Source organism: Musca domestica, unplaced genomic scaffold (assembly GCF_030504385.1).
Source record: "Musca domestica strain aabys unplaced genomic scaffold, Musca_domestica.polishedcontigs.V.1.1 15, whole genome shotgun sequence".
NCBI classification, from domain to species: Eukaryota; Metazoa; Arthropoda; class Insecta; order Diptera; family Muscidae; genus Musca; species Musca domestica.
In genome coordinates, this window is record NW_026712207.1 from 4,101,450 (window position 1) to 4,245,628 (window position 144,179).

The 144,179-nt window shown below is 34.5% G+C and overlaps 1 protein-coding gene across 3 annotated transcripts; it reads right to left on the reverse strand.

The window, feature by feature from the left end:
• Window positions 1–8,307: 8,307 nt before the first annotated feature.
• LOC101898568 (zinc finger protein rotund) lies at window positions 8,308–55,525 on the reverse strand. 3 transcript variants are annotated; one of them, XM_059119552.1, is made up of 6 exons: window positions 54,806–55,525; window positions 20,329–20,856; window positions 20,134–20,250; window positions 16,748–16,786; window positions 13,623–16,317; window positions 8,308–11,576 (listed from the first exon to the last, which is right to left on the reverse strand). In XM_059119552.1, the coding sequence occupies exons 2-6, from the start codon at window positions 20,668–20,670 to the stop codon at window positions 11,026–11,028; spliced, it is 3,744 nt and encodes a 1,247-aa protein (XP_058975535.1). In that variant the 5' UTR covers window positions 20,671–20,856; window positions 54,806–55,525; the 3' UTR covers window positions 8,308–11,025. The 3 variants fall into 3 exon arrangements, with proteins under 3 accessions (XP_058975535.1, XP_058975536.1, XP_058975537.1); XM_059119553.1 differs by lacking the exon at window positions 54,806–55,525 and adding an exon at window positions 21,540–21,707; XM_059119554.1 differs by lacking the exon at window positions 16,748–16,786 and having other exon boundaries at window positions 54,806–55,524.
• Between the last annotated feature and the right edge of the window lie 88,654 nt (window positions 55,526–144,179).

The window sequence follows — 144,179 nt, forward strand, 5'->3', positions numbered from 1 at the left end:
AACTGTTGACCATTTATGGTGGAGGTTCCGAAGAAGTTGGCCAATAAGAGTGATATAAATATTACAACGAACCAGATTTGGACTATGTCGACTACTTTCTATACTTTATATGGGATATATGCAAATTTTTGGAAAATCTGTAAATATGCGTGAGGTAACAGATATAGCGGACCTTAGTATTCCATTTTCATACTTCAGCTAATACCGATAAAAATATTGGTATGTGTAAAATTTGAAGGAAATCGATCATTTCTATTCAATTTTATGCGAAATCATAATTTCCAATAAATTACTTATCCATATCAGATTTCTGGTTAAGAGAAATATTTAATAACAGGTTCTAAACAATTACCGGCTTGACAAGTTATGACAGATATAATATTGGAAATTGTGACCCTTTATGGGTGAGTTACCAGGCAGCAAAAATGTTTGGATGTGTGGAATTTGAAAAGAGGTGGATGCTTATCTCGCTTTCTTTGTGCGTTTTATTTTTCAAAAATCCTGAACCCCCTATGTTTTGGGGGAGATTCCAGAAGGAATGGTCCGGTCTGTACCATCTTTATAACAAATCTTGTGTTGATGGAAATATCGAGATGTTCCAAGTTTGAATGGAATCGGAAGTTAATTTCGCGTTTTATGAGCTTCATGGATGTTCAAAATGTTGACCCTTTGTGGGGGAGGTACCAAAAAGAGTGGTTCGATATATCCCAATTTCACACTAGACCTTGGTTTAATAAAAATATTGTGATGTGTGTAATTGGAAGACAATCGTCCTCTAACATTACATTTTATAAGATTTATAATTATTCAAAATGTTGACCCTTTGTGGGGGTGGTACTTGATGGAGTGGACCGATATTGTCCATTTTCGCACCTGACATAGCACTGATGCAAATATTAGGATTTCCAAAGTTGGAGCAAAATCGGATTATCCTTTCGCTTTCTGTGCAGTAAAATATGTATTTTTGCAAAATTTTGATAATTTGTGGGGGAGGTTCAAGAAGGAGTGGACCGATATTGCCCATCTTATTATTACTGTGTACCAAATTTGGACCAAATCGGATACTTCCTTTGTGAGTTATCGTGCGCACCAGCCAGCCAGACAAGCAGACGTACGGACATCGCTAGATCGACTCCAAATGTCCTGAAACGTATTGGGGCCAAAGAGACCTAGGGTCTAAAACAATTATTTCGATTAGCCACGCTTTGATCGTATCAAATGATATATAGCCTTCTAGCCGTATGGCTGAGGGTAAAAAAACGTCGAAAAATACCGCTTAGCTGAAACCGGTATATTGGAGCTATGCGAAGACCTACCCCTGCATACGTAATTTGCACCTACTCGAACTTCATATTCGAAATTTGCAGCAATTCCGGTGAATAATGTCGCTAAAATCACCAAAATACCGAATATCGGGAGGTATCGTTATATTGGGGCTATACGAAGACGTGGACCTGCATAGCCAATTTTCTGTCAAAGGCTGTGGAACGCATTAAGATCTTCAAATACGAAATTTGAAACCATTTCGGTGAATAATATAGCCAAAATCATCAAAATACAGAATATGGGGAGGTACCGATATAGGGGGATTATACGAACACGTGGACCTGCATAGACAATTTTTTGTCAAAGGCTGTAGTACCTATTAGAAACTTCAAATGCGAAATTTGAAACAATTCCGGTGAATAATGTCGTTGAAATCATCAAAATACCGAATATCGGGAGGTACTGCTATATATGGGGGCTATATGAAGACGTGTAGTACCAATTACGAACTCTAAATACGAAATTTGAAACAATTCTGGTAAATTATGTCGCTAAAATCATCAAAATGATGAATATCGGGAGGTATAGTTATATGGGGGCTATACGAAAACGTGGACCTGTATACGCAATATTTTTTGTCAAAGGCTATGGGGTTCCCATTAAGACCTTTAAGTAAAAAATTTGAAACATAATAGAGAATAAGTGGAGATACAGGTTTATGGGAGCTATACGAAAACGTGGACCGACATGACCCAATTACGAACTTAAACTGCCTGTTGGTAAAATACCCACGTGTGCAAAATATAATCCATTATACCAGTTTTTAGACAAATCCGTGAACAAATTTGGCGAAAATCGTAAAAATGCCGAATTGCGGGAGGTACCGTTATGTGGCAGCTATACCAAATCTTCGACCGATATATCTCGTTTTCAATTCTATCACAATACAAATTGGTTTGCCAAATTTGGATCTGGACATCGTTAAATCGACTTAGAATTTTATGCTGTTTATGAATCTATATACTTTATGGGGTCTACGACGAATATTTAGAGATTTTACATACGGAATGACAAAGTTAATACACACATACATAAGTTCAAGGTGGAGGGTATAAAAATAAAACTCATTGCAAATCTGCCCTTTGAGGTTGTTAATGCACCAAAAAGACACATCTCCATTTGCTGCACAGCATTATCCTACATTTGATTGGTGCAGAATTATCCTTTGAATATTGAAGTCGGTATTAACATTCTTATCGTTAATAAATTTTCCCATACGCACGCTCTTATCGGTACCATCATTCATTTACGATATATATTTGGTCACTAGATGGCAGTAGCTTATAAAACGATTGTTGTCTTCACTAATGACACCAATGCCTACTTTCCAATTCATATCGTAAATGCCAATCACTTATATCGATATGAGGGTGTTTGAACGATAATGCAGTATATCGGTAAAACTGTTAGTTCATTATATCGGTAAAACTGCTTTATGAATAGTGCTTGTGGTGGTAATGACGTTTCTGTAAGACGTTTTACCTTTATCTCACATTTCATTTAAGTTGCTTTTATTATTACTAACTGATAAGCCGAAAGCGTCTATCTTCTCCCATATGTGGATTAACCCCCCATAATACCACCGTTCTTCAATAAAACAACATTCTATTTATGTATTTTTTATCATTTTGTTTGTTTTGTAATTCATTGTTTTCGATTGTAAGCTTTTCAGTTTTCTTTCTTTTCTTTTTGTTGGTTATCTTTGAAATACAAAATATTTGTTTGAATTTCTTTTTTTCAATTTCTTATTTTTGAAATTATAAATAAGGGCATTTTAATAATTATATGAGCGTGATATGAGTTCTATATATATATAAAAAAACGTAAACAAAACATGAATGCGTGAATGTCAATGGCTTCAATTATTTGTTGTTATGTTTTTTTTTTTTTTTCAAATCGATTCGATTATGGTTTTTTGTTGTAATATACATTATGATTTTTAATATAATTATTTTCATGGTATAACTTATGTTCTTCAGTACGTATTTTGTATGTAATTAATTAATTATGTATTTCATATTTCGAATTTATCGCATGAGGATTAGAGTTGATTGATGATTAATTGTATAAAAAATTATAATTGAGATAAATTTATGTTTTTTTTTTAAGAATTATGTATATGCATGAATGTACATGATAGGTAAGATACGTTTTTTAGCGATTTATAAATTATGCCAGAGAGGAGAAAAATTGGAAATGAATTAGAAAATTTGGAATTTGGAAATTTAATATGAAAATATATAAGAAAGCTAAAAATTACAAAAAAATTAAAAAATACTGGGGTAAAAAATAAAGTAATTATATTAGTAAATAATTTAATCCTTAATAAATTTATGTATTAATTTAATTATATTCAGAGGAATAGTTACCACTGGCTATTTTTAAAATCAAATTTGTTTAACTCGTAACATACTCCCATATCGCAAATGCGAGGGAGATATGAAAACATCCTACGGCAGATTTGCTTAATAATGGCATTATTTAAAAATGACTTGTTTAGTTCCTCCATGGAAGTTTATGGAATGGTACTACAGTACCCTTGAATCTCTGCTGCTAATTTTAGTTACTGTAATACATATGGCAACGGTTTCTGCCTAAAAACACCTACAGCTCGAATCTGATAACGTTAGCTATAATCTTTTTAAGTAGAATTCTCACATATGTTCGATTTTTAGGAATTTTTACCACCTTTTCACATAATTTTGTTTTAATATGACATGTCCTAGGTAAGAAGGAGAAAATCGTAGGAGTTCAAAATTTTCGATATAGATTGTAGTGCTGATGTATTTATAAAGATTCCATCTTGTTATAACTTGAGATCGTTGTGAAAATATGACGACCTCGTTTATGACGTAAACTAATTATTAAATTGTATATATTTTAAAGAAATTTTAAAAAATCCTCTTTAAAAGCCCATCAGAGACTTTATTTATCAATTCCATTCAACGTTTGAAAGAAAATTCACATTTTTCAATCCACATCGAAAATTCTAAACTGTCTGTCGTCAAAATACCCTTAAAAATATGTTATTTAAAAAAATCTTAGAAAATGTGAAACTGAGAGGTCTATTTGTTCTTCAGAATAATCCCTTGATAAGTCAAAATGTCAATTTTAACCATTTGTCAGCAAATCCTTCGGGAAAAATAATAAAAAAATCTACATAATATGTATGAACGAACTTAAAAAAATGTTTAATGATGTTCCTCAAAAACATTTTTAAAAAATCGCAAAAAGGGAAAATTAATTGGAAACCCCCACGTAAAAAGTCCCTCAGAAAAATTCGTAACAAAATATTAAGAAATGTTTTATAGACCACTGTAAAATTTTTTAAATGACATCAGAATAACTTGGATTTTTTTTCTTTTGAAATTCCCATTTAAAAATCAATTAGAAAAAATCTTCTTTAAAAGTCCATTAGATAATTTATTAAAAAAAAACCATTAAAAGTTTGAAAAAATGTCTGAAAAATTCGTATTTCTTTAAACCAGATCAAAAAGACTAAAGGGTCTAAAAATTGTCAAAAATCTCTAAAAATATTTTCTTAAAAAATGTCTGAAAATATGACATTAAGAGGCCTTTTCAGAATAATCATTTAAAACAAATGCTTCGGGAAAAATAAAAAAAATCTACATTGATATGTGTGAAAAAAAAATAAAATAAAATAAAAACAATTCCCTTTGAAATTGGGTGTATTTTTTTGAGTATATTGAAAAGTTTAAAAGGACTTCTAAAAATTTAATTTAAAACTAATCTACGTAAAAAGTCTAAAGGAACTTTAAAATATTGTGTAAAAATCCTTAACAATTAAGAAAACACGTTGAAAAGTGTTAAATAACTGTGGAATAATTCTTATAGAAAATAAGGTGGGATGCTCTCCCAGTCCTTTAAAAATTGACATTGAAGGTCTCTTAGTCCTTTATAAAAATCCTTCATAATTCTAAATTGACATTTCGGAAACTTCTTTAAAAATCCAATTTTAAAGACAAATCAGACTATAAGAAATATTTCTTTAAGAAATTCAGGCGAAGGGCTTACAGTCGCACAAAAAAAAAACATCCTTAAAAAGTCAAAATTGATAAGTCGGAAAGGCCTTTTGGAATTTTTTCAAAAGATCCATGTTGAGAGACTTGTTAGTCCTGAGAAGGCGCTTTAAAGAGAGCTCTGTCAGCCCATTAGAAATAATCTTTAAAATGCCCCAGTCCCTTAGTTAAAATCTTCTAGTCCTAGTAAAATAAATTAAAAACATTTACGTTGAGGAAAAAATTTTAAAGAAATTTACATTGAAAAAATATTGAAAAATTGTTAAAAAATATATTTTTTTAATTAACGTTGAAAGAGCTGAAATGCTTTTAAAAAATGTATGAATATTCTACTTGAAAAGTGTTCCTTAGAAAATATTTTAGAAAACATTCCTTGAAATAGCTGTAATTACGTTAGAAAATATCTTTGAAAATATAGCTTTAACAAACTCTTGGTGCCGTTGATACAATCTTAAAAATCATTTTTTTTTCCTTTAGAAAGCAAATATTTAAAAATTCTCATTAAGAAGTTTGGTATTTAGAAATATTATTTAAAAATCTAGGCTGAGAGGTCGGGAAGTCCTTAAAAAACCGTTAAAAAATGCAAGCTTAGAGGTCTGTTAGTTCCTTTTAAAAGGTTCTTAAAAAATCACACTTGAGAGTTTTTTAGTCTTTCAGAAAATCCTCTGTTTGTCGTTTGGGAAAAATAATTAAAAGAATCCATAATAAAGAGAGTGGAGGGCCTTTAGAAAATGCAAATTTAGAATACGGTAAGGCCTTTATTATTTTTTTTTTAATTCACGTCGATGTCTGGTGATCCTTTTATGAGAAGTCTGTTAATATCCTAGAAAAAACTATTAACAAAGATCACGTTGAGGGTCCTCTATTATACATCCACTATGAAATCTGTAAATCCCTCAGAAATATTTAAAAAAAAAAAAAAAAAAAAAAAAAAACACACACACTTACTGTACCTCCTGATTTTCATAATATTGGGGCCTTTTGTCCAATGATCGGGTTCTTTGTAGGTTGATTTACCCCACGCCATACATATTAAATGTAGATCTAATTTTTGTATGCACACATGTGCTCATTTTCACTCGGGAGCGAAATTTGCTCGCGAGCAGTGTTACTCGAAGAGTGGGAGTTTTTTTACGGAGTCTACTCTTCACGCATTTGGTGTGTGTGGGAGCACTCATGTTTGAAAAAATAGAGTGGGAGAAGAATCAAAATAGAGCAAAAGTTTAGTATAAACAGTATAAATGAGTGGAAAAAAATATCTATCTATTGAACGAATTTTGTTCAATGGCATCAATGTTTTGCAAACCATCAGCTCTTACTTAGGCCCCTCGGAAATGAAATGTCTATACTGAAACTATTCCAAAATTTATTAAATCCTATCAAATTTGGGTGAAGATGTAAATGTTCTCCAATTACGTGTTTTGGTGTAAGCTACTGCAAGGAAAATAGGCAGGAATTTAAAAATCTTTTAATGAAAAAATGGTACTAAATTTGTTTTAAATATTCAAAATTATGTGGATGGGGTTCCCCAAGCTACAATCTGTTCAATCCAATTATTTAGGAACTTTGTTTACAAATCAGTCTTATTCCTTTTGTTTTTATAAAAAATCTTAAAAAAAAGCTTCTGCTTTGTTGCTAACCAATTAAAGTAGAGACAATTTTTCTATACAAATTGTAGCCGGATTTCCTCAATTGGAACCACCACCACTACAAAACCCTTACTAAAGGATACCCAAAAGTATAGAAGAAAATAACTAAAAAATTCTACTATTTTTGCCAATTCAAATAAAAAAAGTGAAATAAAAAGTCTCTGGTTTCAAATGATTTTTTTTGTTTCAATATTTTTGTGTATTTTTTTTATTATTTCATACAAATTATTTGTTGGTTTTTTATTTTTGTTGTTGTTTGTGGTTCTTTTCATTGTTTTTTGTATAAATCTTAAATGTTTAACGTACAAATATGTTTGTTTGTTGTTTTTATTGTTTGTAATTTAAATGGTATTTATTTTGTTGTTTGTTTTGCTTTTTTATATATTATTATTGTTGTTGTTCTTCTTCTTCTGGTATTGTATATAATATTGTATAATAATATAAATATATATATTTATATGCTTGGGTTTGTTTTTTATAATTATGTTTTGTTGTTGTTGTTTTTGTTGCTTAAGGAAAACTATGATTACAAAGTAATTAGTTGTGGTTTATGTTTGTTTTTTTGTTTTGCTTATCAGACGCCAACTTATCTTGGTTCTCCTTGGTTTGAAGGAGTTCAGCTTTGTTTGTTTATTTTTACTTATTTTTTTAATAATATTTTTATACAAAATTTTTTATAATATTTATTTTTATTATTTGTTACTCTTACAAACTAATCAGCCTCATGTTATAAATTTTCAAAAAATTTCATTTTTTTATATATTTGTGTTGGTTGATTTTTTTCTTTCTTAGTAAATAAAAATTTTAGGGACTAAGGAATGGGATGTTTAAGGATAAGGAAAAAAACTTAATTTTTTTGTTTTGTTTTTAAAGATCAACAAAATGCGGTGGGTTTTTACATACAAAATTAAGGGGGAAAATAATTTTTCCTTTTTTTGCCATGGAAAGGGAGGTTATTTTAAGGTTCAGGAGACATTTTTTATATAATTTTTAAATTATTGGTATATTTTCTACAAATACTGCTTAATTTTTTTCTGAATATGTTTTTTTACAAGTTTCTTGCGGTTTTTTTCTTTTTGCATTTCTAATATAATAATTATTAATAATAATTCTTTAGTTTCTAGTTTTGTTTTTGAAAAAACATAATATTTTCCCAAAAATATTCACCCGCTTCACTTGGCCATCCTACTAATCGGGGAAATTGTTTTCAAATATTTTTTTGTTGTTATTTTTTTTTTTTTTTTTTTTTTTCAAAGATCTCATTGTTGACACTTGTTAGGAACAGTTTGGGGTTTTTGTAATCTGTCTCTAAGATTGCATTCGAAATTTCCATCATTTCCCCGAATTCAGATACCAAATGAAACCAGGCTTTTAAAAGCACCGATTTTTCAGCTACGATTTTGTTTTTTTTTCTTCCTCTTTTAATTACTCATTAAACTACGCTACAAATATTAAATGAAAATCATCTACAAGTATAGAGACAAATTATACACTATTTATATATTTTTTCAATAATTTTACAAAACGAAAATGTTTCTTTCAGAACTCATCAGAAAGGAGAAATCCAAGCAAAACCCGAAAGTTTTTTTTCTCCAAATGGGAAAAAATATCACTGATGAAGCGCGAAATATACTAAAGAGAAAAAGTATCACTGGTGATACTTTTTTTTCTATACGGAAAAAATATCACCGATGATATATTTTTCTATACGGAAAAAATATCACCGATGATATATTTTTCTATACGGAAAAAATATCACCGATGATATATTTTTCTATACGGAAAAAATATCACCGATGATATATTTTTCTATACGGAAAAAATATCACCGATGATATATTTTTCTATACGGAAAAAATATCACCGATGATATATTTTTCTATACGGAAAAAATATCACCGATGATATATTTTTCTATACGGAAAAAATATCACCGATGATATATTTTTCTATACGGAAAAAATATCACCGATGATATATTTTTCTATACGGAAAAAATATCACCGATGATATTTTTTTCTATACGGAAAAAATATCACCGATGATATTTTTTTCTATACGGAAAAAATATCACCGATGATATTTTTTTCTTTACGGAAAAAATATCACCGATGATATTTTTTTCTATACGGAAAAAATATCACCGATGGTATTTTTTCTCTATACGGAAAAATATCACCGATGATATATTTTTTTCTGTACGGAGAAAATATATCACTGATGTGATATTTTTTCTATACGGAGAAAATATATCACTGATGTGATATTGTTTCTATACGGAGAAAATATATCACTGATGTGATATTTTTTCTATACGGAGAAAATATATCACTGATGTGATTTTTTTTTCTATACGGAGAAAATATATCACTGATGTGATTTTTTTTTCTATACGGAGAAAATACATCACTGATGTGATATTTTTTCTATACGGAGAAAATATATCACTGATGTGATATTTTTTCTATACGGAGAAAATATATCACTGATGTGATATTTTTTCTATACGGAGAAAATATATCACTGATGTGATATTTTTTCTATACGGAGAAAATACATCACTGATGTGATATTTTTTCTATACGGAGAAAAAATATCACTGGTGATATATTTTTGCTATACGGAGAAAAAATATCACTGGTGATATATTTTTGCTATACGGAGAAAATATATCACTGGTGATATATTTTTGCTATACGGAGAAAATATATCACTGGTGATATATTTTTGCTATACGGAGAAAATATATCACTGGTGATACATTTTTTCTATACGTAAAATATATCACTGATGAGATATTTTTTTTTTCTATACCGAAAAAATATCACTGATGTGATAATTTTTTCTCTATACGAAAAAAATATCACTGATGTGATAATTTTTTCTCTATACGAAAAAAATATCACTGATGTGGACCTCTTCGTGATTTTTCCCTCTGATAAGTTGAAGAAAAAAATAATTAATTAATTTAATTTTCTTTTCTTTTTGTTTTAATTACAATAATAATTTCTCTTGTTGTTGTTGTTCATACTAATAATAGTTTATGTATATTTAATTAATTAATAATTAATAAATCTAATGAAATAAGGCAACTTTTATGTAATTTGATATTTGTTGTTATAACGATATTTACAAATTGTTTTTTTTATTTATTTTATGAATATCCTTTTTATGATGCTATGTGTGTATGTATGTATGTAGTTTGTATCTTGCTATGGTGATGTTTTTTTGTTTATTAAATATTATCAAATGTTTATAATTTTTTGTTTGTTTAAATGCACTTTTTTCGCTTTCTCTTTTGCTTTATAGAAGTTATAAGACAATATCGGAGTATGGTTTATATATAAATGTTTTTTTTTTTTTGTTGTTTTTGCTTTCTCTTTTGCTTTATAGAAGTTATAAGACAATATCGGAGTATGGTTTATATATAAATGTTTTTTTTTTTTTGTTGTTTTTGATTGTTATTAATAATAGACAAGATTTGGTAGGGTTGAGAAAGGGGGTCGGCGAGGAGGGAATGTTGGGAAAAAGCGCGTTTAACACACTATTTTTTAATTATTTACAAAAGAGCTTAGACCAGGGGCTTGTTATCAATTTAATTTGAGTGGGGACAGGAGGGGGGTTTTGTTTACTTTTCTAGTCTTGTTTGGTTGTGTTTTGAAGGGCGGGTATGTTTTTCTTGCTTGTTTTTTTTTTTGTAATTGGCTGCCAATTGTTGAGATCGTCTATCAAGAATTTTTGTTTTAGCTATTCTTTGTTAAGAGTTTTCTTAATTTAGAAAATCAGAGAAATTCCAAAGCTTCTCTTCTTTCAAAAGAAGTTCTCTATTTTCTAATAATACCGATTTGTGTATTGCACTTGGTTATCTATAGAGGAATCTGTTTAGGCATTGGGTTTTTTTCTGGGGCCATGGGGTTTCGATACCGAAACCTTGTGGTTCTCCCCATTTTACGGCCATGCTGCTGCTTATCCATAATGTCTGGCTGGGACATTTCGCGTCCTTGCCGCATTTACGTACATTCTATAATCATGGGTTGACTGGATTCTATAACGGAGGGGCGATTATCTTGGGCCGGTCCCAATGAATGTCCCGAGGCTGCGGCATGGGCAGCAGCTGCTGCTGCCGCTGCAGCATGGGCCGCCGCCGCAGCTGCCACCTGGGCATGTGTGGGACCATTGCCACCATCATGTACCACACCACCGGGCATCATATGGATTTGGGGTTTAACTTTCAGCGATTGCTGCTGCTGTTGTTGTTGCTGCAGTAAATGTTGCTGATGCACCTGATGCATAGTTTGCGCTGGAGATTGTTGCTGATTGGCGGTGGTCAGTAGCATACTGGCATTGTGTGGTGGTGGTAAATGTTGATGCATCATACTGACATGTTGACTCTGCAAATGGGCCAAATGTTGTTGCTGCTGCTGCTGCGGATGCGTTAAGACACGTTGGGCATTCAAATGGTCCTGAGCGGCAGAGCCGTTCATATGTCTCAGGTGAGGATTCATGTGTTGTTGCATTTGCTCGAAGGCCTCACGGGAATCGGGTTCGGGGTGGTCATTGTCTGAAAATTGAGAAAAAAACAATAATTAATAAAAATTAAAAATAGAAGTAAAAATGTATAAAAATATAAAATATATCTATAAAAAATATAAGTTACAACTTTTGCGACACGTCATTGAACGTTCAAGTTCCGCTTTAAATGCTATGGAACCATTTTACACGTTTTAGACCTAATTATACATGTTTTAGACCGAATTATACAAGTTTTAGACCCAATTATACAAGTTTATGACAGACTGTGCATAATTCATTTGACGCCAGTTTTGAATATTTGAGAGGATTTTGACATTTACGACCGCCAATACAAGTTTACGACATGAGATATACATTTTTGACAGGTTTAAGACAATTGATACATGCTTGTCAATCAAGTATTTTATACTTAAGAAACGTTAAAGGTATGATTTACATGTTTGAGAAACATTTTACAGGTTTACGACAAATTATACATGTTTTAGACCCAATTATACAAGTTTACTACAAGCTGTATTGAATTAATTTGACGGGAGTTTCGTGAATTTCAGACGATTTTTAAGTTTACGTCAATTAATATAAGTTTACGACATGAAATATACATTTTTGACAGGTTTTAGACAATTTTTACATGCTTGTCGAGCAAGCATTTCATACTTTACAAACGTTTGAGGTTTGAGTTACGTGTTTTATAAACGCTTTACAGGTTTACGACAAATTATACATGTTTTATACCCAATTATACAAGTTTACTACAAGCTGTATTGAATTAAATTGACGCGAGTTTCGTGAATTTCAGACGATTTTTAAGTTTACGACAGTAAAAACTAGTTTACGACATGAAATATACACTTTCGACAGGTTTTTGACAATTTATACATGCTGGTCAAACATGAATTATATACTCATGATATGAATTCGATTCTCATCACATGGTATGCTAACATTTAAGATGTTTACGACAACATTTATAGGTTTTAGACACAATTATACAAGTTTAGGACAAGTTGTACATAATCCATTTTGCAGGTGTTTTTTTACTAAAAACATAAATTGCATGTTTACAACAATAAATAATTTTTTGCGATAATTTATACATGCTTTTGACACAATTTTTCAATTTCATACAAGTTTACGACAAAGTGTACAAATTGTATACGACATGAATTCCATGTATTTATTAATAAATTAATGTTTGCAACAAGTAATAATTGTTTTTTACATGTTTACGACAAATTATACAGGTTTACGACAATGTCAAAATCCATTAGATTTAAATATTAATCAACCGATACATGTTTCCAACAGTTTTTACATGTTTGCAACCAATTATACCTGATTTTGACACGTTTACGACAATTTATACAGGTTTACGACAATGTCAAAAAACCTTTAGGGCTTGTTTCCTGCAATGGATACATGTTTGCAATAGTTTATACAACCTTTTGACATGTTATACATGTTTTTGACATGCCTACGACAAATTATACAGGTTTACGACAATGTCAAAATCCACTAGATATTAATTTTCTACAATGGAAACATATTTACAGCAGTTTCAACATATTTTAGACATATTTGCAACCAATTATACCAGTTTTTGACATGTCAAAATCCATAGGATGTTTGTTTAATACAATGAATACATGTCTATAACAGTGTATGCAAGTTTTAGACATGTTTGCAACGAATTATACAAGTTTTTGACATGTTTACGACAAATTATAAACGTTTTCGACAATGTCAAAAATCATTAGATGTTTGTTTTCTTTGATGTGTGAGTGTTTTCAGCAGTTCCACTATGTTTTCAACCAATTATACAGGTTTTTGACACGTTTACGACAAATTATACAAATTTACGACATTGTCAAAATTCATAAGATGTTTGATTTCTACAATGTTTACATGTTTATAACAGTTATTGCATGCTTTTAACACGTTTGCGACATATTATACATGTTTTTGACATGTTTACGGCAAATTATACCACATTTTTTGACAAAAAGTACAATTTCCCTTTTTGACAAAAATTTTGAAAACATTTGAAAAAAAAATTCAAAAATTTGATGCTTACCCAAACATTCCGTGGTCGCCGCCGCAGCCATGGCCAATTCCTCCTCCAGATTGTTCGGCTTACAGCTGGTCGTCTTCCAATGGGTTCTCAGGCCGGAGGCACTAATGTATTTCTTATCACAACCCTGACACACATAAGGCCGATCGTTGGTGTGCAGACGTTTGTGCAGCTTCAGGTGGACAAATTGCGTGAACTTCTGGGGACACAGATCACAGGCATAGGGTTTCTGGCCACTGTGCAGCCGTAGATGGGTCTTCAGATTCGATGTCGACGAGAAACGCTTCTTACAGATGTCACACTGGTGCGGCTTTTCGCCGGTGTGGACCAGGTGGTGTTTCTGCAAATGGGCCAGTTGGGTGAAGCTCTTCGTACAAACATTGCACTTGAATGGCCGCTCGCCCGAGTGGGTGCGTAGATGTACCTTCAGATTGCTGAGCTGGCCAAAGGTTTTACAGCAGACATTGCATTCGTAGTGCATTTTACCATCTTTCTTTTTGAGGGGGTAGGGCAGGGAGCGATAACCCCGCGAGGCCAAGGAATTGGGGCTAAGGGGGCTTCCGCTGCGTGGACATGAATTTCCGTCAGGACTTAGGCAGCTGGGTGGTGAAATCCTTAGGGGCGAAAGTCTTTGCAGCGGGGTAAGGGGTTGCATGAGCGGATGATTGAGCATTTGACTGCTACCCTGTAGCATGTGGAGATTTTGCTGGGAACCGCTGGAGGAATGTGATTGCCTGTCGAAGGGCGATTGAGCACTGTGTGGTGGCGAATGGAACGTGGAGGTGGGTGCATGCAGAACACTAACCGTTTGGCCGTTCAAGCTGCTGTTGGAATATGAGGAGTATGTGGAATAGGGTGGTGTGTGCTGGCCATCATTGACATAGGCAGCGGCATGGACCCCATGGGGTGAGAAGAGCACATGATGTGCAGGGTGTCCATTGGAGAGTGGTGATGAGCAGAGTTCCTTTTTGGAATTCAAATGTAGATCGGCGTCGACCTCATGTCCGGAGTGATCCCCACCACCATTGCCAACGGCCATGTTATTCGATGAGGAGTCAGGGCTAACAGCATTGCCATAACGATGGGATTTCTTATAGGAATAGGCCATTTCAGTGGGCGATGAGGGGGGTGGTGTGGCCGAATTGGCCTGGTGACAGGCCACAGCAGCTGCTGCAGCAGCGGCCGCTGCCGCCGCCGTTTCCAAGCGATGTTGATGTTGTCCCGTCAGTATGGTTTCCAAAATGCTGGAGGGTGGTGTATAACGTATGTAACCTTGACCGCCCACTCCTGGTGGTGGTGGTGAGCTGGATTCGGCCTCATAGTAGGGTTTGATCAGCGGGACAATTGTGCGTTTTTGGCTGTTTTCCAGGACAATGACGGTACTGGAAGCTGGCTGGGTGGTGGTATTGTTGCTGCTGGTTGTTGTAGCTGGTGACTCCATTAGCCGGTTGCTGGATCTACAGGAATCGGCACTGGCATCCATTAGCTCATCAATTTGCGTGGATGAGGTGCAGGTTGGTCGCTGGGTTTCATCCTCACTAGAGGTGGCCGCCTGCAGTTCATTTGTGGTGGTCGTGGTGCTGCTGCTGGAGGTGGTGGTGGCATTTGTTGCCTCAGTCTTGATGCTATTCTTAAACTCGTATTTCAGTGGCATTTTAACTTTTAGTTGGCGGAATTCATTCTTGCCGCACTCCACTGTGGCAGCAGCCGTAGTGGCACTGACACCATTACTGGAGCTGTTAGTGGTACTGGCGGCACAGGCCTTTTGCGAGTGGGCAATCACCGTTTCTTTGGGAGCTATTGCCTTCTTGGAACAATCCAAAACATAGTTGTGCTCACTTTCACTGTCGCTGTCATCGCCGCCGGAGGGCGTTAGACGATCCTCGTGATACTCATTGCTGTGATAACCCTCATCGGAGCGCACGGAACGTACACTACCATCATTGGGTGTTAGCTGGTGTTCATAGGGTGCTTCCTTTTGGGAGAGGGGAGAACCGCCCAGCAAAGGCTCCTTGGGGTCACAGTGGTCCTGGACAATGACTGTGGCAGGTTCCTGTTTTAAATGCAACACATTTTGATGATGGGTGTGGCGGATGAGAGAACGTGCCGCCGCCGTTGTGTTCGATGATCCTTGGCTGTGTTGTATGTGCGGGTGTGTTGTGATTTGAGCTTGGTGTTGTTGTTGTTGCTGATTATTGGCTGGCGGGGAGGGACTCAGTGTGGGTGATCGTGAACGTCTGGCATTTGGTAGGCTGCCGGTTGTGCTGGCCACCGGTGGCGGCAAATGCAAACCCATAACATAGCTTATATGATTATAGGCAATCTCTGGAGGAATTTCAGGAGCAGGCATACTATACGATGGGGTACAGGAGCGTGACTTTTTGTGACAGCCGGTGGCATACTCCGCGTCAACATCTTCCTCGGCTTCTGGCTCTGGCTCATCATCGTCGGGTCCCAGCAAAGTACGTTCGGGGTCAACATCATAACCCAAACGTTTGGCAAAATCCTTGCAATACCACACCATCAACTCCTCATTGGGCATTATATCGCGGGTGGTATAGAAGTAGATGTTTTCCTGATGTTGGCAGGCCACCAAGTTCATGGTGTCCAGACTGTAGGCTGAGGCCACATAACGCATCCAATTGGCCTGGGAACGATCGGAGCCGTCCAAATAATAAAAATCATCATCTTTGAAGATCTAAAGAGAGGAAAGAGAAAAAATAGAGAAAATTTAAAATTAAAATCATCAACGGGAGAGCGAAGAGAGCTACTCATTTTTCTTGCAAAGAGAAATTATAGAGACATACAATTAAAGAGTTCAAGAGCATTGTGGCACTAAAACGTCTAACTAACTAACTGAGAGACTCTCCATATTAAATCAGGTCTGGCATTTAGGGACCGAACCCAGCCGCTTGAATTTAGGAGGTCTACGCAAAAATTATCTGACAATCATTACACAATACACGAGCATTACAATAACAACAACAACAAAAATTCAACATCAAGAGTTAGACAACAAATAGTATGAAATGAAAGTTACAGATAGAGAGAGAGAGAGAGGCAGACAGACAGAGATAGATGAGAGAGAGCATGATTATTTAAAAGAGAGAATAGCAAACAAAAAATACCTTTATATTCCCATAGGTTATATGGCGTGTTCCCTGCACCTGACCATGTTAATAATAGAGTCGAATGGGGTGATGATTGTGATGGTGATGTTGGTGGATAAAATTTTGATTTTTTGGGGGTTTTAATTTTAGGTTAGGGCGAAAACATAAAAATAAAAAAAAACACAAATTTTTTTGAGGTTAGTTTAATTTTGATTAATGACTGAGAGAGAGAGAAGAGTAAGAGAGTCCAATATAATGGTGATGATGATAAATGTTATTAGGTTTGTTAAAAATTTAGAGCGGATAAAAAGTTCTCTCTATGCGAGGTATGGACCTAAAGTATTCCCATTAACTTAAGTTTGTGTGGATATGGAGTTTTGGTTATCTGAAGTTGTGGATAAAAAAAATTTGAGTTACGATATCAACAAATTTTTATTATCCGAGGTACGCGGATAAAATATTTTGGTTATCCTAAGCCCGTGGATAAGTTGTATTTTGTTATTCGAAATACGGCTATAAGTAATTTTTGTACGTGGATAAGATATTTTTGTTATCCTACCCTATTCAAACAACGCCGATCATATTTATATTATCCAAATAATGTGAATAAAATTGTTCCTTTATCCATATCATGAGAATAACATTTTGACCTCATATGTATCAAATAGATGAAGTTTAATCTTATTCCGAAGTACCTGGATGCAATTTTTACATATCCAAACCGTTCAGATAAGATTTTAATCCAATGGATAACGATTTGAATCTATCCGAAGGATCTGAATAATATTTTTTACTTATCCAAATCACGCGGATAATATTTAGACCTTATTCGAAGAAGATGGATCACAATTTCAACATATCAAAATTACACGGATAAGTGTTACAGCTTATCCAAATAGCGTGGATAAAATTTTTAATTTGTCCATATCGTGTGGATAACATTTTGATCACATTTACCTTGATCGGATAATGTTTTGACTTTATCCAAAGATCCTGGATAACATTTTTTACCTATCCAAGTCGCGCAGATAAAATTTTGACCCTATTCGAAGGACATGGATAAAAATTTCAAGATATCTAAACAACGCGGATAAGTTTTATGTCTTATCCAGACATCGTGGATAAGAGTTTTTATTTATCCATGTCGTAAGGATAACATTTTGATCGCATACAAATTAAATGGATAAGGTTTTGACTTTATTCCAAGGCCTTGGATAATATTTTCACTTATCGAAATCGTGCGGATAAAATGTTGACCAAAGATCATGGATAGCAATTTCAAGATATCTAAACAACGCGGATAAGTTCTATGTCTTATGCAGATAGAGTGGATAACATTTTTTATTTATCCATGTAGTTTTTAGCTTATCCAAAGCGAGCGGATAATGTTGTGATTTTATCCCAAGGTCGTGGATAACATTTTTAGCTTATCCAAATTGAGCGGATAATGTTTTGGCTTTATCCGAAAGACGTGGATAACAATTTGTACATATCTATACAACGTGGATAAGATCTATGTCTTATCCAGATCACGGCTGTAACAATTTTAGCTTATCCAAATCACGCGAATAACATTTTTATGTTATCCAAATCGCAAAACTCAAAATCTTGTTATATCCGAAGCGTGTGGATAAATACTGAATCCAAAGCGATCGGATAATGTTTTGATTTTATCCGAAGGTCGTGGATAACATTTTTAGCTCATCCAAATCGAGCGAATAATGTTTTGGCTTTATCCGAAAGACGTGGATAACAATTTGAACATATCTATACAACGTGGATAAGATCTATGTCTTATCCAGATCACGGCTGTAACAATTTTAGCTTATCCAAATCACGCGAATAACATTTTTATGTTATCCAAATCGCAAAGCTCAAAATCTTGTTATATCCGAAGCGTGTGGATAACATACTGAATTTATCCAAAGCATGTGGACAATACATTGACTTTATCCGAAATACGGGGATTAAATTTAGGTCATCCAAATGCTCGGATAAAATTTTTATTTTATCCAAATGGCGCCACCTCAATTCTCGACTTATCCAAACCGTGTGGATAACATATTTCCTTTATCCGGGGAACATGGATAACATTTTTACCTTATCTGATGACAAGTGAATAACATTTTCAGCTTATCCCAACCGCGCGAATAACATTTTTATATTATCCAAATAGCAAGACTTTGATTCCTTCATTATCCGAAGCATGTGGATAACATATGGACTTTATCCGAAGTACGTGGATAACATTTTTCCTTATCCGAGGCAAGTGGATAATATTTTCAGCTTATCCAAATCAGGCGGATAAAATTTTTTAACACTCCATTGCTTCTCGCCTTATCAAAAACCTGTGGATAACATGATTTCTTTATCCGAAGTACGTGGATAACACTTTTACCTTATCCGAGGCAATTGGATGACATTAACGGCTTTGCCAAACCGCGCGGATAACTTTTTTATATTATCCAATTAGCAAGACTTTAATTCCATCATTATCCGAAGCATGTGGATAGCATATGGACTTTATCCGAAGCACGTGGATAACATTTTTACCTTATCCGAGGAAAGTGAATAACATTTTCAGCTTATCCAAATCGAGCGGATAAGATTTTCGTTTTATCCAAATTGCCTGGCATAGATTATAGCCTTATCCGAAGCATGTAAATAACACATTGACCTTATCCGAAGTATGTGGATAACATATTGACTTTATCCGAAGCATGTGGATAACATTTTCTCATTATCCGAAGCATTCGTATGACATTTTTAGATTATCCATATCGAGCGGATAATAGTTTAGCTTTATCCAAACCATGTACTTAACAATTTTAGCTTATTCAACTCGCGCGGATAACATTTTAATATTATCCAAGGTAGGAATATCTTTATCCAAAGCTTGTGGATAACATATTTTCTTTATCCGAAGCTAGTGGATAACAGTCACGTCTTATCCCAATCGTGTGGGTAATTTTTTTTGGGTATCTGAACTGAATCGAATACTTTGCGCTATACAGAAGACAGAAACAGGAATATCCCCTTTCTGTTATCCAAAATCCATGGATAACATTTTTTTATGGATAAAAATATGTTTATAAAATAAAATTATTCATTTTTAATAGTTTTGTGTTAGTAATTACCAACCTAAACCAATTTTTTCTTTGATGAGACTCTCTCTTTGATCCCTTATCGGTATTCTCTCAATGGGGTTTCTCATCTTTCAAAAGAGAGAGAGATCGAATTTTTCAAAATCCCTTTAGTTTTATTTTTATTATCATTTTCCTTTTGTTCAAGAAGAATTGCCTTAAAAGCTTCAATATTTGGTGAGTTTATGACTTCAAGAGAGCGAGAGTGTGGGAGAGCGAGAGATCATAGTGATAAAGAGTAAAAAAATATCTGAAACTTACCCTCCAAAAGTAGCGGGCCGTATTGGGATCATTGGGATAGTGTGGTGTGGGCACACCCTCAAAGGGACCAAAACGGGTGCCTCTGGGTATAACGCCGGTGCTCCAAACACCTTCAGTCTATTAAAAACAAAAAAAAAAACGAGAGAATAAAATTAAAAATGGTGCTGCAGAGATTCTTGTGGTTTCGTTTTTTACCTTTACATTGGCTGATGAAAACACCAGCGAGGGTTTGAGTGTTAAACTGCGTGGCAGGGTCTTGTCGGCCCGATTGGCCAGGCCTCGTTCACACTGAACATCGGGTACAATGTAGACGGCCAAACGTTCAAAGTCTTCTTCTCTCATGCGTGTTACATCATAATCCCGTGTGCCATCCGGCGAGGGACTGCGTGCCGGTTCTGGAGCCGTGGCCCGATTTGTGGCCCCACCAGTTGAACTACTGGCTATTTGTTCATTGTGTTTGTTGGAATTTGTGGCAGCATTGTTGTTGTTGGTGGTGTTAAGGCTGCGATTTGTTGTTGTCTCTGTTTGCATATTCATTTTGTGTATGTGGGGGGTTGTGTTTCTTGGCGGGTTATATGTAAAAAAGGGGGAGATTTGAGCGTTATCCTTTTTTTTGGAGGGGTTTTATCCAAAAAAATATGGGTTTTTGTAGCTTGCTTTGTTGTTATCAAAATTTGGGGGCCGTTTGGATAATTATTTGTGGTTTATAAATGTTTTGTTAATCTGCAAAGAAAAATAGATGGAAAATTTAATTTAAATTCCTTTGTAGAGTCTCATTTCATGTAAAACTAAAGTTCAAGGTTATCCAGCTACCTTGGCCAGTACCCTTTTGCATTTCTGCTTGTTGCTTGTTTTACAGTTTTTTTTTTGTTTCCATTGTTAAACTATTTATTCGCCTCATCCCCAGCTCTCCATACCCATCCCTGGCCGTGGCATTGGCCTGCGATTTGCGGTCTTTCGTTTTTCTTCCCACACTTGAATGCATTTGCATTTTTATAGAAATTCACTTTTACTTTAGTTCATTTGTTTGTCGTTCGTTCTCGGTCTCGGTCTTGGCCGTCGTTTGCTGTCTGATTAGCCAAACCAACCCCCTAACCCTACCCTAGCCACCCTATCCAACCAAGCCGTTCCTCTTTCCCCATTTACATTCCCCCTGTTGAGGAGGGGAATGCTGAGGGGTATAATTTTGATTTCATTGCACTTGGAAGTGTTGGTGCGTAATTTCTGTCCATGTGCTTGTGTGTGTGTGGATGATACTATAATTAATAAGACTCACTTTTAGCTTTCTTTCTTTTGTGTTTTAGGTGCGTGTGTGTGTGTGTGGGAATTTTGAGTACATTTTTTTTTTTTTTTGTTCTAGAAAAGCTTTTCCCATCCAGAAAATATTCCTTGGCCAAATAACTCACCTATTTTATAGTTAAAAAAATATTTTATTTTTTTTATATTTTCGATTTTTATAAAACGAGGTAGATTTTTCTTTAAAATTTTGTAACTTTTTATCACTTGTTTTTTGGTTTTAGGGCCATGTGGCTTCGTCTAAAATTAAATGCATTTTTCTCTTTTTTTCTTCTTCCTGACACCCTTACGCGACTGCATGCCAAACTGCACTTCGGCCATATAATTCCCCCAATTATAACTGAACCTAGACATTGTTTGCCTGTTTCATGTGTGTGCCGTTTCTGTTTCTTTTTTCGGTATTAGTGTGTAGTTGCAATAAATAAAAATATTGAAAACTTTTACTCTAACTAAAAGTTCTAGGGGCACCACTACAGGAGTAGACGCGGAAATTGAAAAATTATTCGCAATACAAAAAAAAAAAAATACAAATATAGATGCCCCCTCTCCTTCTCCACCATCCGAAAATAAGGCAGAAGTCGGCCACACTACCTACTGACCCACATCGTTGCATGTGAACTAGTGTGCGGCTGGTTAAAGAGGGTGGTTATCGTGCATGTGTGTGTACGTGAGTTTGACAGTTGATGAGTGCATTAACTCATTTGCACTCAAGTTGGGGGCACACACACATACATGCAAACGCACTCATAGACGCATGAAATGTAAATAAAAAAGATTTGAAATGCATTGCCGCCTGGTGGGTAAAGACGATACACAAATGGGCAAAAATCAGGGATGGGAGTATGGAATTTTTAAACTTTTTTTTATCACAAAATATTACATTTTATATATTTTTTCTACTTTGCCTGGTGAGTAAAGGCGACACACAAATGGGCAAAAATCAGGGATGGGAGTATGACATTTTTAAACTCGTTGATCACAAAATTTTAAATTTTCTATTTTAAAAAGCTTTCCATAAAAACAAAAGGAATCATAAAAATGAGTTCCTTTAATTTTTAAAGAAATGTTAAAAAAGTTATATTTTTTTCGAAGCATTTAAATGAATTTTCTAAACTTCCTTGGATACCATATTTATTTTATCCGAAAGGTCTGTATGACATTTTTACCTTATCCCAGCTAATGGATAACACTTATTTTTTAATAGAAGAATGTGGGTAAATTTTTTTGACCTATCCAAATTGCGTGGATAAAAATGTAGTTTATCCAAAGGACATGGATAACATTTATGCGGGTTTGGATCGGTAGTTGTAATTTTTCTTTTACCCGAAGCACCCAGATAAAATGTTTGACTCATATAAATCGCATGATTGGTATTTTTCTTTTATTCAAAGCAAGCGGATAATTTTTTGTCTTATCCAAACTGCATGGTTGGCATTTATCTTTTATCAGAACCACGCGGATAACGTTTCTGACTTTATCTGGATAAAATATTTAGTTTATCCCAAGGATATGGGTAACATTTTTACCTATTTAAATTGTGGGGAAGTATCCGAAGTACGCGGATAACAGTTTGGATTTATCCAAATCGTGTGGATAACACATTTACTTTATCCAAAGTATGCGGATAACTTTTTTAACTTTTCTAAATCGCGTGGGTAACATATTTATATTATCCGAGGAACGCGGATAACATTTTTGAGCTGTCCAATCCCGTGGATAATATGTTGGATAACATTTTTACCTTTTCTAAATCGCATGAATAACATATTTATCTTTCCCGGAGTACGCTGATAACATTTTGGACTTGTCCAAATCGCGTGGATAAAATATTTACTTTATCCAAAATACGCGGATAACATTTTTACCTTTCTAAAATCGCCTGGATAACATATTTACCATATATAATGTTCACGGAAACAATTTTTGACTTATCCAAATCGTATGGATAACATATTTTTTTATCAAAAGTAGGTGGATATAATTTTTACTTTTCTAAAATCGGGTGGATAACATTATTGACTTATCCATATCACATGAATAACGTATTTACTGCATCCAAAGTATGTGGATAACATTTTTTACTTTATCTGAAATGTGCGGATAACACACAAACTTCGTGGATAACACTTTTAGAGTCTGATGTACGTTGATATAATTTTTTATCGAATTTCTTTCGAAAACATATGTTTCTTAAAGAAAATTCAGTTTTGTATTTTTTTTCTAATTTATATGGATACACCCTGCTTGGGCGCCAAAAATAAATTATGCTAGTTTATATTTTTAACCTGAATCTTTGGCAAAATATTCAATTTTTTTAAACCATGTTTATCCTCCTTCAATGAATTTCGAAACTAGAAGCCTTTTCTGATGTAAAAAAAAGAACAAATATTTTTAAAAAGAATTGAGCTTGGGCGCCAACAGAAACCCGTTTGGAAAATAAAAGGTTTTTTTTTTAATTTAGTCCGGAGTAAGGGATCCCCCAAAATATATTTTAAAATATATTAAAAATTTAAATAATTGGACATTTCTGTTAATTTTTTAATAAAATTGTAAAAACAACACCTTCTGGTGTTCAAACTATTGCCAAATATTTTTGTTTCAAAATGTTTTATTTTTCCCGGAAGCCAAGATATTTTTTTAAAGATTCCCTTTAAAATCCTATTTGACTTAATTACTATTATCCACCTCTGACTCGCATTCTCTGTTCTCCTGTGTGTATGCGGCGAGAGAGAAACCTAGAAAATCAAATAAACGATGAGTGCAATTTTTGTGGCAGATGTTCTCTAACCCCCCACAATGTGATGCACAATTTTGCACAAATAATAAAGCTTTTATTTTTGGGCTTCCTCTTCCGTGTTGTGAAGAGAGAATGAGAGAGAGAATTTTGTAATAATTTGTGGGGAAGAGCATAAATTAACGCATTATAAATATGGAGGAATTTATAAGGATATTAATTATAAAATTAATAAAAAAACTTACATGAAAAAAATGAACACAATTTTTATTTTCTCTTAAAATATAGAATTAAATATATATATATATATTTTTTATTTTTTTATACAAAAAAAACTCTTATTTTGAACACATTAAGGATCACTTGAATGTCCTTTTGAATTAACATAAAATCCCTTGGTTTAACGAGAACGTTTTAAATAAAATCTCTTTTAGAGTCTGCATATTTATTATTTTAATTGATTTTTTTATAAAATTTTTAAATGAATCTTTTTTTTTCTTTCAACTTTCCCTTTTTTTTCGCTATTTATTCTTTATTTTTTCTTAAGGGGCCTGGTTTATTGGTCTTTCAATTAAAATCGCTTTCTTTTCTTTCACTGCAGCAATGCGCAACTAGCTTTTCATTTGCTATTGACGACGTTCTAAACGCACCGACCGTTTATACTGTTTAATAACGTAACATAACCGTCCGCTAGCCACTTGCAAAAACATTCTAAGTGCCGAAACATGCGGAAAACTGCGAAACCGCGAAAACCGTTTAACTACATAATGCAACAGCAAAAAAAAAAAAAAAAATAGAAAATGCAAAAAAAAAGCTAACGACACCACACTGTTCGTCAGTCATATCAACGCTCACTGCTGAAGCTTCTATTCTAAGTGATGGTATTGGTGTTAGTTTCGGCTAGCCAAGCGCCTCAATTGATAATGACACAGAAATCACAATAATGAAGATGGGGATGATAATGATCATCATCATCACCACCACCATCAGTGGGTGTATTGGTGTGACCAGTAGAATCAAACGACCACCGCCATTAGCTCTTGTTGTTGCACTATTCTTATTGGTGGTGTAGGTCACAATAATAACACTAAAAACAGGAAACACTATATCAATTTTGAAAAATCCTAGTAAGATAAGATAAGCATACCCTGGCGAAATATTGAGTTTTCAATCATAAATTAGTTTTTTTATTTATTGGAGGAATAAAGGAGGAGGGTTACCTGGGGGAATTGCAGTGACATTTTTTTTAAATGGCGCCATTAGCATTTTTTTGAATTTGTTTTGGTTTCTTGTTTTTATTTTTGTTATACAATGTATTAAAATATGTTTATTTTTGTAATGAAGAGAAAAAAGGAAAATTTGGGGGGTATAATGAGTCGGAAATAGGAATTTTTTATTTTTAACACTTCATACGACCTAAAATTTCTCCAGGCCACAGAAATAAAATAAAATTATAAAAATTGAATTTTAAGAGAATTTTTTCCTGAATGGGAAATTTTGAAAATATATTTGATTTTTCTTCAAAAAATATTGATTTCCATTAAAATAAAAAAATTCCTTAAAAATTTCCCTTTTGGGAAATTTCTATTTTTTGACCCCAAATGACTAAGATTTTCTCTAGAATTTAGGGGAGAAATTTTTATCTTAAATTTTTATATCAAATTCCTTCCAACTCAAAAAAAAAAAAAAATAATGAAAATGATAAAAAGAGGCTTTAAACATAAATTTCCCTTTTTAAATAAAAAAATTAATTAAAAAAATCAAAAATTTCCCTTTTAAAGGATTTTTTTCTGAATGAGATATTATGAAAAAATAGGATTTTAATTTTGAATTTTTTGGAAAATTATCCTAAACCTTTTATAATTAAGAGTTTTTTAATTGCTATGCGTTTTTTTTTTTTTTTTAAGGAAATATTTTCCTTGAAAAAATTGCCAAATTGCCTATGTGGGATATTTTTATGAATGCTCAGAATTTGAAAAATCCTTTGTATTTTATTATATTTTAATGAAAAAATATCCATTTCCATTAAAAATAAAATAAATTCCCCAAACATTTCCCGTTTGGGAAATTTCTATTTTTTGACCCCAAATGACTAAGATTTTCTCTAGATCACAGAAATGAAGGAATTTTGAAAAAAAATATTTAAAAACTGACCATTTTGCAACAACAAAATATTTAAAAACAATAATTTCCCTTCAAGGGAAATTTCTGAAAAAGGGGAGAAATTTTTATCTTAAGACACCATATATTCTTAAATTCCTACCAACTCATAAAAATTAATGAAAATTATAAAAAGAGGGTTTAAACATAAATTTCCTTTTCAAGGGATCCATTTCCAAAAGACTCAGATTTACTTCGGGAGCAGAGATAAAATTTCCTTCAACATATAAAAAATAAAGAAAATTAAAAATAAATCAAAAATTTTCCTTTAAAGAAATTTTTTTCTGAATGAGAAATTATGAAAAAATAGGATTTTAATTTTGAAATTTTCGGAAAATTATCCTAAACCTTTTAGAATTAAGAGTTTTTAATTGCTGAGACAAAAATGTCTCTATGGGTTTTTTAAGAAAGGAAATATTTTCCTTGAAAATTTTACCAAAACAAAAATTTCCCTTTGTGGGATATTTTGATAAATGCTTCGAATTTGAAAAAAATTCTTTTATTTTATAATATTTTGATGAAAAAGATCCATTTCCATTAAAAAGAAAAAATTTCCAAAAATTTTTGATTTTTTTACTCCAAAAGATTTTTTCTACTCTAAATCACAAAAATGAAAGAATTTTTCAAAAATATGTAAAAACAAAAATTTCCCTTCAAGGGAAATTTTTTACCAAGGAGGCAATTTTCAACATTATTGCCCAAATAAAATAATAAAAAAAGACCAAAAGTTCCACCTTTGGGGTTATTTATTTTAAGCGAAGGTTTTATTTTTCTATTTTTTTTTATCAGAACACAGAGTTCTTCGTTTTCACTCGGGAGTGAATCTTGCTCGCGAGCGGGATTGCTCGAGAAAAGGAGCCTACTCTCCACTCTTTTATTTTGTGTGTGTGTGTGCTCCCGAGTCACTCCTTTTTGAAATTCCCCTTTTTCTAATTTTAACAGCTGTCGGACGAGTGGCTTAGAAATGACATCAGTCTCACCCTGTATTATTCGGAAAATTATCCTAAAAATTTTAAAAATTCAAAATTTTGTTTGATTGCTGAGAGAAAAATGTCCCTCTATGGGATTATATACAAAAGGGAATTTTCCCCTTTTAAAAATTTGCCAAAACCAAAAATTCCCTTTATGGGATATTTTTATTTTTGCTCCAAATTGTAAATTTTCTTTGTATTTTATAATATTTTAATGAAAAATATTGATTTTCATTAAAAATAAAAATTCCCAAAAAATTTCCCTTTTGAAAAATTTTGATTTTTTTATTTTAAATTACTTAGATTTTCTTCTAGATCACAAAAATGAATAAAAAAATATGTAAAAACAAAAATTTTCCTTCGAGGGAAATTTCTTACCAAAGGGGAAATTTTCAACATTATTGCCCCCTATGATTCCAGACCCAAAAAAAAAAAATAAGAAAGAAAACAACAAATAAAGAAATTAAAAAATTTCCCCTTTGAGGGTATTTATTTTAGAGGGAAGGTTTTATTTTTTTATTTTATCAGAGCACAGAGCTTCTCGTTTTCACTCGCGAGTCAAACTGGCTCGCGAGCAGGATTGCTCGAAAAATGCAGTTTTATATGTAACTTAATATTCACCCTTTTGTTTTATGGATGTGCTCCCGAGTCACTCCTGTTTGAAATTTCCCTTTGTAAGGCTTCTTGGTTTAAATCAAGATTTTTTCCAAAATTTTTAATTTTTTGTAAATCTTTCCTGTTGTTCCTTTCATTTTTGAAATCACTTCCCTATATATGTTGGTAGTTCTACATACATATGCCGGCAAAAATCCGACCACCCTTAAATCATCTATAATTGCATTTTTTTGTTAATTTCTTAATTTATATTAGAACAAGGAAGTATTGCTTGCACTCGGCCCGGCTGGCTGGCTGGCTGGCTGGCTGGCTGGCTGGCTGGCTGGCTGGCTGGCTGGCTACTTAGTATATATGAAAAATGAAAACGAAACGACAAATAACATGTCTATGTTAGTATGTATCCGTGTGTGTGTAATTGACATAAAAATAAATGCATTTCAAAGTGTTTACTCGTAAATAAATACTACAGAGAAAATAGAAAATAGAAGAGAGGGAGAGAGAGAGAGTGTATGATGCACAAATTGCAATCATGAGTGTAATTGTAAAAATAACAAAAAAAAAAAGAAAAACAAATATTGAAGACGACATTAATATGCTGTATTGGATGACCATAACAATGAGGTGGGACATTGGGGTGGAATGGTGGGGAAATAAAAAAAAATTGAAATAAAATAAATAAGTAAATATTTTTAAAAACTAAAACTGGAAAACTATTAAATTCTAACCATTGTAGAAGAATACAGGTAGATGCATCAACGTTTAGAAACATTGATATGTCAAAAAATGTTAAATGTTTTTTTTTTCAAATATAAGTAAATTTTTATATGTTTTCTTATACGACGTGTTTCGGAGGTTATAATAATTCGCGTTTTTTTTAATAATTTTTACAAATTTAAATAATTTTTCACTCAATATTTTCAATTGCAGACCCTTAGGCATATCTGATCTTGTGAGGGTAAAAATATTGATATATCGCAATTTATGAGAGCTATAATTTTTCAAAAATTTCGACCAGTTGTGGGATAGGGAGAGGTGCTTGATAAAGTGGCTAGATATTGCCCATTTTTGCACCTGTCCTAGCTCTGATAAAAAAATGGGATTTGGAAAGTTCGTACAAAATTGGATGATCCTTTCTTGTTCTATAAGGTAAAGTATTTTCTGTGGAAATTTTAAACATTTGTGGGAGAGATACCCGAAGGAGTGGGTCAGATCTTGCCTATCTCCTAACTTGATTTTAGTTTCATAATAAAATAACGATGTACCAAGTTCGGATTCTCCTTTTGAAATACTGAACTATTTCCCCTCATTCCACCCCATTATCCCGGTACTACATACCGGCAACGCCAGTTGGCTTTTGAGGAAGATCTCATAATTTGTTCGCTTTTCTTAATCGTATGCTCGTTCGCTCTCTCTCACTCTCTATTTCGCGGAATTTGTAGTGTGTGTGTTTGTGCAGGGGGAAATATTATTTATAGCTTAAGCGTATTGTAAACAGCGCGCCAAATAAAACGGTTTATTTGCTGTATGTTGTTGTTGCTGCTGCATTTAAAGCTATTACAAAATGAAGATGACAGCGGCGTGCTCTGGCGCGCTCAACATTGCAAAAACATTTTGAAGGACATTTTATTTTATTCATACAAAAACAACAACAATTTATAATTTCTAATGTTGTATGAGTGTTTGGGTGTGTGTCTCTCCCCGTCCATTGGATGATTTTGTTTTCATGTGATAAGAAAGCATGTGAGTACGAATGAGTGTGTGTGTGTGTGTCTATGTTTCGAATGCACAATTGCATTGACATTCAACTTGAAAAAAGTAAAACAAGTAGTAAAGAAGAAGGAGGAAAAAAATAAATAAATAAAATAAAACAAAACACACAATAACTAGAATGCGGACGCTCACCTTTTGAGGAAGCAAAATTTCGATGAATTTTTTTAAAATAAAAAAAAAATATTTACAAATTATTATTTTTTTAATTTAGAAAAAAAAATAAATAAAAATTTATTTTTTTTTAATTGAGAGACTATGTTTGCCTTATTTAAATGTTAAATATAACTTCCAAATATTTTTTTCCATTACTGAATTTCTTAGTTAATTTCTTTTATTAAAAATAAAAATCGATTTTTTTCAAAATAATAAAAAATAAATTTTTAAATTAAAAAAATAAAAATTAAATTTTTTAATTTAGATAAAATATATGCCTCATTTAAATTTTAAATTTAACTTCTAAATATGTTTTTTCATAACTAAATTTCTTAGTTATTTTTTTTATTAAAAATTAAAATCAAATTTTTCCAAATAATGAAAAATAAATTTTTAAATTAAAAATAAAATTAAAAATAAAATAAAAATTAAATTTATTAAATTACTTTGGAGAAAATGTATGCCTCATTTGAATTTTAAATGTAACTCCCAAATATTTTTTTCATAACCGAGTTTCTTAGTTCATTTTGTTATTAAAAATAAAAATAGATTTTTTCAAAATAAAAAAAAAATAAATTTCTAAATACATAAAATATATGAAATTTTTCATAACTGAATTTCTTAGATATTTTTTTTTACAAAAAAGTATAAATCAATTCTTTCAAAATAATAAAAAAAATAAAATTAAAAAAAATAAAATTTTTTAATTTAGAGAAAATGTATGCCTCATTTGAATTTTAAATATAACTTCGAAATATTTTTTTTCATAACTGAATTTCTTAGTTCATTTTTTTATTAAAAATAAACAAAGTTTTTTTAAAAATAATAAAAAATAAATTTTTGAATATATACAATAAATGAAATTTCTCAAAATTTATTTTTGTTTTATTAAAAAATAAAATATTTTTTTAATATTAAAAACTTTATTTATTATTTCGTATTTACATAATTCATTTTTATAGATTTTCCTATGTTTTTTTTTTACTGTTTTTAATATTTTTAGTTAATGAATTTCTTAGATTTTTTATTATAATATAAAAAAATAATAATTTTTAAATGAATAAAATATATGAAATTTCCAAAAAATATTTTTTATTAAAAATAAAATTGGGGGTTTTTAAAATAATTAAAAATTATTTTTTAAATATTTGAAATTTCCCAAAATTTATTTTTTTTTTATTAAAAAATAAAATTTATTTATTTTTTATTTAAATAATAGAAATCTCATTTCCTTAAAAACTTTGTAAAACAAAATCATATTTAATTCGAATCTGCCATAAAATTATTATTGTGGTTGTTGCTTCGAATTACTGTAAATTCCTCTCAATTTACAAAATGTACTCGTTGTTAAGATTTCCTGGTTCTCAGATGTCCATTTTTCATATCTATACTCACATATGTATGTATGTGTGTGTTTACATATGTAATGACTACTTTCTCTGTGTGGCTCTGTGTTTATAATGAGGCGGAAAAGTTTTCTTAATTACGGAAACTTATACGCCCAACACCTCATCATGCCATTGTTGCTCATACGCACCCAGTGATCTTGGTCATCTTCAAAATATTTTTTTTTTGGGTGTAAATAAAGGGGGTTGAGTAAGGGAGAAAGAGAGGGAGAGAGCGGCCACACAAGAGAGCCTGCATATCACTTAATTTGTGAGTAGTAGGAAGCCAATGAAATATGACTTACAACACAGATGCAGTTGCGTTTCATAAAACTAAACAAAAAAAAAAAAAAAAAAAACAAAAAAATGGCTAGACTACATTGGCATTTACACTGTGCTACAGAAAAATATTTTTTTTTTCAATGAAAAAAAAAAACCTTTTATTTGAAAATATAAAAGTATATTTGTAAATAATTGTAACTTTCATAAAATAAAAAATAAGTGTCAGATTGTCTTCAAATTTCACACATCATAATATTTTCTCCAATACAAAATTTGGGGCAAAGATGGTGGATATCGGCCCACTGCTTCAGGTACCTCCCCCTCAAGGGGTCAACATTTTTTAATAATTGTAACTCCCACAAAATGCGAAATGAACATCCGATTTCTTTCAAATTCGTTACATACCAATATTTCTATCAACACAAGACCTGGTGTGAAGTTGATAGATATCGGTCCTCTCCTTCTGGTACCTCCCCCACAAAGGGGTAGAAATTTGAAATAACCAAAATGCTCACAAAATGCGAAATAAACATTCGATTCCTTTCAAACTCGACACATCCCAATATTTCTATGAACACAAGATCTGATGTGAATATGGAATACATCGGACCACTCCTTCTGGTACCTCCCCCACAAATGGGTCAATATTTTGAATAACCAAAATGCTCACAAAATGCGAAATAGGTATCGGATTCTTTCGAAACATCTCTCATTTCAATATTTCTACTAACACAAAATATGGTGTGAATATTGTGGATATCGGTCTACTCCTTCTCGAACCTCCCCCACAAAGGGGTCAACATTTTGAATAACCAAAATGCTCACAAAATGCGAAATAAGTATCGGATTCATTCGAAACTTCACACATTTCAATATTTCTACTAACACAAAATCTGGTGTGAAGATGATATATATCGGCCCATTCCTTCTGGTACCTCCCCCACAACGGGTCAACATTTTTGTATAATTAAAACTCTCGTAAAATCCGAAATAAGCACTCGATTCTCTTCAAATTTCGCACATTCCAATATTTTTAATAACACAACATCTGGTGTGAAGATGATAGATATCGGTCCATTCGTTCTGGTACCTCCCCCACAGAGGGGTTAACATTTTGAATAACCAAAATGCTCAAAAAAATGCAAAGTAAACATCCGATTCCCTTCAAATTTCACATATCCCAATATTTTCAATGACACAAAATCTCGTGTGAAGATGGCGTATGTCGGACCACTCCTTCTGCAACCTCCCCCACAAAGGGTCACAATTTTCAATAATTATATCCCTCAAAACTTGCAAAAGAAGTTAGCGATTTTTTTTTAAAACTGTATTTATTTACATATTTTTATGTAGATTTTTACTTTTTTTATTTTTCTCTTATTTCTATATTTTTTTGCATCGATTTTTGTTCCCCTGTGTCGTCGTTGCGATTTTGTATTGCTTGATTATTGTTCTAGTTATTCTGTTAAAAATGCGTGCCAAGTGCAAGTGCAAAAATTAGCAATGCAAACCACAACAATTGCGGCAAATGCACAACATTTTTGTTGCTAATATTAAAACTAGCAACAAGAACAACAAAAAGGCGGCAGTGGTGGTGGCGGTGTTGTCGGCGCCGTTTGCCAATAAACCAGCAATGCATGGCAAAAGCAAATGAAATGAAAAACATACTACTACGACGCGATAGCGCTACAACTATGAATGGGGTCTGGCGACCCAAAAGAATTGCAAACTTTTATGTTTTTTTTTTTTTTTTCACAAAAATTGCGTTGCAATTTTGGCAAAACAACTAATGCCGCCACAATGTGAGGATGACAAGATATACGGGGATAAAGGATGGCCAGCCAGCATTATGGCGGAACAGTGCTGCTGTAATTGTTGTAAAAAAAAAGCATCTGCTGGCATAAAGCTAATGAAATAAAAATGTAAAAAAAAAAAAACAGCAGCAAAAAATGATGCAATCATCAACCAGGAAGTATGTAATTTGGTCGGTTAAAAGAACGCCAAAAGGGATGTTAATTACATAAAAAAATACCACAAAGTTAATATTTTGTAATAATATTATCAGGGTAATTAGTCACTTTTTTTCAATAAAAAATAAAAATTATAAAACGAAAAACTCGTCATTTTATTTACAAAAGCCCCCGCCTCTTTATATTTGCTTTTGTATTTTCCATGTAATGCGAATTTACTCACAACAAGAGTGTATTGCATTTCCATGTACTGGTTGTATTGGTTGCGGTCTTTATTACAACGCTCTCTTGCTCTTTTGTTCTCTCTCTCTCTCTCGCGGTCTCTGCCATGCACATTTATCTCAAACCGTAATAAAGTCTATGTAAACACACAAAGCTTTACAAAATGAAATTGATAAGCTTTCAAGGCCACCACATTTTCTAATACAATGCACTTAGCGTGTAGTACTGTGTAAATATGTACAGAGTGATATGTATGTAGAGGTGTGTGTGTGTTTGTGCTTGCAATAGAGAACAGCAGCCTGAACAATGCATTTTTACAATGGCAAGCAAATAGGAAATATTTTTGTTTTCGTTATGGGAAAAGTAATGAAACGTCATGAAGTAATTGAGAAGGTAAAGCGAAATATTTTTCTTGGAAAGGGAAAAGGGGATTGGTTTAGAAAAATCAGGGCCAGATGGAAGTTTTTTTCTGGCTAGGAGACCTTTGAAATGTATTTTTTGGATAGAAAACCTTTTAGAATAGGAACCTTCTTGTAGAATAAGAAAACCTCTTGAGAGTTGAGCTATAAATGGAATAGATCTTAAGAGCTCTACTATAGATAGAAGACCTCTTGAGAGCTCTACTATAGATAGAGGACCTCTTGGGAGCTCTTCTATAGCTAGAAGACCTCTTGAGAGCTCTTCTATAGCTAGAAGACCTATTGAGAGCTCTTCTATAGATAAAAGAGCTTTTCTATAGCTAGACTACCTCCTGAGAGCCCTTCTATAGAAAAAAGACCTATTTGAAAGCTCTTCTATAGAAAAAAATACCATTACCGACTTCATCTGCGAACACCTTTTTAAAAATTAATCCCCTCCCCACTTTCCCCTTTTACATCTCTCATTACAACAAAAATGTCATTAAACCCATTCCCAGAATAATATCTAAAAAAAACTCCTCCGAGATAAATTCTCTCTACTGCATTCACATTGCATTGTCGCCACCCATCACCCCAACTCCATTGACCTTGAATTTTGTTGGTGTTCTTCTTCGTCTTCTCGAACATGTGAGATAATATTTGTCATGATGTTGTTGTTGTTTTTATCCGTCCTCCTATGTATGCTGTGAATGGATGTTGAGACAGAGCTTAGCTCAGCTCTGCTGTTATGTTTGTTTGCCATGGCTGTATCATTGCACTTTAACCTTGAAAAATGTTATGCTTTTCTGTGGCCAAAGCGCAGGCGTGTTATAATTCTTCTGCCTCCCTTTTCGACCCCCAAAAACCATATCATTTCTCACAGCATAAAAGAGCACAACTTGGGCTCCCAAATTAAGAGAAAACATATTGCATGACTGAATGAGGGAAAATAAAGGGTTGTTGGTGGGGTTGTGTGGCTCTCTTGCTCTCTTTTCTTGTGGGGCTCACATGTTTGAGGTGTGAGTATTTTTGTTGTTATTGTCACTTTCGCTTGTATGCAATTACTCGCACATCGAGTGTGTGTGTGTGAATGTGTGTATATGATGATGGTTTGTCTTGAATACTACACATGCAATGAATGCGTTGTTTGTTTTTATTTCTAGCGGAAGGGGTTGTATTTTGGGATATTGATGATGTTGTGAGCGAATGGAGAAGACAGAATGTGTATTTGAGAATTGGCAAGAATATGTGCGAAATTGTGTAATATTGTGGACATTCTTTGATCAATTTCGAGAAATTTCAAAAGGGTAATGGAATATAAATTTTGGATAATATTCTTGGGAAGGTCATGGATTCAAAATTGGTTAGAAAACAAAAAAAAAAAAAATTAAAAAAAAATATATCTGCAATAAAAATATGTAATAAAATAGAGAGAGTTGTAATTATTCCTTACTAGAAGGAGTGATCTGCTATTTCCCATCATCACACCAGATGCTGTGTTAGTAGAAATATTGGGATGTGTGAAATTTGAAGAGAATCGGCTGCTTATTTCGCATTTTATGAGAGTTATAATTATTAAAAAAAAATTGACTCGTTGTGGGGAAGGTACTGGAAGGAATGGACCGATGACTACAATCTTCACATCAGATCTTGTGTTGATAGAAATATTTAAAAGGAAATATTTGGAAGGAATCAGATGCTTATTTCGCATTTTATGAGAGTTATAATTATTCAACAATTTTAACACTTTGTGGGGGAGGTACCAGAAGGAGTTGACCGATATCTTCCGTCTTCATACCAGATCTTGTGTTAATAGAAATATTGAGATGTGCCGAGTTTCAAAGCAATCAGATGCTTATGTCGTATTTTATGGGAGTTATAATTATTAACAAATTTTGATCACTTGTGGGGGAGGTACTTGACGGAGCGAACCAATATCCACCATCTTCACTCCAAATTATGTGTTAGTAAAAATATTGGGACGTGTAAAATTTGAAGAGAATCGGATGCTTATTTCGCATTTTATGAGAGCTATAATTATTCAACAATTTTGACCTTTCGTGGGGGAGGTACAAGAAGGGGTGCACCGATATATATCATCTTCATATCAGATCTTGTGTTGATAGAAACATTGAGATGAGCCGAGTTTAAAAGCAATCAGATGCTTATGTCGTATTTTATGGAAGTTATAATTATTAGCAAATATTGATCTCTTGTGGGGGAGGTACTTGATGGAGCGGGCTAATATCCTCCACCTTCACTCCAGATCTTGTGCTAGTAAAAATATTGGGTTGTGCGAAATTTTAAGAGAATCGATTGCTTATTACGCATTTTATGAGAGTTATAATTATTGAACAATTTTGACCCTTTGTGGGGGAGGTACCAGAAGCAGTGGTCCGATATCTACCATCCCCACACTAAATCTTGTGTTGATAGAAATATTTAGATGATTCGAATTTCAAAGTAATCTGATGCTTTTTATGCATTTTATGAGACTTATAATTATTCGTGAATTTTGACCCCTTATGGGGGAGGTACCGGAAGGAGTGGTCCATTCTATCCATTCTTCATACCAGATCTTGAGTTGGCTGAAATATTGATATTTGAGAACATTGAATAGAATCGGATGCTTATTTCGCATTTTATGAGACTTTTAATTATTCCAATATTTTAACCCCTTGTGGGCGAGGTACCGGAGGGAATGGTCCGTTCTATTCATTTTTCATAGCAGAGCTTGAGTTCATCGAAATATTGAGATTTGCGAAATTTGAAGATAATTGGTGTATTATTTTACATTTTATAAAAGTTAGATTATTCCTAAATTTTGGCCCTTTGTGAGGGAGGTACTTGATGGAGTGAGCTGATCTCATCCATTTTCGCATATAGCCTAGCACTGCTACAAATATTAGGATTTGCAAAGTTTGGACAAAATTGGACGATTCTTTGTTGGTCTTTGAGGTAATTTATTTTCTGTGAATTGTTTGACCTTTTGCGGGGGAGGTGCCCGAAGGAGTGGTCCAATGTTGCCCATCTCTGAATTCAATTCATGTTTGACAATAATATTACGATATACCAATTTTTAAATTATTCGCACACACCCTTCCAGAGCTACCTTGCACCGTCCAGCCAGCAAGCTGGACAGACAGGCGGCGGACACTCTTAGATCGACTACAAATGTCAATATTTTTTGAAAGACTTTTAAGTTTTTTTTAATTTTCCATTTTTTTCTTTGTCTATTTACAATCCCATTTCAGACCTACGTCAAAATTTCCACGGGTGCAATGAAAGGGTTCCTTTGTTGTTTTTAGATTTTTTTTTTTTTCAAAATTCTTATCAGCATTTTCTAATTATGGCCCTATCTCCCTCTGTACTTCAAAGCTAATAAACAATTGAAATTGAATGAAAAAAACGACACACAAACAAACATATAAATAAACAATAAGAAGAAAAACAACACAAACAAATTGTTAATTATTGCGCAGTGAAAGTGTTTTTTTACGTTGCAAATAAACATTTGTTTTTGAAAGGAGGGGCGTTGATGACGATGACGAAAATGCCAATAACAACACAAATTATTTCTCAAAACGAAAAATCAGTATTGATTTATTTCCGGCTAGATTAATGGCAAAATACAGAATTACAGCCATGGTAGACGAGGCAGCAGACTGAACTTTAAGTTAACCCAAGTCAAAGTTGAATGAACTGTGGCGGGTAATGTCGAGAGGCAGTCAGGCAATGGCGTTTAGGCATTTGTCAGGATACACGTTGTGTAATAAATATTGCCAACAACTTGAGACCGACCGTCTGTCCTCAACATTCCCCGCTCCCAGACACGAAAAAAAGTTCGCTAGACATTGGCTTGTTGTTGGTGTTATTGTACAATCAGCCATTGTCTAGTCGCACCCATTTGAATGTCAACAACCAGAGAAAACAAACACGTCAGACAGAAAATTTTCCCAAACCCCCCCAAACACACACACACACAGTCACATGCACCACGCACACACCCCAACTTGAACCCTTTTTGTTTTGTTGTTGGTGTGCCCAAGGATCCTTATGAGTCGCATATGATTTTATGCTGCTGCTGCTGACTTGCATTGCTTTTCGCTTTTAATACATAAATCGCCCAGCCAATGCAGGCAGACAGAGGCAGGATGCGACAGGAAGAGCCGGCAATACTCATAAGTTCACAATTGTTGTTGCTCCTGCTGCCGGTCTGTAGAGTTCAGTGTTCAGGTTATTGAACCAGCGCCAAATCGGTTGTTGACGTTGCCGTTCATTGCCTTGCCATCTCCGTCTCCGGCCCTGGTATCCTGCGTTTTATTTTGGAGGTATACACACCCAAATGAAAAGCGAAAGACAAACGAGGCATAGTCTGTCGCCGCAGCCCTCATCCGTCGCCTTCCTTGTCCTGCCATTTGGCTAGAAAGCAAGAATATTGCACTCTTGCGTCGCCATGTCTAGCCAGCGTAAAAAGGTCCTTACACAACATGAAATAATGATAATGCCTGGTGTTCGGGTGTGTGTGTGTAGTGTTAGTGTTACAACAACCCAAGCAAACGGGCGTTGACTTTTATCACAACAACAGCAACAACAACGAACCTAAAACCTCGGACAAGGTCCATGGATGCAAGGCAGGCTGGCTGGCTATGCAAACTTTTCTTTTAGAATTTCCCACTGCTTTCCATTTTGTTTTCCTCCCATTGCAAAACCATCCATCCCCCCTCCAAAGAGGATGGCAACGTCAACGCCATTGCTTTCGGTCGTTGAACTCTCGGCTAGGCGTCGCGTAGTACGTCTGCCATTTGTCTGCAGGAAAATTGAGCAAAGTTTCACTTTTAATTTTCCCCATCATTCACAAAACAATAACAACAACCAACCAACCTCCCCGACTGCAATCACCTACCCCATGCCCCCCAACAATCCTTGTGATGGTGTTGGTCTATGACCATCATTTCGTTGTGGCAATTGTTGTCGCAGGTTCACGATTACGTTCAGACAACAAAATTGCAACACTTGCTGCGCGCGCATTTGCCATGTCCTGGCAGTTGTGTGCAGATCCTTGTTTGCAGACAGGACACAACAACTGGCATGTTGTGTATGGTTGCGGCTGTTGTTTGCGTTTGTAATGTGCATTGCCCTTAATGTTGTTGGTGTTGTAGGTGTTGTTGTTGTTGTCGGTGGTGGCACTTTTGTTTGGTGTTTTCATTGGAGCTATGCCGGTCATTGAACCTGGCCATGGCGTCAACGACGTTCAACAACAACAACGAACGAACGAACGTATGAACTAAACAACAACAACAACACCAAAAACGCAAAGGACAACAGCAACAATGGTAACAGGATTTCTGTGAAGAGGTTTTCATTTTTCTGGACAAAGGGGTGTGTTGGGAATCGGAGAAGAATAAAGGATTTCCGGAAGGATTTTTTTTTTGGAAATTTTGAAAAACGATTTCTTTTTGAAATTTTGAAAATTAAAGGGATAAAATAAAGAATGTATCCAGATCACGCGGATAATCTGAAAACTTTATCCGCGTCACTTGGATAAGTGAAAAACTTATCCTCATCATGCGGATAATCTGAAAACGTCATCCAGGTCATCCGGATAATCTGAAAACTTTATCCACAACATGCGGATAAGCTGCAAGCTTTATCCAGATCATGCGGATAAAGTGAAAACTTTATTTTGGGCGAGAGGCCAAAAACGTGATGCGGATAAGTTGAAAACCTTATCCGAGTCATGCGGATAAGCTGAAAAACTTATCCGCGTCATGCGGATAAGCTGAAAACTTTATCCGCATCATGCGGATGAGCTGAAAACTTTAATCGCGTCATGCGGATAAGCTGAAAACCTTATCCACATCATTCGGATAAGCTGATAAGGTTATCCAAATCATGCGGATAAGCTGAACACCTTATCCACGTCATGCGGATAAGCTGAAAACTTTATCCGCGTCATGCGGGTAATCTGAAAAACTTATCCACGTTAGGCGGATAAGCTGAAAACTTTATCAACATCATTTGGATAAGCTGAAAACCTTATCCACGTCAATCGGATAAGCTGAAAACCTTATCCACGTTATGCGGATAAGCTGAAAATCGTATCCACATCATGTGGATAAGATAAAAACATTATCCGCGTCATGCGGATAAGCTGAAAACCTTATTCACGTCGGGCGGATAAGCTGAGAACCTTATCCGCAGGATGCGGATGAGCTGAGATCCTTATCCGCGGCATGCGGATAAGCTGAAGAACTTATCCACGTGATTCGGATAAGCTGAAAACCTTATTTATATCATGCGGATAAGTTGAAAACCTTATTTATATCATGCGGATAAGCTGAAAACCTTGTCCACGTTCTGCGGATACGTTGAAAAACTTATGCTGAAAAACTTATCCGAGTCATGCGGATAAGCTGAAATCATTATCCACGTCATGCGGATAAGCTGAAAACCATATCCACATCATGTGGATAAGATAAAAACTTTATCCACGTCATTTGGATAATCTGAAACCCTTATCCATATCATTCGGAGAAGCTGAAAACTTTGCCCACGTTCTGCGGATACGTTGAAAAACTTATCCGAGTCATGCGGATATGCTGAAAAACTTATCCGCGTCATGCGGATAACCTGAAAACATTATCCGCGTCATGCGGATAAACTGAGAACCTTATCCGAGTCATGCGGATAAGGATAATATCTTATCCACGTCATACGGATAACCTGTAAACCTTATCCGCCGCTGAAAACCTTATCCATATCACTCGGATAAGCTGAAAAAACTTATCCACTTTATGCGAATAAGCTGAAAACCATATCCCCGTCATGTGGATAAGATGAAAACCTTATCCGCGTCATTCGGATAAGCTAAAACAATGTTGATTTTGCTAAGATAAGGTAAAAATATTATCCACGTTACAAAAACTTGTGTTTGGATAAGGTTGAAAGGTTATTGACCTCAACCTTATAACTTTTTTAAAATTATCCACCATCTTCGGATAGCGCAAGACAAATCTTCTTCAACATTTTTTTCAACAATTTTTCTTTTTGGATTTCTTTAAATTAAGAATTATTCTTTTATTGCCTAAAATGTCACTCCACCCTATGGCAAAGTGAAAACAACAACATTACCATTCAACCCAGACCTGCACAATAATATCTGTATTGGTGTTGCGTTGGCTGTGGTGGTGCTGGTGCTGGTGATGATGACGTTGTCGTTACAACCAAAAAAAATCACAAATTCTCACCCCACCTTATTTTTTGCGATACTCAGAATTTTTCTCAATGATAACAAAAGGATTTTAAGAATTTCTTTTATAAAAATAAATAAAATTTTTACCTTTGTCTAATAGCTGGAGATTGTTGTAAGGAATGCTTTTGTTGTTTTTGTTATTTCTTTTAAACTAAACTTAAGTATTAATGATTGCTTGCTTATGAATGTAATTACAAATTATCAGTCTTTCACTCTCTCTTTGTTTGTTGTTGTTATTATTTGCTTATAGGATAGTCCTTCGGCAGTCTTGAAATTCGTGTGTCCTTTGTTTTTTGGGTTTTCTTTTGTTTTTGACTATTTTAAGTTAATTTTAAACGCGACTTAAATATATTCACAAATGCAAAGATATCGCGAAAATACAAAGGATATCGTCGCAACAATTTACTGAATCCTGAACACATTGCGGTGGCACAATCTCTCTTTCTCACGCTGACGTTCCGAAAGAATTCTTTTTTTTTTTTGTCAAAATTTATTAATTTCTAGATTTTTCTTTCAATTTCGATACGCAGTTATATACACTGATGTTGAGTTTGCAGTATTTTCGTTTAGCTTATTTCTACAGATGATGATGGCGATGACGATGGTGAGTATGTTTTGAAATATTTTTTTTTCTTCTATCGCTTATAAAAATCAGTCTTTTTTTGCTTCGTTTTTAGTTGTTGTTGTGATTTTTTTTTTGTTTTTATTGGATTTTTTTGGTTTGGTTGTTTCGAAATCTATGCTAGAGAATTTTATGGTTAGGCATGACCTGCCCTACACGTTAGCAGCCCGGGATAGGACTAAACGTTCGAACAGTTAGAACTTTCAATGCTGGTTGGCATTCGTGTCGGCCTTTGCAGAGCCGTGCACAAGGAAAGCAAGGAATCTGCACAGTTCGTGTTTTACAAATACACACAAGGTTCTTCCTCGCCCATCTCCATTTGGGATTCGTATGCATTCGTTGTGGAAATGTGCTTGTGCATTGTGGTTCGAGTGTATGTTGTTGTGTTTATTGTTCTTGTTTTGTTTCCTTTTTTACAGTTGGCTCGAGACACGCACTCACACAATGACACTTATGCTGCCAGACAACGGAGAAAGGCAAAACAAAAACAAAAAAAAAAAAAAACATTGCTTAGACATTTTCGCAACTCTGCAGAAAGTTTGACTTGAATCTTTGTCGGGTCGTCAACCTTTTTAGTGTTGATGTAGGGAAGTTATGCCTTGTTGAGGGAGTGGAGGGGAGGAGAGGCTGTCGGGTGGTTATGCACCAGTCATAAAACCAACCATTCATAAGCTGTGGTGGCTGGGTGTAAGGGTTTATGTTTTTCATTGAGCATAATTCTGAGTAGCGAAAAGGAAAACCGTGAGAGAGAGGTGAAATGAGAGAGAACAAGAGGGAGAGAGTACAAAACATTTGGAAAGAGAGATAATAACAATTTAAATCAATTTGGGAATTATAAAAAATGTTAATGAATGGCAAAATATCATGGGATTGGATTTCGATTTGGGGTTTAAACAAAAAAAAAAAAAATTAATAAATAAATAAAACAAAAAATAAATAAAAATAAAATAAAAAATAAAAAAAATTAATAAAAAATAAAATAAAAAAAGTAAATAAATAAAAAATAAAAAAATAAATAAATAAAATAAAAAAATAAATGAATAAATAAATATAAAAAAATAATTAAATAAAAAATAAAATAAAATAAGAAATAAATAAAAAATAAAAGAAAAAAAATAAATAAAAAATAAATAAAATAAAAAAATAAATAAAAAATAAATACATAAATAAGAAATAAAATAAATAAATACAAATTAAAATAAAATAAAAAATAAATAAATAAAATAAAAAATAAATAAATAAAATAAAAAATAAATAAAATAAATAAATAAAAAATAAAAAAAAATAATATAAAAAAATAAATAATATAAAAAATGTATTACACCTTGGAGTAATGACTCCAAAGATGTATGAAATTTCAAAAACATCACCAATAACTTTTAAAGTTTTTTCCATCACTGGCGGAACTTTAAGAAAAATTTAACTTAAAAAAAAGTAGAAAGGTCAAAATGTCGTAAATTTGTATAAAAATGTAAAAAAATCATTCAAATTCGGGAGAGTTCTCCCATTAAAAAATATTTGCTCTCTTCCCGAACCCACAATAATCTACTAGTTTTGCAACTTTTTTCGGTATCATGAAGGGAAAAATATTCGGGAGGGTGTACGCAAACATTTTGGCTGGAGACCTTGGACATTCCAATAAGGCTCAGCACGCGCCACCCAAGAACGGTTACAAAATGGCCGTTTGAAGGCCATAATTCGTGCCAAAGGTGAACAATTCGAACGAATCTAAACCTATTATAAAATGTGATGCTAATTCCGACATTTTTTGCTTTCATTCAAAAGAAACCCTATATTTTGAGATATATTTCGCAATATTTGGGATAGAGCTTTAACATTTTATAGAGACCTTTGGTTAACATCCTAAATTATAGGTACAGAAAGTGGATCATATCGCCTTTAAATTTTTTGGTGCAGCCCTTATATAAAGATATCTACAGATTTTAGTTATTGCTAGGGTAATAAATTTTCCTCAGATACTTAAAAATCCTCCTCTTTTTTCACTAACCTTAGAATATTTCTTATTTCTTTTTCTTCTCTGAACTTGAAATATTCTTACATGTCATGTCAAGCTTACGAAATTTTTTAATGTTTTTTTTTAGATTTTTTCTAATTTAAAAAAAAATATATGATTTTTTTCTTCTAATTTAATTTTTTTTATGTCATATTTTTTGGATTTTTCTATTTAAAAAAAAAATATATTTTTTTACGATATATTTTTAGTATTTTTTAGATTTTATATATATATATATATATATATATATATATATATATATATATATATATATATTGTTTTTTTTTTCTAATTTAAAAAAAAAAAACATATATTTTTTTTTGAAGTTTCGCAATGCCTTATGTCATATTTTTTGGATTTTCCGCTGATTTCAGTTATTGGTGGGGTCATAAATTTTCCTTAGGCACTTCAAAATCCTCCTCTTGGTTTTTTTTGCTAACCTTAGAATATTTTTTATTCCTTTTCCTGCTCTGAACCTGCAATATTCTTACATGTCATGTCAAGTTTACGATATTTTTTAATATTTTTTAGATTTTTTCTAATTTAAAAAAATATATATTTTTATTGGTGTTATTTTTTTTTTCTAATTTTTGCAATGCCGTTATGTCATATTTTTTTTTTTTTTTTTTTTTGATTTTTCCATTAAAAAAATATTTATATATTTTTTTAGATTTTATATATATATTTTTTTTATTTTTTTAATGTAAAAAATATAATATTTTTTGAATTTTTCTATTGAAAAAAAAAATATATATAATATTTTTAAATTTTGCAATGTCCTTATGTCATATTATTAGTAAGTTCCATTTAAAATTTTCATTTGGGGTAATTTCAAAAAATTTTCCCAATATCACAATGACAAAACCCCCTGAATTCCCAATGAAAAAGGCATAGTAACCAATCATTCCTCACTTAAATGCCTAATCCTTAATCCTTCCCCCAAGATTTCACTAACCCTCAAAATTAGTTTTTAATTCCTTTTCCCGCCTTCTACTCCCATTTCTTTTTCTTTTCAATTGAATGAAAACATTTAAAAATCCATTCATAGTTGTTGTTGTTTTTGTTGCTGTCATCGTTTTTTTATTTTTTATTTTATTATTTCATTCATATATATTTCATTTATATAACTTTAAAGGTCATTAACCTAAACCACTAGGTTAACATCATCGTCGTCAACGCCACCATCATCATTCATGAGCTGGCGGGGCGATGTTGTTGTTGTTAACTAACCATCATACACATTTTAATCATGTCGGCTAACCTTACGGCAATGCAACAACAAAAAAAAAACGTTCATACATATTTGTATACAAGTTTTATTAATACAAGAACACCAACAACAAAAACAACGACGACAAAATAATGTCTCTTTGATTTTGGCCCCCATATCCACACACTCACACGACACAACACGACAAGAATAAACGCCATTGTGGCAGAAATGAAAATATACCGTTAGCAGAACCCACCATTCACATTCGCCAAAACCCGCCGCCAAACGAACATGCCAACATACGTATATATGCCGGCATATACCCAACATATATGTATGAACATACACACACGCACACGCACGATATTCTTCACGATTTTAACTCATTATATATGCACCACACTACACCCCTTCGCCACCATAGCAATAGTGTCAAGAACCCGAGAACATAACACCCGATGTGTGGCCAAAACAACACTCGTGTGAATATGTGTGTGTGCGTATGTTTGAGAGCTTTGAAAGAGAATCTCCCGTTGAAACGAAAAGAGTTCATGGTGATGAACACTGCCTTGACATTCGTTTTTAATTCGTGGCATATCAGAGTGTGTGTGTGCGTGCGTGTGAGGCAGAGTGTGATTAAGAGGCCTTTCTCTCTCTGAATATCTCTTTTACTCTTCTTTGGATGTAGGCATATGAAATAAACACCCCCACATGTTGTGTATTGTGGAATTGTTGTGGTCACCCTGTGAAAGAGATAATTCTCTTTATTTTCTAAGAGAAGATAACTCTTAGCCACATTTCTTTTATAACGCGCTTGAGTAGGTCGGTCATTGAACTAAATAACCAGAAAACTAGCAACAACAAGAACCCAACATATTGGCCACGTTAAAGACTTGTTTTACTTCTTTTGTTTTTTACACTCTCTTTTTCTCTCTCTCGCTCTTGAGGCCAATGAATGTTGGTATTTGTATGAAACATAAAAATCTCTCCATTACAATGAGAGTTGTTGAAAAGAGTTTATGTTGTGGTCCCCCTTTTGCTGCTGTCAATGTCATTGCAGTGTGTGTTTAACTGTTAACATTTTGTGAGCGACATTGGACATTGACCATCATCATCCTCCTGTTCGACATCGAAGTCGTTTGTGGCTCGTCACACAAAATGTTGTCATTGCAGTTGTTTCCTTTGTGGATGGCTGGTGAGCCACGCATTTACCTACCGAGCCTCAATGCCTGGCTGGCTGACTGAGTGTTTTTCAATGAGTTAGCCAAGCGTATAAACAACCTCTGGACATTGCGGAAATGCACTTGTTTTTTGTTGTTGCTGCTGTTGTCATTGTGTGTTATGGTGCTTAGGGGCCCCCACATAATAAGGCTATTTTTCGTTTTCCTCTGTCAATAAATTTTCACACACTCAAATAAGCTGATATAATTGCCTGGCTTTTCATTTTGAATGCCTCCGCAAAGGTGTCAAAAGAACCCAGTGGCGGCTGTATTGTATCCGACACCAACCAACCATCCACCAACCACACAGGGTCATTGAACCTGTTTGTATATTTTGAGAATGTGCGGCTTGCATAATATTCATCATACATCAGGTGTATAAATTTGAATGTTGTGAGAATGTGTGTGTGTGTGTGCGTCTGTGTTGGAAATGAGTGTGTTCTGAGTAATTTGATATTTTTGGGAGTCCCAAATGCCACAACAACAAAACGAAATGGCAGTGAAATAAAATTTCCACCTTCTTTTCTGATGCTCTTTATAGCGGTAAAAAAAAATTTGCTCAAAAAAATTTCTCTCCCCCCAAAAATAAAACAAAAACAAACGAAATTCTTTGTCACCTCTAAAGCAATTAAGAGATCAGGTTTGTTGCTTAAGTCTTTTGTTTTTTTTCTCCTTTATTTTTGGGAGAGTGTTTGTGGGAAAACAAAGAAACCATTTGTTGCTTTATGCTGGCAATTTGGGGATGATAGCCAACACAGGCCAATAAGAAACCCAAGGGCCAATGACCTGATCAGCTTGCACAACACCAAACAGACACACACACATGGTGAGAGCCAAAAAACTTGTCCACTTGTTGTTCTTGTTCTAAAAAAAGAGTAAGAGTGATTTCACAAGGTAACTATCAAACGAATAACAACAAGAACAACAAAACGATAACATGATAATGATCACGAGAATCAAGAAGAGGGAAAAATTCACTCTAATAAGCCTGGCAACAAATAATGAAGATCTTGCACGGCTTGGTGGTTGAATAACCTTTTCACGCCAAGTGATTCTTTGGCTGGATGGCTGGCTGGATGCACCAACCACACCAAACCCATGGTGGTGCCGGGGATCTGTTTGCTTTAGTATGGTAGGTAGGTAGGTATTTTATGGTTTTGAACTGGTTTTTTTAAACTCCAGAAGAAAAAAAAACTATCAAACCCCTTAAGGGAAGGGGGGATAACAAGTGCTTAGAAGTTAGAACCAGGCCTGCCCTACACGTGGTTGTTCTGTGAGTGTGTGTGTGTGTGTGCATGTTCTTGTTCTTTCATGCTGCAGTAAGATTCACTTTTTTCTCTGTTGACGTGGTTACCACGATGATGATGATGATGATGTTAGCATGGCTTGGCTTGGCTTAAATGCTTCAATGCATTTTCTTGGCTGCTGCTACAATTTCCGCTGCTTTGTTGTCACTTTTTAAATGCAGCCAAAAGTTTATTGGCTTTTTGAGGTGGGGTTAAGGTGTGTGTGTGTGCGTGTGTGTCTGAGTTAATGGCATTGGAATCACAACCATAACCCTGGACACTAGACATCACATCGTAACAGCAAAAGGGTTACTGGCCACCGTATTTGAGAGCAAAACAAGAAGAACCCATTCCCCCACCTCCCATCTGTTTTGAGAAAATGTATTTTTCAAATGAAAATGAAAACGAAGAGAGCCAAAACAAACACTGTACCTGATAGAGATGATAATGACGATGATGCTTCTTAAAGGTTTCCTTAAGAACAGAAAAAACTTCAATAGAGAGTAGGAGCAACCACGGAAAATTCTAGCTGCATAGATTTGAGTTCAAAGACTTTTGTGTTTGTTCTGTTGCTGGTGGTGTTCTGGCCCAGCCAAAGGGTTATTGGCCTCTTGAAGAAAAGTGAATGAACGAACTTCTTGTGCTGCTGATGATGTTGGCTTTTTTGTTATGGTTTTCTTTTCGTTTTCTTTTGCTGTGATCATGCAGCAAGGGAGATAATGATGTTTGCTACCATCAATTCAAGTATTGGGTGAGTTGAAGTTGAGGGGCTGAGGAGACAACCATGCTTGTGCATCATGCCATATGGTATTTTAAGAATGCTTTGGGAGGTTTATTACAATGTTATGTTAGGTTAGGATGCAGGGGAGGGGGAAGAGATGCGAGTAAGAAATTTAAGAAAATTTGTTTCAATATTTTTTCTTGGAAAATATTTTTTTTTTTTTGGGAAATAAAATTTTAATTTTTTTTTAGGGAAAAAGACAAATTTGTAAGGGATCTCAAACTAACAAATTTAAGAATATTTGTACTCCACAACATTAGGTGTTTTCGGATGTTAAAAATGTAATGGGGCCACAGAGGTTTGTAACATCTCGAAATATTGGTCATAGACCCACGATGTTACATGAAGATCTTCCCACCTCGCCGAGCTGAGTCGATCTATCTATGCGTGTCCATATGTCCGTCTGTCCATGTTAATTTGTAATAACTCTACAAGTCGCAAATATGGCCCGATCCTCACGAAATTTTGCATGTAGCTGGGGTAAGGGTCAGAATATAAGCCTATTGTTTTTTGAGAAGTTCGCAAACAAATGAGGGTTGAAATTGACCAAAAACAATGACATTTCCTGCTTTAGCAGTCGCTCTACAAGTCGTAATTATAGACCAATGGGCGCGGGATTTTTCATGGGATAAGAGTTTAGAACAGGACAGAAGCCAATCAATTTGTATGGTCATCGTAGAGCGTTAAGAGGGTGAAGTGGGCCATACATTTTGTGTGAAAAAAATTCCATTCCTAAATTTCCATTAATCCGCCAAAATTTTTAAGACCGACGAAATCGCAAATTTATGAAAAGGCCACTTCTGACCTTTACATTGATGCTGATAGCCAAGAAATCGGATGTATAGCAAAATTTATATAATCTATAGATAAAAGAAAATGATATTCGTTTCTACGCTTATGACTCAGGACCGGCTGTACAGATTCTGACAATTCTCACCACAAAACAACAAAATATGAGATTTTTCATGAGGGTAGGAATATGCTCATAAAATATTAAAGGGCTTTAAATTGACCAAAAATTTTACAGATTTTGCCGACGCTCTAGAGGTCACAATTAACTCGATTACTCGACACGGAATTTTGCATGAGGTTAGAGTTTAGGACAGGCATCCGATCTTTTTGAATGGCTATCGGAAAATATTTAGTGGGTAAAATTGTTTTGAAGTAAATAAAGGGCATATGGCACCGTAAACAAATAATAAATAAAAAATAAAATAAATATATTTGTGAAAGACCAAAATGGTTTAACTTAAAATAATTAAAATTTTTTGGGATCGTCTATTTTTTATAGTTCTTTTTTCATAATTTTTTTAAATTTCAATTAATTATATTTTTATATAAAATTATTTTTATTTAAAATATTTATCCTTAAAATTATGTCATTTTTTTATTTATATTGCAATAATAGGCCCATACTCCACTTTTGACTACACGTTTGTTGCTTAAGTCTTTTGATACGATCATTTGTTCTCCAAAATTCCCTTTGTACCGCACTAACTCTCTCTCTCTCTCTCACTCTGACTTAAATGTAAATATTTCTTCTAAACCTCAGTTAAAGTTTGTGTCTTAAGTTTTTCATAGATAGCCCTTTATTAATTTGTTATATATTTCCTTCCCCCTCTCACTCCCTGGCACTCGGTCATAAATGTTAATAGTTCCCCTAAATCTTATCCTTAGGTTAAGGTTTGTATATTAAGTCTTTTGTCATTTTTTTTTATTAATTTGTTTATTTAAGCAATACCCATTTTTAATTACATTTCATTAATATTTTATAGTTCAATTTCTTCAAGTTTGTGTTCTAAGTCTTTCTCTGGTTGCTGCAACATTCCCTCTCATTTGTTTTACCAATGAGAGCTTTCTTGGACTCTCTTTGCCATAAATACCAATGCTGCTCTTTATGTTAAAATAATGTTTTTGTCTTAAGTCTTTTGAGATTTATTTGAGGAAATGTTTTAATTTTAATGAATTTAATTACAAAAAGGGCACGTTAATTGCAAAAAAATGTTTTTACGGATTATTTTATTTTTTTTAATTTTTGGAGACAGAAAAAGAGTAATATAAACAAATTAAAATAATAATAATAATAAATTAAAATAAATAAATAAAAAATATAAAAATAAAAAATAATAAATTAAAATATTTTAATAAAAAATATATGCTAAATAAATAAATAATAAATTATAAAAATAAAATAAATTAAGTTTTTTTCCTTTTATTTCGTTCGCAAAAAAGTCCAACATTTTAGATATTTTTTATATCATTAAATTATCCCTTTTTTCTCTTCATATTTTATTTCATTTATCTACCAGTGATGGAAACAGTAAAGAATACTGTTTCAACTAAATTTGAATATTTTCAATTAAAATTCAAACATATTTTTATCTGTTCCCATTACAAATAAAAATTGCAAAATTCCCGTGAGCCACTGTTTTGTTTATATTTTGCATTATTGTTATTATTTTATTTTTATTGTTGTTGCTTTTTGCCTCAAACCTGACATGATATGGCAAAAAGTTATTCCAAGTCAAAGTCAAGGTTTCAAATAAAATAGCAACAACAACAACACGAAGCAGTTTGAGCTTTACGTTTATAAAAAAAAGTAAAATGTGATTTTTATAACGTGATATGGCTATTGTTGTTGCTGTTGTTTTAGACAAAACGTAATTTGCACAGAAAAAAAACGAAACAAATAAAACCTGTTTTCTAATTCTATATAGACAATGTTTAACAAAAAAAAAAAAAAAAAAAAAAAAACGGCAGCAACAACAAAAACAACATTTATAAACAAACAATCCAGCAACAACGTTTTTTTAAATGAGAGAAAGATGTGTTCTCTCCTCTCTCTACTGCCATCAATGATGCTTTTGTGACTTGTCGATGATTAAACTAAATGAATGGGCCGAAATACAAAATGTATTCCCTCAATATATTTAACGAAAGTAAAAAGCACACATGGTTACTGGTTTTCGTTGAACAAAAAACAATTATCGGTTTTTGTGTGAAGAGGAAGTGTGGGGTAGGGTTGTGTGTGTTTTTTTTTAGTTTTATTTTTTGTGGAAACATAATTAATCTTCTTTATTTCTGTTTTTGGTGGTATCTCATTACTTTTTTGGTTATTTTTAGTTTGAAAATCTTATGTAATATTTGTGAATCTTTAGAATTTGACATGTGCGGATGAGTCAAACCTAAGGAGATTTATTTTTAAATTTTAAGTTGTTTTCTTTGATTTTTTTTATAAAAAAGACTAAAATATGAATATATGATGACAAATTGTAGTTTGATTAATTATTTCATTTTGTTTTGCAATGGAAGAAATTTAATTTTTAAAATATTGTTTAAATTTGGATTTTTTAAGCAAAAAAAAAAAAAAAATAATAAATAATAATAAAAATAATAAAATAATATAATATTATTAAAAACTAAAAAATAAATATTTATTTATTGTATATTTTTTAACATTAATTTCTTCTTTTTCCAAATATTTTTTTTTAAATTTTTCTCCATATAAAATTTTTATTAAAATATATATATATATACATATATATATATATATATATATATATATATATATATATATATATATATATATATATATATATATATATATATATATATATATATATATATATATATATATAATTTAAAAAATTTATTTTGAAATACAACTGTGGTTTAATTCTCTTTAAAGTGTTTGCAACTCCAAGGATATCCTTATCACCCATACTCTAAATTAACATCGAATTTTAGAAGCCATTATATAAATATTATGACCAAAGTCTTGGGATTTGTTTTTTTTTAATATTAAATTTATTTTCATTACTTTTAATTTAAAAAAAAAATATATATATAAGTACTCTTTAAAATGTAATAGGTTTCAAAATATTCTCCCATTCAAATGGGAATGTGCTTCCTAAGACTGTTCATAGTTTCTGTGTCGAAATCTCCCATTGCCTCTTTCAAGCATAAAAGTCTTTTAAAAAAGTATGCTTCTTAAGTCAGTTGATTTTGCCAGCTTGAAACTTTAAATATTTAATTTGATTTTTTTTATTTTAATTAATTTTGAATGAAAAATATTTCTCATTTCAAATTAAGCATTTTTTTATTTGATTCAATTCCCAATTATGGGCCTATTTTCCAAATGACTTCAAGTTTGTTATTTAAGTCTTTTGTTAAAGTAATTTGTGACGCTTAAATGTTCTCGAAAATTCTCTCCATGTCGTACTCACTCTCGCACTTCTTTGATTTAAATGTAAATATTTCTCCTTACTCTCATCCTCAAGTTAACGTTTGTGTTTTAAGTCTTTTGTCTTTATCTCCCTTTTCAATTTTTTTTATTAATTATTATTTGTTTATTTAAGCAATAAAAATATTTAATAACATATTAATTATTTGTTTGCCAAATTCCTTCAAGTTTGTGTTCTAAGTCTATCTCTGTTTTCTGTAACATTCTCTCTCAGTTCTTTTGCCAATGAGAGCTTTCTGGAACTCTTTGCCATAAATACCAATGCCGCTCTTTATGTTGAACTCATGTTTGTGTCTTAAGTCTTTTGTGATTTCTTTAAAGAAATGTTTTAATTTTTAATAAAATTAATTACAGAGAGGGCTCCTTAATTGCAAAAACTGATTTTTAGGGAATTATTTATTTTTTTACAAATTTTTAGAGATAAAAAATCAATTGTGTAAAAATATAAATACAAACAAAAAATGAAAAAAAAAAAATATTAAAAAAGAGTAAAATAAATAAATTAATTTAAAAATATAAAAAATAATAAAATAAAAAAATTCAATTTTTATTTGTTTTATTTAAAGGGAACCTTTTCATTCTTGAGAATTTCTGGCGCCAAACATTCTTTCTTAGATTTTTCTTTTAATTTCATTTAATGGAACTTTTTCATTTTTAAGAAATTCCGGCGCAAAATATATTTCTTCAATATCAAGAAATTCAAAAACAAGACTACCAAAATTATAATTTTAAGTAAAGTGTTCGTTATTTATTTATTTTTTTTAATATAAAAAAATTAAATAACATAATCTAAGGCTGACTTACAGTCATTCATGTCCAATAAATTTTGCACCACTTAATTTTTTTTATTTAATAACCAATAAGACTGAGCTTTAGTCATCCTGTGACGACCATGTGAAAGCCATAATATATTGGAAAGCCCTCTTTTGAAATAATCCCTTAAAGTTCTGAAAAATGTTACCTATGCTAGACAGCTGGCCTGTTCTGAAATTTACCCTCATGCAAAATTTTAAGTCTATTGGTCGATTTAATTGTGACCTGTAGAGTGCATGTAAAATTAGGAAAATTTTCAGATTTTGGTCCATTTCAATCCCTAAATATTTTGCGATCATTACCAAAAGCAAACGGCTTCTATTCTGAGCATAACCCTACCTCCATGCAAAATTTCACGGGGATCGGACCATAATTGCCACCTGTAGTGTGATTAGAAATTGAAACGGATATACGGACGGATAGACTCGGCTCGGGGAATTAGGAAGATTCAAGACCAATATTTCAAAGTGTTATTAACTTTTTGGCCCATTCAAACTGATAAAACCCCCACCAAAGTCAAGCTAAGCAAAGCTAAGTTCAGTTCTTAAAAATATTAGAAAATGCTTCAAACTCAATTCCCCTATAACGTTTGTATCTTAAGTCTTTCGTTTATAAATATTTTTTATTCACCAAAAAATTAGTTAGGCTTCTCTTCAAAAAAAAAAAAAAAAATGGTCAATTATTTGTTTAAAAATCAAACTCTTCTCAGCATCTACAGCATAAATAGTGTAACGCGTTTTGCATTAATTATTATTTATTTTAAAAATATTTGCATTTTTTTTTAAATGTTTTCCTTTCTAATTCTTGAACTTTCTCAAGAACTTTCCTGTCTTAAGTCTTAAAAAAAAAATAAAATAAAAACAAATAAATAAAAAAAAATAAAAAAAGAATGAAAATGGTAATAATTATTTGTTTAGAATCTAATGGCATAAATAATGTAAGTTATTTTATTTATAATTTATTTTAAAAATATTTGAAATTTTTGAAAATTGTTTTTATTCCCTTTTTTTAATTTACCCCAAAACTTTTGCGTCTTGAGTGTTTCCCTTGTAAATACGTTTTTTATTTACAAAAAACTCTTGTGTCTTAAGTCTTTCCCTCCAAAAATAAAATATTTTCAATATTTGTTTACGGAAATAAAAAAATATCTTTTTTGGTAACCCAAAAATATTCCATGACCAAAGTGGTTGTAGCTTAACTCTTCTGGATTTCCTTAAAACTACAACATTTTCCTAAGCCTTTTCCTTTTTTCATTTGAAGGCAACTTACCATTTTTCTTTATTTGTTTTTAATCCGTATTTGTAATCCATTTGTGGTAATCCATTTGGCTTTAACAGGTTAATCCATGTAAGTGATACGTGCGATGCTAAATGCGTTTTGTTAAACTGCTTTTGGGGATTTGTGGTGTTATTATTGTTGCTGATGTTGTTTAAACACTGTTCTAACACTTTCCTTATTTCTCTTCTGATTTATTGAACTTTCTCAAGAGATTTATTTCCTCTTAAATTTTTATTTAAAATTTTTTTGATTTTTATTTTTGCCTTTTGTTAACAAATTATTATTCTTCGTAAAAATATATTTTTTCCAAGTTTTATTTGTGTGTTCCACCTGGGTGTACTTAGTCTCACTTTTCCTTAATTTTTTTGGTTATAAATAATTAAATTTTTGCTATATTTAACTTTTTTTTACATTCTTTTGTCAACACTTTTCTTTATGGATTTTTCTCCGTGTTTTTTTTTCCTTCAATTTTTATATTTCTTACAAAATATTTGTGTACCATGTGTATGTATGTGTTACTTGTGTAATAAATTTAGAATTTCTGTTTATTATTATTACTGAGATGATGAATTCTGTGTTGTTTTTTTTTTTTTGTTACGCTACCGTATGTGTCGATCGCGTTGTTGCTTACGGAAAACTGATTCACGGATGAGTCGTGTTTCAACTTCAATGTCGAGCCGTGTTATGAGGAGACTTCTGAAAGTATTTAGGCAGCAACTCATGGTTAGACTTTTTCTTCTTACCCACAACACGCACACACACTCAGGCATTTGCCAGAGAACAAACTGGGACTCTTCTTCTTAGCACACACACACACACTCACACCATTACGTGAGGAGAAAGAAAACCCACTGTCTCTTTTGCCACAACAAGCAGCAGGCTGCTACCACAGATTTCAGTTCAGGTGTTGGTTGTTCTAAGCTGACGTTTGTGTTCTGCTACGCTCGCTCTAAGCCACACTCATCACTTGTTGTATTTGAAGAACAACAGCAACAACACATAATAATAACAACAATAATGGTGAATGGAGTGGTGGCTTTGTGTGAGCCTTTAATTTGTTCTAAGGCAAGGAAGAGAGAAAGAGAGTGAGTGGCAACTCTCAACATTCCCCCACACAAACTCGCACACACACTCACTCACCTGTACATTTTTACATTCCACTGCTGCCAAGAACACTTCTAATGTTCATCGGGGCTCTGCTCACTTTTGCCTCTGTGTGTTTTGTAAACATTAGCTCTTTTCACTCTCGTTTTGTAAAAACCTCTCTCTTTCTCTCAATTTCATTTAATGGCTTACTAATACTGCCAAATGCCTGCCTTCTTTTTCATTGCAAATTGTGTAATGCCATTCTAAACTCTTCCCCCACCATCCCGTTTAGACAAATAGACCACTCACTCTCCTACAGGTCTTCTTGCTCATTTGAAGAGTATTCAAATGATTCCTGGCAGAATATTCTAAAATGTGGGAATAGAAATGAATTCTGATTGGTTGCGGGATTGCGGACTAGTGTATCTGTGGCTGTGTGTGTGCGTGCGCCAAATTTATGGAATCTCTGATCTTTTGGCAGAGATTTTGTCAAGTGGTAAAATTTACATGAAAGAGTGGTTTCGCCATAGAACTTTACAAGCACATTGATGTGTAAAAAATGGATGAGGATCGTTAGTGGCTTATTACATTAATTTCAAATAAATTAAAGAAATTATAATTTATTGGAGACGGAAAATCAGGTTCTATTCTGGTTCTATTCTAGGGAACAGGGGAATAGAATACAAGATGGGATGAACATAGAATTGCTTTTTAATGGAATTCTGCTTGCCATTTGTGAGTCCATTCGGATTTGGCCAAAATTAACATTGGCAAAATATTTCTAAATTTAAACCCATTTTCAGATCTTTTATTCTCTTATTGAGTGGCCATTAATATGTATGAGATATGGAACCAGTACACACATGGAAAGCAAAAGCTGATGGCCGAAAAAGTAGATGTTATACCCATGTAATGTTACTCCCTTTGAACAGCAAGAAGAATTTTTGTCACATTATCCCAAGCAGTCTTTCCAACGAAATTTTCATAGAGGATCATATCACCTTAAAGCGAGAAAATGCAGAAATATTGGGATATGTAAAATATGAAGAGAACCGAATACTTATTTTGGATGTTATAATCGCTTTGGTTATTTAAAACTTTGACCCCTTGAGGGGAGGTACCAGAAGGAGTAGACCGATGTATCCCATCTTCACACCAGATCTTGTGTTAGTAGCAATAATGAGATGTGTGAAATATGTAGTGAACCGCATGCTTATTTTGGATTTTATAATCGCTTTGGTTACTTAAAACTATGACCTTTTGTGGGGGAGGTACCAGAATAGATGGTTCGATCTCTACCATCTTTATAACAGATCTTGTGCTGATAGAAGTATTGAGATGTGCCAAGTCTGAATGGAATCGGCTATTAATTTCGTGTTTTATGAGCTTCATGGATATTTAAAATTTTGACCCTTAGTGGGGGAGGTATCAGGGGGAGTGGACCGAGGTATCCCATCTTGACACTAGATCGCGGGTTAATACAAATATTGTGATGCGTGAAATTTGAAGACAAGCGGACTGTTATATTTCATTTTATAAGATTTACAATTATTCCAAATGTTGACCCTTTGTGGGGGAGGTACTTGATGTAGTGGACCCATATTGTCCATTTTCGCACCTGACCTAGAACTGATGCATATATTATGATTTGCAAAGTTGGAGCAATATCTGATTATCACTTCCCTTTCCGTGCATTGAAATATTTTTTTTAAAGTTTTTTTGAGGTACCAGAAGGAGTGAACCGATATTGCCCATTTCCGAACTCGATCTAAGTGAAACAAAAAGAAGGAAAGAGAAATGATATTCTACGTTATATTTCCATACATGATGCAATGTTTTGATGATTTTTTACTTGTACCATTGTTACCATTGTTCGTTTATATATCATCTGAGAATAATAATCCTATTCTCATTTGCTATTTGTTATATATAATTGCGGTATAAAATAAGTTATTACAGCAATTTTCATTTTTATCTTTCAGATTCCTAGTATTTCTTTTAAAAATAGGAATGTAACATGAATATATACTGCACAATGTATTTTGGGCTATTAATTCGGCTTTATGAAGAGGTAAGTCCTTTTTTCGATATTATCCCAATAATTAGTAATTATGTAATTTAAACATTATAATAATAATTATGAATGTTTTAATCATTATGCTATGCGACTAATATAAATTTATTCCACAATTACAGGCAAAACTCAGAAAATTATGACTTTCAAAAGTTTGCATCGAAAAGTTGCAAAAATAGCGGGGTTTAGTTCTCCCCTTTTTAACATTTTTTGAAATTTTCGAACTAAGATTCCTCCTGTATCCATGTATATAGTATCTTAGGCAATAGTACACATAAAAAATAACCAAAATAATCCTTGTAATTTGGGTTAAAAACTTCAAACCTCGAGCGAGTCACCAAAGAGGTTTAAAACTCTCTTTAAACCAGGGGTAGGCAACGAGTATCCTCTGGGGTGTCTGGGTGTTCACCAACACAATTGTAATAAATAAATTGTTTTGAATTTTCTCTCAAAATGGTTTTGGTAGAATATTTAGTTTTATTCGAAAAGTCCATAGGGAAGGTGCTGCTGGATATTTTTATGAATACACCGTTAGAAATATTGATGTACACACAATAAACTTCCTATATATTTTTGCTTTTCCCAAAAAAATAGTTTAATTTGATATTGAATGAGGAAGGTTCTAAATATCCTATTGTTTCACACATATCTATAAAAAAATTACTGCTTTTCGGTGGGCTACTTATTTATAATTCTTTAAACTATTATCTCAATACCTTAAATATTTTTTACGCCATTCGCGTTATCTTTTCTCTTCCAAAATAAATTTATAGTTTATTAAGTTGTGTAAATATCATAGCGGCTTTTTATCAAAATATGAATTTCTGCGAATAAAATTTTTCGAAGTTTCTTCAGAAAATATTCTTTAGAAATTCCACGTCCCGAAGACTTCAAAAAATATTCTTTAGAAAATCCACGTCCCGAAGACTTCAAAAAATATTCTTTAGATAATCCACGTCCCGAAGACTTCAAAAAATATTCTTTAGAAAATCCACGTCCCGAAGACTTCAAAAAATATTCTTTAGAAAATCCACGTCCCGAAGACTTCAAAAAATATTCTTTAGAAAATCCACGTCCCGAAGACTTCAAAAAATATTCTTTAGAAAATCCACGTCCCGAAGACTTCAAAAAATATTCTTTAGAAAATCCACGTCCCGAAGACTTCAAAAAATATTCTTTAGAAAATCCACGTCCCGAAGACTTCAAAAAATATTCTTTAGAAAATCCACGTCCCGAAGACTTCAAAAAATATTCTTTAGAAAATCCACGTCCCGAAGACTTCAAAAAATATTCTTTAGAAAATCCACGTCCCGAAGACTTCAAAAAATATTCTTTAGAAAATCCACGTCCCGAAGACTTCAAAAAATATTCTTTAGAAAATCCACGTTTCGAAGGCTCTTCAAAAAATAATCTTTAAAAAATCCACGTCTCGAAGGCTCTCCAAAAATACTCTTTAAAACATCCACGTTTCGAAGGCTCTTCAAAAAATATTCTTTAAAGAATCCACGGCTAATAGGCTCTTCAAGAAATATTCTTTAAAAATCCACGGCTAATAGGCTCTTCAAGAAATATTCTTTAAAAATCCACGGCTAATAGGCTCTCCAAGAAATATTCTTTAAAAATCCACGGCTAATAGGCTCTTCAAGAAATATTCTTTAAAAATCCACAGCTAATAGGCTCTCCAAGATATATTCTTTAAAAATCCACGGCTAATAGGCTCTCCAAGAAATATTCTTTAAAAATCCACGGCTAATAGGCTCTTCAAGAAATATCCACGGCTAACAGGCTCCCCCAAAAATATTCTTTAAAAAATCCACGTCTAGAAGGCTCTTAAAAAATATTCTTTAAAAAATCCACGTCTAGAAGGCTCTAAAAAAATATTCTTAAAAAAATCGACGTCTAAAAGGCTCTTCAGAAAATATTCTTTAGAAAATCCGTCTAGAAGGCTCTTCAAAATACATTTTTTTTAAAAAATCCACGTCTAGAAGGCTCTTCAAAAAAATTTTTTTAAAAAATCCACTTTCCAAAGACTTCAAAATTCTTCAAAAAATAGTTTTTAAAAAATCCACGTCCCAAAGACTTTTCAGAAAATATTCTTTAAAAAATCCACATTTCAAAGGCTCTTAAAAAAATATTCTTTAAAGAATCCACGTACGGAAAACTCTTCAAAAATACTCTTTAAAAATCCACATCTAGAAGGCTCTTCAAAAAATATTTTTTAAAAAATCCACGTTCCGAAGACTCTTCAAAAAATAATCTTTATAAAATCCCTGTCTCGAAGCCTCTTCAAACAATAGTCTTTAAAAAATCCACGTCCCGAAGACTCTTCAAAAATGTTCTTTAAAAAATCCACGTCCCGAAGACTTTTTAAAAAATCTACGTCTTGAAGTATCTTCAACAAATATTTTTTAAAAAATCCACGTATCGAAGTCTTTTTAGAAAATATTCGTATAAAAAATTCACAAAATTCAATTCTCACTGTGTATAGAGAGGTTAAGAGCCACTTTCAATATTTTTTATTTTAAAACACATACAATCACAAAATAATTTGAGTTTCTCTGCCTAGTCCTGCATTAAACCTAGATCGTAGCAAGTCAAAATATTGTACAAAATTAATTGTCATAAAATTCTATGGTACGTCTCAGATAAAAGTCTAAGTCGTATCTAAACGGCAGGAATTCATAAATATTAAAAACACATTTTAGGGTTAAAGCCGTATTCTTATAAAACATCATTATAGAAGTATGACGCCAAAGACACCAAAAAGGGAATCTCTGTTTCCAATGTATTTTTCTTAATTTTTTGATCAATTTTCCTCAGTCTTTTTTTGGAGTTAATACATGAAAGTTCTGAAACAATTGTTTTCGCCGTCCGTCCGTCCATGTATTTTTGTGAACAATGTACAGTTCTCATTTATTAGCCGATCTAGATGAAATTTTGCACAAATCATTTATTTGCCCTAAGGACGAACCCTGTTGAAATTGGAGATAATCGGTCAAAATTTAGATATAGCTCCCATATATATCTTCGTCCGAATAGCCTTCTATTGTGCACCAAACGTGTAATATCAGCCCGAAAAGTATGGAATTTTGCACACACAACCAAATTATGCCTGAAAATAGGTATGTCAAATTTGATCGAAATCGGTTCAGATATAGCTATAGCTCCCATATATATTGTTCATCCGATTTGTTATTTTTGTCCTCCGCAGCCGTAATATGCTCTCTGTAACTACGATATTTGAGGAAATATATCAAATGCAGCTTAGAAATACCTTTGCTAAATTTTATCGAGATCGGTTTCAGATTTGGATATAGCTCCCATATATAACTTCGTCCGATTAACATTTTATTGTGCACCAAACGTATAATATTTCCCCAAATGGGATCGATTTTGGCACATATGACCGAATTGAGTCTAGAAGCTAGTATGTCAAATTTGGTGAAGATCGGTTCAGATATAGCTATAGCTCCCATATATATTGTTCATCCGATTTGTTATATTTGTTACCGACAGCCGTAATATGCACTCCGTAACTGCGATATTCAGGGAAATATATCAAATACAGCTCAGAAATATCTTTGCCAAATTTCATCGAGATCGGTTCAGATTTGGATATATCTCCCATATATATTTTTATCCGATTTTAAATTAATTTTGCACCAAATGGGCAATACAAGTCCGAATTTAAAAGATACAAATGCTTCGCCATATTTAGTCCTTTGAACTTTAAATAATAATTGAAATCATAGCGTGTATGATTAAATTCGCCCATAAAAACTTTTAATTGTTATGTGGAGCTCTCCTAAATTAGCAAAGTGGTGTAGGGTACCATAAAGTCGTATATTACATAAATATAAAAATCAGCATTTAATAACAATCTTTTTCTCTTCTTTTCCAGTTCAATTTTTTATTCGAAAATTGATTATTCAAAATGTTCTCATATAATCAGGTAAGTCTTGGAAAATTTTATTTTTTTTTATATATTTAATTTATTATGTTATTCCATTGTAAGGCGATAGAAAATAGTTTTCCTAATCCGCAACAACTTCCCCACACAACATTTTGTTTTTCCTCCCACTGATGGGGTGTTAAATGATGTCTTCTTTTGTTCACACCTCAAACGGGTGCAAAATTTCCCCAATATAACGTTTTATTCAACTAATCTTTTAAATAATACCCCGCTCAGCCAAGTGTATTGTATTACATATTTAAATTTATGCAATCGAATGCCATAAAACCCAATTCAATCTTCATCTAATGCCTCATTTCCATTCAAAGGAAGTCAGCTTAACGAGTTATTCATTATTAATCGGGAAACTGATTTAATTAACTGATTGATTCATTAACACCAACCCGGACAGTGAGTGAGTGAGTGAGTGCAACAAATACAAAAGGCAATAGCAACAAAACAAAATAAAAAAGAGAGCACCAGCGACAACAAAATCCCAATGCATTGGCTGGCTGGCCATGATCGTGACAATGATCTTGACAGTGATCTGAGTTGAGTAGAGCTGAGAGTAGAACTAGTCATAGAGGTAGAGAAGTGTAGGCACACACACACAACTGCACACGACAATAATTCAATTGTTTTGCAGTGCTCTCTGTTGATGTTTATCTCTGGCCAGAGATCGTGTCTAACCATTGACAAACGACAACATCGGCCCCTCTCGTAATTACAATTTATACGAGTACGAGATTACACGAGTAATTGAAATGCCTCTACAAAATTTGCTGAGGGGACCAGAGAGATGCCTAGGATGGGGATGTATGGGAGGTAGGCAAATAGAAGCTATACAACAATTAGCAACAACAACAAGTGTTGAACAAATTACGAGGCTTTTAGAAATGGCAAACTGACAGCAGGAAAACTATGAAAAAACAATTAATGGCATGAAGAGATTTAGTTGATGGATTTGCGTTGTGCCCCCTCTCCCCAACTCTCCTTCCTCAAAGAGAGCTTGAAATGTTAAATGGGGGGAATTTATTTGTCTCTTATCTTCCTATTATTCTCCGCCATCACCATTCGTCATGACCAACACACATTTGACGTTGATACACCACTCTATGGTTGATAGCACCAAAATAGACGCTCACACTCTGGACATCATAATTAGAAATATACCCGGTCATTGCTCTTTTCCTAAGCAATTTTTGCTTGACCATTACCGCACCGGGTTGTGGGATAGATAATTGGGGGAATAGACAAGGCGAGAAGGGGAAGAGTGTAGGATAGGAAAAAAAAAAACGAAATTTTGATAAATGTTTATTCCATCATCATTTGTAGATGGCTGCTCATTTATTTTTCTGGCATGAACCCGCAATTTTGTTTACCACATTTACATTCTTTTTTAAAGAATCCAAGAATTTGTTTTTCTTAAATAAAAAACAAATTGGGTTTTTTTCCGAACTTACCATTTTGGGAAACAAAGAACTCCAATATTTTTTGTTCTTAAAAATAATTTAATTTTAAGTTTCGGCTTTTTTTGCGTTTCTCTTTCATTCGTGTCTGTCTTTCAGAAATGGCCATGGGTAATGTTCTTTAAAAAAATTGTTTAAAGTCAAAGAATTGTGAAGAAGGCGTAGGAAATTTTTGTATATTTTGTTTTTCTTGTCCATCCATTAGTTCATACTTTTATTTTTAACCTTGAATCATGGCCGTAAAAGGAATTTTTCTTGTTTGCTATAATTGCCAAACATCTGAGAAAAAAAGGAATGGAATATGAAATAGAAAATGGAAATAATGAATTATTATCAATTTTTTGAAAGGGTTGCACGTGCGCAGTTCGTGGCTATGAGTCAGAAACTTTTAATGTCAGAAAGTCTGATGGTTTCTTAAAACATTTTAACCAAACTTACAAACTCTAGTGATAAAACGTTGCGATATTGGCCCTAATAGTCCCTTAATGGCTCTCAAAGCTTTCACAAAAAAAAAAAAAAAAAATCTGAAAAAGTATTCCTAAAAATCTCATTCACTTTAAGGACTTTTTAGGCCTTCTCCAGGTCTTCTATCCCTTAAGGCCTTCTATGACAAAGTGTCTTTAAAATTTTCTTTGAGAAGACCTTCTAAAAAAACATAACTCCTTAACTTCTTCTAATAAAAGACTTAATGATCTTCTGCGAAAATACCGTTTTATTCAGGTCTCCTAGGGGAAGACCCATTTGTCTTATAAAAACCTCCTGGTCTTCTAAGAAAAGACCTATTCAGGTCGCCAGGAAGGCTTTTTCCTTGAAACAACTTTATTCAGGCCTTCTTTAAAAATACTTTCTCCAGGTCTTCTATGAGGCGACCTTCTCCAGATCTGCTATAAGAAGCCTTCTTCAGATATTCTATGAGAAGTCATCTCCAGATCTTCTAGACAAGCCTACTCCAAATCTTCTTTAACAATACCTAAGTTAAGGTCTTCATAGAAAACTATGAGAAAACCTTCGAGTCTTCAAAAAAAGAAAGGCCCTTTTTCAGGACTTTTTTTAGAAGACATCCCATTGTTTTAAGAGAAGACATCCTGTCCTTCTAAGAGAAGACATCCTGTCCTTCTAAGAGAAGACATCCTGTCCTTCTAAGAGAAGACATCCTGTCCTTCTAAGAGAAGACATCTTGTCCTTCTAAGAGAAGACATCCTGTCCTTCTAAGAGAAGACATCCTGTCCTTCTAAGAGAAGACATCCTGTCCTTCTAAGAGACGATCTCCTGCCCTTCTAAGAGACGACCTCCAGGTCTTCTAAGAGACGACCTTCTGGTCTTCTAAGAGACGACCTTCTGGTCTTCTAAGAGACGACCTTCTGGTCTTCTAAGAGACGACCTTCTGGTCTTCTAAGAGACGACCTCCTGGTCTTCTAAGAGACGACCTCCTGGTCTTCTAAGAGACGACCTCCTGGTCTTCTAAGAGACGACCTCCTGGTCTTCTAAGAGACGACCTCCAGGTCTTCTAAGAGACGACCTCCAGGTCTTCTAAGAGACGACCTCCAGGTCTTCTAAGAGACGACCTCCAGGTCTTCTAAGAGACGACCTCCAGGTCTTCTAAGAGACGACCTCCAGGTCTTCTAAGAGACGACCTCAGGTCTTCTAAAAGACGACCTCCAGGTCTTCTAAGAGACGACCACCAGGTCTTCTAAGAGACGACCACCAGGTCTTCTAAGAGACGACCTCCAGGTCTTCTAAGAGACGACCTCCAGGTCTTCTAAGAGACGACCTCCTCGTCTTCTAAGAGACGACCTCCTCGTCTTTCAAAAGACGACCTCCAGGTCTTCTAAGAGACGACCTCCTGGTCTTCTAAGAGACGACCTCCTGGTCTTCTAAGAGACGACCTCCTGGTCTTCTAAGAGACGACCTCCTGGTCTTCTAAGAGACGACCTCCTGGTCTTCTAAGAGACGACCTCCTGGTCTTCTAAGAGACGACCTCCTGGTCTTCTAAGAGACGCCCTCCTGGTCTTCTAAGAGACGACCTCCTGGTCTTCTAAGAGACGACCTCCTGGTCTTCTAAGAGACGACCTCCTGGTCTTCTAAGAGACGACCTCCTGGTCTTCTAAGAGACGACCTCCTGGTCTTCTAAGAGACGACCTCCTGGTCTTCTAAGAGACGACCTCCTGGTCTTCTAAGAGACGACCTCCTGGGTTTTTAAGAGACGACCTCCTGGTTTTCTAAGAGACGACCTCCTGGTTTTTTTAAGAGACGACCTCCGGGTTTTTTAAGGGACGACCTCCTGGCCCTTCTAAGAGACGACCTCCTGGTCTTCTAAAAGACGATCTTCTGGTTTTTTAAGAACCGACCTCCTGGTCTTTTAAGAGACAACCTCCTGGTCTACTTAAGAAGACTTCCTGCTCCGGTGGTTTTCTATGAGAAGATTTCCCGGAAGACGAATAGAGCCGCTTTTAACTCTCATAGTCCGACAAAAAATATAAGAATATCGGACCAAGTTTTTCTATCCATTTCAAAATCTTGAGAAGCCTTCAGATCATTCACAGATGGATTTCAACGAAATTTTTTTCGGGGAACTTGAGCTCCCAAAATGTTGATTTGTAAGCATTTTCTAAGTTTCAAATCATCTTTTTTGAAAAAAATTGAATTTTTAAGTATTTTTCGGGGAAATCCACAAAACAATTGATACAAAAGACGACACCCGTCATCAGAGTCCCAGAACTTGGTATTAAAAACAAAAAGTTTTGGGGGATCAAAAGTTGATCAGAACCCTAAATGTGAAATGATGAATTATAAAATCTTTTTGAGAGACGATCAGGTCCCCATAACACATTTTTTAAAGTCTGTTAAGCCTCAAAATTTAGAGCTTAAAAATGTCGCTTTAGGAAAAAAAGTAAAAAAGCAGAGACCACCATAGGCTCAAATTATTTTAAGCACTCAACATGGCCATTTTAAAAAGGGGGAAAAAATAGCCTCAAAAATCCCTAAGAAATACTGTTTTTAATTTTTTTGTTTTTTTTTGTTGTTTGAATATCTTTTTGATTACCTCAGACCCTCAAAATCTAGACATTTTTAAGAAGAAAAAAAACGTCGAGGGACCAACTGAGATTCAAAAGTAGAGTATTTGGGAATATTTTCAATGGGCCTCAATGCCTTAGAACATGGACTAATTGAGAATATCAGTTTTAAGAGATCACTAGGATTTTTATAAATATTTTTAAGGGGATCCATAATTTTTCTTTCAACTTTTTGCTGAAGCATCTTCTAGAGAATAATTTTCGAATCTCCATAGGAACCTCAAAATTTAGATTTTTTAAAATATAGTTAAGAAACAGGCTTTGACAGTGAATTTTTTAGAAAAAATCGAGATATTTAAGAAAAAAACGATTTAAAGTGTTAACTTGGTTTCATTGAGAACAAATCTTGAGCGTGTATCAGAGGTAGTATTTTTAAGAAACATTTCTGAGAGTCAACCAGAGCCTTACAACGTGGCTTTGTGAAGAAATGTTTCTGAAGGACGTGAACTTTTTGAAGGAATGTTTCTGGGACACAATTAGAGACGCAAAACGTAGATTTGTTAATGAAAATTTCTTTTTGAGAATACTTTCTTAAGGACGATAAGAGCCTTAAAGCGTGTTTTTTTTAAAGAAAATTTATAGAAGACAATCGGAGCCTCAAAACCTAAAGTCAAGTTCTAAAAGATAATCAGAGCCGTAAAACATGGATTTTTAAAGAAAATTTCTGAGAGACAATCATAGTCTCGAAACGTTAATTTTTTAAAGAAAATTTCTCAGAGACGATTAAAGCCTCAAAACGTGGATTTTCTAAAGAAAATTAACTCTTAACTCTAGTTTAGTAAAAACTCTTAATTTTTTTTAAATATTTGCCTGTGGTACGTATTTTTACCTTGATTCCGGGAAACTATTTTTTCTTGGAGGACAGATCCAGCACCCCGGATTTTTGACCCGGAAGTCCGGGTTCCAGACATGCGGGTGGAAAGAACCATATCCCTGGAACCAAAAAAGGTATTAGCACAAGGAAAAGTAAGAGTGTCAGCTATAATTTGGCATTAATTTTGGCCCATAATGGGCTCTTTTTCGACTTTTTAGGGGTTTTAAAATTTTATATTTATTGGGACATTGCAATGGCAAATTTGTGGCTTTCCTTGAGTTCTGAACAGAAAACCTTTTAAATATCTCTTTTAGACAGAAACCCTTGCCCATGTCTTCTTAAGACAGGAGACTTCTGGAATTCTAAAAAGGCTAGTAAATAAACAAGATCTTCGCTTTTTCAAACGGCTCCCCCTTCTTAAATGGGAATTTTCCACACTTGTGTTTCTAAGTTTTCTTCTTCCTCACATTCTCTTCAAAAATAAATGCTCTGCAGTTTAATGACCTTCCTAGAAGAGGCACTCATGCCTCAGGTTTTGTTGCCGTTCAACATAACCCGAGCATTCAACAAAATTGTTGTTATAATTGCGCAATGGTAATGACTAAACAAAACAAAACCAAAAAAAACATGTTTTACATAATTCACATAATTCTGGGGTAATTACAGGTGAGGGGAAGGGGTGTCACGGGAAACATATTTTTTAGTAGCTAACTCTTGTTGAATTTTTAAAGAATTTTTTGGGAGGGGCCAAACACCAGCAAGGAGAATTTTTTGGAGAGACCAAAAAATTAGGAGCTTGGATTTTTTAAAGAATATTTTTGGAGGGCAAATATACCAGGAACGAGGGACTATTCATGTCCTTACCTTGGATTTTTTTAAGAATTTTTTTAGAGGGCCTATCAATGCCCTAAACGTGGATTTTTTAAAGAATATTTTTAGAGGGCCTATCAATGCCTTAAGCGTGGATGTTTTAAAGAATATTTTTGGAGGGCCTATCAATGCCCTAAACGTGGATTTTTTAAAGAATATTTTTAGAGGGCCTATCAATGCCCTTAACGTGGATTTTTTAAAGAATATTTTTAGAGGGCCTATCAATGCCCTTAACGTGGATTTTTTAAAGAATATTTTTAGAGGGCCTATCAATGCCCTAAACGTGGATTTTTTAAAGAATATTTTTAGAGGGCCTATCAATGCCCTAAACGTGGATTTTTTAAAGAATATTTTTAGAGGGCCTATCAATGCCCTAAACGTGGATTTTTTAAAGAATATTTTTAGAGGGCCTATCAATGCCCTAAACGTGGATTTTTTAAAAAATATTTTTAGAGGGCCTATCAATGCCCTAAACGTGGATTTTTTAACGAATATTTTTGCATGGCCTATCAATGCCCTAAACGTGGATTTTTTAAAGAATATTTTTAGAGGGCCTATCAATGCCCTAAACGTGGATTTTTTAAAGAATATTTTTAGAGGGCCTATCAATGCCCTAAACGTGGATTTTTTAAAGAATATTTTTAGAGGGCCTATCAATGCCCTAAACGTGGATTTTTTAACGAATATTTTTGCATGGCCTATCAATGCCCTAAACGTGGATTTTTTAAAGAATATTTTTAGAGGGCCTATCAATGCCCTAAACGTGGATTTTTTAAAGAATATTTTTAGAGGGCCTATCAATGCCCTAAACGTGGATTTTTTAAAGAATATTTTTAGAGGGCCTATCAATGCCCTAAACGTGGATTTTTTAAAGAATATTTTTAGAGGGCCTATCAATGCCCTAAACGTGGATTTTTTAAAGAATATTTTTAGAGGGCCTATCAATGCCCTAAACGTGGATTTTTTAAAGAATATTTGTGGAGAACCTATCAATGCCCTTAACGTGGATTTTTTAAAGAATATTTGTGGAGAGCCTATCAATGCCCTTAACGTGGATTTTTTAAAGAATATTTGTGGAGAACCTATCAATGCCCTTAACGTGGATTTTTTAAAGAATATTTGTGGAGAACCTATCAATGCCCTTAACGTGGATTTTTTAAAGAATATTTGTGGAGAACCTATCAATGCCCTTAACGTGGATTTTTTAAAGAATATTTGTGGAGAACCTATCAATGCCCTTAACGTGGATTTTTTAAAGAATATTTGTGGAGAACCTATCAATGCCCTTAACGTGGATTTTTTAAAGAATATTTGTGGAGAGCCTATCAATGCCCTAAACGTGGATTTTTTAAAGAATATTTTTGAAGGGCCTATCAATGGCCTTAACGTGAATTTTTTAAACAATTTTTTGGAGGGCCTATCAATGCCCTTAACGTGGATTTTTTAAAGAATATTTTTGGAGGGCCTATCAATGCCCCAAACGTGGATTTTTTAAAGAATACTTTTGCCCTAAACGTGTATTTTCAAAAGAATATTTTCTAAGGAATATTTTATTTTTATTCTTTAAACATTTTGTTGCTTTTTCTATTTTTAAGCCCAAATTGAAAATGAAATTGAATTAAATGAATGAATAATTTTTTTTTCTAAAACAAAGAAGACTGAACAAACACCTCAAACGTGTTTGGGTAATTATCGAGCCTATGATAGATAGAATAAGGCATAGAAATGCCGAGTTTAATGAAGCAACACCACCCGCTTTTCGGTGGCTCAACAAGGAGAGAGAGAGAGAGACGGCGAGGGAGAGAGAAAATAATGATTTCGTGTTTGTTGCTTAAGTCTTCTTTTTTTGGTAATGCCATCAGAGACCCCCAATACATTTTCAGGTTTGTTGCCTAAGTCTTTTGATTTAATATTCATATTGAGCCACACGACCACAGATTTTTTTCTCCTTCGTTTAAATTAAACAAAAAAAATCACATCAATCAAAAGCAACTATTTTTTTTTTCATTTCATTTATTAAAAAAGGTCGATGTGCGTTGTTAGTGTGTGGGTATTTTTGGGTAATTGTGCGTGTAGTTAGCATTCATTGCCTGGGTGAGTGTTTGCTCACACACACACATACACACGTTTTAATGATGTTTTAAGGCTGTTTTGTTGGTGCCTGATGATCGTGTCCACTTTTTTCGTTTACATGTTAAAAGGAATCGATTCTTGTACAAATGTTTATTCGGGTGTTACAACTGCCCATTGACGTTGTCGCCTCTGCCTTTAGCGCTGCCGGTCTTGTTGTTGTTATTTTTGTTTGTAATAACAATTTCAATGTTGTAAGTTGAAGCTTTCTTTACCAAAAAAGAATTATTTCTTTTTTCTTCCACAAAATCTCAGATCATGTTGTTAATAGTTGTTGTTTGTGCCTTGTTTTTTCGGCTGTCAAAAAATCCCAACTTGGATTCTTTTGAAAAAAAAAAAAAAAACGAGTGACTCGTAAGTTTTTGTTGTTGCTTTTATTTTGGTTGGATTTTTTGTTTTTTCATTTTTTTGGTGGTGGACAAGTTCATTGACTTCTTGTGCGTTCTGTTCCAACTTTTGGTAAGTGATTTGCCAGCTCATGCTGGTTGCCTGTGGATGGTTTTGTTGGCTAACAAAGCCACCGACTCAATGACTGGCTGGCTGGCCTGACTGACTGACTGCCTGCCTGACTTTTTTGTGTTGTGCCACAATGTGTGTGAGCGTGTAAACCCGGCTATTTTTGGGGGGGGGGGAATAAAAAAATATATGAGCCGTATAAGTTTTTTGTTCTTGCGATCGTTTTTGTTTTTGGTTAAAATATGAGTTCGTTTTCATTGCGTTGAGTGGTTGTGGAGTTCATTGACCAGCAACTGAAAGAAAAGAGCGCAATGAAACATTTAAAGAACACACAAAAGAAGTTGTTGATTGCTATGAGAATCTTCCACAAACCGAGAAGCCAAAGCCGAAGAAGAAGTAGAAAAAAATGAAAAGTAAATGAAATGAAATTGATTTTTTTGGTGAGGAGAGTATTCTTCTTTTCGAACCTCCCATCCCCCTTTCCTTTTTTTAAATTTTTGGTAACCGGTGAGAGTGTTGTTTACCATTCTGAAGGTAAAATCCAGAAAATTCCCGGTCATTGACCGTCATGTAAGTGTAAAGATTATTTTCGAGGAAAGTAAAATTTGGGAGGGAAAAACCCAATAAAATTTGATTTTTTAAAGAATATTTTTGGAGGGACTAAAATACCAGGAAATGGATTTTTTAAAGAATATTTTTGGAGGTACAAAAATACCAGGAACGTGGATTTTTTAAAGAATATTTTTGGAGGGACAGAAAAAACCAGGAACGTGGATTTTTTAAAGAATATTTTTGGAGTTACAAAAATACCAGGAACGTGGATTTTTTAAAGAATATTTTTGGAGGAAACAAAAATACGAGGAACGTGGATTTTTAAAGAATATTTTCCGAGGGCCTGTCAATACCAGGAACGTGGATTTCTTAAAGAATATTTTTGGAGGGACTTAAAAACCAGGATCGTGGATTTTTTAAAAAATATTTTTGGAGGGACAAAAACACCAGGAACGTGAATTTTGTCAAGAATATTTTTGATGGGACTAAAACCAACCAGGAACGTGGATTTTTTAAAAAATATTTTTGGAAGGACCAAAATACCAGGAACTTGGATTTTTTAAAGATTATTTTTGGAGGGACTTAAAATCCAGGAACGCGGATTTTTTCAAACAATATTTTTGGAGGGACTATCAAACGTGGATTTTTTCAAAATATATTTTTGGAGGGCCTATCAATGCCCTAAACGTGGACTTTTTAAAGAATATTTTTGGAGAGACATTTGGACGTGGATTTTTTAAAGAATATTTTTGGAGAGACATTCGGACGTGGATTTTTTAAAAAAATATTTTTAGAGGGCCTATCAATGCCCTAAACGTGGATTTTTTAACAAATATTTTTAGAGGGCCTATCAATGCCCTAAACGTGGATTTTTTAAAAAATATTTTTACAGGGCCTATCAATGCCCTAAACGTGGATTTTTAAAAAATATTTTTGGGGGGCCTATCAATGCCCTAAACGTGGATTTTTTAAAAAATATTTTTAGAGGGCCTATCAATGCCCTAAACGTGGATTTTTTAAAAAATATTTTTGGAGGGCCTATCAATGCCCTAAACGTGGATTTTTTAAAAAATATTTTTAGAGGGCCTATCAATGCCCTAAACGTGGATTTTTTAAAAAATATTTTTGGAGGGCCTATCAATGCCCTAAACGTGGATTTTTTAAAAAATATTTTTAGAGGGCCTATCAATGCCCTAAACGTGGATTTTTTAAAAAATATTTTTGGAGGGCCTATCAATGCCCTAAACGTGGCTTTTTTAAAAAATATTTTTGGAGGGCCTATCAATGCCCTAAACGTGGATTTTTTAAAGAATATTTTTGGAGGGACTGTCAAACGTGGATTTTTTAAAGAATATTTTTGGAGGGACTGTCAAACGTGGATTTTTTAAAGAATATTTTTGGAGGGACTGTCAAACGTGAATTTTTTAAAGAATATTTTTGGAGGGACTGTCAAACGTGGATTTTTTAAAGAATATTTTTGGAGGGACTGTCAAACGTGGATTTTTTAAAGAATATTTTTGGAGGGACTGTCAAACGTGGATTTTTTAAAGAATATTTTTGGAGGGACTGTCAAACGTGGATTTTTTAAAGAATATTTTTGGAGGGACAAAAATGCCTGGAACGTGGATTTTTTAAGGATTTTTTTGCAGGGCCTATCAAACGTGGATTTTTTAAAGAATATTTTTGGAGGGACAAAAATGCCTGGAATGTGGATTTTTTTAAGAATATTTTTGCAGGGACCAAAGTACCAGGAACGTGGATTTTTTAAAGAATATTTTTGGAGGGACCAAAGTACCAGGAACGTGGATTTTTTAAAGAATATTTTTGGAGGGACCAAAGTACCAGGAACGTGAATTTTTTAAAGAATGTTTTTGAAGTAACCAAAATATCAGGAACGTGGATTTTTTAAAGAATATTTTTGGAGGGACCAAAATATCAGGAACATGGATTTTTTAAAGAATATTTTTGTGGGGACTGTCAAACGTGGATTTTTTAAAGAATATTTTTGGAGGGACTATCAAACGTGAATTGTTTCAAGAATATTTTTGGAGGGACTATCAAGACGTGGATTTTTTAAAGAATATTTTTGGAGGGCCTATCAAAACGTGGATTTTTTTAAAGAATATTTTTGGTGAGGCTATCAAAACGTGGATTTTTAAAAGAATAGTTTTGGAGGGCCTATCAAAACGTGGATTTTTTAAAGAGTATTTTTGGAGGGCCTATCAAAACTTGGATTTTTTAAAGAATATTTTTGGAGGGACTATCAAAACTTGGTTTTTTTAAAGAATATTTTTGGAGGGCCTATCAAAGAAAGGAAAGTGGATTTTTTAAAGAATATTTTTGCAAGGCCTTTCAATGCCCTTAACGTGGATTTTTTAAAGAATATTTTTGGAGGGCCTATCAATGCCCTAAACGTGGATTTTTTAAAGAATATTTGTGGAGGGCCTATCAATGCCCTAAACGTGGATTTTTTAAAGAATATTTTTGCAGGGCCTATCAATGCCCTAAACGTGGATTTTTTAAAGAATATTTTTGCAGGGCCTATCAATGCCCTAAACGTGGATTTTTTAAAGAATATTTTTGCAGGGCCTATCAATGCCCTAAACGTGGATTTTTTAAAGAATATTTTTGCAGGGCCTATCAATGCCCTAAACGTGGATTTTTTAAAGAATATTTTTGCAGGGCCTATCAATGCCCTAAACGTGGATTTTTTAAAGAATATTTTTGCAGGGCCTATCAATGCCCTAAACGTGGATTTTTTAAAGAATATTTTTGCAGGGCCTATCAATGCCCTAAACGTGGATTTTTTAAAGAATATTTTTGCAGGGCCTATCAATGCCCTAAACGTGGATTTTTTAAAGAATATTTTTGCAGGGCCTATCAATGCCCTAAACGTGGATTTTTTAAAGAATATTTTTGCAGGGCCTATCAATGCCCTAAACGTGGATTTTTTAAAGAATATTTTTGCAGGGCCTATCAATGCCCTAAACGTGGATTTTTTAAAGAATATTTTTGCAGGGCCTATCAATGCCCTAAACGTGGATTTTTTAAAGAATATTATTAGTTTATTAGGAACAAGACCAACCACTGACTGGTTCTTCTAATTTATTTGCCTTTTTTGCTAAATACTTTCTTCGAATGACTTACTTGGCAAATAACCCAAAATGGTACTCAGTTCCGGTAGTTCTTCTTTGAGCTATTGTCTCTATCACATGTGAACCCCCTGTAATATACCAACACTATTACCCTCCCCCATCGGGGCCACAATACATTTCTATTTCAAATGATAATTTGCATGGGTACTTCTTCTTCGTTGCCATTCATTTCGTTTTGTTCTACCGCCAACGGCAATTTTCAAACATGACACTCAATAAGCAGCTAATATCCAGTACATCAGCGTAAATGCTACGTTTTGTGGCCACCATATGTCTTATGTGTGCGGACGTGTCAAAAATTTTTGACATTCTTAGATAAGAGTTTGCGATTTTTTGTTTGTGTTTCTTTGCTGGCAATTTCTTTTGCCTGATCATGGCTTGACCCAATTCTAGTTCTTATCTGGTGGGGAGGGATGTGTGGAGAGCGAGAGAGAGAGGGAGATAGATCTTAAGTACCTAAAAAGTAAACACTCGTCCACACCTTATATGTCGAGCTACATGAGTTATTTGTCCGACAAGTAAGTTTTGCAAAGTTTATTTTTTCGCAACTTAGAAATTGTGGTGGTGGTGGCGGTGGTACTTAAACCAATAAACAATAAGCCGGGCCCCAAAATAAGCCAACACCAACAGCATACCAGCAGCATACGCAATTTTCAAGTAGCATAATTGAAGATTAAATAAACAAAGCGCAGACAAAATGGCCAAGTAACCGACCCCAGCAATTGAAATGCTGGGTAACAGTTTTCAATACTTTTTTCTCTTAACCTGTCCGAGTACTTTCGAAAAACACAAGTGATGTGGCGGCCACAGAAGAAAGCAGTAGCCACAGCTACGACAAAGAACCCATCAAAACAATGTGCGCCCAAAAGGCGGCAATATTCTTCTAATCCTCCCCCTCCTCCCAAAAACGAAAATTTCGCATACATTTCTAGCATAATAACCCATTATTATTAGCAAGCTGGGCTGCTAAGGAGAAGAAGGTTTCACAAAAATTATGGGCCGTAGCTGTTGAGTTTTTGGTTGAAGCCCAAACTTTTACGTTTTAAAGTTTTTCAAGTCGCAGTGGAATTTTCTCTCCTCCTTCCACTTCTGAATGGCTCTTGCATGTCTAAATAGTTGTTGAGTTAGAAGTCTAAGTTGCATTCACTCTTCGACCAGCAGTAGGTAATTGGTTCAATAGCCTTAAGTTACCTTTGGAGGCAGCGAAGATGCAATGCAGCCAAACAGCCAGCCAGCCATTCTAAGACGAAGCCAACGATCTCTGTTGTTTGTGTTCTTTTGCTAAACTCTCTGTGGGAGCAACAACTTCATCCAGAACCATTTCACATTTCTCTTTCGCCATATTTCATCCCGTTTACCACCTCCTCTTTTTTTTTGCAATGCCTGGCCATGGTTAAATTGTTCCATTTCATTGTCGAGCAGGAAAAATATCCTCCCAAGCTCATGGCAGCATGGTCTGCAGATGTTGAGTTGTGTTGTTTTTGACTTGGAGATAATGTTTAGATTTGATATATGTCTTTATGTTTGCGAGAATGTAACTATATCTTATATGGAAGTGATATAAGGTGGGTCGAAAAAAGGGGGAAATGAAAAAAACCTTAAAAAAATATTCTTTAAAAAATCCATGTTTAGGGCATAAGAAATCCACGTTTAGGGCATTGATAGGCCCTGCAAAAATATACTTTAAGAAATCCACGTTTAGGGCATTGATAGGCCCTCCAAAAATATTCTTTCAGAAATCCACGTTTAGGGCATTGATAGGCCCTCCAAAAAATTATTCGTTAAGAAATCCATGTTTAGGGCATTGATAGGCCCTGCAAAAATATACTTTAAGAAATCCACGTTTAGGGCATTGATAGGCCCTCCAAAAATATTCTTTAAAAAGTCCACGTTCCTGGTATTTTGGTTCTTCTAAAAATATTCTTTAAAAATTCCACGTTCCTGGTATTTTGGTTCCTCCAAAAATATTCTTCAAAAAATCCACGTTCCTGGTATTTTGGATCCTCCAAAAATATTTTTTAAAAAATCCACATTTGATAGTCTCTCCAAAAATATTCTTTAAAAAATCCACGTTCCTGGTATTTTGGTTCCTCCAAAAATATTCTTTAACAAATCCACGTTCCTGGTATTTTGGATCCTCCAAAAATATTCTTTAAAAAATCCACGTTCCTGGTATTTTGGTTCCTCCAAAAATATTCTTTAACAAATCCACGTTCCTGGTATTTTGGATCCTCCAAAAATATTCTTTAAAAAATCCACGTTTGATAGTCCTTCCAAAAATATTCTTTAAAAAATCCACGTTCCTGGTATTTTGGATCCTCCAAAAATATTCTTTAAAAAATCCACGTTTGATAGTCCCTCCAAAAATATTCTTTAAAAAATCCACGTTCCTGGTATTTTGGATCCTCCAAAAATATTCTTTAAAAAATCCACGTTCCTGGTATTTTGGATCCTCCAAAAATATTCTTTAAAAAATCCACGTTCCTGGTATTTTGGATCCTCCAAAAATATTCTTTAAAAAATCCACGTTTGATAGTCCCTCCAAAAATATTCTTTAAAAAATCCACGTTTGATAGTCCCTCCAAAAATATTCTTTTAATAGTCCCTCCAAAAATATTCTTAAAAAAATCCACGTTTGATAGTCCCTCCAAAAATATTCTTTTAATAGTCCCTCCAAAAATATTCTTTAAAAAATCCACGTTTGATAGTCCCTCCAAAAATATTCTTAAAAAAAATCCACGTTTGATAGTCCCTCCAAAAAATATTTTTTAAAAAATCCACGTTTGATAGTCCCTCCAAAAAATATTTTTTAAAAAATCCACGTTTGATAGTCCCTCCAAAAATATTTTTTAAAAAATCCACGTTAGATAGTCCCTCCAAAAATATTCTTTAAAAAATCCACGTTTGATAGTCCCTCCAAAAAATATTTTTTTAAAAAATCCACGTTTGATAGTCCATCCAAAAAATTTTATTTAAAAAATCCACGTTTGATAGTCCCTCCAAAAAAATTTTTTTTAAAAATCCACGTTTGGTAGTCCCTCCAAAAAATATTTTTTAAAAAATCCTCGTTTGATAGTTCCTCCAAAAAATATTTACTTCAAATCCCTTTTAGAACATCCCATCCCCATATGCTCCGACCCAATTCAATATGTTGCCTGTTGCACGTTCGAAGAAAAGCTAATGTCATTTCTCCACGCAAAACCACAAAATTGCAACAAACATTGGCGCAGCAGAATGGATGTGAACTTTTGTTCGCATTTTTCTAAAACATCATCGAACACACACACTCACACAATCCTAACTTCAAACCCCAAATACATGCACAACAATTCTATGTTTGTACCACCAACAATCACTCTCGGCCACATGTGCAACAACATCCAAGTTTGAAAATTGCATTCAAATTGTTGAGGTATTAGAAGAAAAGAAGTTCGGTGGCCAACAACTACAATTTCAAAAGCCCAAAGAAGTTTCTAGCTAAACAAAAAACAACCGTTCTTTGGTGTGAGAGTGATTCCATACATGTATGTGTTGTGTCTCCCAAAAGAAATGCTGGATCAATGACTGACTGCAATTTCTTCGTCTTGCAGTTGTTGTGGCTGTATTGGTTGGTTGTTGGCTGACTGCAATTTCTTCTTCATGGCTCTTGGCTGGTTTGTTTGAATGACTGCAATTTCTTCTTTAACTCTCCTCCTCTTTCGTCTTCTTCTCCTTGCCTTGGCAAATTCTTGTTCTTTATAACTGTTTTCTTTCGCTGGCTCTCGTTCGTTGCACATTTTCTCCGCTCGTTTGGTAGAAAGGAATTCACTCTCTTTCCGCAACGAAATGAAAAATGTGTGTTAAGCCAATGACCGATAGTGACTGCAGAATATTACGGCCCGAAACAGAGACAGCCATTGTCGCAGGCGCAGCAGTCCGTCGTGGCCACTGCCACCGCCACTGCAGCCAAGAGCAACAGTTGCACACCAAATGGCAATCGAGTCGTGTGACGTTATATTCCAAAACTAACGGTGCTTTTCTTCGTGTAACAGTTGTACTAAGAAGACTTGAACAAAAAAACTTGCACATTTCAGGTTGCCTCTTGGCGGCGGCGGCGTTCATTGGCTTATATTGTGACTGGAGATTGCATTTGCAAACTTCACCAAGAGACTCTCTTAAAGTTATTGCGAAAAAATCGAGAAAAAAAACATTTCACCAACCAGCCATCAATATTTCATTTGCTGACGTTTTTTTTCTGTTGCTTTGACTTTTCTTTCCACAGAAAAAAGTTCGTTTCTTAAGTCTTTCGTTTTGGTGGTGTTCTCGTTGATAAGGTCACTCGTAATTTTTTTTCTGCCTTTTTTTTTGGGAATTCCAATTGAAATTCTGTTCTGTTTATGCGTAGCTGCATACATACATATGTGTGGAGTGGGAGGTGGCAATGCAATAAAATTCCAGAACAATCTACACACCAACACACTGATATTGTTTCTCATACATTGTATGATGATAGCACAAATAATTGGGTTATGTTCAAGTGATTGGGCGGATTTTTTCTCTATTCCAAGACAGACGACAACTGACCTAGACAATATCAATTGAATTGGGTTCCTTTGTTTGGAATGCTGGAGGAATAGCCATAAAAAGCATGTTTTTGTATAGAAGACCTTCCACCTCAATTGGTGGCAGACTGGATGACTTAACTTATGATAAATATTAAATTCTTTAATTAATTCTGGACATATTGTTAAAGTGCGAAATGCCCGGACTTGTGTCGTTGGCTTAGACTCCCAAACCTCACTGGAAATCCTCCCTGACTCTTTATATAAACCTATTGAGATCATTATTGGCTATCTCCTTAAATAATATATCGGGTAGAGAGTTTATTTTAAGTTATTTTTGTTTAAGCAAAAATATCCTGACATTTTAAAAAAATATATAAAAACAACTCTTCTTCAAAACATCATAGCTTACTACTTTGAAAATAAAAATAAATATTATTTTCTGGCCCTTTGAAAAGAATCTTCTCTAAGAAATCCACATTTGGTGGTACTTTGAAAAAATGCCGTTTAAAAAAACACGTTTTCTGGTGTATTGGTTCTTTGAAAAAAAAAAAATGTTTAAAAAATCCACGTTTCCTTTAAAAAAATTCTGTTTAAAAAATCGAAGTTTTTTGGTGTACTGGTCCTTTGAAAACAATTCTGTTTAAATTCATAGACTTCACGCTATTACAAAATTTCAATTACATTTTTTCATTCAATGGTTAGTACAAGTTTTTTTTTTTGTCCCTCGATTTCTAAATTTTAATCGGCAGCGATCCGATCAATTTAAAAAATAGTTTGTACTTTAGATCATTAGAAGAAAAGCATTCATGAAACTACGCTAACTTTTATATATATATTTTTTTTTGGTTTTGTAGATGCGATAGTTCCTCAAAAAATATTCTTGAAACACTACATTTGGAGCTGAAATGGTCCCAAAAAGACTCAAAAAAAAAGTAGAAAGAAATATTTTAAAAAATTCACATTTTCAAGCTTTGATAGGCCATCAAAAAACCTGTGGGAAGTCTTTTAGGTACTGAAATGCACCTAGGGCCTATTAAAGATCTTTCGTATTTGAAGGAGGTTTTTAATGCATGGAAGACGCGTAAGAGGTCTTTTATGAATAGAATATCAATGGATGATGTTTTATCTGTAGTAAACCAAGATGAAGGAGAGCTAAAAAGGGTCCTTTAAAAATTCCTCAAAAGTTCTTGAAAATGTCTACCGCATATTGGAGGCCCTCAAAATGTTTTCTGTTTTTTGTTATAGGATACATTTAAAATTTATTTCGTTGTTCAGCCGTTAGGTCCTTTGTTTAGAAAAGACTCGTACAAGGTGTTTCGTGTTAAAAAGTTTTTTTTTTTTCGTTTTCAAGTCATTTTCCTCTATAAAAGATCTTTATAAAGTCCTCTGAAAAATATTCTTAAAAAAAACACTGATTTTTATTGCAACAAAAAAATGTTCCAAAATACCCATTTCTTGGCTTTTGTAGTCCCTCAAAAAATATTTTTATACAATCCAGATTTAAGGTCGTGATAGTTGACGGAGATGTGATGGTCCCAAAAAATTAAAAAAAACTGCGTTTATGGCTTTGATAGGGCCTTAAGAAATATTCTTAAAAATTTGATTTTTTAACTTTGATAGGACATTAAAAAAATCTTAAAACCCCACGTTTCAATTTTTTTTAAATCCATGTTTCTGGTTTTGCAAAAAACTCCTACGAAATCCATAAAATATTTGAAAAACCCACGTTTCTGGCTTTGATAGCACTTGGAAAAATATTTAAAAAAAATCACGTTTTTGTCTTGGATAGTTCCTGAACAAATATCTTAAGAAATCGAAATTTAAATATCTGAATGTCCTTTTCAAAAATGTTCTAAAAAGATGTCTATGTATATTTTGCTATATCTCCCATATCTGATCATATATTCAACGAAATCAGCAGAATTGCCCTTTTCGTGGGTACACGATTTCAGCTGTTATTACAGATATGTTGTGGTATATTTCACGCACTAAATAAACTCAATACTAACGCTAGTAGTTAGAAGTGTCCTTTAGAAAATATTCTTGAAAGTCCCTCGAAAAACATAGTCAAAATATTTGCGCTGCTATTCCCGATTCCTCTATAAAACTTTAACCCAAAAAATCACTAGAAAACATTTTCATAAAAATCATACCATGTTTATTGGTCTTTCAGGCAATTCTTTTTCAAAACATACTCGCTTAGTGGTAATTTGGTCCTTTAAAATATATTTTTTAACAAAATTGTTTAAAAATCCTTTAAACAAAAACATTTTAAAAATCCATATTATCTGGTCCCTTGAACAAAATTGTTTAAAAATCCGCTTTGGTTGGTCCTTTGAACAAAATTGTTGAAAAATCCACATTTGCTTTTCATTTGAACAAAATTGTTTAAAAATCCAAAATTATAAAAAAATCTATTTTTTGTAGTAAGGGAATCTTCTCTGTAGAAATCTTCTCTAAAAAGTCCCCATTTTTTCGCCCTTCAAAAATTATATATTTAAAAATCTACATTTGTTGATCCTTGAGACTAAAATATTCTTTAAAAAATCCACGTTTGTTGGTCCTTGAGAAAAAAATATTCTTTTAAAAATCCATGTGTGTTGGTCCTTGAGAAAAAATTATTCTTTAAAAATTCTACATTATTAGGTCTTTGAAAAAAAATATTCTTTTAAAAATCCACGTTTTTTGGTCCTTGAGAAACTTTTTTCTTTTAAATTCCCACATTCCTTGAGAAAAAAAAATATTCTTTTAAAAATCCACGTTTGTTGGTCCTTTGGAAAAAACTGTTTAAAAATCCACGTTTGTTGGTTCTTTCAAAAAAATGTTTAAAAATTCAAGTTTTGAGGTCCTCTGTTCCTTTGAAAAAATTTTCTTCAAAAAGTCCACAGTTATAGGTCCTTTAAAAATAAGATTTTTAAAAATCCGCATATTTTATTTGGTCCATTAGAAACAAAACATTTGTAATTATCCATGTTTGTTGATCCTTTGTATAAAAAATTTTCTCCAAAAAGTTCATATTTGTTGATACTTTAAAAAGTTATTTTGAAAATTTGTTTAAAAAATCCACGTTTTGCGCTCATTTAGTCGTTTGAAGAAAACTCTCTGAAAAGTATACATCTTTGGCCTTTAAATGTTTTTGTTTTGAACCCACTTTTTTGGTTCATTGAGTAAATATTCCTAAAAACTCCTTGAGGAAAAATATTCTTCGAAAAATCCGCTTTTTTGGTCCTTGAGAAAAAACAGTTTTCTAAAAATCTACGTTTTCGTCCATTGAAAAAAAAAACAATTTTAAAAACCCGTTCCTACAAAATCCACATTTGTTGATACTTTGAAAAAAAATAATGTTTTTAAAAATCCATATCTGTTGGTCCTTCGGAAATATTTGTTTAAAAAATCGACGTTTTGTGGTCATTTTGTTCTTTGAAGAAATGTTCTCTAAATATTTTTTGACGACATTTTTTTTGGCGTTTTAAAAAAATATATTTTTTAAGACCCAGCCATCCTTAAGCAGGAATTTCGTCTATCGAAATCCTTTCGAAGGTCCTTCATTTGTGGGAGACCATTAGAACGTCTTACTTCTTTATTAAAAATCGTATATATTATTCATTAATAGCGCTTTCGAAAGCCTTAAAAATCTTTCAAAGGACTTTTATCTACTGAAACCCATTCTAGGGTGTGATGTCTAAGAAGAATGTCCTTTTGAAGGACTCCAACTTTTCTTATGCCTATAGAAGACCTTTCGAAAGACTTTTTATTAAGACTCTTAAAAAGGCTTCTTCTGTATATAAATGCCTCTTGGAAGGATATCTACCCATGAAAATCGTTCGGAAGGACTTCTATGTATAGAAGACATTTTAAGGCTTCACACCTTATGCCTTAAAAGGTCTTCAGAAGTCCTTCCAAAGGATTTTCATGGCTATATATCCTTCCAAATATAATTCATAGGAAGAAGCCTTTTAAAGGTCTAAGTGGAAAGTCCTTCGAAATTCTTCTTCTATTGGCATAAGAAAAGTTGGTTCTTCAAAAGGACATTCTTCCTGACGACCTTTTAAAATGTCCTTTTATAGAAGACCTATAAAATATTCTCCTTCTTCATATTTCGATTTTTCCTGAAAAAATATAAATCAAATAATATTTTGCGAAATAAATCATTTCCCAAGAAATCCATATTTTTACCATATGACCTTCTGGCGAAAAAAAAAAACAAAGCAAAGAATGGAAATTGAAACACAAAAAAATTAGAAAGCGATTTTTTTTTCTGAAAAACCGCCATATTTCATAATATTTAAAGATGCAGCAGTCCGAGCAACAACAAAAGCGATTTGTGACAAAAACTGAGAAAAATATCCTTCAAAACCATCGAGAGAAAGTGCCCAAAACGAATTGACCCAGAGATTGCATAACATTGTCAACGTATGTTACGTAACAATGATTAGTTACAGTTCGACACCAACAACAACAACAAAAACAATATTTGTGCTGTGGCGGAAAAACGTTTGAATTCCACGAAAGTGACACAATAAATCATAATTTTATGACAGGGCCATGGCTAAGTTACGTAAATGCATACGAATTTGCTGGCTAGGGCAAATGACTTAGTAGCAGGTAAACATAATCTAACTATCTCTCTGCAGATAGATAGTCCGCAAAAGATGGCCTTTGTTTTTTCGTTTTAGTAAAACATATTAGATTTATGTATTAAAAATTAGGGGAAATTTTTAATTCTCCGTTTTTAGAGCGTGACTAAAAATTATACCTGCTGTCATAGAGAAGGTATCTTTGAGTAGCCTTGCAGGATCTGTTGGCTCTTGGGAAATTGTAAAATACGTAATTTATAGTTGAAAGGAAATTCGTATTAATTTTTTATTTCTATGGGATGTTCTTCTTTTTCCCGAGCTGTGACCTAATTTTCCATGATTGTAATAGGATTTCCGTTCCAGTTTCCCCCACCTGAACCCTTTACCCATTGACACATATCCTGAGGTTTGATGTCCTAGTTTTTTATCTTTTTTTCATGAAGTAATTGAAGGGGGTAAAAGACAATGCAGGTTACAAACGGATGTAGTTGCGTTTACAAGTGCAGGATGATGTCAGAAAAATAATTGAAGAAGGGCTTACACCCCAACCTTAACAAAATGGTATTTTCTTTCAAAACGAATTTAAAGGATTTCAGGAAACGCTTTTGTGTAAAGAGGGAAAAATTTATAAAATGTCTGTAAATATGTGTACGAATTTGTTGCATTGAAAATCAAACTGAAAATTCCGATATTCAGCAGAATGGTATTTGATTTCAAATTAGATTTCAAATTAGGGGAGAGCTTAAAACTAATATATTTGCCTAAATACATTATAAATATACAGAGATTATTGTTCTTGGAGAAATAATTGTGTAGAATTTCCAACCAAACTGGCCTTTGGGTTCTCGGAGAATAGAAAATCATTCTAAATAAAAAAACTATGTTTTTTTGGTTCCTGTGTCAGATTTTTCATGTCCTAGCCAAAAAAAAAAACTTTTATTGGCGCAATATCTCTAATCTCCTAAGGTATTTTGGAACCATTTGCCATATTTTTCCTACCGACTTGAATATGTATGATGGGCCAAAAATTATGTAACACCCCGAAATATTTGTCCTGTACATAGGAAGTTATAGCCTTTAATATTATAACCTATTGTTCTTGGAGATGATCGCCAAATATTAGGGGTTAGAATGGGGAGAGACGTTGAAAGGGCCAATCTTCATAAAGGTTTGCATGAGGGTAGTAGGGTTAGGATTAAAATAGCAGCCTACTGTTTTGGAAGATGTTCGGAAAATATAGGGTTTAAAATGGACCAAAAACCCAAAAAATTGTCTAGATTTTGCAGTCTCCCTACAGATCTCAACTAAGGACCAATAGTCATAGATTTTTATGAGATTAGAGTTTAGGACAAGTTATAGGCTAGCTGGTGAACCTTTTTAGGCTAGCTGGTGAACCTTTTTAGGTGAGCTTGTAAATCTTTTTAGGTGAGCTTGTGAATCTTTTTAGGTGAGCTTGTAAATCTTTTTAGGTGAGCTTGTGAATCTTTTTAGGTGAGCTGGTGAACCTCTTTAGGTGAGCTGGTGAACCTCTTTAGGTGAGCTGGTGAACCTCTTTAGGTGAGCTGGTGAACCTCTTTAGGTGAGCTGGTGAACCTCTTTAGGTGAGCTGGTGAACCTCTTTAGGTGAGCTGGTGAACCTCTTTAGGTGAGCTGGTGAACCTCTTTAGGTGAGCTGGTGAACCTCTTTAGGTGAGCTGGTGAACCTCTTTAGGTGAGCTGGAGAACCTCTTTAGGTGAGCTGGTGAACCTCTTTAGGTGAGCTGGTGAACCTCTTTAGGTGAGCTGGTGAACCTCTTTAGGTGAGCTGGTGAACCTCTTTAGGTGAGCTGGTGAACCTCTTTAGGTGAGCTGGTGAACCTCTTTAGGTGAGCTGGTGAACCTCTTTAGGTGAGCTGGTGAACCTCTTTAGGTGAGCTGGTGAACCTCTTTAGGTGAGCTGGTGAACCTCTTTAGGTGAGCTGGTGAACCTCTTTAGGTGAGCTGGTGAACCTCTTTAGGTGAGCTGGTGAACCTCTTAGGTGAGCTGGTGAACCTCTTAGGTGAGCTGGTGAACCTCTTTAGGTGAGCTGGTGAACCTCTTTAGGTGAGCTGGTGAACCTCTTTAGGTGAGCTGGTGAACCTCTTTAGGTGAGCTGGTGAACCTCTTTAGGTGAGCTGGTGAACCTCTCTAGGTGAGCTGGTGAACCTCTCTAGGTGAGCTGGTGAACCTCTCTAGGTGAACTGGTGAACCTCTCTAGGTGACTGGTGAACCTCTCTAGGTGAACTGGTGAACCTCTCTAGGTGAACTGGTGAACCTCTCTAGGTGAACTGGTGAACCTCTCTAGGTGAACTGGTGAACCTCTCTAGGTGAACTGGTGAACCTCTCTAGGTGAACTGGTGAACCTCTCTAGGTGAGCTGGAGAACCTCTTTAGGTGATCTGGTGAACCTTTTTAGGTGAGCTGGTGATCCTTTTTGGTGAGCTGGTGAACCTCTCTAGGTGAGCTGGTGAACCTCTCTAGGTGAGCTGGTGAACCTCTCTAGGTGAGCTGGTGAACCTCTCTAGGTGAGCTGGTGAACCTCTTTAGGTGAGCTGGCGAACCTTTTTAGGTGAGCTGGAGGGAGAATTCTCTTATTTGTGTCGCTGCCAAAAAGTAAGGTTCAGCGGTTTAGTTAATGGAATAGAAAATTGCTTCTGAAACTCAAATTCAAATTCATATAATGGAAGAAAATACGCCTAGATGCCATACACTCCGTTTTATCTGAGAGAACGCCTATCTGACCCTTTTTTTGTTATGCAGCCTTTCAGATTAAGTCAGGTCTCACTGTATCTGACATCTACCTGTTGTCTACATGTGTTGATGGAAATATGACAATTTCGTCCGCTACTAATTCAGCCGATATGAGTTCATTCTTTTCATTTATCCTTTCAAAGGATGCAAACCCCGTTTTATAACGGCATATGATTTTCAATTTCCGTTTTTAAAGTAAATCCTTAGAACCTCCTAACATCTGTTGAATCTGTAGCACTTTCTTTTTTAAGTTTTGCTTTCAAAACTATTAAAAATCCGATAGAATTTTGGATACAGTTAACAGTTTCCTCCTCCGTATTTTTTTCCAAGCAACAGGCTGGTGTCTCCCCTATGGGCTCATCAAATTTCAATCAGCTTTCATTTCCCTTTCCCCCCAACATATCATACTGACAAACAACAGATCCCCGTTAGGTAATGAATTTTATAAAAGTGATTGAAAAAAAAATCAGCCATATCCTGCAATATCCTTTTTATGAATTACGTAAAACCAAAAACACATTATGAGAATGTTAAGGATATTTTTCTTTCTATTTCCCCTATTCGAAACAGCTTCCCCCTTAATTATAAGCACGATGATATCAAAGACACATCTTCCACATTTCCACACATTCTCACGCACAAAATTCCATAATGTAATGATCAACAGCATCTTCAGCGTCTCCATCTCAATTATGGTTAACGGGATAAGTGGGAAAAAAGAAAGGATTTTCCTTTTTTTTTCAATTTAAGTACCATTTTTCATTTTTTACCATTGTTTTTTTTTGTGGGTTCTGCTATGCCAGGTTCTTTTCTTTTCAAAAGAAAGGAAAACAACGCCTTCACTACTTGAGTCGAAGATGATGATGGTGGTATGGATGGTAAGGGTCTGAGTAATATTCATTCATTCCTACAACCACCTGACACCATGGCAAAGGAAACAACAAACAGTTAGGCTTTTCATGCCACCACACAATCAGCGTAGATAACATCCTGAGAACTTTTTTTTTCGTTTTTCTCCTTTTTTGTTTCTCGCACCGATAACCATTCACTCACAGTTTGAGAATTTGTTTAATAAAAAACGAATCATTGACGGCAACGGATGCATGCATCTGTCACACAATGAGTCCCACTGCATAGGGTTGTTTGCGTGTGATATGAACACCACGGGCATATTGAGAGAGGGAGCGTTAAAAAATCGACAGATTTTCCATGCATGGAGGACCTTTTATGCGGAAAGGAAAAAGAAAACTGTTGGAAATTTAATAAATTCATAAGGGATTCGACCCCAGCCTGTTGCTTCGAAAACATTGATTAGGAGGTTACTGTTAACTGTAACAAACAAGTAAAAAGTATCGCTCAGTTTTGCCGACAGATGCATACCCTCAGCCAATGTTCGATTATTTAAAATTATTTTGACTTCTGTTATGAATTTTCAAACTCTTGACCCTCTATGGAGTGGGTTTTGAAAGAATGAGTCAATATTGATATTTCATATGGGATCTAAATAAATATGATATAAATATTATTATGAATATGTAAGAAAATCGAACATTTATAACCAATTTATGGGAAATCTTAAATTCCGTATTCATCTCAGGATTCTTGTTGAGAGACATATATTTGTATATAGCAAGGTTTGCAGATATATATCATCTTCACAACAGATCTTGTGTTAGAAAAAATGTTTGTGTGTGTGAAATTTAAAGAGACTTGGATGCTTATTTCGCTTTCTTTGAGCGGTTTGTTTTTTCAAAATCCTGAAATCTATGTGGGGATAGTAGCAAAAGAAATGGTCCGAGCTGTCTTCTTTATAACAGATCTTGTGTTGATGAAAATATTGAGATTTACCATGCCTGGAATGGAATCGAATGTTAATTTCGCTTTTTATGAGCTTCATGGATATTCAAAAATGTGAGCGCTTGTGAGGGAGGTACCAGAAGGGGCGGACCTATATGACCAATTTTCGCACCAGACTTAGCACTGACACAAATATTAGGATATGCAAAGTTGGAGCAAAATCGGTTTATCCTTTCTCTTTCTGTGCAAAAAATGTATATTTTTGAAAATTTCGACCTTTTGTGGGGGAGGTACCAGAAGGACTGAATTCCATCTTAACACCAGACCTTGGGTTAATATAAATATTGGGATGTGTGAAATTTGAAGACAATCTTTTATGAGAGTTGTAACTATTCAAAATTTTGACCCTTTGTGGGGGAGGTACTTGATGGAGTGGACCAATATTGTCCACTTACACATCTGACCTAGCACTCAGGCAAATATTAGGATTTGCAAAAGTGGAGCAAAATCAGATTTTCGATTCTCTTTCTGTGCAAAATATATTTTTTGAAAATTTCGACCTTTTGTGGGGAAGGTACCAGAAAAAGTTGACCGATATTGCCCATCTCCGAACTTGGTCTAAGGTTGAAAATAATATTACGATGCACCAGGTTTGGTACAAATCGGATACTCCCTTCGATATTTATCGTGCGCACCAGCCAGCCAGATAGACAGACGGACGGTCGAACGTACACCTAGATCGACTTTAAATATTATTATTATTATTTCGCTTCAAATCGCTGTTTGTATCATTGGTTGAGAGAGGGAGGTTGTTTTAAAAATGCGCACTTTAACTGTATGAAAATAACTAGATTCTACTAAATTAGGTATTTGTTGAGGGAAAAGAGCTGAAATTCTTAAATTAGATATTGAGGTTGCTTTTGGTTTCTAGGGCATACCTATGGAGCCATTTAAATATTTTTTGACAGGAAAATTGGACGAGGGTCTATTTTGCAATGGTTTAACCAGTATCCTCCTCGGTAAACTTCAAAATGAAAGATTCTGAAGACTTTTTGGTGTAAAATGTAATCATTTGCCTATAATTCCTGGCAAAATAGGAAATACGAAAGCTTTGATTAGAAAATTTTGTCAAAAAATAGTACATTTTGAGTACTAACAAAAAAAGCTGTAAGTTCGGCCGGGCCGAACTTTGAATACCCTCCACCATTTGGAACGAAGTTTGCAAATTTTCAATAAAATAAAATCCATTACCAATTCTGTTAAAATCTTAAAAATACCGAATGTAGCTGTTATATTAGGATGCGACGAGGTGGTCCTGCATAGACAATTTTTTTCATAAGCCATTACAATATTCAAATGCGAAACTTGAGAAAAAAAATTCGGTGAATAATGTCGCTAAAAGCATCAAAATATCGACCATTATATGGCGGCTATACGAAGACTTGGACCCGCACAAACAATTTTCTGTCATAGGCTGTAAGATCTTCAAATACCAAATTTTAAAAAAATTCCGGTGAATAATAATAATCAAAATACCGAATATCAGGAGGTACCATTATATGGGGCTTAAGACCGCTCCGTTGGAATAAGGATTATAAAGCCCATGAAAAATCCCAATAATAACGTCTCAGTCTCGATACTAAATGTAGTAATTAAACACTTCCTTTCCAACATCCCTCCATTGCCTTAATTGATATCACCTGACATCAAATTCTCATTTCAAACAGGGAACCTGTTATGGGAATCAATCGAACGTCTTGTAACAGAGGCAACATAAGGAGAGACATGTAATCCCAATGAAGGATCAGGACTACCTGCTGTGTTAGCACCTTCTAATTGAAATTGTTATTAGTCATGCAACATAATCCGTTTCCGCAGTCATTCATCCCTTGTTTTGTTTTTTTTTTCGATGCAAACCCCATGGCAATCATCTTTGCTTATTTAGTAGTCATAAATATTTTCCAACGGAAGGATTGAACAGTTAACAGTTAGGAAGGCTAGGGATGCCTCTGCTTGTGTGTGTGTGTGTGTGCGTGAAGGAATCCTGCGCAACCTTTTCGCGCACACTTAAAAGGTGTAAAGGGGTTGTTTTCTTTCAAACCCCCCTCCATTTTCGATTGTCTTTTCCGACAAAGCCATAAGGATTTAATTTCTTGCGAAGAACATCATCATCAGCATCATTCACATTGAAATTGTGTGCCTGTTTTCCATCACATGTTCCGTGTGAGGATCCTGAGAAACAACTAAAATTTTGAAATTTCAATCTATTGTTTTGAAAAGGATCCGTTGTTTTCCTACGCGTGATTTCCATGTGTCAGCCTGTCTGATTCGTCATAATGATTATTTAATATCAAAAAAAAAGTGGAAAAAGGATTTTGGGTCTGTTTATCTCTTTCTATTTGATCTCCAGCAGCGGAAACTCAATTCAGATTCAAATTCTTCCCATAATCAAATTCTGTTGCATAACGGTGTTTTTTTCTGTTCATTTTAATATCCCATAACTCTTTCCTAGTTCGGTTGGGTTTTTGGGGTTATTGTTTTGTTAGACAAACGGAAGATGATTATGCATACCTAACGGTTCTGGTTTTTGGAGCAGTTGTTATGATTTTTTTTTTTTTTTTGGGAAAGAGGTATCATGTGCCACGGCAGTGCAGCATATGTATTTGTAATTAGTGGAGGAGACCATATGCTGGTAGATTTGTCCCTTCCTGCAGGAAGCCCACATTCGCTGTTGGCGGAGAGAGTGTAAAACTTTAATGCTATGGAGGTCTCCAATTTATAAATATAAGAACCGTTTAAAGGCCACTTTGTAAAGACAGGTTTTCTTTACAATGGTCTCCAATGTAAAGAAGACGAATAGGATATCTTCCATAGAGAGAAAAATCCCCACTGTTCCCTACCTAGTATATGTATGTCTTCGACCATAAAATGGACCTTAAATTTGTCATTTTTTTTTTTTGATTTTGGCCATATTAGCAGACATTGATGTTTTTCCCAGGGTTATCAATATTGAAAATGGGATGGCATATCAGAATTCGATACTTTTCACGACACAGAAGCAAAAATTGGTCATAAAAGATCCACCTTGTTTTTGACCTAAGAAATATGAAGAAGAATATATTTCTTCTTAAATAATTTTTTGAGGAGCATTTTTCATTGGCCCACTTTATGCTATGTAGCAAATGCCCGCTATTTCGTCAGCGAAAAGTTCACCTTTAAAATTTTAAATTCCTTCCAAGAGTCCTTGTTAGGGCTTTTTAGTACTCAAAATTCACTGTTGCTTCCGTTGGACAAGTTTTTTTTTAATCAAAACTTTTCTGTCCAAAACTATTTCAACGTCTCCATAGTTAAACCCTAAAAACCAACAGTGGCCCTAATATCAAATTTCAGAATTTCCCAATACCAAAATTAGTAATATTCCATACGCATATTCAAAACAATCTACATCTCCCCATCCCTAGACACCAACAGTGTTCCAAAATTAGTACCATATAGTACTTCTCGAACATATTAGTTCGAATTCGGCATATCACCACCAGATACAAACAGCGACCTCAATGCAGTTTTGGAATTTCTGGTCTATTCCTTTACCCAATATCCAATTTACTTACCACTTAGTAGATTTTGAAAAATTGTAGTACCCATTTCCCAAACTACTTCCATATTTTAACTGCCGGCACCAACAGTGACATCTATAGCTAATTTCATGATTTCAGCTCTATTCCTCCACTCAATACGCAATTTTGTGCTACTTAGTACCATTTGGTACAATTATAGCACGTATATTAAAAATCACCTCCATATCTCAATTGAAGATACCAACAGAGACCTCAATATAACATTTCGGGATTCCAGTTCTAATCCTTCACACAATGGCCAATTTACTACCACTTTATACTTTTCGTACAATTGTAGTACATATTTCCGAAACAACCTCATAATCTCAATTCGAGATACCAACAAAGACCTCAATATCAAATTTCGGGATTTTAGCTCTTTCCCTCACCCAATACCAAATTTAGCACTATTTAGTACCTTTCGAACAATTATAGTACATATTTCCACGTCAATATCAAATTTGAGGATCTCAGCTCTATTCCTTTACCCAATACGAAATTTAGTACTATTTAGTACTTTTCGTGCTATTATAGTACACATCTCCAAAAACAACTCCATATCTGAATTCCAGATACCAACAAAGACTTAAATATAAAATTTGAGTATTCCAGCACTATCTCTTCAACCAATTGCGAATTTATTTGTTTGTACAATTTTGTACTTTTGGTACAAATGTGGGACGCATTTCCAAAGCACCACCAATTTTCAAACGCAGATACCTCAACAATCTAAATGTCAAATCTTGGATTTTTATCTCAATCTCTCACAAACCCAATTCAAATTTTAGTACCATTTTGTACTTTTCGTACAATTACGGTATACATTTCCAAAGCCACCTTCATATCTCAATTGCAGATACCCACAGAGACCTCAACATCAAATTCCGCGATTCCAGCTCTATCCCTTTCCAAATACCAAATTTAGTACCATTTAGTACTTTTCGTACAAATATAGGACGCCTTTCCAAAGCACCGTCAAATCTTTAAATACAAATATCATTAATAATCTAAATATGAAATTTCAGAATATTATTTCGATCCCTTCACCCAATACCATATTTAGTACCATTTTGTACTTTTCGTACAATTATAGTTCAAATTTCCAAAAACACCTCCATATATCAATTCCAAATGCTAACAGAGACCTCAACATACAATTTCGAGATTCCAACATTATCCCTTCACCACCTAATACCCAATTTAGTACCACTTAGTACTTTTTGGAAAAATACTTGTACACATTTCCAATGTCGTCCTATTTAGTATTTATCTTACTTATCTCATATTTCCAAAACCATTTCCATATCTCAAATACAGACACTAACGGTGACAGCTATATCAAATTTCGGGATTCCAGCTCTGTTCCCTAACCCAGTACCCAAATTAGTACCATTTAGTACTTTTCGTACAATTATGGTACACATTTCCAATACTAACTCCATATCTCAATTCCACAAACCAACTTAGACCCCAATAGCCAGTTTGAAAATTCCAGCCCTATCCTTTCACCCAATACCAAATTTAGTACCATTTAGTACTTTTTGTTCAAATATAGGACGCGTTTCCAAACCACCGCCCAATATCAAACACAGATATCAGCAGTAATCTTAAAACCAAATTTAAGAAATTTTATCTCCATCCCTTCACGCAATTCCAATTTAGTACCACTTAGTACTTTTCGTACAAATATAGGACGCATTTCCAAAACCACCCCCATATTTGACATTTATATCAAATTTCAGGATCTCAGCTCTATCCCTTCGTCCAATACTAAATTTAGTACTTTTTGTACAATTATTGTACGCATTTCCGAAACCATCTCCATATGAGCAGGATATACATGAACAGCGACTGTAATACCAAAAATTCGGATTTCAAACACTATCTCTACACCCAATACCAAACTGTACCAAATATGGTACTATTTAGTACTCTTCGGGCACTTGTAGTACATATTTCCAAAACCACCTCTTTTTATCACAAACCTACCACTAGCAGGGACTCCAATACTTTTAAAGTTTCAGCTCCACCCGTCCACCCTATCCAAAACTTTTCCCAAAATTAGTACCATTTAGTACTGTTCGCACACTTAGTACACATTTCCAAAACCACTTTCATACATCAAACTTGCTTTCCAGCCTTGTTTTTCCTACCAAATTTTCAAATTCTCAAATTATCCTTTCATATAATACAAAATGGTACAATTTTAGAAAATTGGTTCCATTTTAGAAAATTAGTACCATTTTAGCACTACTCGTAACCTTAAACTTCGAATTACAAAAAAATCCCTTTGGTACATCTATCCTGCACTCCATCAGTGACCTTCATTACAAATTTCAGAACTCTAGCTCATTTCGTTTGTCCAACACAAACTATTACATTTTTAGTACATTTTGGTACTTTTCGTACCCAGCCTTATCACTACGCTTTTGTATACATATTTATATACATCAGCTATGACAGATTCATTATCAATTGGATCACATACCATCTATAGGCCGTCGGCAGTGTGAAAACCCTGCAGAAGACCTTCAATTTATAGGAGACGTATAACAGATATTCCATTTTATCCATGGAAGACCTGTAGAATGTCTTGTCTCTCTCTATTTTCCGTCTTGCACATTTGCTTGCATCCCTTAATCCTTTCCCACCCAGTTCCTTGTTCACTTCAAGCCTTTCTCGGCAAATAACCAAAATTACATGGAAATATACAAACAACACCCCCGTTCCAAATGTGGCCATGTATTTAGTGCAAGGTCACTAATCCGTCATTATCATAAAATTTCCAAAATTCGAAGCGTGAAATTTGAAAACGGCAGCAGCAATACAAATCGATGGAAATTAGCGTATTTTCTCAAAACAACTCGGTAGGTGTGTCGTTCGTGTCAACCCTTTCGCATTGTTGTCATACGAAAAGGAAAGGCACAAGCCTGGGCTTAATGAGGCTGAGTCGGTTAAAGTGAGACAAGGTCAGAGGCATCTTACTGTATGAGGGTGTGTGTGCGAATGACCCTAACTAAATAACCCTTTATTAAGTAGCAGCAGCAGGTAAATCGAAATTGACCATGGGCAGTGAAATTAGTTCAAGGTTAATTATCGCATTTTTATGACTTTCTTTTTAATATGTAGATTAGAGGGCACAGCAGAGAATTATGAAAGGATTACTATTCGACATTGGAAGGCAGCATAATTATCCATTTCCTCTGCAATATTTTAAAGGATATGTACCAAATCCTTTCAAATATTCCGGAGGAATGATGTCTAATGGTATTTCCATAGTTGGTATAAGCACTGTATGCAAATGCAGCAACATTTTGTATTTGTGTGTGTGAGAGAGAGAGAGTGAGAGAAAGCGAAAATGTAAAGAGGCAAAAATGTTGTTTAAAAGGTCTTTTTTTTAAATATTTCGGAAGGAACTTCAGAGCCACGAATGTAAATTAAAAAAAAAATATTTATTTTACTTATTTGGTTAATAGCTTGGCTTAAGGTCATTAAAAAACTATGTTTTTATTTTTGAATTTTTCCTTTTTTATTCATCCAATATTTCGATTTCCTCCGGAAATCCTCTTCAGGGATATTTTAAAGTAAAAAGCTCGTCTATTGAGTTTAAATGTCACTATCAAACATTTAAACTCAATAGACGAGCTTTTTACTTTAAAAATATCCCTGAAGAGGATTTCCGGAGGAAATCGAAATATTGGATGAATAAAAAAGGAAAAATTCAAAAATAAAAACATAGTTTTTTAATGACCTTAAGCCAAGCTATTAACCAAATAAGTAAAATAAATATAACAGGTCAACAATATACAACAACAACAAAAAAATATTTTTCAAAAATCCTTTGGAGCAACAACGCAGGTTTTCTAAAAATATTTTCGAAGCACCTTCAGAGCCACAAACGTGGATTATTTAGGAATATTTTCGTATGACTACCATGGCCACAATCGCAGGCTTTTTTAGAATATTTTCTGAAGGGTTATTACAGAAAAAATTCAGAAGAAATTTTTTGGGTCCTTCTGAGACAAAATAAAATATACCACAAACGTCGAAAACGGCCACTAGCGGAAATAATTTTAAAATATTTTTCAAAAGTCCTTTAGAGGACCTTTACAGAAAAATTTAAGAAGACATTTTTAGAGACCTCCAGAACCACAAACATAGATTTTTTTTAAATATTTTGAGGGACCATCTGGGTAAGAAACGTGGATTTTTTAAAAGAATTTTTGAGAGGTATATAGGCTCCAAATGTCGGGTTTTTAAATTAAATTAAACTTGTATTTTAAAAATATAAAAAATATTTTTCGAGGGTCCACAACAAGGACTTTCTAAACGAACGATTTTCAGAACGACAAACATTGATAATTTATGAATATTTTCGGAAGACAATCACGGCAACCCGCGCAAATTTTTTAAAAAAAGTTCAAATGTCTTTTAGAGCTACAAACGCGGATGTTTTAGAATATATTCTGCTGGACATAGCGGAAATATTTTTCCACAAACGTGGATAATTTGGAATATTTTCGAAAGACAATCATGGCCGCACGCACGAATGTTTTAAAAGAAATATTTTTCAAAGCTCCTTTAGAGCCACAAACGAGGGCTTTTTAAGAATACATTTTTAGCGTCCTACAGAGCCACAAACATAGATTTATTAACAATATGTTTGAGGTATTTTTAAGAGAGTATTAAAATTAAATTAAACATATATTTAATTTTTTTTTAATTATTTGTTTAAAAAAATATATTTTTCAAGGGTCCACAACACGGATTTTCTAAAAATATTTTCGTCAGATATTCAGAGCCACAAACGTCGAAAATGTAGGAAAATTTACGAAATACCATCACGGCCACTAGCGGAAATATATTAAAAAATATTTTTCAAAGATCTTTTAGAGCCACAAACGCGGACATTTTCAGAAAATATTCTGAGGGATCTTTACAGAAAAAATTAAGTACAAATATTTAGGGGCTTTCAGAGCCACAAAAATAGATTTCTTAAAAATAACAACGTGGATTTTTTAGGGATAAGAAGGACCCAAATTTATTTTTTTTTTAAATTTAAATTAAACATGTTTTTCAAAAACGTAGACTATTTGATAGATAGATCCTCTTTAATACAAGTTAGAAAAGTGCAGCGGGACATATTTATAGCCTTCGAACGGAGTGTAGGCTCATCACTCCGTCTGAAGTCTGTCTGAAAGTCCTTCAAACATCTTGTTCATGAAATCAAATATTGTTGTAGCGGTTATAGTGGCCAAAATTGATTTTGAATATTATTAAGATATGGTGTTAAGGCTCAAAACCATTTGGAACCAGGGATCCCATTTTATAAATAAATGATACAAATATTTTTGGACGGACCATTTTATGAAAGGCTATCAGGATCAAAAACGTCAAATTCCAATTTTTTAAATATTGTTGGAGGTGCCGTCTGAGACACAAACTTGGATTTTGAAACCCTATAGATGGTATATATCATTTCATACGGCCAAAACGTACCTCATTGAAATATCGGTTTTAGACCCAAGGTCTCTTTGGATCAAATCCGTTTTAAGACATTTGAAGTCGATCTCGTCCGACTGACTGGTGCACATGGTAACTCTCGAAGGGAATATCCGATTGGTCAAAACTTGGTGCTTCGTAATCGATATATAAAAGAGTAATGAAATAACTGACTGACAGAATGACAATAAACGCCAGACAAAACTACTAAAATAAGATTCTTGAAATTTTGAAATTTGACAATTCGGCAAATTCGTACTAAAAGGGTACGAAAAGTACTAAAAATTTATTACTATGTATTGGACAAACGGAATGAGCTAGAATTGGAACTGAAATTTGGAATGGGGATGGAAGTCACTGAAGGAGTCCAGGTAAATGTGTACTATATTTGTACGAAAAGTACTAAAAGATAGTGGGTAAAGGGATAGTGATAATATTCTTAAATATTCTTAAAAGTATTAAATTTGGTACTGCGTGCTGGGATAGAAAAAAATTCTGCAATTTGATATTTAGACTACTGACTGCACCTATGTTTGAGAATTGACGGTGGTTTAAAAATGCGTCGCATATTTGTAAGAAAAGTACAAAATTGTACTAAATTTGGTATTGTATGAATGGATAGGACTGGAATCCTGAAATTTGATATTGAGGTCTCTGTTGGTATCTGGAATTGAGATATGGAGGAAATGTGTATCATAATTGTACGAAAAGTACTAAATAGTACTAAGTTTGATATTGGGTGAAGGGATAGGGCTGGGATCGTAAAATTTGATATTGAGGTCTCTGTTGATATCTGCATCTGAGATATGGAGGCAGTTATGGAAATGCGTCCTATATTTGTACGAACAGTACTAAATTATACTAAATTTGGTATTTTTTGAACGGATAGAGCTGAAATCCTTAAATACTAAGTCTTACTAAATTGGGTATTGGATAAAGGGATAGAGCTGGATTCTTCAAATTTCCTATTGAGGTCCCTGTTGGTATGTGAAATCTGGAGGTACTAAATTTGGTATTGGGTATTTTATAAGAAACTATTTTAAATCTTGATTTGTAAACCTATTTTGAGGTAATTTTTATAATTAAGATTTTTTTTTAATTTTTTTAGGAACTATTCTTCACCGTAGATTTTTATTATTTTATGTTGAGGATCAGAATTTTTTAAAAATCTTTTTTGAATAATTTTTCGAGAATTTTTTTTTCATTTCTTGTATCTTCGTTTCAATTTTTCGTCATGAAAATGTAGGTGAGTCGATTTCGCAACAAATCACCTGATAAATCACCACCTGACGAAGGAGAACATTATCCCAATATGGATATTTAGTTCAATTCCATAAAAAAAAAACAGCCAAATTACACTGATTGGACATTTCGGATTTTGGCCAAACAGATTTTTAATGACAATTTTATGCCTTTTTCATCGTTTGGACTTAGGTTGGCAAATTGAATATAACAGCGAATTTTTTATGGTTTTTTTTTGTTACGATTCGATGGCTGGATGGACTTTAGTAATTGTAAGCCATGATATTTGGTTTAAGCCTTTCTCTTTTTTGGGTTGCTGTTGGTGTTCTTTTACGCATGTGAAGGCTTAAACAGAACATAATATATTTTTTGTGTTTTTTTTTGGCCTGCCAGGGGTCAATGTAACTCTTACATCATTTTTCCAGTCCCAAAAGCCAGCCACTCTATTGATGGCCATTAGAGAATGTTTAAAGAAATTAAGAAATTATACAATAAACAAAAACAACAACGACAACAATCAAACTTCCTACGGCGCTCACTTAGCTAGCCATTAAAAGTGCTTAAATGTAAGTAACGAGTTTGTTGTCTAAGTCTTTTGTTTTGCTTTCGAATGTTGAATCTTTTCAGTGGTCCGCCTTTTTTTTTCCATTTCATTCTTAATTTTTTTTTGTTTTTCATCTTTCGTGATTCGACAGCCCTGCTGTTGTTGGTGTCGTTGTTGTAAGTTTTATTGTTGTTTGTTAATTTTACAACATACAAACAATTTTGTTTTCTTCGGGTTTTTTTCTTCTTTGGGGGGTTCAGTGAACGCCAAAAATTCTTCAGCGCCCAACCAACAAAAAATGAAGAACAACTACATTGGCCAAAGACCACCAAACAAAGCCAACCATCTGATGATGGTCAAAGCCAAGGTTTATTGACCCTTTTGCATAAGAAGACAACGAAGAAAAAAAAACGAAGTAACCAAAAACTCAAAAAATAAATACAAAACCAGTAAAGAAAGTCTTAAAGTCGGGTGGGGCCGATTTTATGATACCCTACACCAATTTGCTAATTTAGTAGAGCTGCGCATAATAATTAAAAGTTTTTATGGGAGAATTCAATCATACACGCCATGATTATAATTATTATTTAAAGTTCAAAGGACTAAATATGCTGCAGCATTTGTATCTTTTAAATTCGGACTTGTATTGCCTATTTGGTGCACAAATAATTTAAAATCGGATAAAGATATATATGGAAGCTATATCCAAATCGGAACCGATCTCGATAAAATTTGGCAAAGATATTTCTGAGCTGTATTTGATACATTTCCCTGAATATCGTTGTTACGAAGTGCATATTATGGCTGTGGATAACAAATACGACAAATCGGATGAACAATATATATGGGAACTATAGCTATATCTGAACCGATCTTCAACAAATTTGACATACTAGCTTCTAGACTCAATTTGGTCGTAAGTGCCAAATTTCATCCCATTTGGGCAAATATTAGACGTTTGGTGCACAATAAAAGGTAAATCGGACGAAGTTATATATGGAAGCTATATCCAAATCTGAACCGATCTCGATAAAATTTAGCAAATATATTTCTGAGCTGTATTTCATATATTTACCTGAATATCGTTGTTACGGAGTCCATACTATGGCAGTGGATAACAAATACGACAAATCGGACGAACAATATATATGGGAGCTATACCTATGTCTGAACCGATCTTCAGCAAATTTGGCATACTAGCTTCTACAATCAATTCGGTTGTAAGTGCCAAATTTCATCAAATTTGGGCAAAATTTAGACGTTTGGTGCACAATCAAAGGTAAATCGGACGAAGTTTTATGTGGGAGTTATATCCAAATCTGAACCGATCTCGATAAAATTTGGCAAAGATATTTCTGAGCTGTATTTGATATATTTCCCCAAATATTGTTGTTACGGAGTGCATATTATGGCAGTGGATAACAAATACGACAAATCGGATGAACAATATATATGGGAGCTATAGCTATATCTGAACCGATCTTCACCAAATTTGACATACTAGCTTCTAGACTCAATTCGGTCGCATGTGCCAAATTTCATCCCATTTGGGGAAATATTAGAAGTTTGGTGCACAATCAAAGGTAAATCGGACGAAGTTATATATGGGAGCTATATCCAAATCTGAACCGATCTCGATAAAATTTAGCAAATCTATTTCTGAGCTGTATTTGATATATTTCCCCAAATATTGTTGTTACAGAGTGCATATTACGGCTGTGGCTAACATATATAACAAGTCGAATGAACAGTATATATGGGAGCTATAGCTATATCCGAACCGATCTTCACCAAATTTGACATACTATCTTCTAGACTCAATTCGGTCCTATGTGCCAAATTCCATCCTATTTGGGCAAATATTAGACGTTTGGTGCACAATCAAAGGTAAATCGGACGAAGTTATATATGTGAGCTATATCCAAATCTGAAGCGATCTCGATAAAATTTGGCAAGTGTATTTCTGAGCTATATATTTGATATATTTCCCAAAATATTGTTGTTACAGAGTGCATATTACGGCTGCGGAGGACAAAAATAACAAATCGGATGAACAATATATATGGGAGCTATAGCTATATCTGAACCGATCTTCACCAAATTTGACATACTAGCTTCTAGACCAGATTCGGTCGTAAGTGCCAAATTTCATCCCATTTGGGCAAATATTAGACGTTTGGTGCACAATCAAAGGTAAATCGGACGAAGTTATATATGGGAGATATATCCAAATCTGAACCGATCTTGATCAAATTTAGCAAATGTATTTCTGAGCTGTATTTGATATATTTCCCCAAATATTGTTGTTACAGAGTGCATATTACGGCTGCGGAGGACAAAAATTACAAATCGGATGAACAATATATATGGGAGCTATAGCTATATCTGAACCGATTTCGATCAAATTTTGCATACTTATTTTCAGGTCCAATCTGATCGTACGTGCGAAATTTCATACTATTCGGACTGAAATTACACGTTTGATGCACAATAAGAGATAAATCGGACGAAGATATATATGGGAGCTATATCTAAATTTTGACCGATTATCTCCAATTTCAATAGGGTTCGTCCTTGGGCGAAACAAATGATTTGTGCAAAATTTCATCCGGATAGGGCAATAAATGCGAACTGTACTTTGTTTACAAAAATACATGGACAGACGGCCGGACGGACGGACGGACATGCATAAATCGACTCAGAATGTGATTCTATGCAGATCATTTAAAGGAGCTATGGGTCTATCTCGTTTCCCTTTGCCTGTTACAAACAAATGCACAAAGACATAATACCCTGACCACCTTGTGGTGTAGAGTATAAAGAACGCAAGGTAAAAGAAAGAACTCTTGCTTAATAATATCGTATTATGAACATGTGTGTGTGTGTGTGTAGGTACGCGTGTATGTAAGGGCCCATGTGTGTGCGTGTGTGCGTATTGGCTTGTTGAAATGGAAATGTTAACGAAAGAGAGTGTTTTTCCATTTAATTCGTTAATGTGTTCTTTGTTGTTAACAATAAAGCCATAAGAAGAACGCCAGCAACAACAACGCCAACAACAACAACAATGAAACACATGTCCGTACGCACTCAAAACTGACATATCCGTGTTTTCCGATACTTTCTTCCAGCCAAATATAAGTTGTGTAGTCACACGACAACGGCGACGACATAAAAATGAATTTTTCGTTGTTGTTACTTACATTTGGGTGTGGGGAGGTAAGCAGTACCCAATGCCGGTATGGCTTTGAGTGGGTGACTCAATGCTTTGGCAGATAAAAATACATTGTGGCATCTCATTTGTTGTTTTTTTTTTGTTTCTTGAAACAAAAATTCGGGGATATTTTTATTTATTTTCAGAGGCATAAGGTAGACGTGATTGTTTTTTGACGACACGGGCGTTATCGCGAAAATTTCCAAGATCTCCCGTATTTTTATAATGATTTATTATTTAGCTGATGATCGGCAATTTGTTGTGGGGTATAAATAGCAAGTGTGGCTAATGATATAAAACGATTTGTGTTTTTAAAACAACAGCAACAATTAGGAAACCATCAATCAACAGAGGCTAAGAACAAGCATAAAAAGCATCGGCCGATTTTGCCGACAGATGTGTACTCTCATCCAATGTTCGATTATTTAAAAATATTTTGACTTCTGTTATGAATTTTTAAACTCTTCACAATGTATGGAGTGGGTTTTGAAAGAATGGGTCAGTATATAATATTGTCCAATTCATATCGGACCTAATTAAATATGATATAAGTATTATTATAAATATATAAGAAAATCGCACATTTATATTCGAAGAATCGCTGAAAATTATAACCATTCCATGTTCATCTCAGGATTCTGGTTGAGCGAGATATATTTAAATATAGCAAGTTGCAAAGAAAAGAATCGCTGAGTTTTTTTCGCAAATTCTGACAAATAAAAATATTGAAAATTGTGTCCCTTTGTGGGCGGGGCACCAGAAGGGGTTGGCATGTGTGAAATTTGAAGAGAGTTGGATGCTTATGTCGCTTTCTTTAAGTGTTTTGTTTTTCAAAATCTTGAACCCTACGTGGAGCAGGTTGCAAAAGAAATGGTCCGATTTCTACCATCTTTATAACAGATCTCGTGTGTTGATGGAAACATTGAGATGTACCATGTCTGGAATTGAATCGGATGTTGATTTCGCTTTTTATGAGCTTCATGGATATTCAAAATTTTGAGCGTTTGTGGGGGAGGTACCAGAAGGTGTGGATCGATATTGTCCACTTTCGCACCAGACCTAGAACTGACGAATATATTAGGATTTGCAACTTTGGGGCAAAATCGGATTATCGTTTCTCTTTCTGTGCAAAAAAAAAATATTTTTTTTTTTTGAAAATTCCGAACATTTGTTGAGGAAGTACCAGAAGGAGTGGACCGATATGTTCCATCTCAGCACCAGACCTTTGGTTAATATAAATATTGGGATGTGTGAAATTTGAAGGCAATCGGACTCTTACATCACATTTTATGAGAGTTGTAATTATTCAAAATGTTGACCATTTGTGGGGGAGGTACCTGATGGAGTAGATCGATATGGTCCATTTTCACACCTGACTTTGAACTAACGCAAATATTAGGATTGGCAAAGTTGGAGCAAAAAATATATATTTTGAAAATTTCGACCTTTTGTGGGGGAGGTACCGATATTGCCCATCTCCGGAGTTGATCTAAGGTTTGATTATAATATTACGATGTACCAAGTTTGGACCAAATCGGATACACCCTTGGAGAGTTATCGTGCGAACCAGCCAGACAGACAGACGGACGGACGGACATCGCTAGATTGACTCCAAATTTTCTGAAACGGATTTGGTCCAAAACCGTTATTTCGACTAGGTACGTTTTGACAGTATCAAATGATATATAACCTCTGTAGCCATATGACTGAGGGTATAAAAAGTTGCTAAATAAATAAATCTCTTATGTATAAGATAGTGGCTTAGGTCTACCAGAACTTTTTATACCTTCCAACACAAAGACATTTTTTGTAGGTAAAAGTTTATGAAATAAAGCCGTCGGGAGGTGTTCTGTATATGAGGGACACTTTTTTGTAAATATTTTTGAGGTTTTTTAATTTTTTTAAAATAATTTTTAAAGGAATTTCACAAGTATGTCGAGTTCTACTCTAGATTTATGGAGTTTAAAAAAATACTTTTGGGATGAAACTTCATAATTATACCCTACAGCACTATGTGATGGGGGGTTTAATAAGTTTGATTGGGCCAAAAATTATGTAACACCTCGAAATATTGGTCCTCGACATAGGAATCTTCCTATCTCGCCGAGCTGAGTCGATCTAGCATGTCCGTCCGTCTGTCCATGTTAATTTGTAATCAAGCTACTCGCAATTATGCGCGATCTTCACGAAATTTAAAATGCAGGTGGGGTTAGGGTCAAAATAGAAGCCTATTGTTTATAGAGATGATTGCAAAATATCTAGGAGTGGAAATGGACCAAAAACAGAAAATTTTCTTGATATTACATTTGCTCTACAAGTCACAATTATAGACCAATCGACACCAAATCTAGCATGGAGTTAGAGGTTAGGACTGGGCAGAAGCCTAACAATTTGGATGGACATCGAACAATATTTAACGGGTTAAATAGAACAAACCTTTTATGCAAGAAAATGCAAAAAAAAATCCATTAAACCGCGAAATTCCGTCTAAATCCGGCGAATCAAAAAAAAAAAAAAAAAAAAAAAAAAAAACGAACCGGGCACTTCTGATCATTATAGTGATGCTGAGAGGCACGATATGGGGTGAGATAACAAATTGCAACAAAGTCAAAAGCCATAATTTTTACATTTTTTTTAAATTTTATTGAGTGAAAGCAAAAATGTCGGAGATAGCATAAAATTTTAGAATAAGTTTAGATTTGTTCGAATTGGTCAGCTTTGACACGAATTATGGCCTTCAAACGGCCAATGAAACCGTCACACGCTGCCCGAATGTTGCTCTGCGGTATTTTGGCCCATTCCCGGCGAAGCGCTTGCTTGAGGAGATCGACACTTGGGAATTTTTTAGGGCCAACATTGCTTTCCAAAATACTCGAAACACAATAGTCCAACGGATTGGTATCCGGAGATCCGGAATTTTTGGCCATTGTGCGCTGGAAATGAAGCGAGGAACCTCATTTTGTAACTATTCTTGGGTGGCGCGTGCTGAGTACGATGGTGCTGAGGCCTGTTCGAATGTCCAAGGTCTTCGGCCAAATACTTTGCCTGCCCAAGGCTTTAATATACCCTCCAGAATATTTTCGCGATAATATTCAGCATTTATTCTGATGCCACGGTCGATTAATACGAGCGGAGTGTGACCATCGGCAGTTATGACGGCCCACACCATCACCATGGCCGGCGCTGGAGTTCTGGTGGGCAACCGAAGGTGCATATTTCCAGCTGACCTCTTTGGCACGTAAACACGATCATTTTGTTTGTTTACAAACTGCTGGACAACGAATGTTTTCTCATTGGAGACGGAGAAAACCAAATTCGGCAGTTCACCACCTACGGCCAAGCGAAGCAACTCTAGCTCTTATGAATCTGTTTTCTTTCCGTTACGTTATATGTTCTTGCACTTTTTGGAATTTCAATGGCTTTACCTCGAGCTCATTTTTCAATATTTGCCGAATGGAATATTGCGATATGTTCAGCTCACGAGCCATTTTTCAGCCACTGCGATGGGGTTTCGAACAAGTCGCTTCTTTACTTTTCGAACCATTTCTGCGGATGTTGCTGTTTTCTTTCGTCCACTTCCTTGACGTCGGGCTATGCTACCAGCTTCACGGTTATGAGCGATGGTACGAAACATCTAAGATTTATGCACATTTAAATGCTGGCGGGCTCTAACGATAGCCACTTGTGGTTTTCCAGCCAAATATAAAGAAATCACACTATCCCGCTTGAATTCCATCACGAATAACTTTTTTTCTGGAAAATTCTCACCAAAATGCTGTTGTACGCTTTTAAACAATATAATGAGCTGTAACTGGAATAATTTTAACAGCTGTCGGACGAGTGGCTTAGAAAAGATAACAGTCTGATGTTGGTTGCAGTTTTTTCATCTCGCCCTGTATACTTTGTAGGGTCTATCATGAGTATTTCAAAAAGCAACAAACGGTATAAAAATCAAAAATAATCCATTAATCTGCTACATTGCCTTATAAAAGTTCTTCAAAAGTGTCGTTAAGGACAACATTGTGAACAGAGTGGTATTCGAATGCGTTATGACCCATTTTACTTCAGAAAGGTTCATAATTGATACAGGATATACTTTTGAAGATGAGTTTCTTAAGGATTCCGGGAAATATGCTTTGAGATGCATGGAAGACATAAAAGTCCTTGTGATAGAGTTTGATTTATTGAGGTGCAATGATCCCACAAATTTTGGCGAAGTTCGAGAAAAATGTTCACAAAGTCGTCTGACCCATAATGGCCACAGAACATTTTAGGAGAAGTTTAAATGATGTGAGCAGTTTTTTTTTTTGGTCCGATTTAATCTACACCTCTGTCTAATTTTTCGAGCTAATTGTTATTATCGGATTATTATATAATTTTAATAGATTCAAATATTAATTAAATTCCCCAAATTTTTAATCATGCCTTTTGGCAGAATTCTTCTTTTGCGTTTTTTTTTTTCGTGTGTGGCTGGCTATGGTTCAAATTTCAAATTAGATTTTAACTTGGCGTCCATCTGTCAGTCTTTCTCTTTTTTGATGAATGTTAGGTTATTTTTGATGATTATTTCCATTTCACGATCACCACGACCGTCATCATCATCAGCAGCAGCAGCAACAAAATGAATTCTAGCTCTAATTAAGCGTTCATTTGCCCCGACATTTATACATAACTTTGGGAGTGTTTATGTGTGAGTGAGTGCCGCTCGGCGTGTATGTATGTGTGTGTGTATGTGTGCGTGCGCTTAGGTTGTTGAACTGTGCGCGGCGGTACCCGCTGGAGTTCTTTTGGAACGCCACTGCGATTACGAGAGGTTATTGTGCTCGAAGCTTTTGTTTTTGTTACTATTGTTGATGATAGGTTTACCAAAAAAAAAAGTAGAAAAAACAACAACAACAAAAAAGTTACCAAAAAAAAAAAAAAAATAGAAAAGAAAGAAAGAAAGACCTCAGAGTTCATTGAACGGCGCGTGAACTTAACATTTTTGAGGCCGGCTCTTACATAACAAAGTTCTTTCAACTTCGGCCTAAACCTATGGAGTCAGGGAGCCCCTCAAAAAAATGGGAGAGGGGAGGAAAACAATGTAACACGTTCCATCACCACCACCAACTACAGAGAACATACATCAAAAACATGAACAAAACAAAAAAAAAAAAAAAAAATGAAAAAAAAAACCGACAACAAAATTTGTATAATTTTTCATAATGGCCATAAGTCATTGGCGTGGCTTTGGGAGAAGCTAGAGGAGGGAGAGGGGGGAGTTAAAAACTCCATCATTAGTTTAAAAGTAAATTTATTTTTCAAAATATGTTTTTTTTTTTGGTTCTATACGCCTGGAATACCACACACGAAATCCGGGCATAAAAGGTCAATGATAGCAGGTCTCCTCCATCTCCCTACCTATCCCGTGGCATAAACTTTATGGTGAATGGCTTCTAGACAAACAAACAAGCAATCAACCCAAAATGAGCTCCAGAACCTCTTGGAGAAACACGCAAAAAAAAATAGATATAATTTAGCAAAAGTCAAGAATAGAATGTTGTTTCATGGCTTAGCATGGCTTTATGCTTGGCATTAGATTAGATTTTATGTTAATGGTTGGTGTCTTTGCTAAAAGTGGAGGGGGGTTAGATATGTTGTTACAAGATCTCTGCAGAAGGGGGTGCATTATGTCGAATCAAAAAAGAAAGGCTTTCTCTTAACACACCACCAACAACAACAACATTAATTTTTCTTCTTACAAAACTGGTCGTTCGCTCGGTCGGTCGGTTGGTCGGTCATGCATTTGCCAGAGATCTCTGCAACGAAAGTATGCAGCAGCAGCAGCCGTTGCAGCAGCTTTGATCTTCTCACTGTTGCAATGTGAAATGTCTGCAAAACTGCCAGCCAGCCAGCCAGCCGTAGAATAGCAGTTTATGCTGCCCGACAATGATGTCGTTACAAGCGTCAACAACGCCGCTGCTAATAACGCGGAAATGGTGCAACCGAGTTCATGGAAGTTTATTGAACTTTTGGTTCTTTTAGGGTTTGATGTTTGTTTTTGTTGTTGATGTTTTTGTAGAATTTTGGCAAAAAAGAAAGATGTCGTCAAGTGATTCGTCGATGACAAAGATGAAAATGATGGAGAAATTATGTTAATACGATTTGTGACAGACACGATTATTACTTATTACACCAGCTTTGCTCATGGAGAACAACTATGACTTAGTAAAGAATCTGGTATTGTTTTGAATTTTTTTACGAGGTAGGTATTTGCACCCTGATCCGGGAAAGTATTTTTCTTAAGATACGTACCCGGGATATTTGACCCAAAATTCCAGGTCCCAGAACGGTGTTAGAATTGGATCCACTAAACTGATATGGACAGATACTTCTCTAAAAAAGGCCTTTTTTGGGGAAGTACAGTAAAATTGACAGAGATGTACATTAAATCGGACCAAAAAAACTGCTCACATTATTGAAAATTCACTTAGAAGGTTCTATGGCCATTACGGGTCAGATGACTTTGTGAACCCTTTTTCGAACTCCGCCAAAATTTATGGGATTAACGATCATTACACCCCAATAAATCAAACTCTACCAAGAGGTCACTTATGTCTTCTATGCATCTCAAAGCATATTTCCCAGAATCTGTATCGATGATGAACCTTTCTGAAGTAAAATGGGACATAAAGTATTCGAATACCACTCTGTGTTGATTTTTACACCGTTTGTTTTTGAAATACTCATGATAGACCCTACAAAGTATACAGGCTGAGATGAAAAAACTGCAACCAACTTCAGACTGCTGTCATTTCTAGGCCACTCATCCAACAGCTGTTAAAATTATTCCCGTGACAGCTCATCAGATTGTTTACAAGCGTACCAAAGCATTTTGGTGAGAATTTTCCAGAAAAAAAGATATTCGTGATGGAATTCAAGCGTGATAGTGTGATTTCTTTGTATTTGCCGGAAAACCACAAGTGGCTATCGTTAGAGCCCACCAGCATTTAAATGTGAATAAATCGTTTGTATCTCGTACCATCACCCGTTACCGTGATACTGGTAGCGTAGTCAGTAGTGACGTCAAAGAAGTGGACGGAAGAAAACATCAACATCCGCAGAAATGGTTCGAAAAGTGAAGAAGCGACTTGATCGAAATCTGGGCCGAAAGTGACTCGTGAGCTGAACATATCGCAATATTCTATTCGGCAAATATTGAAAAATCAGGTCAGGATAAAGGCATTGAAATTCCAAACAGTGCAAGAACTTACACCGCAACAGAAAGAAAATAGACTGAAAAGAGCTGCCGAATTTGCTTTTCTCCGATGAGAAAACATTCGTTGTCCAGCAGTTTGTAAGCAATCAAAATGATCGTGTTTACTTGCCAAAGAGGTCAGCTGAAAAATCGGTTGGCCACCAGAACTCAAGCGCCGGCCATGGTGTTGGTGTGGGCCGCCATAACAGCCGATGGTCGCTCTCCGCTCGTATTAATCGACCGCGACATCAGAATAAATGCCGAATATTATCGCGAAAATATTCTGGAGGGTGTATTACAGCCTTGGTCACGCATACAGACCTTGGGCATTCAAACAGCACTCAACACCATCGCACTCAGCAAAATGTCACAAAATGAAGTTCCTCGCTGCATTTCCAGCGCACAATTGCCACCAAAATCTCTCCGGATACCAATCCGTTGGACTATTGTGTCTGGAGTATTTTGGAAAGCAAGGTTGGCACTAAAAAATACCAAAATTACGGCTTTTGACTTTGTTGCAGTTTTTTATGTCACCCTGTAAATGTTCGATCTTCTTGTAATATTGCCCCTACCAATGTTTTTATCTGTATTATATGAAGTATGAAAATGGATTACTTCGGTCGACTACATCTGGTTCCTCACGCACATTTTTACCTTTTCCAAAAATTATCACATATCTCATATAAAGTGATGGAAGCAGTCTACATATTGTCCGAACCTTGCACGTCGTAATATTTATATCATATTTATTTAGGTCCGATACGAAATGGACAATATTGCTCCATTCCTTCGGAACCTACTCCATAGAGGGTCAACTATTTGAATAATCATAAAATAAGTCAAAATTGACTTAAATCATCGAACATTTACTGAGGGTATACATCTGTCGGTAAACCCGACACTTGTTTTTTTGTTCCTTCCATATCCGTTGAAAGAAGACCATGTGTGAATGGCCTTAAAACTATTTCCCCCCAATATTCTATTTCATTATTCCGGCATCATTTGGGAACGTAAAGAGATAAATCTTAGAAACCTAAATTTTTGTTTCCCAAAATTATTCAAAACCGAATCTCATTAGAGGCCAGCACAAAGTATTGGGCTTCACTTTTTGAATATTAATAATCCGCTTAAAAGAAATTGTAATACTTTTCACCAAACTCGAAACAATTCTACGTTTATGCCAAAAAATATTTGTAAAAAATTCCAGCTTCTTATGTTCTGCAAAATATTCTAAGGTAACAATGTATTGTTCCTTTTGGATATGTATGTTCCCTGTAGAGGTGCGTATGAATATTATCATCCTACATACATACATAAGCTTTTGGTGTGGATGAGACCGACCGACCAATTGGCCCATAATTGTGTTTATTTGAAGTTCGTTTCGCCGTCCGACGGTTTGTCGTAGTTGTTCTTTTCTGCGGGCCACACTTACAACGAACCACAAAACTTAAAAGTTCATTGCTCTCTCTTCTGTAAGCCATGTCAACAATGTACGTTGGCCGATGTCATTTTGTTGTTGCTACTACATTCTACTTCGTGTTTCTTAAGCCGACACTCGTCAGAACAGCACAGAATAGCGCGAAAAAAAAAGAAAAACAAACTTCTTACAACGATCGTGTATCCATAACGCCAACAACACGGCGAACACGGTAGAACAAACGTGTTCGTTCGTCATTCTCTCGGCTCCCGACTTCGCTTTGGTTTCATTTGCCTTGGTTTTGTGGCGTCGGCGCAAACAAATATTCGCAGAACTTTCACCAATTGGTTTTGCTTTCGAAGATTTGTTTGTGTGTTTTTCGTTTTAATTTACCCTTATTTCGCTTAAAAAGCCAAAGAACTGTTTCTGGAGTGTGTTGGAGGGTGTATGTGAGTGTGTGTGTGTGTGCGATTGTGTGTGAGCTGGCCAAGAACCTTTTGGCCAAAAATGAAAAACAAAACAACTGAGTCAAACAATTCCAGCGAATTGCTTTCTTTTCATTCCGTATTTTTCTTTCTGTTTTGCAGATAACGGAAATGCGTCATTGACCGATCGATGACGACGTTTCAGTGGAGAGGGGGATTAACCATTTACTCGATCAGAGTAAACAATTTTTGTTTATTAGGGACACTAAACTATGGTGGGAATACCAAAAGGTCACATGGAACTACGTCTTAAACTACAGATCTTCTACAAGAAGATCTACAGATCGTCTAGGAGAAAATCTGCAGATCTTCTATGGAGAAAATCTACAGATCTTCAAGAGAAGATCTACAGATCTTCAAGAGAAGATCTACAGATCTTCTTTAAGAAGATCTACAGATCTTCTATGAGGAGATCTACAGATCTTCTATGAGGAGATCTACAGATCTTCTACGATAAGATCTACAGATCTTCTATGGAGAAGATCTACAGATCTTCTATGGAGAAGATCTACAGATCTTCTATGGAGAAGATCTACAGATCTTCTACAGAGAAGATCTACGACAGATCTTCACCATAGAAGATCTACAGGTCTTCTCCAGAGAAGATCTACAAATATTCTGTAGAGAAGATTTATAGAGCATCTGTAGATCTTCTCTATAGAAAATCTGTAGATCTCCTCTGTAGAAGATCTGTAGATCTTCTCTTTAGAAGATCTGTAGATCTTCTCCTTAGAAGATCTGTAGATCTTCTCCATGGAAGATCCGTAGATCTTCTCCATAGAAGATCTGAAGATCTTCTCTACAGAAGATTTGTAGATCTTCTCTGTAGAAGATCTGTAGACCTTCTCATAGAAGATCTGTAGATCTTCTCTAAAAAAGATCTGTAGATCTTCTCTATAGAAGATCTGTAGATCCTCCCTATAGAAGATCTGTAGATCCTCCCTATAGAAGATCTTTCGTAGATCTTCTTGGTAGAAGATCAGTAGATCTTCTCTGTAGAAGATCCGTCGATCTTCTCTGTAGAAGATCTGTAGATCTTCTCTGTAGAAGATCTGTAGATCTTCTCTATAGAAGTTAGAAACGGAGTCATTTATGCCCGCAGAATTGAAAATTCCCCTTTCATTTTAATTAGTAATTCATCTGATATTGAAAACATTACCTGTGCAAATTAAAACATTTACATCTTCAACATTTATGCCAAATTATTAAATCAAAAGCGAAAATATAATAAAGAAATAAAAAAAAACTTTTTACACACACTTTTTGTGCTAAGAAAATAATAATAAAATAAAAAAAAACATGGATTCGATTGAAGAAATACTAAGTAATTTCAATGAAATTAAAACAAAATATGTTAACTTTTCCTTGAATATTATACATTTAAATATAAGATCAATGAGAAAGAACTTTTTGAAATTCATAACAAATGCATCAAAAATTCTAGAAAAAATACATATGATAGTTCTTTGTGAGACTAACATAACTGATGATGAGAATCCTTTTTATTCCATTAATGGATTCAATGCCATATTTAAAAACAGAGATAGCAAAGGAGGAGGAATAGCTGTCTATATCAAAGAATCTTTCTATTTCAAAAATAAACACCTTTTTATGAACTCGGCAGAAATCATAGGGTTTGAGATATCCAATTCAACAGATATAATAGCAACTATTTTGGCAATTTATCGTCCGCCCAACCAAAATATATCAGAGTTTTTTAATGAATTAGATCGAAATATATCTGATATTGGCAAAAAGAACAAAGTGATCCTCTTAGGAGACATGAACATCGATATCATTAAAAAAAAATGCAGTGACATCAAGATATTTAAACATACTTTCATCAAATGGGTTTGAAAGTATGACATTCAAACCGACGAGAGAAGACGTTAATAGGAATACAAAAACCTGTATAGACCATATATTTATTAGATGGGATAAAAACCTGAGCGAAGTATACTCCGCAATAATAACCACACCAATATCTGATCATTATGCATTATTTGGATGTATAAATCAGTCCACGAAACAACACAAAACAGAAAATACGGAATCTACAAAATATGGAATAAATACCAAAAAAGTAAATAACCAAATAAAAAATATTAATTGGGAAGATATAATTAACAATTCTTATAACACAACCGAACTCTATAACAATATACATAACGTATTCAACAAAATATACGAGAGCTCTAAAAAAGAACACACAATATACAAAAGACGTAATCCTTATCCATGGCTAACAGAATCGATATTGAAGTCATGTAAAATAAAAGACAGATTATACAAAAAGTGGGTCCAAAACAAAAATAACAAAACAAACGAAATAATATACAAAAACTTTAATAACAAACTAAACAAAGAAATTTTAAATGCAAAAAACAGACATTTGTATAACCAGTTCGTCAAACATAAACATAATCCGCGAGAAACTTGGAAAATTATAAACGAGGTTACAGGAAAAAGGGTCAAAAATATTGATGATGTCATTATACATAACTTCTCTGGGGAAAACATAAAGAAAATAGCTGACAACTTCGCTACACAATTTAACCAAAATGTGTTAAATATTGTTCATTCCTGCAATATTGTTACGTTGAGATCCAGAGTCGAGATAAACTTGTCGAACTCAATGTTTATGGAATACGCTACTGAATCAGAGATACATACTATACTGTGCACAATAAACACAAGTAAAAGTTCAGGGGTGGATAACATAAGAGCAATTGATATAAAAAACAATGCCACTATTCTTACACCAATAATTACAAACCTCATAAATGGAAGTATAAGAGAGCCAACTGTGCCACAATTGCTAAAAGAATCTATAATAAGACCCATATATAAAGGAGGCAACAAATCAGATTATGGTAACTACAGACCAATCTCTATTCTGCCTATATTGGAAAAAGTTTTAGAAGAGATAATTGTACGGAGACTGAACAGTTGCTTAAAAAAGTACAAGATAATAAATAAAAATCAATATGGTTTTCAGAAAGGCAAAAACATAAATAAGCTACTTGGCCATTTTAGCAATTACATTAACAAAACACTCAGTCAACATAATAATTGCATTGCACTTTTTATAGATTTCAGCAAAGCTTTTCACACACTTTCACACGAAAAAATAGTGAATGTATTAGATAACACTGGGATAAGAGGCCATTGCTTAAGATGGTTCCAAGAATACCTTTTATCACGATCTTTCAACGTAAAAGTTGCTAATACTAACAGCAATAAGCTATCTACTCGTTACGGAGTTCCTCAAGGTTCAAAACTAGGACCAATTGTACCTTATATACACCAATGAAATGACTAAGCATCTACATCAAAGTACGTCGTTTACATATGCTGACGATACCGCCATGATAGTTTCACACAAAGAAATCGCCGAAGCAACAAAAATAATGCAGGATGAATTCAATATTATCACAAAATGGTGCCATGACAATGGTCTTGTAATTAATGCAAACAAAACAAAAATAATGCATATCAGACCTAGAAGTGTACCAAAAAACAACATCAGCATTGTTTATCATAATAATGACTGCCTCCATGCACAAATCCGGGATGCTGGAGAAGAGCGAGAAGAAAAATGTACAACATACTTAGAACTGGTAGAAAACTACAAATATTTAGGTGTTCATCTCGATCACAACTTTAAATGGAAAACACACATACAAAACTTACAGAAGAAACTAAATAAAACGTCATTTGCCCTGTACCACCTTGGCAACTGTGCTCCATATAACGTCTTGAAACAGGTATACTATTCGATAGTAGAGTCCCACTTAAGACATGGCATTTCAGCTTGGGGAAACGCGCGCTGCTGCAGATCTCTACAGGAAACACAAGACCGAATAGTAAAATCTCTGTTCAAAAAATGTCATCATGTATCAAACAACACCTATGAGGAACATAGAAAACACGACAATATGAGACAAATGTATAGAAACCAACGTATATTAAACATTAAAGAACTGTACGCAATCACAATAGCATGCGAATTTATGAAAGATCCAAGCCTCGCGAAAAAAATCAGCCATCAACAAAATACCAGAAGAAGATTGGATGGTCGCTACTTCATACCGAGATTTAGAAATGAATATGGGAAGTTCTCCCTAGATGTCGCTCTGCCAAGCATTCTGAATGAATTCCCGAAAGATGTCTTAGAAATAAGAAATAAAATCACAAAAATTAAACATATGAAAAACTATTTATTAAACAAGTAAACTATTAGAAAATCACTGAAATTAGCAAAGAAACTATATAAAATATATGAAGTCTACAGTCTAGTTTTAGTTTTTTGATTTTTGTTAACATTTTGAATATATTTTTTAATTTTTATATCCTACACACAAGCCATTTTGGCTTCGTAGGTTATTGTAATGCCAATTTTTTAATCAATAAAGAAGTCCTATAGGACAAGAAAAAAAAAAAAAAAAAAAAAAAAACCTGTAGATTTTCTCTATAGAAGATCTGTAGATCTTCTCTATAGAGGATCTGTAGATCTTCTCTATAGAGGATCTGTAGATCTTCTCTATAGAAGATCTGAAGATCTTCTCTATAGAAGATCTGAAGATCTTCTCTATAGAAGATCTGTAGATCTTCTCTAAAGAAGATCTGTAGATCTTCTCCATAGAAGATCTGTAGATCTTCTCCATAGAAGATCTGTAGATCCTCTCTGTAGAAGATCTTTAGATCTTCTCCATGGAAGATCCGTAGATCTTCTCCATGGAAGATCCGTAGATCTTCTCCATGGAAGATCCGTAGATCTTCTCCATAGAAGATCTGAAGATCTTCTCTACAGAAGATTTGTAGATCTTCTCTGTAGAAGATCTGTAGACCTTCTCATAGAAGATCTGTAGATCTTCTCTAAAAAAGATCTGTAGATCTTCTCTATAGAAGATCTGTAGATCCTCCCTATAGAAGATCTGTAGATCCTCCCTATAGAAGATCTGTAGATCCTCCCTATAGAAGATCTGTCGTAGATCTTCTTGGTAGAAGATCAGTAGATCTTCTCTGTAGAAGATCCGTCGATCTTCTCTGTAGAAGATCTGTAGATCTTCTCTGTAGAAGATCTGTAGATCTTCTCTATAGAAGACCTGTAGATTTTCTCTATAGAAGATCTGTAGATCTTCCCTGTAGATCTTCTCTATAGAAGATCTGTAGATCTTCTCTATAGAGGATCTGTAGATCTTCTCTATAGAAGATCTTCTCTATAGAAGATCTGAAGATATTCTCTATAGAAGATCTGAAGATCTTCTCTATAGAAGATCTGTAGATCTTCTCTAAAGAAGATCTGTAGATCTTCTCTATAGAAGATCTGTAGACCTTTTCTATAGGAGATCTGTAGATCTTCTCCATAAAAAATCCGTAGACCTTCCCCATAGAAGATCCGTATATCTTTTCTGTAGAAGATCTGTAGATATTCTCAAAGAAAATCTGAAGATCTTCTCTACAGAAGATTTGTAGATCTTCTCTACAGAAGATTTGTAGATCTTCTCCATAGAAGATCTGTAGACCTTCTCTAAAGAAGATCTGTAGATCTTCTCCATAGAAGATCTGTCGTAGATCTTCTCCATAGAAGATCTGTAGATCTTCTCTATAGAAGAACTGTAGATCTTCTCTATAGAAGATCTGTAGATCTCCTCTACAGAAGATCTGTAGATCTTCTCTATAGAAGATCTGTAGATGTTCTCCGTAGAAGATCTGTAGATGTTCTCCGTAGAAGATCTGTAGATGTTCTCCGTAGTAGATCTGTAGATCTTCTCTGTGGAAGATCTGTAGATCTTCTCTTTTGAAGATCTGTAGGTCTTCTCTTTTGAAGATCTGTAGATCTTCTCTATAGAAGATCTGTAGATCTTCTTCAAAGAAGGTCTGTAGATCTTCTTCAAAGAAGGTCTGTAGATCTTCTTCAAAGAAGGTCTTTAGATCTTCTTTCTGTGGAACTTCTCTGTAGAAGATCTGTCGATCTTCTATGAAGAAGATCTGTCGATCTTTTTCATAGAAGATCTGTAGATCTTCTCTATAGAAGGTCTGTAGATCTTCTCTAAGGATCTGTAGATCTTCTTTACAGAAGATCAGTAGATCTTCTCTATGGAAGATCTGTAGATCTTCTCTGTAGGAGATCTGTAGATCTTCTCTATAGAGGATCTGTAGATCTTCTCTAAAGATGATCAGTAGACCTTCTTAAAGAAGATCTATTGATCTTCTCATAGAAGACCTGTAGATATTCCATATAGAAGATCTTTAGATCTTCTCTATAAAAGTTCTCCTCACAGAAGATCTGCAGCTCTCCTCTGAGTAAACATTTTGAAATGCGTACAACAAAAATAAGTTCATTAATCTTTCTACGCATTTTCATTTCGACATTCCATTTGGCATTAAAAACTGAGTGACAAACAAACAAACAACTATTTCCATTGGCATTTTTTCAAAAAAAAAAGCAAAAAAAACCAAACATTATTGTGAGTGCGGAACGCTTAGCCGTATTGTTGGTTAATATAATAATATATCGGACTTCTTGTCTTAACTGTCTTTTGTGCGAAAATGTCATTGAACTTTCTTCTCTCACACACCATCTATCTCTATGTGTCTCTCGAACGGAGAACGCGTCAGTCAGTCAGCCAGACTGACTCAATTTTTATTCTGCGAATTGTTTTTTTAGTTCAACGCTAAGAAGCGCGAAAACAAGTCATTGACCGCTGCTGATATGAAAGTAAACATCCGTCAACCGATGAGACGCAGTAGAAGAAGAAGAAGCCGAAGATGATAGCACGTTTGGCGGGGTATTACGTGCAATAGTTTTTATTGTTGTTGCCAAAAAACAAAAAAAGCAAAACGCCAAACCGCATTTCTGACACAACTGACAAAACTATTTAAATTGGGGTTTCTGCCGTTCAAATGAAAGGTGTGAAAAGGTTTCGTTGAAATTTCAACTATTAGTAATGATATTTTTAGGGGTATTACAAATGAGAGTGGCAAGTCATAAGGGAAAGGGGGAAAGTACACTTTCAATAATTCTGATAATTCTAGAAAACAAGGTACAAATAGTACCGATTAGTCAAAATCCGATAATATTGTTGAGGAGCCATTACGTGGAATTTTAGGGATACGTTTAGATATTTTTTTATGGTTTATGAGAGTTAAAATTGTTAATTTTTAAATAAAATTTTTTCCTGGACTATCACAGCTATAATAGAGGAGTTTTAGGGGGATTCTTTCAAAACCTATATAAGCCATAAACGGAGTTTTTTTTGAAAACCATTAATGAAAGTATTTTTAAGAGATATTTTTTAGGGATTATCAGATTTAAGTTGGCGATTTTTCAATGACAATTAGAGCCATAATCGTGACATATTTCAAACACTATTTATTCTGTTTAATTTTTTTCTAACCAGAACTTCAAACATCGTACTCAATTTTTGGGCTTCCAAGATTTTATACTTTATTCAAGTTTTTTCTTTTTTTTCAGAAAGATTTTTTTCAGTTTGTTGTTTGCCGAGGAGGATTTTTGTAAAACTATTGCATAATGGACCCACATCCGATTTTGCTGTCCAAAAATATTTTAACGTCTCCATATGTGACCTCAATATCAAATTTAAAAATTTCAGCTCCATATCTTAACCAAAGACACCAACAGTAACATCTAGATACAGCTTCAGAATTTCAATTATATCTCCTCAGACAATACCAAAGTTAGTATAATTTAGTACTTTTCGTACAATTATAGTACAAATTTCCAAAACCACCACCAGTTACCAACAAAGACCTAAATATGAATTTTCGGGATTCCGGCTCTATCGCTTCAATTTAGTACAACTTAGTACTTTTCGAACATTTTCCAACACCGCCAGCAGATCTGAACACAAGATACCAACATTGACCTCAACACCAAATTTTAGAATTCTGCTTTATAGAACAGTGTGGCTTGTTTGTTCGGGATACCGTAGTATTTTGTTGTTGCAAAATGGTCTGGCTTTATCCCTTTATTGTTGTTTTTATAAAAACAACGTTTGTTTATTAGTGGAGAACGATGGTAATGTTTACCAGGGGGTAAGGCAGGGAATACCTAGGTTTCGGAAAGAGCCACCAATCCTCATCAGTTCCCTTGTTTTTGTCTGGGATATTCTCCCCAGAAGTTATTTTAAAAATAACTTCTATGACAAAAAACATTTTTTACCCAAGTGACGAGATCGTAAGCTCAATAGAAGAGGAACCCAAGAATTAAATAAAACTAAAATTCTCTTGGAAAGTCTTCTAAATCTTACAACCGCACTTATAAACATTTACATCTTTCTCCACTTGTTATGCTTTCGTTCAGCCTGAACGAAGTAGCATAACCATGTAAGTTGGTTTTGTCTGTTACAACAAAAACCCCTTCGTCGACCGTGCCTTGTCTATTAATAGAACAGTGTGGCTTGTTTGTTCGGGATACCGTAGTATTTTGTTGTTGCAAAATGGTCTGGCTTTATCCCTTTATTGTTGTTTTTATAAAAACAACGTTTGTTTATTAGTGGAGAACGATGGTAATGTTTACCAGGGGGTAAGGCAGGGAATACCTAGGTTTCGGAAAGAGCCACCAATATTGAGCTTACGATCTCGTCACTTGGGTAAAAAATGTTTTTTGTCATAGAAGTTATTTTTAAAATAACTTCTGGGGAGAATATCCCAGACAAAAACAAGGGAACTGATGAGGATTGGTGGCTCTTTCCGAAACCTAGGTATTCCCTGCCTTACCCCCTGGTAAACATTACCATCGTTCTCCACTAATAAACAAACGTTGTTTTTATAAAAACAACAATAAAGGGATAAAGCCAGACCATTTTGCAACAACAAAATACTACGGTATCCCGAACAAACAAGCCACACTGTTCTATTAATAGACAAGGCACGGTCGACGAAGGGGTTTTTGTTGTAACAGACAAAACCAACTTACATGGTTATGCTACTTCGTTCAGGCTGAACGAAAGCATAACAAGTGGAGAAAGATGTAAATGTTTATAAGTGCGGTTGTAAGATTTAGAAGACTTTCCAAGAGAATTTTAGTTTTATTTAATTCTTTGGTTCCTCTTCTATTGAGCTTACGATCTCGTCACTTGGGTAAAAAATGTTTTTTGTCATAGAAGTTATTTTTAAAATAACTTCTGGGGAGAATATCCCAGACAAAAACAAGGGAACTGATGAGGATTGGTGGCTCTTTCCGAAACCTAGGTATTCCCTGCCTTACCCCCTGGTAAACATTACCATCGTTCTCCACTAATAAACAAACGTTGTTTTTATAAAAACAACAATAAAGGGATAAAGCCAGACCATTTTGCAACAACAAAATTCTGCTTTATGCTTTCACCCAATACCAAATTTGGTGACATTTAATATTAACACCCAAAACCGTCATCATCCTAAACACCAACTCCATATCTCAATTCCAGATACCAACACAGATCTCAATATCAAATTTTACCATCAGTAATCAAATTTTCTAGTGTTGAGATATGGAGATTGTTTTGGAAATGTGTACTAAATAGTACTAAATTGGGTATTAGGTGAAAGAATAGAGTTGAAATTCTGGAATTTGATATGGATTTTACGGTTGTTGTCGGTTGTCGAGAGAAGGAGCTGTGTACTATAATTAATCTAAATAGTACTATATTTGGTATTGAGTAAAGGGATAGGTATACACCCTTTACCCAATACCAAATACAGTACTATTTAGGTTAGTTATAGTACGCAGCACCTTCTCTCAACAACCGACACCAACCGTAATATCCATATCAAGTTCCAGGTTTTCAACTCTATTATTTCATCCAATACCAAATTCAGTACTATTTAGTACACACTTCCAAGACAATCTCCATATCTCAACACTAGATACCAGCAAAGATCTTAATATCAAATTTCGGAATTCCAGGTCTATACATTTACTAAATGGCAAATGTAGTACCGTTCAGTACTCTTCGTACAATTATGGTACACATTTACCAAAACCACCTCCATATCTCAATTACAGATACCACCAGAGATCTCAATATCAAATTTGAGGATTCCATCTCTATCCCTTCACCTAATACCAAATATAGCAACATTCAGTACTTTTCGTACAATTATAGTACACAATTCCAAAATCACCTCCAAATCTCAAACATAGATACCACCAATAATCTAAATATCAAATTTAAGAATTTCATCTGTATTCCTTCACTCAATACCCAATTTAGTACCATTTAGTACGTTTCATACAATTATTACACACATTTCCCAAATCATCTCCATATCTCAACTCCAGATACCAACAAAGACCTCGATCTAAAATTTGAGCATTCCAGCAATATACCTTCACCCAATACCAAATTAAATACGATTTAGTATTATTCGAACAAAATATATGGGATGCTTTTCCCAACCACCGCCAAATCTCAAACATAGATATCATCAGTAATCTAGAGGTCAAATTTCAGAATTTTATCTCTATCCCTTCACTCAATACCACACTTAGTTCCATTTATTACACTTCGTTAAATTATAGAACACAAGTCCAAAAACATCTCCATATATCAATTCCAGATACCAACAGATGCCTTATTATCAAATTTAAGGATTCCATCACTATACCTTCATCCAATACCAAATGTAGTACCACTTAGTACTTTTCGTACAAATATTGGACAAATTTCCATACCACCATCAATCTCAAAACACAGATACCATAAGTAATCTAAATATTAAATTTCAGAATTGTATGTCTATCCAGTATTCGGCATTTGTAGTACAATTATATTCTACATTTCGGAAACCACCTCCATATGTACAGGCTATACATGAACAGCGGCCCTAATACGAAATTTCAGGTTTCAAGCCTAATACAAAAATTGTACCAAATATAATACTATTTAGTACTTTTCGTCCACTTGTAGTCCCATATTTCCAACCTGCCACCAAGGGGGACGGCAATACAAACATTTCAAATTACCAGCTTCTTCCGTTCACCCAAAACGAAATTGTACCAAATTTAGTACTATTTGGCACAGCTCTTACATTTAGTACCCATTTCCAAAACCACCTCCTTACATTAACCCCATTTAAAAAATTGATTCTCATACGAAATTTTAAGATTGTAGATTGTTCATATAAATCCAAATGGTAATAAATTTAGTAAATTTTAGTATTTTTGGTACATGTACTGTTAGAATTCCGAAAACTCCCTGTAGTATGTCTATCCTACAGAATGTCAAAGACTCTCATTCTAAACATGAGATTTTCAGCTTTATATTCCTTTCAAAATTAAATATTATTTAGTACTTTTTAGTACGCATTTCCAAAACAACCTCCAAATCTCAACTCTACACACAGCGATCCAAATGCTAAAATTTCAGATTTCAAGTAGTATCCGTTCACGCTACACCAAATTTAGTGCAAAAAAAACAACAACCTCCTTTACCCAAACCTGCCACCAACAGGGAAACCAATGCAAAACTTCAAAATTCCAGCTTCATTTTTTCACCAAAAACCTAAATTTTTTAAATTTAGGATCTTTTAGTACAGATTGTACACTTAGTAAACATTTTCAAAACCACTTTCGTATATAAAATTTACTTTCCAATCTTGATTCTCATATGCCGTATCCGTTTACATAATACCAAAAGGTACCATTTTAGAAGTTTAGTGCAATATAAGAAATATTCGTAATCTTAACAATTCGAATTTCCAAAATCCCTTTGGCATATCTATCCAGCACTCCATCAGTGACTCTCATTTCCAAATTTCCAACTCCATCGGTTCATATGTTCCAAATCTAGTACCATATAGTTCACATAAGTACGAATTTTCAAAGCTTCCCCCATACTCCAGTCCTACACTCGTACAGTGAACCCAATTCCAAATTTTAGGACTGCGCCCCTGTTGGTTCGCCCAAATCCAAATGTTACAAAATTTAGCAACATTTAGTAAATTTAAGTACAAGTTTCCAAAACAACCTGCATATCCCGCACTTCACCCCTGTTGGTGCTCCTAAATACAAATTGTACTTTATTTAGTACATATAAGTACACATTTCCAAAACTACCCACGTATTCTGCACTCCATCAGTGGCTCTCATTCCAAATTTCAGAATTCCAGCTCCATCGGTTCATCACAATTCCAATTCTTACCAAATTTAGTACCATTTAGTACACATAAGTACGATTTTTCAAAACTTCCAACATACACCAATCCTCCACAGTAATCCTAATTCCAAATTTTAGGATTCCACCCCTGTCGGTTCGCCAAAGTACAAATTGTACTTTATTTAGTACATTTAGTACAAATTTCCAAAACTACCTACATTTCCCGATTCTACACTCCGACAGTAATCTTAGTTCCAATTTTCAGGATACCAGCTCCATTGGTTCACCCTAATCCAAATTTATCAAATTTAGTACAACTTAGTACACTTTAGTACACATTTTCATAGCTACATCATAAGGTCCAAATTTTCAAATTTCAGGTTTGCCCTAATTTTAAATTGACCAAATACGGTATCATTTAGTACACATACCTACAAATTTTCAGAAGTACCTACATTCGTCAGTTTTAGAATGCAATAGTAATCTTATTTCTACATTTCAGAATTCCAGCTCTATCGGTTCAACCGAATCAAAATTGTACACAATTTAGTTCCATTTAGTACTTTACGTGCACATAATACAAATTTCGAAAACTTCGTCCATAATCCCAATCATAAGTACGAATTTCCAAAACTACCTACGTACCTCAGTCCTACAATACAATATTAATCTTATTTCCAAATTTCAGAATCCCAGCTTTATCGGTTCACCCAAATCGAAATTGTACCAAATTTAGTACTTTCCGTGCATATAAGTACAAATTTCAGCATTCCGACTCCACCTTATCTGACCCCTTCGCACCAAGAGTGACCCTCATACAAAATTTCAATCTTCTAGACGTTTCGTCTGTCTCGGCATTGATGAATCGTTAAATCAGTCAGAAAAATAATTTACAAATTTTTTTGAATTTAAGAGGATTCGGTTTGTGGATCAAATCCCCCAAAAAAGCTTCGAGTTCTTAGGTCAATTTTTTCTAAGGCTAAACATAAAAACACGGAATGTTCTCAATAACTAGCCATGGCAATACATGTTCTCAAAATTTACAGTTTGGCCCATACACAATTAATCCTGCCCTTCAGAGGGACCAGAACCCACAATGAGAACTACAATCTGTGACAGAAAATTCTCTGTGCAGGTCCACGTCTTCGTATAGTCTCCATATAACGGAATCCCCAATAATCGGTTTTTTGATGATTTTAGCGACATTATTTACCGGAATTATTTCAAATTTTGTAAATGAAGTTCGTAATGGATACTACAGCCAATGACAGAGAATTGTCTGGGCAGGTCCATTTATAACCCCCATGGTACCTCCCTAATTCGGTATTTTGATGATTTTAGCAACATTATAAACAGATTTTTTTTTTGTCAAGTTTCGCATTTGAATATTGTAATAGCTTGTCGGCGTATAGACCCTAATATACGACTACATTTGGTGTTTTTAAGATTTTAACAGAATTTTTAACGGATTAATTTTTTTTTTTTTGAAAATTTCCAAATTCGTTCCAAATGGTGGAGGGTAAGTTCGGCCCAGCCATACAGCTTTTTTACTTGTTCTCTATCAGCTTAGTTAAGGTTTAAAATGTCTTCACAAAATTCCTCAATATTTCTATGTATCTGCATATGTACGAAATGTCATACAATTCCTTTCGAATCATTGCAGAAAAAGTGTCAAATTTCTTGAGAAAAGAAAACTCGCAAAAAAAACCCACCACGCGAACATAAAAAGAAATTCTCTGTCAGGTCTTTGGAAAGAAAACAGTTCTTTTTTAAACAACAGAACAAAACAACAACAATAATCACAAAGATCTATGCGATAGAACTTTTGCAACCCACACTGTCACTCACACACACACGTACAGGCAAAAAACCACGTACATCAAGACCACATACCCACATCCCAAATAGAAACGAACCCCATGTTTATTTTAAACCGAAGGCAAGAACAGTGACGAAGGCAACAATAAGAGTTGGAAATCAAAAACAACCAAGTTTCAACAAAGAAACAAAAAAAAAACAACAACAACAAACACAAAACGTACACAGTTTTGCGCGCATAAATACCCAACAAGAACAACAACAGCATTCGTTCGAATAGCGGTAAATTTGCGGTACTTTTCGTTTTCATTGCAACTCAGAGCGAGTGCTTAGCCTAGATTTGCGCTCAGGTTCGATGAACTGTGGTGGTCTGGGTTGTTTGTTTGTTTCTTTGCAGCCAGCAAACGAAGACCAAAATCGTCATTCATTGATCGACGTTGTCGTCGAGTCGCGTCGCCGTCGTCGTCGTCGCCGTAGTGTGGTGGTCGTGGTTCTTGTCAGTCGCCGCCATTCGTTGTTAAAGAGTCTGGCCAAGAAATAAATATTTCGCGGCCAAATAGGCCCACAAGAGCAGCAAGAGATAGAGGGAGCAGTAATTCACTGTGTGGAGAGCAAGAGTGTGTAAGAGTAAAGAGAGCGAGAGAATATGCAGTTATATATGATTTTTGTTGTTGTTCAGTTTTTTGCAAGAGCCACAATAATTGTGTGCTTGTGTCTTAAGTCTTTCGTTTTTCTTGCCATGTAATCCAAACAAAATGGAATTGTTTGTAACAAAAGAGTCAAAACAACATCGTTTCGTTTGATAAATGAAGCAGCAGCAGCAAAAGATGAAGAAGAAGAAATTATTATTGGATATTGTTACGAAAAATATTCTTGCCTCGTCTGTGGGATTTATTCAAGCCTTTCTCTCTCCCCCTTTTCCTCTCCTGTTTGATTAGTTGAGAGTATGGCTGAACTTCCTCATACCATTGGATCATTGGAAACCAGACCAATGGCCTGCAGTCACCTTAGAAACTGAGCAGCAATGCAAAAACCTGCTTTTCATCCAAACGAACGATGAAACCGATCAAGGCAACAACGGCTACCTACCAGCATAACGTCAACGCCAAAGAAATTGCAATTGAGCGCCTCAGCTGGCGCACTGACTCTCTACTCTCTGCTGCCTAATAGTTTTTGCTGTTCTTTTATTCCTCCTCCAGATGCAATTCTTGTTGGCTTTCTTGTTCTGTTTGCTTGCTTGCTGAAGTTTTCTGCACACACAAAAGCCAATGACCGCAAGTAACTTACATTTGAAAATAGTGTGAAAAGTCTGAAAAAATAAACAAACAAACAGACGAAAGAACAAGTCAAGCGACCATTTCCACTACCAGTGAATCTCAAATAGATGTGATATGTGTGTGTGTGTGAGTGATCGTCTTTAGTTTATGGTCAAGAGCTAATGAAACAATATATGAATTGCCTGTTTCGTAGTGGTGATTGGCATACAAGAACGTTCAGGGATGCGGGAGTAGTGTTGAAAGTCATGGTGGTAATAATCGAGGAGGCCCAAAAAAGAGATTGTTCTTGAAAGCAAATTTTTTGGGTAATAAATTACAAAAATACTTTCAAAAATTTCGGAACTTTTTGGATGGAAATATTGATATATTTTGTGGAAATTTTCCAAATTACATGGTGAAAACCCGATGCCAATCCTTCTATAGAGGATCCGTTTATATTTTGTGTTATATCAAAAAAGAAAAAAAAAACAATAAAAAGTCAAAAAAAGTATCAGTCGCTTTTGTCGGTATAGATTTACCCTCAGCTAACGTTCGATTATTCAAATATATTTTGACTTATGGGCAGAATTACAAGAAAATCGAATATTTCTATCCAATTTTATGCAAAATCATAAATTCCATATTCACTACAGATTTCTGGTTTAGAGAAATATTTAGATATTGCAAGTAATATAGAATCGCTGACTCGTTTCGCAAGTTCAGACAGATAAAAGTATTGAAAAAAGTAACCCTTTGTGGGTGAGGTACCAGAAGGGGTTCGCAGATATATTTACAATAGATTCGATCTTAGCACATGTTTGTATGTGTGAAATTTGAAGAAAGTTGGATGCTTATTTCGCTTTCTTTGAGTGTTTTGTTTTATTTTTTTTTAAATCTTGAATCCTATAAGGCGCAAGTACCAAAAGAAATGGTCCGATCTCTACCATCTTTATAACAAATCTTGTGTTGATCGAAATATTGAGATGTACCAAGTCTGGAATGGAATCGGATGTTAATTCCGTGTTTTATGAGCTTTATGGGTATTCAACTTATTTACCCTTTGTGGGGGAGGTACCAGAAGGAGTAGACCATTATATCCCATCTTTACAGCGGATCTTGTGTTGGTAGAAAAAATGAGATGTGCGAAATATGAAGAGAACCTGGTGCTTATTTCGGATTATGATCGTTTTTGTTATTCAAAGCTTTGACCCTTTGTGTGGGAGGTGCCAGAAGGAATGGTCCGATCTCTACCATCTTTATAATATATCTTGTGTTGATGGAGATATTGAGATGTATTAAGTGTGAATGGAATCGGATGTTAATTTCGCGTTTTATGAGCTTCATGGATATTCAATATTTTGACCCTTTGTGGGGGATATACCAGAGGGGGTGCGCCAATATAATCCATCTTCACGCCAGACCTTGGGTAAATAAAAATATTGTGATATATGTAATTAGAAGACAGTCGGACTCTTATATCACAATTTATAAGAGTTATAATTATTCAAAATTATGATCTTTTTTGGGGACCCTTTTTTAATGGAGTAGGCCGATATTGTGATCTAGCACTGATGCAAATATTAGGATTTACAAAGTTGGAGCGAAATCTGATTATTTTTTCACTTTTGCGCTGTATTTATTTATTTTTTTGAAAATGTTGACTTTTTGTTGGGGAGGTACCAGAATGAGTGTACAGTTATATTCCATTTTCACACTATACCTTGGGTTAATTTAAATCTTGTGATGTGTGTAATTTGAAGAAAATTTTGATCATTTGTGGGGGTGGTACTTGATGGCGTGGACCGATATTGTCCATTTTCGCATTATACTTTTTCTTTTTTTTTTGAAAATTTTTAAATTTCTCGGGAGTTACAGAAGGAGTGGACCGATATTGCTCATCTCCGAACTCGATCTAATTTTGATAATAATATCACGATGTACCAAATGGGATACTCCTTTCGAGAGTTATCGTGCGGACACCCCTAGATCGACTCCAAATTTACTGAAACGGATTTGGTCCAAAGATACAGAGGGTCTAAAACCGTTATTCCGAAAAGCACGTATTAAATGATTTATCTCCTGTCTAGCCGTATGAAAGCAGTGGGGTTTTCCCATATATATTTTTTTTCAAATATTGTGATTTTTTTAGGAACATGGTGAATTTTCACAATGATCAATATAATTTGTCCACCAAAATTTTTGAAATTCAAAAAAAAAAAAAAAAAAATTGAAAATCTGCGGTATTTGTTCCTAGCTGAACTGATTTTCAATTATTTATTTATTTATTTATTTTTTTTTTTTTGAATTTCAAAAATTTTGGTAGACAAATTCTATTGATCTTTAAATAATTATTTTCAGGACCTTCCCAAAACTCGAGGACTTTGAAATATAAATTTTCGGGCTCCTATTTGCTCAAAAATTGTGTATTTTCATTTAGAAAACAAGACATGGGCAAAAAATTCGTTAATTTTTCAGAATTTGTATTTCAAGGACCCCTGGGATATGAGTGATTTTTTACAATCTTTTTTCCAGGACTCCCCTGAACAAATATCGCCTATTTTTTCATTGAAATTTTTATAGAAATATCATGATTTGTTTCCCGAACAAATGTAGTAAATTTTTTAGGATTTCTTTTTTCTAGGACCTCCTGAGCAAATATAAGATTTTCTTCGGTAAATAGGGTTAATTTTGACAAAGTATTTTTCAAGAACTTTCTGAACAAATCTGTGGGATTTTGTAAGAAATACGTGAATTTTCTTTTAGAAAAATGCGACGGACAAAATAAAAAATTTTAAGAACCCTCTGAACAAATATTGTGAATTTTTTACGATTTTTCCCAGAACCTCCCAAAACAAATATCGGTGATTTTTTTTTTAGTTTTTATGGCCATGGTATTGAATATTTAAGATTTTCTTTGGTAAATGATATTTAAATAATTTTTTTAAGGACCTTCTGAACTAATCTGGTGGATTTTGTAAGAACAATTTTGCACGATCTCTTGGACAAATAGCATGTTTTTACAATTTTCTTCGAGTTTCCTTCTGGGCAAATATCATTAGGACCACCTGAACAAATATCATATTTTTACGTTTTTTTTTCCGAAGAACCTTCTGAACAAATATGATGTTTTTTAAGGTTTTTTAAACCTCTTTGACATTTATAGTGATTTTTTTAAGAATTTTGACCTCTTGGACAAGTATCGTGGATAATTAGGATTTATTCGAGGGCCTTTTGACCAAAACATAATATATTTAAGAAAATGTTTAAAAGAACTTCCAGAACCAATATTTAGGGGAATATAGTCAATGACCTCCAGGACAAATGTCATGTTTTCAAGCTTTATTGTCAAGGACATCCTGGATAAATATTGCGAATTTTTTAAGATATATTGCTTAAGAACCTATATGGTGATTTTTATACCCTCCACCATGGGTAGGAGGGTATATTAACTTTGTCATTCCGTTTGTAACACCTCTAAATATTCGTCGTAGACCCCATAAAGTATATATATTCATAATCAGCATAAAATTCTAAGACGATTTAGCGATGTCCGTCTGTCTGTCTGTCTGTCCGTCTGTCTGTCTGTCTGTCTGTCTGTTGAAATCACGATAGAGCCCACATTATTTGACGTAGACCTTTGAAATTTGGCACAAGTGTGTGTATTGTCCCTAGGATGGTTGGTATTGAAAATGAGATATATCGGTCCACGTTCTGGTATAGTCCCCATATAACGGTACCTCCCGATATTCGGTATTTTGATGATTTATGCCACATTTTTTCGCGGATTTATCTGAAAATTGGTATTTGTAGGTCATGACGGGTCCCTGAGCGTGTGGCAAAACATTGCATGTATAGGTCAACGTTTTGGTATAGCCCCCATATAACGGTACCTACCGATATTCGGTATTTTGATGATTTATGCCACATTTTTTCACGGATTTGTCTGAAAATTGGTATTTGTAGGTCATGACGGGTCCCTGAGCGTGTGGCAAAACATTGCATGTATAGGTCCACGTTTTGGTATAGCCCCCATATAACGGTACGTACCGATATTCGGTATTTTGATGATTTATGCCACATTTTTTCACGGATTTGTCTGAAAATTGGTATTTGTAGGTCACAACGGGTCCCTGAGCGTGTAGCAAAACATTGCATGTATAGGTCCACGTTCTGGTATAGTCCCCATATAACGGTACCTCACGATATTCGGTATTTTGATGATTTATGCCACATTTTTTCACTGACTTGTGTAAAAGTTGGTATTTGTGGGTCATAATGGGTCCTAGCTCGTGTGGCGAAACATTGTAATTATAGGTGCACGTGTTGGTGTAGCCCCTATATAACGGTACCTCCCGATATTCGCATTTTAATGTTTTTTGCCACATTTTTTCTAATGTTCTTTTACCCTAGGGTGGAGGGTATTAAAAGTTTGGCCCGGCCGAACTTAATGTTTTTTTACTTGTTTACTATTTTCAAGGTCCTGAACAAATGTTTTTTTTTTTTTTGAAGATCTCCTTGACGAATAACGTTTTTCTTCTTACGACAGATATATATCGTGGGCTTCCTGTGGAATTTGTTTAAAGATATCCTAGATTAATGACGATGATTTTTTAAGAATTTTTTCTTCAAGGACCTTTTAACGAAATATTGTTTATTTCTATAAGAAAAAATTTTGAAGGACCTCCTGAACAGTTATAATGATTTTTTAAGAAATCCACAAATATCTAAGGTTTTACGATTTTTTTTTCAAGGACCACCTGGGCAAATGTCATAGATTTTTAAAGCATACCCGCGCAAAAATATCGTTTTTTTTTCATTCAAGGATCTCGTGTACAAATTTCGTTTAATTTATAAGAATTTTTTTCAAGAACCTGCAAAAAAATCTCATTTCTATGGAAAATCGGTAAAATCGATGTTTTATGGATTTCTTCGCCATTATTTTAAAGTTCTTTGTTTTTTTTTTTTTTTTTTTTTTTTTTGCTTATAATCTAAACTTTGTCATAACCTCATTGACCTAATTCTTTCCATTTATTATTAGACGGACTATTTTTACACACACTCGTTGGCAATAATCGCCGATCCGTTGTTATTGGGTTTCATAGAATTATTGTTCTTTTGGTTATAAATCTAACTGCAAACTCCCTTCTTGGTGGTTATTGACCTTCTAGTCGGATAAGCTCAACAGTAAACATGTTTGACATTTTCAATACCGCTAGGCCTGAGACGTCGACATGGTCGTCATTCTTATATTTTTCGTCATAGTTGTTCTGTGGGTTGGTACGCTGGTTCGCCTGCTTTGTTGCTACTGTTGTTGTAGTGGCCACAGAAACTGGTGTGAAGTGTTTGTTGATGTTGCTGGTGTTGTTGTTGTTGCTGGCTGATGTCTCGTATTGTGGGTTTTGCGCATGTGCAAAAGTATGCCAATGAACTTTAGCGGCCGAGTAGCCGAGAACTTTATGGCCAAGCTGACAAACAAACACAGAGGCAGTTCTCACACACACATACACATTGTGCAGAATGCCACCACACTCATAGCTCTCTTGTCTTCTCAGCTGTACCCCCGGTGGTCTTCGATCTTGTATTCCCTCTTTCTGTCAAAAGAAATTATAATTTTTCTGGTAGGCAATCATTTTATAACAACCGGGCAGGCAGCCAGGCAACGAACCAATCGAACGACCAAACGACCAGTCACAGTGATATAATTCGCCAAATTGTTTTTTTTACTCGGTCGTGTTCTATCTTTGATCTTTAGTGCCTTCTGCAGACTGCACAACGAAATAACAGCGAACACCGAACTCCCAAGGAATTTGTTGAAAAGAAGCGGGAGAAGTTTGTGCCATCCGTACGTGTGGTACAACTTTATTATTATTTTACTTAGCTTACTTTCATATTCTGATCTCGAATTAATCAAAAACTCCCCATCAAGCTGTGTTAATGGCTCTAAACCAGATGAAAAATCGGGATATCAAATTGAAAATTTATGTCTTGGTTCTTATTGGGCCAAACTCATTCTGGCCGCTTGTGCCAATTTCAATTTGAGGGTTTATTTTTGATGGCTTCTTGGAGGTGGATGTCGAGGGATTTGGATTGAACGAAATGCAAACTGTTAATGGAAGGAATTTTAAGAGGTGTCTTATAGGTAGAAGATATATAAATTTGGGAGAAATTCTTTTATCCATAGATACCCACAGATACTGGGAATGACGCCAAAGTCTGGGGACTATAACCCAAACTCATTTTGGTTATTCTATTTCTATTTTCTTAGTGGCTTTCTGGAACAAGAGGTTCAAGAGGTTATTATAATAAAAGATATATACACCTCTTGAGAGTAAAAACCAGTAAACAAGCACCTAAGCTCGACTTTTAATAACCTTCATCATTTTGAAGAAACTTGAAAAAATTAACAAAAAAAATTGTCGAAATATAACCTTTAAATGAAACCCGTTATATGGGGGCTATGGGAAGACCAGGACCTGCATACGCAATTTTTTTATCATAGTCTATATAAGGCAAAATACGGCAAAGAGGGAGATATCGTTATATATGGACCTGCATGCATGTACATTTTCTGTCATAGTTTGAAGTATCCACTACGAACTTCAAATACAAAATTTGAAACAATTCAGGTCTATAGAGTCGCAAAAATCTTCAAAATGCCAAATATCGGGAGATACAGGGTGAGATGAAAAAAACGCCAACCAAATTCAGACTGCTACCATTTGTAAGCCATTCGTCCGACAGCTACAAAAATTATTCCAGTGACAGATCATTATATTGTTTACAAGCGTACAAAAGCCGTTTTGGTGAGAATTTTCAAGAAAACAAGTTATTCGTGATGGAATTCAAGCGTGATAGTTTCGTCGCAGTGGCCGAAAACTGGCTCGTGAGCTGAACATATCGCAATATTGAAAATTGAGCTCGGGGTAAAGCCATTGAAGTTCCTAAAAGTGCAAGAACTTACACCGCAACAGAAAGAAAATAGACTCAAAAGAGCTAAAGAGTTACTTCGATTGGCCGAAAGTGGTGAACTGCCGAATTTGGTTTTCTCCGTCTCCGAAGAGAAAACATTCATTGTCCAGCAGTTTTTAAACAAACAAAATGATCATGTTTACTTGCCATAGAGCTCAGCTGAAAATGTGCACCTTCGGTTGGCCACCTCAAACGAACTCAAGCGCCAGCCATGGTGATGGTGTGGGCCACCACAACAGGCGATGGTCGCTCTTCGCTCGTATTAATCGATCGTGGCATCAGAATAAATGCAGAATATTATTGCGAAAATATTCTGGAGGGTGTATTAAAGCCTTGGGCACGCAAACATTTTGGCCGCAGACCTTGGACAATTCAACAGGACTCAGCATCATCGCACTCAGCATGCGCCACCCAACAATTGGTTACAAAATGAGGTTCCTCGCTTCATTTCCAGCGCACAAGGGCCACCAAAATCTCCGGATACCAATCTGTTGGACTATTGCGTCTGGAGTATTTTGGAAAGCAAGGTTGACACTAAAAAATATCAAAGTGTCGATCACCTCAAGCAAGCGCTTCGCTGGGAATTGGCCAAAATACAGCAGAGCAACATTCGGGCAGCGTGTGACTGTTTCATTGACCGTTTGAAGGCCACAATTCGTGCCAAAGGTGACCAATTCGAACAAATCTAAACTTATTCAAAAATTTGATGCTATTTCCGACATTTTTCGTTTCATTCAATAAAATTAAAAAAATAAAATTAATTAAAAATTAAAAAAATTATGTCACTTAATTAAAAAAAAAAATTATCTCACTCTGTATATATATCTTGAATACCATGAAATTCTATATCGATCTAGTAATTTCCATTCGTCAATTCGTGTGTCCGTCTATGGAGATCACTGTGGCCTCCGAACGAAATAAAGGTTCATAAAAATTTACTCAGATGTGTGTTATGTCTGCAGGACTTTTGGTATTGAAAATGGGCCATGTAGGTCCACATCTTCGTATAGCCCCCATACAACGGTACCTCCCGATATGCGGTATTTTGATGATTTTAGCGACATTATTTACCGGAATTGTTTCAAAATTGGTATTTGAAGTTTGTAATGGATACTACAGCATAAGACAGAAAATGGGCCATATAGGTCCACGTCTTCGCATAGCCCCCATATAAGGGTCCCCCCTGATATTCGGTATTTTGATGATTTTAGCGACATTATTTGAAGTTCGTAATGAATACTACAGCCTATGACAGAAAATTGTCTGTGCAGGTCCACGTCTTCGTATAGCCCCCATATAACGGTAATTCCGATATTCGGTATTTTGATGAATTTAGCGACATTATTTACCGGAATTGTTTCAAATTTGGTATTTGAAGTCCGTAATAGATACTACAGCCTATGGCAGAAAATTGTCTGTGCAGGTCCACGTGTTCGTATAGCCCCTATATAACGGTACCTCCCGATATTCGGAATTGTGATGATTTTAGCGATATTATTCACCGGAACTATTTCAAATTTAGTATTTGAAGTCCGTAATAGATACTACATCATAAAACAGAAAATGGACCATGTAGGTCCACTTCTTCTTATAGCCCCCATATAAGGGTACCTCCCAATATTCGGTATTTTGATGATTTTAACGTCATTATTTACCAGAATTCTTTCAAATTACGTATTTAGAGTTCGTTATGGGAACTACAGTCTGTGACAGAAAATTGTCTATGCAGGTCCAGGTCTTCGTATAGGCCCCATATATAAGTACCTCCCTATATTCGGTATTTTGACGATTTTAGGTACAATACCCACCGAAATTGTTTGAGATGTGGTATTTGAAGTTCGTAATGGATGCTACAGCCTATGACAGGAAATTGTCTACGCTGGTTCAGGTCTTCGCACAGCTCCGGTATAACGGTACCACCCTATAAACGATATTTTGATGATTTTAGCTTCATTATTCACCGTTTATTTCAAGTTTTCGAATTTGAATATGGTAATGGCTTATGACAAACAATGCCTATGTAGGTCCACGTCATATAGACCCCAAAACAACGGCTATATTTGCTATTTTTAAAATTTTAACAGAATTTTTTAAGGATTTTATTTTTTGAAAATTTCCAAATTAGTTTTAAATGGTGGAGAGTATTCAAAGTTCGGTCCGGCCGAACTTACTGCTTTTTAACTTGTTTTTAAATACTTATATGAAGGAGAACGTTAACAGGAGTTCCATGTAGAGGACAATCTATGGGGATTCTTTTCAAGGACGATTTTTCAAGAGGTATTTTTTGACGTTTTTTAGGAAGAAGTCGCCTATGGGAAAGACTCCTGTAAATGCATTTTTTTCAAGAGGAATTTAATTCATTATTGCAATTTATTACAAATTGCTTACATATCTCCATTTTTAATTTGATTACAAAAATATTTTGAAAATTGAATGATGACTTCCTCAATGACAACCCAATCAGTTGGCAATTTAAAATTGAGGCACATTTCTTCCTAATTTATTACAATATTCCGACAGATGCGCCACACAATCATCCATTAATTGAAGCAGAAGGCATCATCACAATATTGGTGTTGTTGTTGTTATGGCTGATGAACATTCTAATCAAGTGCCATAATTACCAACATTTGTTAACAGGGATCCCACTTTTTTGAGATTTTTTTTTTTCCATTTGGCAAAAAAGATGGCATTGGGGTGGGAAGCGAAGTGTGCGTGAGCAATCATAAGCCATGGCGGCGGCAACAGTCAGCTATGTTGACTTTTTATGACAACATTTCAACAGGCAAGAACCACAGCAACAACAAAAACAACAACAACAAAAGCAATATTTGAAAAAATTACTGTACATTCACCCACTTTTGGAACACTGACTCCGAGTCGCAGTAAATTGGCGGCAGCTGGCTGCTGCTGCTGAGTAACAGAAGAAAACTGCACAAAAGAAATGCAATAAAGAAAAAGAAATGCAACAACACCAACAACACCAACAACAACAAGAAATCTCAACTCTCTACCAAGTCTGATCATCAAAAGGCCTACCTCAATGTCTAACTTGGGAGAATGGCAAAGAAAACTTCTCTCGGGAATTGCTGAGGCCAAGGCGCCAGAGTAGTGGCATTTCGTGAGCTGAGCAATGGGAAAATGCTCTCCCATTTGTGCTTGGCTAACCACGACTCTATGCTCAACTTCTTGGAATCAATTAGAAATGTTGCTTTCTCTAATGCTGTGGCAGAATATGTGCCTGCCAACGTGGTAACATGGCCAAACACCGAATTAGGTGAAATACCGTTGCTATTATGGTGGCTGCAGGCAAGGGGTGGGCAGAGGGGGGGTCGGGACGTGTGGAACCAGGAGAAGAGTTAACCAACCAGCCACTAGACCGAGCAAAGGAAGCAGTAAAGTGGCAATGATTTTTGCACCGTTATGTTGCATGAGCTCTGCAACAACAACAACAAACTGCCAGGCAATAGAAGGCGTTCTGCAACAGCAGCAACAGCGGACGACGCTCACATTGCAGCCAGCCCAAACAAACGATGACAACAAAGATATGAAACCGTTAGCTGGCCAACGCCAACACCAATACATACAACCGCACACAAAAACATCCGAATGCCATATGTCTGTGTTGTTCTGTCGTCAACGTCATCTAATGATTACAACTGGAATATGGTTAAAGTAAGTGTGGCGAACGGGCAAAATTGCTCTACTCCCCGGGCAGCCATCTCCCGCTCTCTCTCCATTTCAAGTGGTGGCTCCATTGGGATAGTGTATGCAAACATTCATTCCTGTTCCATTCATGGCCTAGCATTGGCATTGCACTCCAGAATGTTTCTACTGTTTTTTATACCCTCCACCATTATAAGGAGGGTATATTAACTTTGCCATTCCGTTTGTAACTCCTCGAAATACTCATGTCTGACCCAACAATGTATATATATTCTTGATCAGCGTAAAATTCTAAGTTTGAATTAAATTCGACTTAGCCATGTCCGTCTGCTGCCTGTCCGACTGTCTGTCTTTTGTAATCACGCTATCTTTCGAACGAATTGAGATAGAAGGCTAAAATTTTGCACACGTGTTTATTTTTCCAGTAGGCAGGTTAAGTTCGTTAATGGGCCATGTAGGTCCACGTTTTCATATAGCCCCCATATAACGGTACCTCCCGATATTCGGTATTTTGATGATTTTAGCGTCATTATTCACCGGAATTGTTTCAACTTTAGTATTTGAAGTTCGAAATGAATACTACAGCCTGTGACAGAAAATTATCTGGGCAGGTCCACGTCTTCGTATAGCCCCCATATAACTGTACCTCCCTATATTCGGTATTTTGATGATATTAGCGACATTATTCACCGGAATTGTTTCAAATTTGGTATTTGAGATTCGTAATGGATGCTACAGCCTATGCCAGAAAATTGTCTGTGAAGGTCCACGTCTTCGTATAGACCCCATATAACGGAACCTCCCGAAATTCGGTATTTTGATAATTTTAGCGTCATTATTCACCGGAATTGTTTCAAATTACGTATTTAGAATTCGTAATGGGGACTAAAGTCTGTGACAGAAAAATGTCTATGCAAGTCCAGGTCTTCGTATAGGCCCCATATATCAGTACCTCTCTATATTCGGTATTTTGACGAGTTTAGGCACAATACCCACCGAAATTGTTTTAGATATCGTATTTGACGTTAGTAAAGGATGTTATAGCCTGTGACAGAAAATTGTCTATGCTGGTCCTGGTCTTCCCACAGCTCCGATATAATGGTACCTCCCTATATACGATATTTTGATGATTTTAGCTTCATTATTCAACGTTTATTTCAAGTTTCGAGTTTGAATATGGTAATGGCTAATGGCAAACAATGCCTATGTAGGTCCACGTCGTATAGACCCCAATATAACGGCAATATTCGGTATTTTTATAATTTAACAGACTTTGTTAAGAATTTTATTTTTTTTTAGATTTCCAAATTCGTTCCAAATGGTGGAGGGTATTCAAAGTTTGGTCCGGCCGAACTTACTGCTTTTTAACTTTTTTTTTGTTGTGTTATGCCATTGCGCATGCGCAACACACGATTCGCAGTCAAACCAGCAAACGAACGAACGAACCACACTGTGACTTCCGGGGTAAACACACTAAAAGTGGGCCAATGGAAAAGCTTGCCATTCATTCTCTCACTTTTTGTTGTTGTTGCAAAAATAGAATTAGAAACAAAAAAAAACTAACTCAATGTGCAACGTTGCAACAAAAGAATGCCACAATTGCCGACGAACACCTTCAAAGTTGTTTCGATTTTGCCTCAAAGCCCAAAAACTGCTACAATAACCATTATCATTATCATCTTCCTCATCGTCATCATCAGCCTCGTCGAAGTCATTCTCTAACATTAAAATCACGTTATGCCAAAAAAAAGGGTACAGATTTCGTTCTGCAGGAACAGCAGAACAAAAATAAAAAATAGCAAAACAACAATAATTGTAATAAGCAATAATGGTATCTCTGCCATTATATGGAGGAGTTCTGGTAGTACTTCGCGGCCGTTGATGGTGTAAATTAAAAGAAAGGTCACCGCTGATCATCTTACATTTGCCGTGGCCTTATTCCCAAAGCAAGCGGGAGATTCTATTTAATTTCCAACAAAAAAAAAAGGGAGAAAAAATAATCAGTACAATAGGAAAACTAGGGAAGATCTTTTTTATTCGGCATTGCAATGACATGATATGGGATATGGAGAGGAAAAAAATAGTACTCCTAATTAAAATGTAACCAATTGACACAGTTTCAAGGTGAAAAATGAAGAGGATATACATAAAATACTTTAAAGGGTGGGAAATTTATAAAATTTGTCAAACCCAAAAATTAAATTAAAACGAAACAAATAAAAACGGTGGAAAACTGGCGATTATCCAAACCTCCACAATGAAGATATGACATCTTTTTAATATAAGAATCACTAATTGCAGAATATTGGGCCCATTGAATAATGAGAATTCCCAAAAATACAAAAATCTTATGAACTGACTAAAAACATATCTACATTTTTCCAATGTATTTCAAATCTAGCCTTTAGGTACTATAAAGGTTGAATGTTAAATTAGGATACCTGTTGACTTCTAGAATCCCTGCTAGTGGTTCAAACAAATCAACAATGTTCTACTAGTACAAATGGAGCTATTTTAATTAAAAAATAAAATATTTCACATTTAAAGTTGTTTTCTACGTTGGGCGCCACTTATCAGATTATTTTTAAAATAAGTTAAGAAGTATCAGTCGGTTTGCCGATAGCCAGATTTTTTGTGTTTCCACGTTGGGCGCCACTTATGATATGATATCAAAAGCAATTTGAATAAGTTAAAAAGTAACAGTCGGTTTTGCCGACAGATGTATGCCCTCAGCCAATGTTGGATTATTTAAATATATTTTGACTTCTTTTATGATTATTCGAATTGTTGACACTCTATGGAGTAAGTTCCGAAGGGATGGGCCAATATTATCCATTTCGTATCGGACCTGAATAATTATGAAATAAATATTGCGACGTGCCAGGTTTGGACTACTTCGACTTAAAATGAAACGTAAAAGTATTGAAGCATTTGTATCTTTTAAATTCGGGCTTGTATTGCCCATTTGGTGAGCAATTAATTTGAAATCGGATAACGATATATATGGGAGCTATATCCAAATCGGAACCGATCTCGATAACATTTGGCAAAGATATTTCTGAGCTGTATTTGATATATTTCCCTGAATATCGTTGTTACGGCTGTGGGTAATAAATATAACAAATCGGATGAACAGTATATATGGGAGCTATAGCTATATCTGAACCGATCTTCACCAGGTTTGACATACTAGCTTCTAGACTCGATTCGGTCGTAAGTGCCAAATTCCATTCCATTTGGACAAATATTAGACGTTTGGTGCACAATAAAAAGTAAATCGGACGAAGTTATATAAAACAGCTATATCCAAATCTGAAACGATCTCGATATTTCTGAGCTGCATTTGATATATCTCCCTGAATATCGTTGTTACAGAGTGCATATTACGGCTGCGGAGGTCAAAAATAACAAATCGGATGAACAACATATATGGGAGCTATAGCTATATCTGAACCGATTTCGATCAAATTTGGCATACTTATTTTCAGGCCTAATTTTGTTGTGTGTGCGGACTGATATTACACGTTTGCTGCACAATAAACGGCAAATCGGACGTACATACGTATATGGGAGCTATATCTAAATTTTTACCGATTATCTCCAATGTCAATTGGGTTCGTCCTTGGGCCAAACAAATGGTCTGTGCAAAATTTCATCTGGATAGGGCAATAAATGCGAGCTGTACTTTGTTTACAAAAGTACATGGACAGACGGGCGGACGGACGGACAGATGGACTGACATGCATAAATCAACTCAGAAAGTGATTCTATGGAGATCCTCAAAAGTAACTATGGGTCTATCTCGCTTCCTTCTCCATGTTACAGACAAATGCACAAAGACATAATACCCTGACCACCTTGTGGTGTAGGGTATAAATATTGGTATGGGCAAAATTTTAGGAAAAATCGAACATTTGTATCCAATTTTATGCGAAACCATAAATTCCATATTCAACTCAGGTTTCTGGTTGAAAGAAATATATTGTATTTTAAAGAATCGCTGACTTTTTTTACATGTTATTACAGAGACAATTATTAAAAAATGTTGACCCTTTGTGGATGAGGTATCGGAACGGATCCGCAGATATATATCATCTTCACAACAGATCGTGTGTTAGCAAAAATGTTTGTGTTACCAAATTTGAAGAGAGTTGGATACTTATTTCGCTTTCTATGAGCTTTTCGTTTTTCAAAACTTTGACCCTATGTGGGGGAGGTACCAGAAGAAATGGTCCGATCTCTTCCATCTTTAAAAAGGACCTTGTATTAATGGAAATATTGAGATATACCAAGTTTGAATGGAATCGGATGTTAATTTCGTGTTTTATGAGCTTCATGGATATTGAACAATTTGGACCTTTATTGGGGAGGTACCAGAAGGAGTGAACCAATATATCTCATCCTCACAGCAGATCTTGTGTTAGTAGAATTAATGTCATGTGTGGAATATGAAGAGAACCGGAAGCTAATTTCGGATTTTGCAATCGTTTTGGTTATTCAAAACTTTGACCCTTTGTATGGGATGTACCAGAAGGAATACTCCGATCTCTACCATCTTTATATTGATGGAAATATTGAGATGGACAAAGTCTAAATGGAATCGGATGTTAATTTCGCTTTTTATGAGCTTCATGAATATTCAAAATTTTGATCCTTTGTGGGGGAGGTACAAAAAGGAGTGGACCGATGTATTCCATCTTCGTATCAGACCTTGGGATAATAAAATTTTGTTATGTGCATAATTTGAAGCCAATCGGACTCTTACATCAAATTTTATAAGAGTTGTAATTATTCAAAATTTTGACCCTTTGTGGGGAGGTACTTGATGGAGTGGACCGATATTGTCCATTTTCGCACCTCTAGGTCAGGTGACGCAAATATTTTTATATGCAAAGTTGGAGCAAACTTGGATTTTCCTTTCTCTTTCTCTGCAAAAAATATTTTTTGAAAATTTAGATCTTTTGTGGGGGAGGTACCAGAAGGAGTGGACCGATATTGCCCATCTCCGAACTCGATCTAAGTTTGACAAAAATATTACGATGTACCAAGTTTGAGTCAAATCGGATACTCCCGTCGAGTGTTATCGTGCGCATCAGCCAGACAGACAGACCAATGGACGGACGGACATTGCTAAATCGACTCCAAATGTTCTGAAACGGATTTGGACCAAACAGACCTAAAACCGTTATTTCGACTAGACACGTTTTGACCGTATCAAATGATATATACCCTCTGTAGCCATATGGCTGAGGGTATAAAAAGCAGCTATGTTCGACCGGGCTGAACATTTCGAAAATACCGCTCAAAAGAACACCGTTATATGGAGACTATAAGAAAACATGGTCCTAGATAAGTAAGTTTTTGTCATAGGCTGTTGTACCTATTACGAACTTTAAATTGAAACAATTTCGTCAAAAATGTCGCCAATAACATTAAGCGTAAATTATGTGTGTCGCTAAAGTCATCCAAATATCTAATAAAGGGAGATGTCATTAAATGTGGGCTATTTGAAGACCGACATAGGCAATTTTCTGTAAAAATACAAAATTTGAAACAATTCCGGTGAATAATGTAGCTAAAATCATAAAAGTACCGAATATAGGGAGGTACCATTGCATGGGGGCTATACGAAGAGGCGGACCTGCATAGATAATTTTTGGTCAGAGGCTTTATTAGCCATTAAGAACTTCAAATTCCAAAATTAAAACATTTCCGGTTAATAACGTCGCTAAAATCATCAAAATACCGAAAATGTGGAAGGAACATGGAAACTATACCAAAACTTAGACCTATAATGAGAGTTCTATCCAAGGATGTTTCTTACATAATGGGAACACATGCTGTCAACTTGCAGCAAATTCGGTTTAAAATTGTGAATAAAATACCTACAAAACCTTAAATTTCTCGGTGCAGTTATATGGGGGCTATAGCAAAATGTAAACGAGTATAGTTCATTTTCAGTATCAAGAGTCCTGCAGACCTGAAACACAACTACTTTTTATTAGCCTACACCAGTTAGTTCGGAAGCTAAAATGATTTTGACAGATTTTTATGCTGATCAGGCATATGTATATCTAGTTGGGTCTAAAATTTATTTTTCGAAATGTTACGGAGTGAAATACTTAATATACCTTCCATACTATGGTAGAGGGTATAATAAGAAAAACGATGTAAGCTGGCAAAACTGCACCGCCACAATGAAGATTAATAAACTTGTAAATGAAAACACCAAGACCTGAGAAATATTGGGCGCCATTGAAAAATAAGAATTCCAAAAAAACCTAATTTTAATAACTGAATAAAAAATGTAAATACTTTTAAAATACTAAATAAATAAAATACTAATAAAAAACATGCTACTAAGCTCTTCTAGAATCCCTGCTGGTGGTTCAACGAAAAAAAGGTGTCACATCAGATCTTTGATTGAGAAAAATATGTAAATATACCAAGTTTGAAAATAGTCGCCGACTTGTTTCTCACATTATGAGAGATATAAGTACTGCAAACCGTGAACCTTTGTGGGAGAGGTACCAGAAACTTTACGCCGATATATATTATTTTCACACCAGAACTTGCGTTAGTTAAAATATTGCGAAATTTGAACAAAATCGTATTCTTATTTCGAATTTTATGAGAGATATAATTATTGAAATTTTTGAAACGTTGTGGGGGAAATGCAAGAAGAAGTGGTCCGAAATATTCCATCTTCCACCTAATCTTGCGTTTATAGAAATGTTGAAATGTGCTGATTTTGAAAATAATCGAATGTTCATTTCGTGTTCTATGAGACATATAATTATTCAAAAATTTTCCTACATTGTGGGACCAGAAGAAGTGGACGGATATATGGCATCTTCACGCCAAATCTTGCGTTAGTAGAAATATAAGGACATGCGAATGTTGAAAAGAAACGAATAAGCATTCACATTTTATGAGACTCATAATTTTTAAAAATTTTGATCCGTTGTGGGGGAC

What these genes read in the sequence shown, in the direction of transcription:
- LOC101898568 (XM_059119552.1), bottom strand. Translation starts at nt 20,670, where the DNA reads ATGAATATGCAAACAGAGACAACAACAAATCGCAGCCTTAACACCACC. An exon ending in TTTCATCAGCCAATGTAAAG is followed by an intron (nt 20,251 to 20,328) that starts GTAAAAAACGAA and finishes TGTTTTTAATAG; the next exon opens with ACTGAAGGTGTTTGGAGCAC. An exon ending in TAACCTATGGGAATATAAAG is followed by an intron (nt 16,318 to 16,747) that starts GTATTTTTTGTT and finishes TCCTCTCTTTAG; the next exon opens with ATCTTCAAAGATGATGATTT.